The sequence below is a fragment of the Palaemon carinicauda genome, chromosome 42 (assembly GCF_036898095.1).
Source record: "Palaemon carinicauda isolate YSFRI2023 chromosome 42, ASM3689809v2, whole genome shotgun sequence".
Lineage (NCBI taxonomy): Eukaryota > Metazoa > Arthropoda > Malacostraca > Decapoda > Palaemonidae > Palaemon > Palaemon carinicauda.
In genome coordinates, this window is record NC_090766.1 from 52,176,518 (window position 1) to 52,320,240 (window position 143,723).

General features: G+C 41.8%; 1 protein-coding gene across 2 annotated transcripts; it reads left to right on the top strand.

The window, feature by feature from the left end:
- Positions 1 to 26,582: 26,582 nt before the first annotated feature.
- Positions 26,583 to 121,566, top strand: Parp1 (Poly-(ADP-ribose) polymerase). 2 transcript variants are annotated; one of them, XM_068365430.1, is made up of 21 exons: positions 26,583 to 26,760; positions 30,647 to 30,788; positions 31,640 to 31,785; positions 40,576 to 40,781; positions 43,742 to 43,771; positions 44,434 to 44,620; positions 45,749 to 45,831; positions 48,468 to 48,593; positions 67,357 to 67,446; positions 69,205 to 69,371; positions 71,867 to 72,012; positions 72,266 to 72,314; positions 73,480 to 73,586; positions 74,472 to 74,575; positions 75,496 to 75,691; positions 79,627 to 79,752; positions 106,340 to 106,582; positions 109,501 to 109,734; positions 110,732 to 110,851; positions 111,027 to 111,187; positions 121,024 to 121,566. In XM_068365430.1, the coding sequence occupies exons 1-21, from the start codon at positions 26,647 to 26,649 to the stop codon at positions 121,274 to 121,276; spliced, it is 3,030 nt and encodes a 1,009-aa protein (XP_068221531.1). In that variant the 5' UTR covers positions 26,583 to 26,646; the 3' UTR covers positions 121,277 to 121,566. The 2 variants fall into 2 exon arrangements, with proteins under 2 accessions (XP_068221531.1, XP_068221532.1); XM_068365431.1 differs by lacking the exon at positions 43,742 to 43,771.
- Positions 121,567 to 143,723: the final 22,157 nt, after the last annotated feature.

Sequence of the window (143,723 nt, forward strand, 5' to 3'; positions counted from 1 at the left end):
CCAAAAAAGGACATGCAGGCTATTCAGCAGCATCGTAAATTACTACAGAACAAAATCCCTGTCCTTGCTCTCTTTTAAATGGTCGAAGGAAGAAGACAAGACCTACTTTTATCCAAGGGTCCTGGCGCGCGAAAACGTCTAATTTTTTTGGGGGACGAGGACACTGCATGGGTCCTGGGACGAGAGAAAGTTGGGGGATGAGATTTCGTAACGTCCGCGCTGCAGACATGTTTCTCTTCATTTTCATAATGCCGTTATGTTAAATTGTATAATTGAGATCGTGTTTGGTCATGAGAAAAATTGCACTAGAGTTTGGCGTTGATTATTTTTTTGGAAAATATAGTTAGTTCTGAGAAAGATTTTTTTTTTAGATAATTCACTGCTAATTTACGTCATTCTGTTTTATCTCTTAAAAAAAAAAAAAAAAAAAAAAAAATAAAAACAAGTTTGCCGTTTCTTATTTTTTTGGAAAATAAAGTTAGTTCAGAGAAAGTTTTTCGTTTTTGATTATTCACTGCTAATTTAGGTCATTCTGTTTTATCTGAGCAAAAAAAAAAAAAAATGAAAAACAAGTTTGGTGTTTCTTATCTATCTGAAAAATAAAGTTAATTCAGAGAAAGTTTTTTTCTTTTTAGATATTTCAATGCGAATAAAGGTCATTGAATTTTGTCTGAGTAAAAAGAAAATAATGTAAAATAAATTTGGCGTTTCTTATTTCATGGGAAAACAAAGTTCAGAGAAACTTCTTAAATAATTTATCGTGAATGTAGGTTATTCCATTTTATCTGAGCAAAAAGAAAAAAAAAAATTTATGAATTTTGAGGTATATAATTAGCATAGAAAAGACAAATTTATTCTAAAGATTCTTTTTAGATAGTTCAGTGCGAATATAGGTCATTTTATTTCACCTGAGCCACAAAAAAAAAAAAATTAAGAAAAAAAATATATGAAATTTGGGACATACGATTATCTTAGGAAAGACTTGTAATTGGTGCCAACTTTGGGATTCTTGGAAGAAATGAAAAGTCTCTTTAAGTAAAGGTTAAACAAATAAATAGAAAAGTGTCTCTTTCAGTAAAGCTTCCTTCTTGCCTTGGCACTAAATCTACCTTTTAATACATTTTCACTTCTTCGTTTCCTTCTTTTAATTTTTGAACAATTTGATTCTCATCCAGCAAGAAAAATTTCATCCTCGAATCATAATAGATGTTCTCGTCTAGCTCTCCTGAAAGGGGCCTACGAATGGGTCCTGGGGAGCTAGCGAGTGGGTCCTGGGGTAGCAAGTGGGTTCTGGGGGGGCTAGCGAGTGGGTTGTGGGCTAGCAAGTGGGTTCTGGGGGCTAGCGAGTGGGTCCTGGGGTAGCAAGTGGGTTCTGGGGGGCTAGCAAGTGGGTTGTGGGCTAGCAAGTGGGTTCTGGGGGCTAGCGAGTGGGTTGTGGGCTAGCAAGTGGGTTTCTGGGGGCTAGCGAGTGGGGTCCTGGGGTAGCAAGTGGGTTCTGGGGGGCTAGCGAGTGGGGTTGTGGGCTAGCAAGTGGGTTCTGGGGGCTAGCGAGTGGGTCCTGGGGTAGCAAGTGGGTTCTGGGGGGCTAGCAAGTGGGTCGTGAGCTAGCAAGTAGGTTCTGGGGGTTCTGCGGAGCTAGCGAGTGGGTCATGGGAAGCTAGCAAGTGGGTTCTGTGGGTCCTGGGGAGCTAGCCAGTGGGTCATGGGAAGCTAGCAAGTGGGTCCTGGGCTAGCAAGTGGGTTCTGTGGGTCCTGGGGAGCTAGCAAGTGGGTCCTTGGCAAGCAAGTGGGTTCTGGGGGATAGCAAGTGGGTCCTGGGGAGCTAGCAAGTTGGTCCTGGGGAGCTAGTGAGTGGGTCCTGTGTCCTGGGCTAACAAGTGGGTTATGGGGGCTAGCAAGTGGGTTCTGGGGGCTAGCGAGTGGGTCCTGTGGACTTGAGTAGGCCCTGGAGAGTTGAGTAGAACCTGGGGGGCTGAGTGGGTCCTGGGGAGCTAGTGGGTGGATCCTGGGGGGCTATCGAGTGGATCCTGGGCTAGCGAGCTGTCGAAAAGTGTCCTTTCTGTTTTCGTGCGCTGGGCGCCAGGAACCTACACAACGAATCCCTGTGAAACAGAGGCCTCCGTTGACATGAAAGCTTCCTTGTCCAATGGACTAACTTTCCGTGTCGCCGTCAATGCCTGGCTAGCCCTTGGGGGAGTTGGGATTAAATTGTGACAGGCAGGAGGAATTTAAGGGGGTCACTCAAAGAGGAATCAGAGTCGGAAGGATTCTGGCGGGAGGGAAGAGGGAAGGGAGAGGCGTCCAAGGCAGAAGGCTTTAGAATGCGATTTACGATCCATCTAAAGTAGGTTCAGCTGCTACATCATTTATAGTCCGATATCATTATCATCTTGATGTTAAATGCCCTATTAAGGAGGTTCATCTCAATGGGTTTTTTTTTTTCTTTTTTAGCTGAAGTGGACCACCTAAGATTGAGGTCAATCCTACGTGAAGGCCCTATAGCTTTCCCCCTCGAGGACGTTTGGCCCACTTCAAGAAATTCCTCGGTTATCTCCGTACTGTTATAATTCTCGGTGTTTGTTTGTTAATAAAGGATCATCTCCTATTGTGTGGCTCTTGAGCGAACTTGCTTGAAGGTCTTATGTGTTTCTCGTTTCACTATAACTATTATTGTACGTTTTCCTGAGTGACGGTGATGCTAAAGATAGCCATAGGATCTCCTGTGAGGACACTAAAATCCTAAGATTAAATTAGGATTTAATATTTACATTACTACTATTTTTTTTTCAATTTTGGAACTTCGGAACTTAAAACTTGCATCTAATGTTTTTATGTTGAATAGGCTGATATAAGTCTCTTCTCATAGATTATGTATGACAGATCAATTTTAACATTGTTACTAATTTTAAGGTATTTTATATTGATTATTCATTACTTTTCCTGTGGTTTATCTATTTCCTTATTTCCTTTCCTCACTGGGTTATTTTCCCTTGTTGGAGACCTTGGTCTAATAGCATCCTGCTTTTCCAAGTAGGGTTGTAACTTAGCTACTACTACTACTACTACTACTACTACTAGTACTAATAATAATAATAATAATAATTACCTTGATAATTCTAAAACCGACGGTTAAACTACACCTAATATTAAACTGATATTACAAATATATACACGATCTCCTACGAGTTTTTTTTTTTTTTTTTTTTTTTTTTTAATTCTACGACTAATCTTTCATAAACTTTCTTCAATAGTATACACCTTGTCCAACACCATTTCAGACTTCACAATAGAGCAAATGGAACGCGATATCAATTAGACTATTTATCATTGGTGATATGAAGAAGATATTAAGATAAGAGCCCCTTTTAGAAGAGTCGTAATTAACGACTCTCAGATAGTCAGTCATTCGGGTCATTGAATCTGGTCTATCCAATTCCGTTTTCACTCATCATAATAACTCAATCTGTTCTTATTTATTCAGCAATTGATTTATATATGAAGTATGATGTAGGTGACTGTTTCAAGTCCTTCGGTAAATAAATATTTTTTTGGATAGCAAAATATATCAAATATGAATGCTTCAATATATATATATATATATATATATTATATATATATATATATATATATTTATATGTATATATATATGTGTGTGTACATATATATATATATATATACAGTATATATATATGTATAAATATGTATATATAATATATATAATATATATATATGAATTATATATTTACATATATATATATATATATATATGAATTATAAATTTACATATATACAGTATATATATATATATATATTCATACTAAATATGAACGCTTATATATATATATATATATATATCAAATATGAACGCTTATATATATATATATATATATAGAGATATATAAATGATATATATATATATATATCATTATTATTATTATTATTATTATTATTATTATCATTATTATTATCATCATCATTATTATTATTATTATTCACCAAGATGGAACCATAGTTGGAAAAATCATATGACAAAAATCCAAGGGCCTCAACAAATAAAGAAGCTGAGTGCGGAAAAGAAACGAAGAATTATTGATTGTTAAATAGAGAAAACAAAACATAGCATACATAAAAAATAAACAACAATTTTAAACAGATAAGCAACATATTATAAACTACAAAACGAGACCTGATTGGGAACTTCATTCTAGCAATTGCTCGCAGTCGGTATGAAACTCTTACTGTAGAATGCTGTGTGAGACTCAGCCTCGTGAAAGATGAGGCGGAACTGTTATTATTATTATTATTATTATTATTATTATTATTATTATTATTATTATTATTATTATTACTTGCTTGGAAAAGCAGGATGCTATAAGCCCAGGGGCTCCAACAGGGAATATAGCTCAGTGAGGAAAGGAAACAGGGAAAAATAAAATATTTTAAGAAGAGCAACAATATTAAAATAAATATCAAGCATAATTTGCATTACGCCGTGGATGGTATAGTCCGTTGAGATACGAGTCCTGTATAGAAAGCATACTGTATGTTATTATTATTATTATTATTATTATTATTATTATTATTATTATTATTATTACACGCTAAGCTACAACCCTAGTTGGAGAAGCAGGATGCCATGAGCCTAAGGGCTCCAATAGGGAAAATAGCCATTTGAGGATAGGAAATAACGAAAAACTACTAGAGAAGATTAATAACAATAACATTAAACTAAATCTTTCATATATAAATTATAAACACTTGAAAATAACAAGAGGATAACAACTTCAAAATAACAAGAGGAAGAGAAACAGAGATAGAATAGTGTGTCCGAGTGTACACTCAGGCAAAGAGAACTCTAACCTAAGACAGTGGAAGTCCATGGTACAGAGGCTATGCCACTACCCAAGACTAGAGATCAATGGTTTGATTTTGGAGTGTCCTTATTCTAAAAGAGCTGCTTACCATAGCTAAAGAGTCTCTTCCACCCTTGCCAAGAGGAAAGTAACCACTGAACAATTTCAGTGCAGTAGTTAACCTTTTGAGAGAAGAAGAATTGTTTGGTAATTTCAGTGTTGTCAAGTGTATGAAGAGGAGAATGTGTAAAGAATAGGCCAGACTATTCTACGTATGTGTCGGCAAAGATGAAATGAGTCGTAACCAGAGAGAGGGATCCAATTTCCCCTATATAATAAAAAGAAAATGTCTGGCTATCTATCTATCTATCTATATATATATATATATATATGTATATATACATATATATATATATATATATATAGGCCTATATATATATATATATACACACACATATATATATATATATATATATCCTGTCACGCTTAAGGGGGAGGTGGAGTAGTCATACCCCGAATAGACGGGGTACACCGAGAGGCACACTTGGGAACCACACTCTCCCACACATTGCCGAACCAGCTGGTTGTAGTTTGGAAAGGAGAAGGACTGGGAGGGGTTGAATCTCTGTGTGTGTATATCTATCTAAATATTTATCTGTCATTTTGACGGATCGTGTACACTAGTAGCTACAGTAAATAATTAACGGTATTAGATATTTCTACCCAAATCAATGATAATGAATTTAATAGATCTCAAATTTCTGTCCAACACCAGACAGGAGGATAATACTGACAACATGGCGGAATGAATTAAAATATTTTGAAAAATCTTGAAAAAAAACTTTTTCGATATAAATTTTTTTGTTCAATAAGGGTTGTGGTGGCTGAGTAGTAACGTCCCTGACTGGTGAACGCCAGACTGAGTTTCGAGTCCCGCTCAAACTCGCTAGTTTCCTCAGTCTCTGCAACCTCACCAACCATGTGAGCTAAGGATGGGGGTTTTGGGGAAGCCTATAGATCGTATCTGCTGAGTCATCAGCAGCCATTGCCTGACCCTCCTTGGTCCTAGCTTAGGTTGAGAGGGGGCTTGGGCGCTGATCATAAGTATTTCAATGTTTTTGCTGTTCTTGAAATATTTTATTTTTCCTTGTTTCCTTTCCTCACTGGGCTATTTTCCCTGTTGGAGCCCCTGGGCTTATAGCATCCTGCTTTTCCAACTAGGGTTGTAGCTTAGCATTTAATAATAATAATAATAATAATATATATATTCAGTCTCTAGAGCATTGTCCTACTCGATAGGGCTATGTCACTATCCCTTGCCTCTGCCATTCATAAGCGATCTTTAAACCTGTAAACTGTAAAGAAGATAAATTTGATATTTTCCCCCAAAGAGAGTTCACAATTAAGAATAACGCCTGGAATTTTAACTTATACTTAATTATTTTTAATGAGGTGCATTTGCACCGACTCGCAGCGGCGCCCGTTTAGCTCGGAAAATTTTCCTGATCGCTGATTGGTTGGACAAGATAATTCTAATCAATCAGCGATCAGGAAACTTTTCCGAGCCAAAAGGGCACCGCTGCGAGTCGGTGCAAATGCGCCTTTAGCTCGGAAAAGTTTCCTGATCGCTGATTGGTTGGAGAAGATAATTCTAATCAATCAGCAATCAGGAAACTTTTCCGAGCTAAAAGGGCACCGCTGCAAGTCGGTGCAAATGCGCCTCACTAATAAGATTTGACTATAGTTGCGCATACAGTAGTTATAGTAAGGTTATCAATGAGCGAAAAAGTCCCAGTGTCCTTGACGTGCTTAAAATTCCATAATATTCCATTACCTAATTTGGATCGTCTTCAGAAGTATGTTTTCTGGTCGGAGTTTAGAGTTGCATCCGCATTTGTTACCTTCGTCAACTTCATTGCCAAGGTTATTATTATTATTATTATTATTATTATTATTATTATTATTATTATTATTATTGTTGTTGTTGTTATTATTTTCATTATTATTATTATTATTATTATTATTATTATTATTATTATTGTTGTTGTTGTTGTTGTTGTTGTAATTATTGTTGTTGTTGTTGTTGTTGTTGTTATTGTTGCTATTATTATTATCATTATTATTATTATTGTTGTTGTTATTATTATTATTGTTATAGTTGTTGTTATTATTATCATTATTATTATCATTATTATTATTATTGTTGTTGTTGTTATTATTTATTATTTTTATTATTATTATTATTATTATTATTATTATTATTATTATTATTGTTATTATCATTATTATTATTGTTGTTGTTGTTGTTGTTGTTGCTGTTATTATTATTATTATTATTATTATTATTATTATTATTATTATTGTTATTATTATTATTATTGTTGTTGTTATTATTATTATTATTATCATTATTATTGTTATTATTATTATTATTATTATTATTATTATTATTATTATTATTATTATTATTATTATTATTATTATTATTAATTGCTAAGCTACAACCTTGGTTGGAAAAGAAGGACGCTATAAGCACAAGTGCTCCAACAGGGAATATATCCCAGTGAGGAAATTAAATAAGGAAATACTTAAACTATATGAGAAGTAATGAACGATCAAAATAAAATATTTCAAGAACAGTAACATTAAATTTTTTTTTTCAATTGAACAATTGAACTCAGTTGATTACGTTAATACTGACTCAATTTCTATCGTACATTTAAGAAAGTCCAAAGCAAGTTGTTATTTGAATAGCATCACATAAAGCATTGACTGGCACATTGTAATTCACAATTATTATTTTTGTTTTTTACTTATGATGGTGATTCAGTTAATACAGACTCATGTTCTATCGTACATTTAACCAAGTTAAAGTATGTCCCTGTTTGAAAATTGAAAATAAAATATTCTCACTTGTACACCTTTTCTCGAACAACAATTTTATTTATGAATAGAATTTCATTACTAGAAAATGTTTTAGTTTTATCAGAAGTTTTGTGGCTTAAAAAATGCAGCAAGAATTCCAGAAACGCGCACCACGATAAGACCAGATAAGAAGGATTGCGCAAAATGACCTTATCCACGTAGGCCAAGAGATACACTTCACCATTCCCCACTTGAAAACCATCACGAGTGTCTTCAAATAAACAGTTTTAACCTCATTTAAATCGAGCGAAAGTCTTTTCCACAAAAGGAAATATAAACAAGACTTTCCCCTGAGAAGAGAAGTGGAGATGTAGCCAGAGGTCTCCAGTGTGGCAGCGGGTGGTAGGCCTACTGTAGAAAACGCTTTGAAGAATTGAAGACGTTAGGAATCTATATTCGATGGTAAACAGGACTCCATGACATTTTTAAAACATCAATTATTCAACATTTTTATTAAATTTTGAGCTCATATTTACCACAATAGTAGCTCTTTCATTTACTTCACTTTTTACTTTACGATGAGATACTACTGCTAGAAGTTTTTTGGTCCATTGGGAGGTATTCATAAAAATGAATAATAAATGAATATGGAAAGAAAGATTTGCTCATACTTCTACCTTTTGCTTCTGAGAATTACCTTGTACTTCTACCTTTTACTTGCGAGGATATCCTCCAAGCAGAAGTAAAAGATTGACTCGTGTTTCAGCAGCGCTTAGTTACATGTTGGAACTTGTAAGATTTCATTTGTGCTGTCAAGATAAGAAAGAGTTTAGTATTTATAATACGTATTTAATGCCCTGTTTTTACTTGTATTTGATTAAGTTTACGCATCAGAAAGAACACAGACGCCACCGCGCCTTCCCTAAAGCCTGGCTGGCAACATCTATCCCCCAACCCTTGCATTGGAAGTTCTTTGACCTCTTTTTAGCTCCCACACCCCTTGCATTAGAAGTTCTTTGACGTCTTTTTAGCTTCCCCACCCCTTGCATTAGAAGTTCTTTGACCTCTTTTTAGCTCCCACACCCCTTGCATTAGAAGTTCTTTGACGTCTTTTTAGCTCCCACACCCCTTGCATTAGAAGTTCTTTGACGTCTTTTTAGCTTCCCCACCCCTTGCATTAGAAGTTCTTTGACCTCTTTTTAGCTCCCACACCCCTTGCATTAGAAGTTCTTTGACGTCTTTTTAGCTTCCCCACCCCTTGCATTAGAAGTTCTTTGACCTCTTTTTAGCTCCCACACCCCTTGCATTAGAAGTTCTTTGACCTCTTTTTAGCTTCCCCACCCCTTGCATTAGAAGTTCTTTGACCTCTTTTTAGCTCCCACACCCCTTGCATTAGAAGTTCTTTGACCTCTTTTTAGCTTCCCCACCCCTTGCATTAGAAGTTCTTTGACCTCTTTTTAGCTCCCACACCCCTTGCATTAGAAGTTCTTTGACCTCTTTTTAGCTTCCCCACCCCTTGCATTAGAAGTTCTTTGACCTCTTTTTAGCTCCCACACCCCTTGCATTAGAAGTTCTTTGACGTCTTTTTAGCTTCCCCACCCCTTGCATTAGAAGTTCTTTGACCTCTTTTTAGCTCCCACACCCCTTGCATTAGAAGTTCTTTGACCTCTTTTTAGCTCCCACACCCCTTGCATTAGAAGTTCTTTGACCTCTTTTTAGCTCCCACACCCCTTGCATTAGAAGTTCTTTGACCTCTTTTTAGCTCCCACACCCCTTGCATTAGAAGTTCTTTGACCTCTTTTTAGCTTCCCCACCCCTTGCATTGGAAGTTCTTTGACCTCTTTTTAGCTCCCACACCCCTTGCATTAGAAGTTCTTTGATCTTTTTTTAGCTTCCCCACCCCTTGCATTAGAAGTTCTTTGACCTCTTTTTAGCTCCCACACCCCTTGCATTAGAAGTTCTTTGACCTCTTTTTAGCTTCCCCACCCCTTGCATTAGAAGTTCTTTGACCTCTTTTTAGCTCCCACACCCCTTGCATTAGAAGTTCTTTGACCTCTTTTTAGCTCCGCCACCCCTTGCATTAGAAGTTCTTTGACCTCTTTTTAGCTCCCCCACCCCTTGCATTGGAAGTTCTTTGACCTCTTTTTAGCTTCCCCACCCCTTGCATTAGAAGTTCTTTGACCTCTTTTTAGCTCCCACACCCCTTGCATTAGAAGTTCTTTGACCTCTTTTTAGCTCCGCCACCCCTTCCATTAGAAGTTCTTTGACCTCTTTTTAGCTCCCCCACCCCTTGCATTAGAAGTTCTTTGACCTCTTTTTAGCTCCCCCACCCCTTGCATTGGAAGTTCTTTGACCTCTTTTTAGCTCCCCCACCCCTTGCATTAGAAGTTCTTTGACCTCTTTTTAGCTCCCCCACCCCTTGCTTTAGAAGTTCTTTGATCTTTTTTTAGCTTCCCCACCCCTTGCATTATAAGTTCTTTGACCTCTTTTTAGCTCCCACACCCCTTGCATTAGAAGTTCTTTGACCTCTTTTTACCTCCCACACCCCTTGCATTAAAAGTTCTTTGACCTCTTTTTAGCTCCCCCAACCCTTGCATTAGTAGTTCTTTGACCTCTTTTTAGCTTCCCCACCCCTTGCATTAGAAGTTCTTTGACTTCTTTTTAGCTCCCACACCCCTTGCATTAGAAGTTCTTTGACCTCTTTTTAGCTTCCCCACCCCTTGCATTAGAAGTTCTTTGACCTCTTTTTAGCTCCCCCACCCCTTGCATTAGAAGTTCTTTGACCTCTTTTTAGCTTCCCCACCCCTTGCATTAGAAGTTCTTTGACCTCTTTTTAGCTCCCCCACCCCTTGCATTAGAAGTTCTTTGACCTCTTTTTAGCTCCCCCACCCCTTGCATTAGAAGTTCTTTGACCTCTTTTTAGCTCCCACACTCCTTGCACTAGAAGTTCTTTGACCTCTTTTTAGCTCCCACACCCCTTGCATTAAAAGTTCTTTGACCTCCTTTAAGCTCCCACACCCCTTGCTTTAGAATTTCTTTGACCTCTTTTTAGCTCCCACACCCCTTGCATTAGTAGTTCTTTGACCTCTTTTTAGCTTCCCCACCCCTTGCATTAGAAGTTCTTTGACCTCTTTTTAGCTCCCACACCCCTTGCATTAAAGGTCTTTGACCTCTTTTTAGCTTCCCCACCCCTTGCATTAGAAGTTCTTTGACCTCTTTTTAGCTCCCCCACCCCTTGCATTAGATGTTCTTTGACCTCTTTTTAGCTTCCCCACCCCTTGCATTAGAAGTTCTTTGACCTCTTTTTAGCTCCCCCACCCCTTGCATTAGAAGTTCTTTGACCTCTTTTTAGCTCCCCCACCCCTTGCATTAGAAGTTCTTTGACCTCTTTTTAGCTCCTACACTCCTTGCACCAGAAGTTCTTTGACCTCTTTTTAGCTCCCACACCCCTTGCATTAAAAGTTCTTTGACCTCCTTTAAGCTCCCACACCCCTTGCTTTAGAATTTCTTTGACCTCTTTTTAGCTCCCACACCCCTTGCATTAGAAGTTCTTTGACCTCTTTTTAGCTCCCCCACCCCTTGCATTAGAGGTTCTTTGACCTCCTTTAAGCTCCCACACCCCTTGCATTAGAAGTTCTTTGACCTCTTTTTAGCTTCCCCACCCCTTACATTAGAAGTTCTTTGACCTCCTTTTAGCTCCCACACCCCTTGCATTAGAAGTTCTTTGACCTCCTTTAAGCTCCCCCACCCCTTGCATTAGAAGTTCTTTGTCCTCTTTTTAGCTTCCCCACCCCTTACATTAGAAGTTCTTTGACCTCCTTTTAGCTCCCACACCCCTTGCATTAGAAGTTCTTTGACCTCCTTTTAGCCCCCACACCCCTTGCATTAGAAGTTCTTTAACCTCCTTTAAGCTCCCACACCCCTTGCATTAGAAGTTCTTTGACCTCTTTTTAGCTTCCCCACCCCTTACATTAGAAGTTCTTTGACCTCCCTTTAGCTCCCCCACCCCTTGCATTAGAAGTTCTTTGACCTCTTTTTAGCTCCCCCACCCCTTGCATTAGAAGTTCTTTGACTTCTTTTTAGCTCCCACACCCATTGCTTTAGAAGTTCTTCGATCTTTTTTTAGCTTCCCCACCCCTTGCATTATGAGTTCTTTGACCTCTTTTTAGCTCCCACACCCCTTGCATTAGAAGTTCTTTGACCTCTTTTTAGCTCCCCCACCCCTTGCATTAGAAGTTCTTTGACTTCTTTTTAGCTCCCTAACCCCTTGCATTAGTAGTTCTTTGACCTCTTTTTAGCTTCCCCACCCCTTGCATTAGAAGTTCTTTGACCTCTTTTTAGCTCCCACCCCCCTTGCATTAGAAGTTCTTTGACCTCTTTTTAGCTCCCACACCCCTTGCATTAGAAGTTCTTTGACCTCTTTTTAGCTCCCCCACCCCTTGCATTGGATGTTCCTTGACCTCTTTTTAGCTCCCCACCCCTTGCATTAGAAGTTCTTTGACCTCTTTTTAGCTCCGCCACCCCTTGCATTAGAAGTTCTTTGACGTCTTTTTAGCTCCCACACCCCTTGCATTAGAAGTTCTTTGACGTCTTTTTAGCTTCCCCACCCCTTGCATTAGAAGTTCTTTGACCTCTTTTTAGCTCCCACACCCCTTGCATTAGAAGTTCTTTGACCTCTTTTTAGCTTCCCCACCCCTTGCATTAGAAGTTCTTTGACCTCTTTTTAGCTCCCACACCCCTTGCATTAGAAGTTCTTTGACCTCTTTTTAGCTTCCCCACCCCTTGCATTAGAAGTTCTTTGACCTCTTTTTAGCTCCCACACCCCTTGCATTAGAAGTTCTTTGACCTCTTTTTAGCTTCCCCACCCCTTGCATTAGAAGTTCTTTGACCTCTTTTTAGCTCCCACACCCCTTGCATTAGAAGTTCTTTGACCTCTTTTTAGCTTCCCCACCCCTTGCATTAGAAGTTCTTTGAGGTCTTTTTAGCTCCCACACACCTTGCATTAGAAGTTCTTTGACCTCTTTTTAGCTTCCCCACCCCTTGCATTAGAAGTTCTTTGAGGTCTTTTTAGCTCCCACACCCCTTGCATTAGAAGTTCTTTGACCTCTTTTTAGCTTCCCCACCCCTTGCATTAGAAGTTCTTTGAGGTCTTTTTAGCTCCCACACCCCTTGCATTAGAAGTTCTTTGACGTCTTTTTAGCTTCCCCACCCCTTGCATTAGAAGTTCTTTGACCTCTTTTTAGCTCCCACACCCCTTGCATTAGAAGTTCTTTGACCTCTTTTTAGCTCCCACACCCCTTGCATTAGAAACTTCTTTGACCTCTTTTTAGCTTCCCCACCCCTTGCATTGGAAGTTCTTTGACCTCTTTTTAGCTCCCCCACCCCTTGCATTAGAAGTTCTTTGATCTTTTTTTAGCTTCCCCACCCCTTGCATTAGAAGTTCTTTGACCTCTTTTTAGCTCCCACACCCCTTGCATTAGAAGTTCTTTGACCTCTTTTTAGCTTCCCCACCCCTTGCATTAGAAGTTCTTTGACCTCTTTTTAGCTCCCACACCCCTTGCATTAGAAGTTCTTTGACCTCTTTTTAGCTCCGCCACCCCTTGCATTAGAAGTTCTTTGACCTCTTTTTAGCTCCCCCACCCCTTGCATTGGAAGTTCTTTGACCTCTTTTTAGCTCCCCCACCCCTTGCATTGGAAGTTCTTTGACCTCTTTTTAGCTCCCCCACCCCTTGCATTAGAAGTTCTTTGACCTCTTTTTAGCTTCCCCACCCCTTGCATTAGAAGTTCTTTGAACTCTGTTTAGCTCCCACACCCCTTGCATTAGAAGTTCTTTGACCTCTTTTTAGCTCCGCCACCCCTTCCATTAGAAGTTCTTTGACCTCTTTTTAGCTCCCCCACCCCTTGCATTAGAAGTTCTTTGACCTCTTTTTAGCTCCCCCACCCCTTGCATTGGAAGTTCTTTGACCTCTTTTTAGCACCCCCACCCCTTGCATTAGAAGTTCTTTGACCTCTTTTTAGCTCCCCCACCCCTTGCTTTAGAAGTTCTTTGATCTTTTTTTAGCTTCCCCACCCCTTGCATTATAAGTTCTTTGACCTCTTTTTAGCTCCCACACCCCTTGCATTAGAAGTTCTTTGACCTCTTTTTACCTCCCCCACCCCTTGCATTAGAAGTTCTTTGACCTCTTTTTAGCTCCCACACCCCTTGCATTAGTAGTTCTTTGACCTCTTTTTAGCTTCCCCACCCCTTACATTAGAAGTTCTTTGACTTCTTTTTAGCTCCCACACCCCTTGCATTAGAAGTTCTTTGACCTCTTTTTAGCTTCCCCACCCCTTGCATTAGAAGTTCTTTGACCTCTTTTTAGCTCCCCCACCCCTTGCATTAGAAGTTCTTTGACCTCTTTTTAGCTTCCCCACCCCTTGCATTAGAAGTTCTTTGACCTCTTTTTAGCTCCCCCACCCCTTGCATTAGAAGTTCTTTGACCTATTTTTAGCTCCCCCACCCCTTGCATTAGAAGTTCTTTGACCCCTTTTTAGCTCCCACACTCCTTGCACTAGAAGTTCTTTGACCTCTTTTTAGCTCCCACACCCCTTGCATTAAAAGTTCTTTGACCTCCTTTAAGCTCCCACACCCCTTGCTTTAGAATTTCTTTGACCTCTTTTTAGCTCCCACACCCCTTGCATTAGTAGTTCTTTGACCTCTTTTTAGCTTCCCCACCCCTTGCATTAGAAGTTCTTTGACCTCTTTTTAGCTCCCACACCCCTTGCATTAAAGGTCTTTGACCTCTTTTTAGCTTCCCCACCCCTTGCATTAGAAGTTATTTGACCTCTTTTTAGCTCCCCCACCCCTTGCATTAGAAGTTCTTTGACCTCTTTTTAGCTTCCCCACCCCTTGCATTAGAAGTTCTTTGACCTCTTTTTAGCTCCCCCACCCCTTGCATTAGAAGTTCTTTGACCTCTTTTTAGCTCCCCCACCCCTTGCATTAGAAGTTCTTTGACCTCTTTTTAGCTCCCACACTCCTTGCACTAGAAGTTCTTTGACCTCTTTTTAGCTCCCACACCCCTTGCATTAAAAGTTCTTTGACCTCCTTTAAGCTCCCACACCCCTTGCTTTAGAATTTCTTTGACCTCTTTTTAGCTCCCACACCCCTTGCATTAGAAGTTCTTTGACCTCTTTTTAGCTCCCCCACCCCTTGCATTAGAGGTTCTTTGACCTCCTTTAAGCTCCCACACCCCTTGCATTAGTAGTTCTTTGACCTCTTTTTAGCTTCCCCACCCCTTACATTAGAAGTTCTTTGACCTCCTTTTAGCTCCCACACCCCTTGCATTAGAAGTTCTTTGACCTCCTTTAAGCTCCCACACCCCTTGCATTAGAAGTTCTTTGTCCTCTTTTTAGCTTCCCCACCCCTTACACTAGAAGTTCTTTGACCTCCTTTTAGCTCCCACACCCCTTGCATTAGAAGTTCTTTGACCTCCTTTTAGCCCCCACACCCCTTGCATTAGAAGTTCTTTAACCTCCTTTAAGCTCCCACACCCCTTGCATTAGAAGTTCTTTGACCTCTTTTTAGCTTCCCCACCCCTTACATTAGAAGTTCTTTGACCTCCCTTTAGCTCCCCCACCCCTTGCATTAGAAGTTCTTTGACCTCTTTTTAGCTCCCCCACCCCTTGCATTAGAAGTTCTTTGACTTCTTTTTAGCTCCCACACCCATTGCTTTAGAAGTTCTTTTATCTTTTTTTAGCTTCCCCACCCCTTGCATTATAAGTTCTTTGACCTCTTTTTAGCTCCCACACCCCTTGCATTAGAAGTTCTTTGACCTCTTTTTAGCTCCCCCACCCCTTGCATTAGAAGTTCTTTGACTTCTTTTTAGCTCCCTAACCCCTTGCATTAGTAGTTCTTTGACCTCTTTTTAGCTTCCCCACCCCTTGCATTAGAAGTTCTTTGACTTCTTTTTAGCTCCCACACCCCTTGCATTAGAAGTTCTTTTACCTCTTTTTAGCTCCCACACCCCTTGCATTAGAAGTTCTTTGACCTCTTTTTAGCTCCCCCACCCCTTGCATTAGAAGTTCTTTGACCTCTTTTTAGCTCCCACACCCCTTGCATTAGAAGTTCTTTGACCTCTTTTTAGCTCCGCCACCCCTTGCATTAGAAGTTCTTTGACCTCTTTTTAGCTCCCCCACCCCTTGCATTGGATGTTCCTTGACCTCTTTTTAGCTCCCCACCCCTTGCATTAGAAGTTCTTTGACCTCTTTTTAGCTCCCCCACCCCTTGCATTAGAAGTTCTTTGACCTTTTTTTAGCTCCCACACCCATTGCTTTAGAAGTTCTTTGATATTTTTTTAGCTTCCCCACCCCTTGCATTATAAGTTCTTTGACCTCTTTTTAGCTCCCACACCCCTTGGATTAGAAGTTCTTTGACCTCTTTTAAGCTCCCACACCCCTTGCATTAGAAGTTCTTTGACCTCTTTTTAGCTTCCCCACCCCTTACATTAGAAGTTCTTTGACCTCCCTTTAGCTCCCACACCCCTTGCATTAGAAGTTCTTTGACCTCCTTTAAGCTCCCACACCCCTTGCATTAGAAGTTCTTTGTCCTCTTTTTAGCTTCCCCACCCTTTACATTAGAAGTTCTTTGACCTCCTTTTAGCTCCCACACCCCTTGCATTAGAAGTTCTTTGATCTCCTTTTAGCCCCCACACCCCTTGCATTAGAAGTTCTTTAACCTTTTTAAGCTCCCACACCCCTTGCATTAGAAGTTCTTTGACCTCTTTTTAGCTTCCCCACCCCTTACATTAGAAGTTCTTTGACCTCCCTTTAGCCCCCACACCCCTTGCATTAGAAGTTCTTTGACCTCCTTTTAGCTCCCACACCCCTTGCATTAGAAGTTCTTTGACCTCCTTTTACCCCCCACACCCCTTGCATTAGAAGTTCTTTGACCTCCTTTAAGCTCCCACACCCCTTGCATTAGAAGTTCTTTGACCTCTTTTTAGCTCCCACACCCCTTGCATTAGAAGTTCTTTGACATCTTTTTAGATCCCCCACCCCTTGCATTAGAAGTTCTTTGACCTTTTTTTAGCTCCCACACCCCTTGCATTAGAAGTTCTTTGACCTCTTTTCAGCTCCCACACCCCTTGCATTAGAAGTTCTTTGACCTCTTTTTAGCTCCCACACCCCTTGCATTAGAAGTTCTTTGACCTCTTTTCAGCTTCCATACCCCTTGCATTAGAAGTTCTTTGACCTCTTTTTAGCTCCCCCACCCCTTGCATTAGAAGTTCTTTGACCTCTTTTCAGCTCCCACACCCCTTGCATTAGAAGTTCTTTGACCTCTTTTTAGTTCCCACACCCCTTGCATTAGAAGTTCTTTACCTCTCTTTAGCTCCCTCACCCCTTGCATTAGAAGATCTTTGACCTATTCTTAGCTCCCATACCCCTCGTATTAGAAGTTCTTTGACCTCTTTTTAGCTCTGACACCTCTAGCATTACAGGTTCTTTGACCTTTTTTTAGCTCCCATGCCTCTAGCATTAGAAGTTCTTTGACCTCTTTTTAGCTCCCACACCTCTAGCATTAGAAGTTCTTTGACCTCTTTTTAGCTCCCACACCTCTAGCATTAGAAGTTCTTTGACCTCTTTTTAGCTCCTACACCTCTAGCATTAGAAGTTCTTTTACCTAGCTCCCACACCTCTAGCATTAGAAGTTCTTTGACTTCTTATTAGCTTCCTCATATCTAGCATTAGAAGTTCTTTGACCTCCTTTCAGCTCCCTTACCTCAAGCATTAGAAGTTCTTTGACCTCTCTTTATAGCTCCCACATCTCTAACATTAGAAGTTCTTTGACCTCTCTCTTTAGCTCCCACACTTCTAGCATTAGAAGTTCTTTGACATTTATTTCTAGGTTCCATACTTTTAGCATTAGAGAGTCTTCGATCTATATTTTGAGGTGCCTTACGTCTAGCATTAGAGGCTCTCTATTTTCAGGTGTCTTACCTCTGGCATTAGAGGCTCCTTTTCGCTGTTCTCTCCTGTCTTTAGTTTTCAAGATCTTCTTCCATTAGATTATCTGTTTCTTTCGAGATTTCATTGTCTCTTTTCCTCAGTTCGTCAGTGTCCTTCTAGATTTCAAAAGAGATTTCAGTGCCGCGAGTCCTCACTTCGTCAGATTCCTCAGGGAAATCGAAGGAATTTATTCTTTACCTATCTGGGCAATGAGTAAAGAGATGAATACTATCGATTTCTCTGCATACACTATCATGCCAAAGTAAATGATGAGCAATATGATATATTTACCAATGTCGTTTGGATATGTCCTTACTTCAATGGCGAATTTTGGGACAATCCTGTTGAAGAACTGCACGTTACTCACCGTTCAGTTGAACCATTCTGCCTCCATCCTTATTCCCGCAATCCGTTTTTGCACCAATACAAAGCCTCGTACTTTTTATAAGAGTCTCCTTTAATAAGACATCGTCGCAAAAGCCCAAGCAAAGGATCCTTCAAGGCGCATACATTATGATCTGCAAAGCTCAGCTGCCAACGGAAGATCCCGTGTCTTTCTATAGGTCGGGCGATATAAAACGAACGATCGGCAACTTCGGCAAGAACCAAAACCATCTTTAGTTAATGGTGTTCCGAAGACGTAACACATAATTCTTACCGGCAGCTTCCTATTCCGCCAGAACGCAATCTCTGTGAGTTTTGTGAAATCCTTCTCCGTCATCAACTCATTTCCTCTTACTCCTATTGACGCGCAATTCTTTGGTTAGATTTCGCCAGCTACATACAGATCATGTGAGGTGTTGCAGGCTACGTTTGAAAAAATGAAGATCAGGTCTTCAGAAGTCATTTGAAGCTCGGGGAGGAGTTGTTCAGGACTGCTCCTGGAAATTTCAGTTCTGGAGTCATTCAGAAATCCATGTTAAGTATACAGCTATGTCCTTTGAAGACTTTTGGAAATTCGGGAAAGTTTTCTTCCGAAACCGTTCTGAGATTCCGTTCTGGAGGCATTCAGAATTCCATGCTAAGTCTATGGCTATTTTTTCTGAAGCCATTTGGAAATCCGGGAAAGTTTTCTTCCGATACCGTTCTGAGATTCCGTTCTGGAGGCATTCAGAATTCCATGCTAAGACTATGGCTATTTCTTCTGAAGCCATTTGGAAATCCGAGAAGATTTTCTTCCGAATTCTTTTAGGACTCGCGAAAAATTCCATTCTTGTTTTGTAACAACAACAACAACAGTAATAATGATAATAATAATAATAATAATAATAATAATAATAATAATAATAATAATAATAATAATAATAATAATAATAATAATAAACTACGTGATTTGATTTATGGATCTGAGTTGAAAAGTTTTGAAGATGCTAAACGCTCAACTTTGCAGTTAGAAGGAAACTTTAAGATATCCGGACGAAGGGCGAAGGGTAATTAAGATTTAAAGCAAACCGAATTGAAATAGTTGATTTCAGCTAAATTATTTCAGGTTTGGGATTTAGAACAATCTATTTCTGGTACAAATCGATATATATATATAGTTTATATATGTGTATATACATACATGTATATAAGCTTTTGCAGTATATGAATATTCTGTGTATATATGTATATCTATACGATGTATATATATACATATATATACATACATATACATATATATAATATATATACATATACATATATATATATATATATATATATATATATATATATATATATATATATATGTATATGTGTGTGTGTATACACATACATATACATATATATATATATATATATATATATATATATATGTATATATATATATATATATATATATATATATATATATATAAACTATATTTATATATTATATGAATATAGTATATTTGCATGTACTGTACACACACACAACACACACACACACAGATATATATATATATATATATATATATATATATATATATATATATATATATATACATACATACATACATACATACATACATACATATATACTGTTTGTACATACATACATCCCTAAATACAGCAGCCTTTGTATTCTCCCAACTGTTTATACATGCAAAAGCAAATGTAAAATGCATATCACCAAGTTATGGCTTAACCTTGATATTTTATCGAGATTCCAGGTGTGGACAAGATATCGGTCCGCAAGCCACTGTACATTTTGTTCTTCAAAACGGAATAACATCTTGAAATCACGATCAAGTGTGGGTAAACGGGGCATGTATTGTTTAACATGCCTCACATCCACAAAATCTGCCATCGTGCTGAGAATCGGATAGAACAACCTTTCTCTTCGAACTGCAGTCTGCTACTGACCAGACTCAGCTTTTTCGAAGCATATGCTCTTTATATGAAGTAAAGGGTCTTCTTTATGTGTAACCATTTACTTTTATGTGATTATAAGGATATGCTTTTGCTCTAAAAGTAGAAGCTTTTGCTTGAAATGTTTATGAATACAAGTAGAAGGATTTCCTTCATATTTTGCAAGTATAAGCATGTCCTTTTATGAATACTGCCCATTGACTGTCCCATTTTTTCTCTGCCAACGCATCCACCGAATAGTCTAGCCTTTCCCACATTCTCCTGTTCTCACACACCTGACAACACTGAGATTACCAAACAATTCTTCTTTGCTTCAAGGAGGTCAACAACTGCAGTGTAATTGTCCAGTGGCTACTTTCCTCTTGGCAAGGGTAGAAGAGACTTTAGTTAAGGTTAGCAGCTCTTCTAAGAGAATAGCACTCCAAAAATCAAATCATTGTTCTCTAGTCTTTGGTAGTACCATAGCTTCTGTACCATGGTCTTCCACTGTCTTGGATTGGAGTTCTCTTGCTTGAGAGTACGCTCGGGTGTGCTGTTCTGTCTTGTTTCTCTTCCTCTTGTTGTTTTGAAGTTTTTAGGGATTATATATAGGAGATCTAATTTAATGTTGTTACTGTTCTTGAAATAGTTTTGATTGTTTATTACTTCTCTTGTAGTTTATTAATTTCCTTATTCCCTTTCCCCACTGGGCTATTTTTCCCTGTTGGAGCCCTTGTGCTTATAGCACCTTAATTTGCCAACTAGCGTTGTAGCTTGGCAAGTAATAATAATAATAATAATAATAATAATAATAATAATAATAATAATAATAATATACTGCAGGGGAACCCTACTCTCTACAGTACCTTCACATACATTTTTTTCGTATACATTCCAAAACATTCAGCATCTCACACAGCATATCGCTCTTTTATTGCCAAATCCACATTACCGAAGCACCTAGAAAACAAGATACCCAGTTAAAAAAAAACGTAATTTTGATAGGAAATGCTCCGTAAAGATATAGTGTTCTCAGCCGTATTTCAGTAAAATACAGGAGACCGTAATTTTTACCCTACTTTGTTATTATCTTTTACGGGTTGGTGACCCTAATAGCACTCCTTAACGCAAATAGTTCCGTTTTTTAAATTGTAAATGCCTGGCAACATTTATTCCAGAATTTTTACCGTTTTCATTTTACGGGAAATTTTTAACAGTATAGTCTTCAATTTCCTTTTGAAAGCCTTAGTTTTGAATTTTCATATGATTAAAAATGGCCTCCTTTTCAGAAAGATTGTACAATATGTGCTTAAATTAAGCAAAGTACGAAATATATAATCGTAGATCGTGTTAACAAACCTTAAATTGTTTGGAAACATTTAGAAAATGTTTTACAAAAGCGGGATTTTGTAAGTGAACATAAAAAGATTCCATATCTCACAAATGTGCAAGTATTTTTTCGTAAAATTTTATTCATTTTTTTACTTAAATGGGGAGAAAATAGTATTTTGAGCATCTAATCACCAATTTATGAGTGGAATTGAAATAAATCGCTATTTTATTGCAATTTAGCAAAATTGCAAGCATAAAAAATCCACCAAAATTGAGCAAAAAAACACCAAGGTTAATCCATTACCATTTTTTCAAAAGAAATACTTTTTCTTTTCAAACATTGTTGTACAATGTATATAGGCCTAACCTTATGTCAGTATTTCAAAAAAGCTAGATTAAAAAAGGAAACCATTAAAAAACATTTTTTGGAGTTATTGCGAGTGTTTGAGAGAGGTAGAGAGAAAGAAAGAAAAACTTTAAACTATCATGTTAAAGCAACCACATATGATGTATTCCTATAAGTTAATCTTCCTCAGTTAAATGAATCTTTGTATATAAGATGAATAACAATGAAAATAAGATATCTTAAACGGGTGTTTTTACCCCCAGGCTATTTGGAACTTTCCAACCCTTAACCCCCAGGGGTAATTTTTTTTCAAGTACAATTTGCAGTATATATTTTTATTAAATTGATCTAACAGCCTTAATTTTCGTCATAGAGAGGTCAGGTTGGTCTCATTCTCTTGGAAAATGCCTGAAGTTTCTCAAAAAAATTATAAAAAATATGCAAAAAAAAATGTTAATAGCAGTTTTTTTGCATCGGGGTAAAGGGATAAGTGTTGTGAAACGTACCAGTACGTCCTTTGGGGGTAAAAGGGTTAACACAAATTCCTCAAAGTGGAGTTATAACAACACCTATTAATAATCTTATATGTAATATTACTAAGATAATTATGTGGAACAATGAAGCTGTCTTTAACTGTGATAACGAAATAAACGTGTGATTTTAAACAAAATAGACAGACGAACAAATGGAAGTCAACGCCAATTTATAATAATCTTCCATCAAACAGGGGCTTGTGTTAAAAAAAAAGAAAAAAAAAATCAATCAATTATCGAAATCAGTTTGCAATATAATTTTTTTTCCAAAGTTCTTTACTGCCATTCAACAATACATATTTTTTCTGTCATTTGTAGTACAAACTTGCAGCGAATGTTTTCATGTTGAACAGGCTGACGTAAGTCTCTTTTTATACTATTATGAAAGATATAATTTTATAGTGTTACTGTTCTCAAAATATTTTATTTTAATCAATTAAGTTCATTACTTCTCCTGTAGCTTATTCATTTCCTTGTCTCCTTTCCTCACTTGGCTATTTTTCCCTGTTGGAGCCCTTGGGTTATGGCATCCTGCTTTTCCAATTAAGGTTGTAGATTAGCTAATAATAATAATAATAATAATAATAATAATAATAATAATAATAATGATGATGATGATGATGATAATAATAATAATATGGGAGTTTCTATAAGTAGAGAAAAATGAAACAAAAATGATTATCACAATTGATTTTGTTCTGTCCAGACACTTTCAAGAGGACTAAATTTCCACAAGTATGTCACAGAGGAAATTTAAAATAGTCATGACTGTGAAACCTACCGTAGCTTACCAATGCAATTTGAGAATGTGATAATGTTAAGATTATATAAAAGAGTGAGTCTTCCACAAGAGAAAGGGCTATGTGTGGTATTAACAAAATCTAATCGTTCTCCGGGCTGAAATACTCATAGATGTATTTTTGTCATTTTTGCTTACTTTAAGGGTTGCTTCCCTGGTCCTATCACGCAGGGGAACCCTACACACTACAGGACCTACGAGATCAGTTTACCGTATTATTATTATTATCCTTATAAATTGCTAAGCTACAACCCTAGTTGGAAAAGCAGGATGTACATTCCTGGGTATTTTGCATATCACACAGCATAATGGGTGTTTATTGTCAAATCCTCATTGTTGAAAAAATTAAGGAATTAGAAAATCTTCAGTTTCTTCTTACATTCCTTTAAGGGCTGCTTTTCTGGTCCTATACAACAGGAGAATCCTACTCTCTAGAGGGCCTTCACAGCCATTTTATCGTATACATTCCAAGGCATTCATCATTTCACACCCATATTGCTTGTTTATTGTCAAATCCACATTATTGAAACACTAAGAAAATAAGAAAGTGTTCGGTTTCCTCTTTAAAGCCTCAATATCTTCAGTCTTTCATATGTCTACTGGTAGCTTATTGTATAGTCTGGGGCCGCATATTGGAAAGCTCTAGAACTTACAGTAGACATATATCTTAGCTCCAATAATTTGAAACCATCTGTAACTATTCTTGTGTCAACATGATTTATTGGCCACACGATATTTAGCAATTCTCTGAGATATTATTGGACGTCCGGTTCTGATAACTTGATGGGTTATTGTACATATTTTAAACTCAGTTCTTCCTTTACATAGGCAACCGGTGTAAATCAAATAGTGTAGGAGTGATCCTTCCCCGGGGTTTAAATGTTTAAATGCCACTCATGAATGGCAGAGGCAAGGAGCGGTGACATTGTCCTATCGAGCTGAACAATGCCCTAGAGACTGACCATATATGCATACATAGGATCAGCGCCCAAGCCCCCTCTACACCCAAGCTAGGACCAAGGAGGGCCAGGCAATGGCTGTATATGACTCAGCATATAGACCTATAGGCTCCTCAGAACCTTCCATCCTTAGCTCACAAGGATGGTGAGATTGCAGCGACCAAAGAAACTAACGAGTTTGAGCGGGACTCGAACCCAAGCCTGGCGTTCACCAGTAAGGGGTTACAGTAGTTAATCTTCGTAATAACAGTTTATCACAGGTTTCTTTAAGGAATGTTCATCCAGGTACTTCTTCATAAAAAAAATGGTTTTTACTACATTATTTATTTGGACATTGAAATACAACTTATAGTTATGAGGGCCAAACCTTATTGTCTCTACATTTTAGGTTGTATTTTTGTTTAGAAATGAACGAATAAAGTTTATATAATTTTAGTACGAAATTTATATAACAGAAAAAAATCGTTTATGAAACTGTATTCTATCACAGCATGTATGAATATACTTAATAGGGTCAAACTTTGCTAAAAACTTGAAATGTGAAGTAGCGAAGATTAGTTTACCTGACTTAATCTGTTTAATTTTGGCACCCTTACGTCACTGGATACACTCAAACGGTGAATAAAAAATGGTTCATTAACTTATCATAATAGGTGATTAAAATAATTCATTTGATGAAAATCTTTGCATTTAGTGCTTTGACATATGCAACGATTAATTACAGGTGTTCGTCTGTTTTATGAATGTTGTGGCAGATGATGAGATCATATTCTATGTTCAATAAATTCATGCTCAAATTTATGTTTATTAATATCAATATATAATTTTAAGCAGTCTTGGAACCGAAAAAAAAAATCGGATACAATAGTACTAACATTATAATATAGTTATTCTTATTAACCCTAAATTTTCGTTTTCTTTGAATAGATGACTATTTGGTTTTCTTTGGTTGTTTGCTGAATAGGAGTAATTTATGAAGACCGTGGGATTTCTTTTTTAACTCCCAACAACTACATACATCTGTATGTATGAATTTGATTGTGGTTACGCCAGAATAATAAAATAAACTATATATATGCGAAAATATAGATAAAAATGTCAAAATATAACCTTATGATCATTATAATCCAAGAGAAATTGAGACATGGAATTTTGTGACTATTTCACGGTTGCTATGAAAGTCATGTTGATGTAAGTCCAACTTGTACCCAACAGCATTACTATAGGAACTATTACAGGACAAAAACTAAGACTGTGCTCACTATACAAGTGGTCGTTTAAGAAGCCAAGTTGAGTAATGTTGAGCCTGGCCATCATTTTGATTGCTATTCACCAAGATATGGTAGATCGTGAAGTTAACACTATATATTTTCATCTAATGATAACAGATAACACCACTTATACTCAATTACCCAACTTTCAAGCAGAATACTAATTAGTCTCTGCAATTAAGATTTTTAGCTTCTAGCTCATTTCTCAAATTTTTCTTTTAAGGTCAACTGGACATTCTGGCAGGATAGTGCAATGTCGCAATCTAGCCATACCTGAAGGAAACAAGAATAGAGAGGAAACGAGATGATTACGGCTTATCGAAATGAACAAAAAAAAAAATAGAACAAAATCACACACACAGATATAAAGGCTATATATATATATATATATATATATATATATATATATATATATATATATATATATATATATATATATATATATATATATATACATATGTATTTATATTTATATATATTCTAAAGGATCTAAGTTAAGGTAGTGCTCTGTTGCGGTTTTTAGTCTCGTGATGGTTCACGGTATCTTCTCTAGAAAGCAAAGTTCCAGCCTAGTTATTAAACTTTATGGTAATTTTCACATACTAATATCAATTGCTAGATTCTTTATAAAGTAACAACCATACGCTCTTGTATCTAATTGTCAATTTACCTCTTTAACGACCTTCCACTCGATGTCAAGAATAGCACAAATGTGGCAGCCTTCAAGAAAAACCTGAAGACTTATCTTTTTAGAAAGTGTTATAATAGTGACCTGAAAACTATTAAGCCTGAATACAAATGCTAGCGAAATAACTGATAACGATACAGAGCAAAATATTAACTGGAAAGGAATTATTTTTTCATACACCAAGGCCCGCCTGAACAGACCCTTAGTGTTTGATGGAGGGCGAGAAATAAACCTCTAAAAGTAAAAGTAAGTAAAAGTAGAATATTGATTATTGATCGCGTGCAACTGTAGGAAAGCCGACAATAGCACGATACAGCTTGTAAATTCCTGTGCTGCGTCCCGAGTTCCCAACTTCCCGCTTAAGAAGAAGAAGAACTTCTCACTTGTTCCTGGCAGGGTTGTCATTCGTACGATAATTATCGTATATGTACGATTATTTTGGGTCCGGTACGATGTACGATACATACCTTGGGTATATACAATGTATGTGTGTGTGTTTGATTAAGCAATTATACTAAAATACCTTGAAATAAGCTATATATGTTACTCCTTAATAATCTTGTTCAACGTGTGTACGATAATTTTGGTTGAAAAAACGATAATTTTAGCGCTCATGTACGATAATCCAGTGGAAATCATCTGGTAACCCTGGTTCCTGGAGCGGCGCGATCAACATTTAATTCTGGGTGTTTTCTCCTGTCTACCATGGCCGACGAACTCCCTTATCGTGCCGAATACGCCAAAAGTGGCCGTGCTTCATGCCGAGGATGCAAGGGAAACATTGCAAAGGACACTCTAAGGCTTGCTGCCATGGTGCAGGTAATTTCAGATGAAATCATTCTTTGTGTTGGTTGTAAAATGACATATAGAAATGTGTTTACGTTTTGCTGCTTGCCGTATCCAAGCACTAAAGCATGTCTCCGTATTTCCGCGTTGTCCTTTTTTAATGAGTAAATGATCATATTCATGAGAGTTGTGTCTTCACTTGGCTACTTATAATTATGGTTAATTTCTTCGAATGTGCTTGCTTAACACTGTATTATTATTCTTGACTTGCAAGAAATATCCTACCATGGCTGTCCTATCGCAGTCGGTAAAACTCATTACGCTGTTTATCGCCATTGGAAATTAGACAATCATGCAAAGCTGGTATGTTGCCCACATTTGTATATAGCTTTGTTGGTCAAATTAGTTATGAAGAGAACAACAGAAAAAAATAGTTTTGTAATTTTTTTTTTTTTTTACAAGACCACTCTCTCCGTATACTGGCAAATTATGCCAAGCTATTGTTTTCCTTTGTTACTCTTTCATAATTTAGAATAATTAGCCACATGGGGAACAAGTTAAAATTATATGAAATACTATATTGTAAAAAACCCTTGCCTGGTTTCCTCACGAAAAGACCCGGAACTGACGTTGTCAACATAGTCAACCAAACAGAAGTTCGTGATGCCAGCGTATATTTGATATAAATTCATGATATATGCTAAATTAATATTGTAGTAATTACTCTAAAGTGTCCAGAAAATTATTTTCTGGACACTTTTGAGTAATTACTCCAGTTTTAATTAGTATATATTTTGAATGTATATCAAATGTATGCTGGCATCACAAACTTGTTTGGTTGACTATGTTTACAATGTAAGTTACAGCCTTCCAGGTCGTTTAATGAAGATACCAGGTTAGTTTATTTTTATAATTATAGTTTTTTTAATATAATTTTAACTTGTTTCCATTGGGCAAATTATTTTAAATTATGAAAAGGTAATAGAGGAAAACAATAGCTTCGCATAATTTGGCAGTATATGGAGAGTGTGGTCTTGTAAACAAATACCTTGAATTCTAATTCTGTTTTGTTTGGCAACTGTGTATGCTGTAGTCTTAGAATTATAAGAATATAAAGGGGATGTGTTCTAGCCTATAGTAAATATCGACACATCCCATTTTCCACTAACCCATCCTGAGTTACCATGTCTATCGTGTGACCTCACACCTAAGGTGATCGGTTTTATTATAGTTACGGATAGGAAAAGCTTTTCTACTAAAAAGGTGGTGTTTCCCTAAGAAAAACTTTTTTTTCAAAAATAACTTGTTTTCACTGTAAATTGAAAAATTAGGTGCTGTTTTGGTATACAATCTCACTTATGGCAGGATCTCAGAAATTATTCTTTTTCTTTATTATGCAATCTAAATATTTTTAACAGGTAAAATAGTAATAGAAAATCTAATGGGTCTTGCTTTGCTCGCAAAAAATTAAAAACATCAAGCTCTGTATGTACTGGCAAGCGGTAATGTTGAGGGGCTCCTGCTAACATCAAATGTTGATTAAGTATTTCCCAGATAATTTTTCCTGGTATTTATTTGTTTAGAAAATCTAATGGTTCTTGCTTTGCTGTGAGGTGAAGTTAGATCTCTACTATCAGGTGAGTTTGCATACCAAAACAGTACCAGTACATAGGAGCTTGATGTTTTTCTTTTACCTTGAGCAACGTGAGCGCATGGCAGAGCAAAAACCATTAGATTTCTAATAAATATCCCTGTTCTTAGACGGTCTAACAGGTTTTCGGTTTATTTGCTGTTGAAATGAAGGTCAAATTAAGTGAAAGCACATTATTTACCACAGGTAAACCTATTTTCTCTGTTCAAAGTGTTGTTTTGTCTGTAACTAAAATTTTACCTCATAACATATATAATTATCCGATTGGGTTACTGGTGAAGTTGCACCTCATTATTTTTGATTCAGGAATTTTAGGTTGGCTATCTTGAATTATGAAATGAACGCTGTTGGCGAAAGAATGTTTACTGTTGTTCGTGCGTTCCTGAAATCTGTTCCGACGAATGTTCCACTCTAATTAGAGTACTAGAAAGGGATTTTACAATTCCATATTACTTCTAAGTAGTGCTAGAAATAGCATTCTCGCAGATTTTCAAATTTCAGTGCTGCAGTAGTCATTGGGTGCGATTCTGCCAAATTTTTTTAAAACAAGGTAATTGATCTTTGCCGTAATCTTCCTCACTTGGGAACCATCGTACCCTTGCAGTTCCTTTCTTTTCATCTTAAATGACAATTTTTTCAAACAGGTGCATCACCCTTGGCTTTGATCTGTTTCAATTAAAAACCATCCTAACCACTTATCACTGAAATAACTTATCTTTGTCATACTTTCTTATCCCTGTGGCGTAATGGTTATTTGGGTGGTAAGATACTTGGATCAACTTTACCTTCAACCATATACGAACTCGTTAAATCCATACTTCTTCAAACAGGAACTTTTCTTCTGAAGTCCAATTAAAGTCAATAGAATACCAGATTAGGTCACTGTCATAAGGATGCACTGTCTTGCAGTGCCTCACATCAAGGGTCGCTTGCTAAACAGGCGTGTGGCTGTGGAAGATGAGAGTAATGTGGTTGAGCAAGGCTTGAGTAGATTGAAGGAACCCTGCAATCAATACTGTGACTTGTCTATATGTATGATTTCTGTACACAGCTTAAAGCTATTTCTGTTTAACGTGTGTAATAAACAACCCCAATGTGATTCTATTGAGTTTGGGTCATTTATAAGTGTATATGGTTTGAGCATGTTCTTCACACTCCCGATAAGAGATTGGTTCACCAAACATACAATTAGGCTCCACAAGGCACTAGAAGTATTGGAAGACCCAGGCCAACATGACTGAGGACTATGAAGTATGAGAGAAAAGATGATGAATGGAGAAGTATTGATTTAGAAGCTCAAGAGCGAGACGACTGGCGAAATTTGACCGCAGCCCTCTGCGTCAATAGCCAGGAGATGATGATACTTGTAAAGTTATTACAGGTTTTTATTACAAGAAAATGCTTCTTAATGCCTTCCAACAATTAAAAATTGGATTTGTATCCAGAAGGATATCATCTTGTAACGCGTAGAACAGAGTTCAGAAGAATGTCCTTAAGTATTTTGTGGAAAAAGTCAAGTTGCTTCATCAGTACCACTGAACACCCAGCTGCCAATCACTATATGTCCAGTGTTGTATTTTTAGTTTCCAAAGTCATTCCAATCTATCTTAAACCACTCGTCCCTGACCACAAACCTTTTTCTGTCCAGTAATAAATAATTGTAAATAGTACCTGTTAACTTTAGTGTGAGATACAAAAGATTTATACTGTAGATATCCTTTATGGTCTCCTGATCAATAACAATAATAAAACAAAAAAACATCATAATCTTGAAAATTTTTTGAGCCACAATTTAATAATTTTTGAAGGGTTCCATACTTGTCAATATTTTCTTAGGTTATTCCATGTGAACTTTTATTTTTACACTGCATTACAGTTGGAAATGTAACCTATCAACTCTTATTCTCTTGAAAGAATTTCATTGTGTTGCTAGGATGGATAGTTACTTTATATAAATTATCCTCAAGGTACAGTATTATATAATTTATGTATGTAGATGATGATGAATGGAGAAGTATTGAATTAAAAGCTCAAGATAGAGATGACGGGCGAAATCTAACCGAGGCCCTTTGTGCCAATAGACGTAAGAGAAGATGATGATGTACGTATATATGTATAATTATATAAGCCCTATAGGGTGATAATGCCATCATTGCACCACGTGCAGTGCACTGTAGATTTTTGCAGCGTTCCTTCGGCCCGTAAGTCCGCTTCCTGTATTGTATGTCCTTCATTACCTCCATGCTGATATTTTTCATTTATTTGCAGAGCCCTATGTTCGATGGGAAAGTACCACATTGGTATCATCAGATGTGTTTCTTCGGTAAGCAACGACCTAAGACTGTCGCGGACATCGCTCATTACGATTCTTTACGATGGGAAGACCAAGAAAAAATAAAAGCCAAAATTGGTGAGTGTTTTGTGTTTATTTGTTCTATTTAATAAGATCACTCTCAAAGATCTTTGTATTGATCACCAATAAGAGGGTGGCTCTCTCCCCCAAAAGATGCAGAAAATGTGTCTGAACTTCAAGTACCTATACTGTACATTAGTACTGTAGGGAGTCTCCCTCCCCCAATTGTATGTAAATTACAGTACTGTACTCTCTTGTTTTGCACACGCTTGTGCTTTCTGGTTGCTGAAATTGTTCTATTTCAATGCCCCTCTAGCCCTTTTCAATGTGTATCGAAAATTTATTTCTCAAGATTACAAATGAACATTTTATTATCCCAAAATGTTTGTCTCCACATTTGATCAAACCCTCCCAGAAAACAATGATGCATCTAATAGATATGCAAGTTATTTATTTCATCGTCACCATCCACACCATTTTTGAAAAGACTTAACTCTCAACAGTCCATCTCTACATTTCATATTTTGTCTCCGTTGATGCCACAATCATATTAAATCTATTTTAATGATCGGACTACATTCTTCCCCATACTTATTCTGTTACACATTTTTATCCTCCTTTTGTACACTGGATGCTCATCTGGAAGATTGGAATAGAGCCATCCTCATTTTACTTAAAATAAAAGGAGAGACCAGAAACAGGAGCAGCCAATGTCCAGTCTGCTTTGTTATTTATTTCACAGCCCTCCTGTCTTACTTAGGCCTATTACTCCTTATCTGATAGCCATTGCAGGTACTGTTCTCTGTTATAGTTCTAAAAGTATTTTTCTGGGCAAAAGTGCCTGTGAGTAGTTATGATATATGGGAAAAAAATCTTTATCTTTATTTACTTATTCTCACAATTTACAGAGAGTGGTGGCAGTGCTCCTCTACCAAGTAAAGGCGGCAAGGGCTCAAAGAAGAAGGGAGCAGCTCCTGGTGTTTCAGATTATACAGTGGAGTATGCTAAAAGCAGTCGTGCCAAGTGCAGGTTGTGTGATGAAAAAATTGAAAAGGTGAGTGTTTTGTCAAGTTATGTACAGGTATTTGTATTGGGTGACCTTGTAGGGTAGTAATGTTTTGAAGGTTCATTTCCTCATTCGTTGATCCCTTAGTGTCAAACCTTTGTATTTGATACTTGTTTTGGTTTTCTGTTGTGTGGGGCATTTGCAACAACCATTTGTTCCGTAACCGAAATACAAACCACACTATTTACATTGGGTTTACCTTTTAGCGCAGCTGAAATGGCGAGCCAATAGTTTTAACGAGGGTTAATTACCCCCGCGCTAGTTAGCGGGGGGTGGGGAAGGGTAGCTTGCTACCCTTCCCCCCCCCACACACCGGTGACTTGCTTCACTTCACTTTTGGCTCGGCGGTGATCAGACGTGTCTGTTCATCGTCCTCGTGACAGCCTTTAATTTTTCTGCTTTTTCTTTCTACAGCGTGTTTGTTGGTTGGAAGTTGACCTTCATTATTATTATTTTACAATGCGTACATGCCCTGGTGTTGCCGGTCGTCCTTGTGGGACTTTTATGTCGGGCGTAACTACGGACCCTCACACCCTTTGCCCTCAATGTCGGGGCCGACGGTGTGACCAGGAGAACATGTGCCGTGAGTGCAGGGAGTGGTCTGCCTCCCAGTAGGAGAAGTTTGGCCGCCGGCGTAAGAAGAAGTCCAGGAGAGACCGTTCTCCTTCGGGGTTAGCCTTGAAGGAGGAAGGTTCTCGGGACTCTTCTTCCGCCGCCCAAACTTCCTCCGAGGCTCCCCTTCGTCCGGCTCCTAAGGAGAGTCGGCCGAATGGTAGCGCAGGCCCTAGTTCTGTTTCCCGACCTTGGGTGGGGGGAGAGGGCGTCGCCTCCCATAGCGAGGCAGTTCCCCCTCCTCCTCCGGGGGAGGTTATTGATAATGCTTTAACTAATGATGATGTTTTGCAGATTTGGTCTTCCCTGGGGCTTAATGGCTTGCCCTCCAGGGTCGCCTTTATTGACCTTGTCTCGTTGGGGGCCGCTGTTAAGCAGTCGCCGGCGGTAGCAGAGGTAGACCCTCTGTCTATTGTCGACGTCGTGGTGGCAGAGGCCTCCGACGTGGCTGGGCAATCCTCCGCAGGTGCTGTTGAGGATGATGGTGCTGAGGGCTCTCCTCCCCCTTCCTTACATCCTTCGAAGGGGGAAGTGAGTCCTTCGGTGTCTGCTGCTGCTCAGCTTCTTTCTAAGGTAAGTGCTTTGACTGAGACTCCCCTTCGGAGGACCGATGGTCCCGATGATCTTCCCCGAGGCCGCCTCCGCCGTAAGGCTCACCGTCTGCTACGTCGCAAGGGCCTCCCTTCTCCTTACAAGGGGGTTAAGAGGCGCCTTTTTGGATCTTCTTCCTCCGAAGGGGACTCTCCTCGTCAGCCTCAACCTACAGCTCCGTCTCCCTTGGACCTCTCTGCAGACCGTTCACCAACTCCTGCCAGATATTCACCTTCTGGAGAACTCGTCACCCGACGGGCAACGGTCCCTTCGGGGCTAAGGGATTCTTCCCTTCCACGAGCAGTGCTAGCGCACAGGCGCTCTCCTGCTCATCAGCGCTTTCCTGCTCGTCGGCGCTCTCCTGATGTTCGCCCTCCTCGCCAGCTCTCTTCTGAGCGTCAGCGCTCATTTGAGGACCATCGCCCTGCGGTCTCTGACCATCCTACAGTTCCTGCTGAGCTCCCTGCTCGCCATCAGTCTTCTGATCCTGTGGCTACGCAGCATCGTTTTGCGCGTGTGTCAAAAGCACATATTCGCCAACGTGCCTGCAATCTTCCTGTTCCTGCTTGTGAACGCGCCGCGCCACCTGTCCCTTCACAGGACACGCGTCGACCTCCTGCTCGCCAGTGATCATCTACGCGCCAGCGATCACCTGCTCGCCAGCGCACACAGGCGATTTTAGTGTCGCCTATTCACCAGCGTTCTCCCACGCGTCAACGATCGCCTACGTGCCAGCGTTCACCTGCTCGTCAGCACGCACAGGCGATTTTAGTATCGCCTATTCACCAGCGTTCTACGCGTCAGCGATCCCCTGTTTCTCGGCGATCTCCGGACCGCCCGCGTGTGTTACAGCCTGTGCGCCAACGTTCTCCAACGCTTCGTCAGCCGGAGGTTCTGAGGGACATGGTTCGCCAGCTACTAGCTCGCCATCGCGCGATTGCTCACCTGCGCATGCTGCTCGCCAACGCGTCGCCCTGCCACAACGCGCCATCGCCTACCTGCGCGTCAGCGCTCACCAGCTCATCACCACGCGGCAGCGCGTTTCCTCGCCATCGCGCCAACGCTTGCGTTCGCCGCCTCGGACACGCACTCATTCACCTGCCCACCACCGCTCGCCTGCGCGCCCGCGCGATCGGTCGCTCGCCCGCGCTCCCGCGCGCCCATCTTTCGCGGCGAATTCCGCAGCCGGTGGTAGCAGCAGGAACGCGTGTTCCTAGACAACACTCGGGATCGCCTCCACCCAAACACAGGTTGGTAGTGCAGGACAAGGATACTACTCAGGAGAGATTAGTACATCATTCTTCCCCACCTTCTTTTCAGGCAGGTACTATGGTGTCCACTCCAAAGGATCGCCCGATCCCTTTCCCTTTAGCGAGGATTTCGGACTCTGTGTCCTTGGAGCAACAGACTTGGTTTGGTCCTCTGGCGCGGGCGTTAATGAGGGTTATGAAACCAGCACTCGCCGACCAGGGTAACAAACCAACGGCTGTCTCTCCTACGCTGAAGAGAAAGAGAGTAGTGGACTTTGTGGTGACTTCCCCCAGGGCGAAGTTGGTTCCCAAGAGGTCGGTCGCGAAGGCCCCTTCTCCTGCTCGAGTTCTTTCTCCTTCTCCCGTGGACGAGGCCTTTCCGTCCTCAGGTGAGTCCAGTGGGGCGGTAGTCTTCCCCTCGGCACCAAGGGGGGAGACTTCGCTTCATGGAGGAGAATCATCTCGTGAGGAAGGGGCCCCTCGAACCTCTTTGTTGGGATCCTGTATCCCTCCCAGGAGGGAATCCAAGGACTCCAAGACCGTCCCGAAATCCTCTTCAAGGATTTGCCAGGAACCCACGACTACCTGGGGGAATGTCCACGTTTCGCCCCAGGAAGAGATCCCTGGGGCAGGAGACTTAGCTGCCAGCCCGCAGGGAGGAGAACAGCAGGAATCCGAACATGCCTTCTGGCATGTCCTAAGCCTGATAAGGCAACTTAACGGGCTTATGGATCCAGTCATCGCCCCCCGTAAAGGCAAAGACACGATCCTGGATGAAGTGTTTTACGTTCGGAAGGCCCCGAAGTCCAGTACGGCTCTGCCCTGGTCTCGGGGTCTGAAGAGTGCCAGAGCTAGGGCCAACGCTCAGCTCACGCTTCTTGCCTCCTCCAGTCGTTCCACTGCCGGGAACAAGCTCACCCCTCCTCCTCGTCTTCAGCAGAGGAGGTATTTCGAGATTCTGGGTGAGCCCAACCTCGCTCTTCCTCTCCATCACTCTGTGGAGGAGCTGGCGAAGGGAGTTCCCCTTGAGAATCTCTGCCCGGCAGGTGTCGTTCTCGGCGGCAGAGATTCTTAGCCACGAGAAGGTCGTTAAGTGTGCCATGCAGGCCACTTCGTTGCTGGACTTTTGGCTTGGATCTCTGGGCATCCTATTGCGATCGGAGGACTTGTCCAAGGAGACCAATAGGAAGGCCCTGGAGACCTTGCTCTCGGGCACCCGCTCCATCGAGTTTTTGGCGCACCAGGTTACCACACTGTGGGCCAACTCGGTGTTGAAGCGTCTCGATGCTGTGTCCGAGAGATTCCATCCGAAGGTCCCCGCCATGGATGTGTGTAGGCTCCGACATGCTTCCCTTCTGGGGGAGAACCTGTTTGAGCCTCAAGACATGGAGCGAACGGCTGAGAGGTGGAGGAAATCCAGCACGGACTCCCTCCTCCATAGGGCCCTTACAACTCGGCCCTATAAGCCTCCAGCCCCGCCACAACAGCAGCAACAGCCTCGTAAGGCTCCAAAGCAGGCACCGGCAGTTAAGAAGGTGGTGTCTAAGCCCCAGCCCTTTCCATCCAAGGTCAAGAGGGGCGGTAAGTCCTCCAGGGGAGGCAAGACTCCTAGGGGTGGCGGCCGCGGCCGCAAGCCCTAGGGATGGCAGTACCCCTGCGTGTCCACCTGTGGGGAGATGCTTTTAGCGTTGCGTCCGCAGGTGGCAGCAACACGGGGCCGATGCTTGGACGGTCTCAGTGATAGGCCAAGGCTATCGCGTCCCGTTCACAACATCTCAACCTCCCCTGACAGTGAATCCAGTGTCGTTGAGCTCCTATGCCACGGGATCGGCAAAGGGGCTGGCCCTTCAGGCCGAAGTCGAGACCATGCTCGAGAAGTGTGCTCTCCAAGAGGTCGTCGACGGCTCCCCAGGCTTCTTCAGTCAACTCTTTCTTGTAAAGAAGGCTACTGGAGGCTGGAGACCCGTCATTGACCTCTCAGCTCTGAACGGGTTTGTCAAGCAAACCCGGTTCAGCATGGAGACAGCAGACACGGTCAGACTTGCTGTGAGACCACAAGACTTCATGTGCACACTGGATCTAAAGGACGCATACTTCCAGATCCCAATCCATCCGTCTTCCACGAAGTACCTGAGATTTTGCCTAGACGACAAGATCTACCAGTTCAAGGTGCTCTGTTTCGGTCTCTCCACAGCTCCTTAGGTGTTCACCAGAGTGTCCACCCTGATTTCATCTTGGGCGCACAAGAACGGCATTCGTCTCCTTTGTTATCTGGACGATTGGCTGATCCTAGCAGACTCGGAGTCGACCCTTCTTCGGCACCGAGACAGGCTTCTAGGTCTTTGCCAGGATCTGGGGATCGTGGTAAACCTCGAGAAGTCCTCTCTGCAGCCGTCCCAATCACTGGTTTATCTAGGCATGCTAATAGACACCAATCTCCACAAAGCCTTTCCATCAGACGACCGGATAGCAAGACTGAGGAGGGTGGCGGAACCCTTTCTCAGGCGAGGAGAACTCCCCGCCCAATCGTGGTTGCGTCTCTTAGGTCACCTATCCTCCCTGGCTCGTCTGGTTCCAAACAGCCGCCTCAGGATGAGATCCCTTCAATGGCGGCTCAAGTCCCGGTGGAATCAAGGATCCGATTCCCCGGACATTCTGATCCCAATGGGGTCTCTGGAACAGACGGACTTGCGGTGGTGGCTGGTCGACGAGAACCTGCGGAAGGGAGTGAGTCTTCTCGTCCTCCCCCCAGAATTGACTCTGTTTTCGGACGCGTCAAAAGAAGGGTGGGGGGCGCACGTTCTGAACCAGAGGGCCTCAGGCCTTTGGTCAGAATCAGAAAAGTGCCTACACATCAACCTGCTAGAATTGAAGGCCGTCTTTCTGGCTCTTCAGCAGTTCCAACGGTCCCTGGCGGGTCACTCCGTGGTGGTGATGAGTGACAACACCACGGTAGTGGCTTATATCAACAAGCAGGGAGGCACTTTTTCGCAGCAGCTATCCCATCTTGCAGTAGAGACTCTGAGGTGGACCGAAACCCACTCGATAACTCTATCAGCTCGCTTCATTCCTGGCAAGAGGAATGTGCTCGCCGACAGTCTGAGCAGGGCCTCGCAGATAGTGAGTACCGAGTGGTCTTTGGATCCTCAGATAGCCAACAAAGTCCTGACTTTGTGGGGTTCCCCGACTGTGGACTTGTTCGCGACAGCTTTGAACTTCAAGCTGCCCCTGTACTGCTCCCCAGTCCCGGACCCCAGGGCACTCTGGCAAGATGCTTTCCAGCAACGGTGGGACAACATCGACATGTACGCCTTCCCACCGTTCTGTCTGATTAGAAGGGTGCTCAACAGGACCAGACTATCGGTCAACTGGTCGATGACTCTGGTAGCTCCGCTATGGCATCACGTGGAATGGTTTCCGGACCTTCTGCAGCTCCTGACGGAACTCCCAAGGGAGCTTCCTCCATGACACGAGCTTCTCAGACAACCCCACTCCGGCGTCCCTCACAGGGCCGTAGCCTCGCTTCGGCTTCACGCCTGGAGACTATCCAGCGTCTCCTCGCGGAGAGAGGCTTTTCGCAACAGGTTGCGGAGAGAATGTCTCGGCACCTGCGAAGGTCCTCTGAGGGAGTCTACCAAGCAAAGTGGAGAGTCTTTTGTGGTTGGTGTCGTGGGAGGGGTATCTCTCCACTCGATGCCACTATTCCAGCAATAGCGGACTTCCTCGTTTATCTGCGGGAAGAAATGCGCCTTTCTGTCTCGGCTGTGAAAGGCTATCGCTCAGCCTTAAGCTTGGCTTTCAGACTGAAGGGCGTGGATATTTCTTCATCGCTAGAACTCTCTTTACTCATGTGTAGCTATGAGCTTACCTGCCCCCAGTCGGAAGTGAGACCTCCTTGGAATGTGGTTCGAGTCCTCAGGTCTCTTAAGAGACCTCCCTTCGAGCCATTACGCCAGGCCTCCGATCGCCACCTGTCTTGGAAGACGGCTTTCCTACTCGCTTTGGCTTCGGCCAAGCGAGTTAGTGAACTTCATGGTCTCTCGTACGACATCGCCCATTCAAGGGGATGGGGGGAGGTAACGTTCAGGTTCGTCCCTTAGTTTGTTGCCAAGACTCAGAATCCTGGAGTGCCGGATCCTCGGTTCGACTCCTTCAGGATCGCGAGTCTCTGTTCTGTACCAAGCGACCCAGACCAGCTGCTACTATGTCCAGTGAGGAGTCTGAGGCACTACTTAAAGAGAACGGCTGCAGTCCGTCCTCAAGTGCGAGCTTAGTTTGTGAGCACAGGCAGGACTAAGAGGAGGGTCACCAGGAACACCATCTCAGCTTGGATTCGAAGGGTTATCCACCATGCCCTGAATCCTGACCCTCCTCCGTCACGTCACCCTCGGGCCCACGATGTCAGGGGTATTGCTACATCCCTGGCCTTCAAGAGAAACTTCTCTGTGATGCTGGTACTTCAAGCTGGGGTCTGGAAGCGTCAAACGACCTTCACAGCCCACTACCTGCAAGACGTGACCCACAGGAGCCTTGATACGTTTTCTATCGGCCCTGTGGTGGCTGCACAACAGCTGGTCTAACCTCAGGCTCCTTTTTGGACAAGTAGCAGTAGGTTGAGGGCATTGTTACCCGGTCTTAGTCTGCGTGAATCGAAGAGTATGTCTGACCCTTACTTCTTTCTTCATTCTCCCCTCTCTTGGGGAAGCAGCATCCTGGTCCTCGCATAGCTGACCTCGACCTCTGCAGGTAACCCATGCTTCTTTGTGCTCCTAGTATTAAGCTTAATACTGTTGCGTCTCCCATACCCTGACGAGGTGGTATTGGGAACGTCCTATCCTAGAATTCCTATCTGAAGGTCTCAAGGTCAACTTCATAGGACGAGTCACACACTGCTTATGTAGGCCACTCGTTCCTAGCGATGCCAGGAACTTGTGAGGTACAGGGGCTCCCTCTCTCTAGTGCTGCTCTCTGAGGGTTTGAGCCCCCGGGCAAGCCGAAGTCAGTAAGGCTGGGGACTTTTCACCCTTCCTAAGGGGTAAGTCACCCAATGTAGATAGCGTGGTTTGTATTTCGGTTACGGAACAAATGACAAATTCGAAGATAATTTGTATTTTTCCTAACCATACAAACCTTAGCTATTTACACATATGGGCCTGCCATCCCTGACCCCCAAGTCAAGTCCTACCTCTAAGTAAAGTGAAGCAAGCCACCGGTGTGTGGGGGGGGGAGGGGTAGCAAGCTACCCTTCCCCTACCCCCCGCTAACTAGCGCGCGGGTAATTAACCCTCGTTAAAACTATTGGCTCGTCATTTCAGCAGCGCTAAAAGGTAAACCCAATGTAAATAGCTAAGGTTTGTATGGTTAGGAAAAATACAAATTATCTTCGAATTTGTCATGTTTATGGCTCCAATGCAGTTGATACCATAGACCTAACAGTGTGTTAAGAATCTCAAAAAGCTCTTCTTACTACCTTCATCTATTCTTTGATTGAATGAGTGAGATAAACTGAGTCAGGATGAAAAAAACATCAACAAACTATTATGATTATTATATACTTATGAATTTCCTTACATTGTATGGGAGAGATGTTACTTGATATACTAGGGAAGGAGTATGATATGATTGGGATTGCTAAGTATGACATGTGATAGAATGATTGGTAAAGGGAGGAACAGTGTGAATTTAGAAGAGGGTGTGTGTACCAGTGTGGATAAAATACTCAAGAGCTGACCATTGCACCTTTGTAGCATATCTTTAGATACTGCAATTTGCAGTACAGTATTGATACACTCTGCAGAGATGTGTGATTTTAAATAATGTTCAGATTCTGCAAAACTAATTTCTTATTTGATTAGGAACATCTTTCTTCAACATCTGATTGGTTTTAACTTGAAGCTGCAATTCACTTGTTGGCTATTCTTTGCAGTCTCTATGCACAAGGCTGCCTCTCTTCCTTAACTTAACTTCGTTTCAATTATAGTTCTCTTTTATGAACAAATAATTTTGGCATGCCCTGTGTATGTTTCAACGACTGCTTTTATCACTGTTATAGCAATGTGACAAAATAAGAATTCAAATCAGTAGATTCATTCTGTTGATTGTGTGTGACACAAAAATACTGTGTACAGTATATACTTTGCGTAGGTTAGTATTGAAATTTTTTGTTGTATTAAAACAGATCTTTCTCGTGAGTAATAATTTGATTACAGTATTACTTAAGTTATTTCTATACTTTACAAGTCAACATTAGCTGGTAGATTGTGTTTTTGATAACTCTTAAGACATTTTAGTTATAAATGTTTATATCTCATTTTGAATCTTTCAGGAACATGTCCGAATTAGTAAAAAAGAATACGACAGTGATAGAGCAAAAATGTATGGACCTGTAGACCTCTGGCACCATGTTGATTGTTTTGTTAAAAGAAGAGAAGAATTTGGCTTTTATGGCACACCTGATGATATTCCTGGCTTTGGAACTCTCTCTGCTGATGATAAAAACATGTTAAGAAAAAAGATTAAGAAGATGGAAGGGTATGTATACGGAACTCATTGAAGCTGTTCTGTGATATTTTGGCGTTTCAATTTAAAACAATTTGCCCTAATAATGATTCTTATGTGGTCTTTATTCTTGTTAGTAAAACAGTTTTTATCTTCTTTTATGTCATATACAGTATATGCTTAAAATTTTTCTATATGTTCCTTAGCATATACAAAACTTTTGTCCTTTTAAATAGGGATATACCTTCACCAGTGTTGGAATGGCCATTGAATCATTAACAAGATATATAGTTAAGTAACGACAGGTAGCACTAGGGGGAAGCTCCACCTGTCACAGAATAGCCACGATGGTTGTAGATATACTGCTGCGATCTCTCTAGTGTTGGACCTCTACATTTGTTTGGGATGAATGTTAATTTACAATTGTTTCTGATGAATGTAAATTTTTTATTCTTGTGAGTGCTCTTACTTGTAAGTGGAAGTGCACCGAAAGGCAAGCATAGGTAAAGTGAAAATCCCACATTATCTTTACCTTTGTGGGAATGAATGTAAGCAATCCCCCCCCCCCACCTATTGAAGTAATTTTTCCCCTCTCCCAATTAGGAAGACAATGTACGTGAAATGAAACTCGTCTTGCTTTATGATAATTTGTTGGCTTCTTGAGTTTTGCCTCATCTGGGTGTCCAATTAAAAAAAAAATTTCTGTGGGACTCACCTGCTATTGATACTGTTCCTGGAGTGTCAGTGAGTGTTTTCAGTGGTCTCCTTGCGATAAAATCCCCATTTTGGTGTTTTTTGTTGTGGTGGAGAAAACTCGTAGTTTCTCCCCTAACAGGAGTGCATTCATTAACGCGTAGCCAGAATACATCTCCCACGTGAAGAATGGAGGGGAAGAAACCTGTACCCTCTCTCGGAGTGAACCTTTATCACTCCTATTGCAATCTGGAGGAATGTTCCTTGAACTGTGCATTACGGAACTTGTCTGCTGACCAATGTTTTCTGGTTCGGTTAGTGATTGTGAGTTTGGTGTGACAGCCGCTGCTGTTTCATCAATTGCAGGTGAATAGTTCTGACCAGTTTGGTCTCCAGCTTGTACGGTAGGCTAATATGGGTATTGTTCACTCTACCAACTCATGTGAGTCTGGAATTAATGCATCGTCTGGTACCTTCAGGGTCGGTTATTGATCGTTAGCCTGGTGTGATATACATTGCTGTTTCATCAGTTGATGTGATTGTTCCTAATCAGATTGATCTCCAGCACTGTACGTTAGACTGACAGGACTATTGTTTACTCTTATGCTACACCTCGTGCTGTTACAGAATGTAGCCAATAGTGTTCACATGCAAACCTCTACCTGTGTTCTTGATTAGCGATTATGAGCTTGTGGTAACAGCAACCTGTTCACCTTTGAACCTCTACCAAGTTTTCTCATGACTGATACCTTCAGGGCAGTCAGCAAAGTGAGGCTGGTGTAAGCGTGACTGCTGTTTCCACCAGTATCAGGCGATTGCTTCTTCTGCACAGAAGTCCAAATTCTAGGCGATTGGGAGTCAGAATACACTGTCATGTGAAGCTATCCCCCTTTTCTTTTCATTTTGATTGTCACATTTCCTCTCTGAAAGAGTCAAAGAAGTTCAGTATGACTCTTAAAGATACCACCTTTCTTTTGGAAGAGGTGGGCAGCTCTGTAGGTCCAGGACCACGGATATGTGCCGCTTCTCAGAGTCAATTCCCACCGACTGTGTGACTATCCCCAACAAATTTGACTTGGTCAGTACTTACCACTTGAGTTCTCGAGTAAGAACTCAGAAGTAGCCCTCCAGTTTATGTATCGTCTTACTGATCTGAAAGTGCCTCTCTGTACCTTACAGACATTGCCAACATACCTTTGGACTTCTCCTTGAGCCTTGAGTTGGCTGCTCATTAGTTGTATAGTACACCCAGCTCCCTCATGGACTTAGTATGCATCCTGTTTAAGGTAACATCTTGAGGAGAGGTAGAGTGACTGGTTTTTCTAACTCTCTCTTCTTCCTCTCTTGAAGGGATGGAGTATCTGTAACTGTTACATGTACACACTGCTATGAGGCTGGTGAGTTACATGACAGAGCAACTTTCTTGCAGACTAAGGCTGCCAAGAGCAGTAACTCCATCCTCTTGCTTAGGGGGAGGATGAGACCGTGTTTTACCAAACTGTGTGCATGTTGAGTATGGTTTGACAGTACTGAAAGAGGTTTCTCAGGTCCTGGTATTAGCTTCCTTTTAAGCTAGTACTAGTTGGGAGGTTGGGCTGTGGCACCCTAGCAGTACCAGCTGAACTCGGCTGAGTCCCTGGTTAGGCTGGAGGAACATAGAGAGTAGAGGTCCCCTTTTTTGTTTTGTTCTAGTTGATGTCGGCTACCCCCCAAAATTGGGGGAAGTGCCTTTGGTATATGGATGGACTAGTTGAGCGCCGGAATATCTCCATCCATATGATTAGCAATTAGGAGGTTGATGAAGTCACCTTCCTTGCTCCTGTACAGAATCAGGAAGGACATGTTGAAGGAAGAAAAGAACCTGGGTTGTTGCGCCCTTGCTCTAACTAATAAGCGAGGCTCCCTATTTTAAATCACGGAAGGTTGTTATATATGTAGGAACAAATAACCACTTTAGAAAGGAGTGAGACTACATATCTGTCGGTTGCGACCAAAGTCGAAAGTGGCTGTTCTATAACAGGCGGGTAACCGAGACTTCCTAGTTGCATCACCTGTTGTTAATGATTCAAGGGCCATTCCAAGTTCCAACACTGCAGAAGACATATCCCTATTTTAAAGGACTAGGGTTTGTATAGCTGGGAAAAGTATAGATTACTTTTCAAATTTGTTAAATTTTATATGAATACTGTATATATAAGTGGTCTGCAGTTTTTTCTAAATACAAGTAAAGCTGTCGCTGCAATGGTGTAATATTGATTCCCAGTACGGTATTTAAAGATAAGATTCCATTTTCATTTAAGTGAAAGCAGTGATGGGAGCCCCAAATATGAGTAAGTTGAATTTTTGTGTGATGAATTAGCTCAAGAGTTTCAAGTGTGCACTTGTGTATTTTGAGATTAACAATTTTTTTTTTTTTTTTTAAATCACATTTAATATTTATGATTTTATACTGTTGGTGCAGTAATGATTAAAGACCTAGGTGCTTTTTCTAATGAATGCAACCAGCACTATAGCACACAAATCGATCTCATGGCCCCGTTGGTGTGTAATGCTGTCATTGCACCTCATCTTTGCAGCATTTGTTCGTCCCCTATCAGCACTTGCTTTAAATCCTCGTACTTTGCATCTATTCGCACTTCCATCCTTCCTTCTTCCTTTCCAATCTCTTCTAACTTTTACCTCGTCATACAACTGCTGGATTTTCTCCCAATTGCCGTTGGGTTAAGTTTTTGTTGATTTTATTTGCAGTACAGTATTTTTTTATCATCATGTTTTGTAATCCTTTTATTTTGCAAGTGTGTGGCTTTAAATGTTGCTGTTTTATGCCAATTTGAGTGCATTCTGAATAACGAGTGTAAGTTATAGTAAATGAAAAAGAAATTACCAACTTCTTTAGCTCTTGAAATACAAATCCAAATCTTGTTGAATTCATATCAATTTACAACATATGTGTTGTTATCACGATGTTAAATGTCGACCACTTCTACTTCAGGAAGCGAAAGGCGGAGGATGTACCTGATGCTGCTGTGAAGAAAATTAAAACAGAAGAGGAAGAAACTGTTCGTAAACAGTCCAAATTGATGTACAAATATAGGGATCAGCTAAAAAACCTCAAGAAAAAAGAACTGACATACCTGCTTGAACACAATGACCAATATATGCCTACAGGAGAAAGTAATGTAAGAATTACTATTAAAGTTTTGTTGTAAAGTTCTGCTACAATTTTTAAGTTTTGGGGAGTCCCTTGTATTGCTTTATAACTTTTTATTTATTAATAATGTAAAATGAAATGTTTATCCTTTCAAAATTATTGTGTGTTGGATATAACAAGGCTCATCAACATGTATGATTTTGCTTTTGGTTTTCCCTTAATGGAATTGAATGTAAAATGGTGACCCTTATGTCTGGTCTTCCATCAGGAACTCGGTCTTTATCCAGTCCCTTTTCCATGAACTTATAGTCCTTCCTTCAGGTCTATATCTTGCTGCTTCTGTATCATCTGCATTCTGACTAATTTATTCTCATTTCTTTCCATCACTTTTCCAAAGCATCTGTGTCTTTGGTATATTAGTACAGTTTCCCTTTGCTGTACACCTTATAACTGTCACTTCCACAATCATAATCTGGTTCCCAGTGCACTATGTACATGAATCCTTCCTTCTCTGTTTTCAGACCTTTTTAAAATAACTTCGTTATCATTGTCCATGTTTCCGCTGCTTACTAAGTTTTTACTCTTTTTATCAATGGGGCATTTTGTTACTAGCAGTCTAGTTATTTATATTTCATCCAGACCACAGCTATTCTTGTTCTTAGTGTCCTTTTCATCCCTGCTTTGCAATCCAGTGTGTCTCTAAGGTAATAAAAGTTGATCTCTTTCTTCTACGACTTATCTACATCTCGAAATGTGGTTGTCCCCATCTTACGCATTTGTCCTATGTTTTAGGTGAAAATATAACTATGCAGATTTTCTTATCTTGTGCATCTCTTTTGCAATCACATTTTATATATTCAATAAGTTCTGTTTACCTTCATTTATACCTTTCTTGGGGTGCTTTTTATTTTGAATCCTTTCCAGACAACAGATATTTTTGCTTGCATTTATTGCTAGTCCTCATCCTTTTAAACATTTGGCAACCTCTTTCTCAGATATTACAGTTAACTTTAGGTCATCTTAAAATTTTCTCTTACATCTGCAACTTTCTTCACTCTAGGTGGCATGTAAAGTTCTGTAATAGGTGTATTGTTTGAATGTATCGTACATAGTCACTTACCTATACTTCTTTAATTACAAAAGATTAATATTTCAGATGCTTGACATATTGGTTGATGTTATGGCCTTTGGTGCGCTTGAACCATGTAAGGTATGCAGTGACGGACGCTTCAAATATGAGTAAGTTTTAATGTCTTTTTTTTTCTCGATAAATCAATTCAAGAATTCTGTGTAGACATTTGTTAGCTTAGTTGTCCTTGTTGAAAGGTATTTCATGTAATGTGATCTGATAGTTCTAGTTGTACAGATTCTCTCAAAATTGTTAATATATTTAGGACTTTTATTTTAACCAAGTAAGTTTATTTTTTATTTTTTCTTAATGCTGTCAAGCTGGCTAATCAACCAATTAATTTATTGCTCAAATTGCTTCTTTCCTACAAGGAGAGTAACTTAGATTTTAATTTTGTTTGTTTATTTACATAGTTGGTTTTGTACATTATCATTCATCATATATCTCTTGGTTCATTATTGATTGAAACAACTTTTTAGATATGGAAATCTACTCATTACTTACTTCTGATACCCTGTTTTAGTTTTTTGTGCTTTATGAGGGGAGTTGTCAGTAGGGCGAAAAACATTTGTGCATATTTTCATATATTTTTTAACCTGGGTAATTTTTCTAATAAATGTTTTATTGACTTGACATAAAACAGTTTCATGTATGTACGTTTAGCACAGAATTTTCCAATGAGTGGGTTACGCATTGCGCCTTAGGCTAGGAAATTGTGACTATATATGAAAAGAAAACTCAATATTTTTATGGGCTTGTTTGGTTCTCCCAGAGATGTTGATTCTTCCAAGTTCACTTATTGTACTATTTGAATTTGCTAATGAGGTGGAGATGTTCTTGTTATTGTTTATAAGCCAAGTTGAAGTCTATGGTCTTAGAGATAATACACAAAATTTTTGTCGTCAAGTGTTCAGTGAGTCTCTTTACGTTCACCTATGGCCCCTCATGAAAGAGCCAAGTTTCTGACTCGTGGTCCAAGATGTCTTTTAGCATAGAAGACTGAAACAAGACACATGTGAATGTTAATGCTGACTTTGCAAATTATAGGAACATCTTTTTGACTTCAACAGCTGTGACTGTCAGAAGAGATGGATATTGCCAGGACCCCAAACCAAATGAAAAGATGTGAACAAAGTCAAAGATTTATTACGGGAAGTAACTGAAGGAAGATGCTGACATTGCATGAAATCCTTACATTACCGGTAAACTTGTGCAAAGTTATTTAAAGATCATATCAGGGGCCACCAATGATAGAGATCATCCTGGTATGGGGAACTTATAAGAATACACTGGCTAATAACAGCATGTATTGGTTTACAGCTAGGGAGGTAGCGATTGGAACCTTAACAATGGCTGTCTCTTATGGGAGGAGCTTTTGGCTGCATAAAATAAAATCTGCAGCCTTTTGATGCCTTGCTTTTTAACAGAAGGTTCTATGCATGAAGTCATATAGTGTCTATTGTTTTCCTTATGTTTTATGAAGCTCTAAGCTCACACATAACTTAATGTTGAATTAATATCAATGACAATAATTTTGAGACCAAGATAGATGGCAAACTCCTTGACTGGCTGCTTGCTGAAACAACACAAGTTGGTTGTTATTACCCCGCCACAAGGATAGTACATGAATCCTGAAGCATTCTACATTTTCCAACTCTTGATTGGTGTGCCATTATCTGTCGTTGGGAGAAGCTCCTAATATTCAGTTGATCTTTGATTGTCATTAACACTTGATGCATTTTGTGACTGAGAATCAGGTGTCTGAGAAAGATTGCACTGGAATTGTAATTGGTGACAGGGACAGGTTCTTGGAAGGTATGCAAAGCACATTACTTGCTTTGGTCCAAGGGTGCACGCCAGTGACATGAACATGCTCCCCATCGGTTTTATTTATGGTTTCTTCTTTTGATGTGGGTGTTTAGTTTTTATGAAAAAAACCACATTTGTTGTCCAAAGGATGAGTTTCCTCAAAAAGATATAATTTCCGGGGTACAGTAAATGCTTATAAGATTAAGATATACATTAGAAATTCAATTATGCAATATGTGCTCTTTCATAAAAAGGTAAATGTTGAAATAATTTGTTTTCATATAAGGTTAATGAAAAAATTCAATAAATTACTGTTTTGAGTTAAGCTGATTTTATATATTTTCTTTGAATTGAGGAAAATTTGGTCACATTTATCAAGATACATGAATAACTGTAACACATTTCACGCATGACACTTAAAAGCTATTGTGTAAGTAAAAAATCATGTTACTGCCTTTGCTGAAATTGAAGATTTTACGAAGGTTGTGTATTCACCCTTTTTTTCTGTTTTTCAGTTTATTCCCTTGTTTGTTTGTTTTGTAACTACACAAAAACTACTGTACTGATTTTAACCAAACTTGGTCATGTTGGGTATGACCCAAGGATGAATATTTTAGAATTTGGATACAGGTACATCAAAGTACAAGTATGCAGCAGAACTTTAAAAATGATCGTAATGTTGAGTAAATTTCAAATATTTTATTTTTTTGCATGTGAACAACATTATGCAAAAACCACTGAAACAATTTCAATGAAACTTGGACCTGTGGGGTATGACCCAAGGATAGCTTTTGAAGAAAATGCACTAAAGTGCAATTACGCAGTGGAGTTTAGAGAAAAATAAAAGAATTTTGGCATGGCGAAGGCATGCTCACTACTGAGTGCCCCTCTACTGTAGTTTTATAAAGTTTTCAAGTGGAAATTTTTTTGTTTGCAGATCGGGGAAAGGATATGTTTGTAAGGGGAACCTTACAGAATGGACCAAATGTACCAATGTCTCGAAGGATCCCGTTCGTCGGAAGTTCCGGGTTCCAGAGGAGTTGCGGACAGCCTTTGATTTCCTGTAAGTATTGATTGATATAAAGGTATTATTAATATTGATGCTGCTACTACATAATAATACTCTGGATTTAGTGTGCATTGTTGCCAAAGGCCTTATTGAATCATTAAATTTTAATTTTTCTCTTCCAAAGTTCTTTGTATTATATGATTTAAATGTAATCTATCATTTAATCTATAGAAAGTCCAATATCAGTCGGACCTAGATTGTACTTTTTTGTCTGTTTCAACTTTGTGCTCTCACGGATTTATATGGTAGTAAAAGAGTGCATTTTTTCACTTATGTAGTATAGTATATAAACTTACCATTCTTCTTGATATCTACATGGTTACCGAGGTTAGATACCAGTTTTTGAGGATCAGAAATTTTAAAGTATGATTTCAAACCATTTTTTTTATTTTTTCGCGGAAGGTTTCACTACCATTGTTTTGCAATGGTTTCAACGCGCTTCCTTTTCCAGGGAAATTTCTGGTGAAGGTTACAAGAAATGTTTTCGGCTTTCTACCCCTTATAGGGAAGGTTTCAAACCACCTCCTTTTCAAGGAATCTGAGGCAATGGAGTAGTAGTATATTGTACAGTAGTGTATATGATATTTTGGAAATGGTTTTGAGCTTCCTCTTATTATTTTATCCTTATCTTAGGTAGTAGGTTGGCCAGGGCACCGGCCACCCATTTAGATACTACCGCGAGAGAGTTATGGGGTCCTTTGACTAACCAGACAGTACTACATTGGATCCTTTTCTCTGGTTACAGTTCATTTTCCCTTTGTCTACACATACACCGAATAGTCTGGCCTATTCTTTACATACTGTATTCTCTTCTGGCCTCATACACCTGACAACACTGAGATTACCTAACAATTCTTCACCCAAGGGGTTGACTACTACGCTTTAACTGTTCAGTGGCCACTTTCCTCTTGGTAAGGGTAGAAGAGGCTTTTAAGCTATGGTAAGCAGCTCTTCTAGAAGGACAGTCCAAAAATCAAACCATTGTTCTCTAGTCTTGGGTAGTGCCATAGCTTCTGTACCGTGGTCTTCCACTGTCTTGGGTTAGAGTTTTCTTGCTTTAGGGAACACTCGGGCATGCTATTCTATCTTTTCCTCTTGTTTTGTTAAAGCTTTTATTGTTTATATGGAAAATATTTATTTGTTCCGACATATAAACCTTCGCTATTTATAGGGTATACTTTTGGCGCAGCTGAAAGACGAGCCGTGATAATTTTAGTGAGGGATAACTACCCCATCCGCTACTTAGCGGGTGGGGGGTGGGGTAGACTGGCTACCCCGCTCACTCACTCCTCTAAGCTGAGTAACCACTTTACTTTATGGTTCGGTAGAGGACAGACATGCTGCCCTTCTCTCCCGCAAGACTTGCCTTAATGATTTTTTTTTTCTCCATATATATGAGTTTTATGAATAGTACTTACCTGGCATTTATATATATATAGCTGATATCTCTAAATCGGCAGAATTTTTCAAAACGAGGCAACCGCCTTGTGGTGGTTGGGAGGTAGGTGGTAACACCTGTCACAGGGTGGTCCAAGGAATCATTCCCATGTCTAAGACTTCAGTTCATCTCTGCCGGCTGGATCGAAAACATCGTAGGTCCACCATTGAGAGTTTTTCGAATCATTTTCCCTTCTTCGCTTTTTTGGACTTCGTTTGGTGAAGTACACTGATTTAGGGTTTTGGCAATCGTGTTTTATTATTATTATTTACTTTGTTTATCATGAGTGATAACTTAATTTTCGTGTTTGTGCGAGTGATGTATGCAACATGAGGTTACCGAAAGTGTCGGTTGATCCTCACAGTTTGTATGCAGTGGTTTTGTTTGTGTACTATATTTTAGTTGCGAAGTTTTTAATCCTGATGACGGAAATACGTTCGGGCAACTCTATGACGTCACAGTCGTGTGATGTAATCTTCATGTATGTCTTGCAATTCTCTTTATTTGTTTAATGCAAAGAATGGGAGGAATTCCACTTATATAAGTTTTTTAACTTTTAATGTAAAATTTTAAAGAAATGTTTGTCCATTTGGTGTTCGTTCTTTAAATCATCGATCTAATTTCATAAATTAAATAGAACTAGCGTATGGTTAATTTGCGCTGTTACTTGTTACTATCGGTGCAGTCCCAACATGCCTTGGTAGCGTTCTTTTCGATATGGGAATTAAAGTGTTTGCTGTTATTCTCCAACAACTAATTTATATGGAAATTCTAGTTTTAGTAGCTTTTTCATTTATACGTTCCTATTGTTTACATTTATATACAGTAGGGTCCCGAATTATGCGAGAATTTGGTCGATGAAAGGCCTCGTGTAATTGGAAATTCGTATATTTCGAAACACATCATGGCGGCAAACAGCAACCTACCCGTCAATTTTTATTTCACTCCATTTCTAGCTTTCTAGCTATATATATACTGTATATACACTGTGTGTGTGTATGTATGTGTGTATGTATATATATATATATATATATATATATATATATATATATATATATATATATATATATATATATATATATATATATATATATATATATATATATATATATATATACTGTAGCTTTTATCTTAACAATACTGTAAGAAATCCTTCTTATAGATTTTTTTAATAAAATACTGTACAAAATTTCTTTTATGGATAAATAAAACAATAAAAAGTTGTTAAAGTTTTGATAATTTTCTATGACTGTAGTATTTACTACTGTACTATGCATAGCTTACTGTTTTCAGTATTTTCCGAATGATGTAGAATTATTTCCTATAGATACAAAAAACAAAAAAGGGTTTTCAAGGTTTGATACAGTACGTATCTAGCAATAGTTAAAAATTACAGTATAGTACTGTATATCCATGATGACACTCCCACACGTAAACACGGCCACTAGGCGCAAGTGTGCAATAGGCTGCTGTACGATAATCACGCTTTTTTTTTTTTTTTGCCCTGAGCGGTCATTTCACTAATGATAATTTTTCAAAGTTAATGTAATTTCTTTATGCTTATAATTCGTAATTATAGTTAAAAGTAGGGATATTAATTAAATGGTTGAGTAAAAAAAACAATTAATACTACTATTATTTAATTTCAAATGGCTACATAATACTGAATATTCTAATGGGTTCTTTTTATCTTCAATCGTAAATCTTACGCCTGGATAAGCAACAAAAGGAAAGGGATAGGTCTCTCTCTCTCTCTCTTCATATCGTTTCCTGTATAGTTTTCAAATATGTTCGTCATACATTTGTACATTATTTATCCACTTTATTCTCTCTCTCTCTCTCTCTCTCTCTCTCTCTCTCTCTCTCTCTCTCTCTCTCTCTCTCTCTCTCTCTCGGCGTTTCCTTTCCCTTTATAGTTTTGTGAAATTTCGTTGTCCAGTCATTCGGTAATGAGAAGTCATTTTCGCTTTCGACATCAAAAGAAAACTTTGTTTCTTCAATATACTCATCACTGGAGGATTCAGAACTAGTGCTCTCATTATCAAACAGGTTATCATTATCAAATTCCACAACAAGAATATCATTTATTTCATCTAAAGAAATAACCTTCCTCTTTAGACCTTTCATTACAAAAGGAACAACAAATAACCACTTATGCATGAACGCCCGAGCGCACTGATAGGAAACCAGTTCAAACCAGAGTTTTGTAACATCAAGCTACCTTCAGAAAAATAGTTGCCAGACATCATATAAGTTTCTATTCACAGTCCCCATATGCTGAGAGTGTTGCCAAGTGGTGATCCTATACTTACTATACGAGTAAAGTAACATCACGAGACTGACGGCTTGTTAAAGGCAATTAAAGTCATGAACGGAATATACAGTTGAAGGCGGTACCGAGTAGATCGTGGTGAACGGTTTATCACGTGGGTGACGCTTAACAGGTTAAAAAAACATTTTATATAGTTCGGTATTTTCTCTATCCATCCTCTCCCAGAAAACCTTCAAATGTGAATTATCGGAATGTGTGCAGATCTTGGCAGTGCGATAACTAGTCAGCGACTGAGAATAAAAAAAATAAAAAGCCTGATTGACGAATGACGATGCTGATGAAGAGGATATCGAATACCGATTTTTCCCTAATTGATTTTTTCTACGTTCTGTCTAATCCAATGTACAGTACATTCTTATGTAAAGGGCGAACCCCAACATTTCTTGATGCTGCTACACTTTAATTATAGATATTTTACCACCTATTTATAATCTTTATTTATAATAACATCTTTAGTAAAAGCTCTTCAATATAACTTTCAGGAGTAAATGCGTTTATGATCGACGATGAAACGTAAAAAAAAAACGTTTTCCTTTTAAGAAGGCGTTTTTTTAGGAAACAAAAAACAACACGAAACAAAATGGCTCATATTTCATATATTTTGATTTTCTAAGGATAAATAAAACATTAATTATAACATTATTATTACATAGTACCTGGTAAGATATCTTTTGCCGCAAAAGTTAACCTATAGACAGTTGTTAAAATTGGTTAGCGAGTTCGTTATGATCGGCGATGGAACGTACTAAACAAGTAATGGGTTTGGTTGTGGTGACATGTTTGGCAGTAGCATGATATGAAATAGTCTTTATTTTGATGGTTTTTAATTTAAGTTTAATGAATAAGGATTTTTCACCATAATCACAACGTAAGTATAAAAATTAATTAGTACAAATATGGAATATTATACATATAGGTGTTGGACAGTTAGGCTAGGCCTAGCGACAAGTTCACACAACAGATGGGCAAACCTTAACATTTTTCATCCAAAACTAGTCTTAAAATGTTTGAACAGAAATCTTTCTCTCACATTCTCCCCCCCCCCCCTTCTCAGACATCGGGGAACCATCACCCCCCCAATACAATTAAGAAAACAATAGATTTCCTACGCTTCGCGGTGCTTGACTCGCGGATTTAGAATGCTCCTCGCAAATACAGGAAAATTAATTTTTAAAAACTATCGATCGCGTAATTGAGGAATCGCGTAATTAGAATACGTGTAATTCGGGACCCTACTGTATATATATATATATATATAGATACGTTATTGCTATATCTGTTCTTTTTATCATTACAACTCGCTTGTTTTTGAATTCCCTTTGAATTAATTGTGGATTACATTTGTTTTCCCTTTTTTCTGTTCATTTTAATCTTTAACGTATAACTTTCCCGGCGTTTGTGTGTAACTGCCGGGTAGGTATTTAGGACATTTAATTTTACCGGTGGTTATATGTAACTACTGGGTGAGTGTTTTCAACATCTATTTTTGTTCTCAACTCTTGCCCGGTGGTTTTTTCTTTTTGTGACCGCTGGGTAAGTATGTTTGAGAGTTTATTTTATTATGGAAATGTCAGTTTTATATTCTATAAAAAATATTTTGTTACAGTTTATATAGCAAGTACTAGAGACGATTTTGCTTTCTCATTCAAGCCCGTGGCAGAAGAATAAGTTCTCTCACAACGGGCAGGACTAATTATGGTTTTTTGTGTAAGAGTTTAATAGTGCAAGTTTTCAGTGCTAAATTAGGCATTGGATTCTTTCAGCACAGGGACGTTGTTTTCCTAGCCTTAGACCTCTTCCAAGCTCCCCGGCCCATGGGAGAAGGAACGTCGATCGGCGAAAGGAAACGAGAGGCGTTAGCTTACGAGCAAACGCCCTCGCGAGCGTTCCTGTTAACTTTCCCAGAATGCTCGCCCTTGCCATGGTAAAGCCAAGAGCGTTGAACGTTAAGATTCTTACACTGCTTTTAGAATTGCATCACTTTTGATTTTAATGGCAATTCTTAAGTCATAGATATTCTCTGCTAATATCAATGCTTACAAACCATCATTGACTCGGTTTTTGTCCCAGAGCGCCAGTCGGCCTTATGAACCCTCTGGTCGGAACCGAACGCGCCAAGCGGCATAGTGAATATCATTTTGCCTTAATGCTCGGCGCTAAGTCTTTCAAGACAGGACGAATGCAGCCTTGTCTTTCAGGGCGAATGCAGCCTCGTCTTTCAGGACGAATGCTGCCTCGTCTTTCAGGACGAATGCTGCCTCGTCTTTCAGGACGAATGCTACCTCGTCTTTCAGGACGAATGCAGCCTCGTCTTTCAGGACGAATGCAGCCTCGTCTTTCAGGACGAATGCTGCCTCGTCTTTCAGGACGAATGCAGCCTCGTCTGTCAGGACGAATGCAGCCTCGTCTTTCAAGGCGAATGCAGCCTCGTCTTTCAGGACGAATGCTGCCTCGTCTTTCAGGACGAATGCTGCCTCGTCTTTCAGGACGAATGCTGCCTCGTCTTTCAGGACGAATGCAGCCTCGTCTTTCAGGACGAATGTAGCCTCGTCTTTCAGGACGAATGCAGCCTCGTCTTTCAGATGCAGCCTCGTCTTTCAGGGCGAATGCTGCCTCGTCTTTCAGGGCGAATGCTGCCTCGTTTTTCAGAACGAATGCTGCCTCGTCTCTCAGGACTAATGCAGCCTCGTCTCTCAGGGCGAATGCTGCCTCGTCTTTCGGGGCGAGTGCAGCCTCGTCTTTCGGGGCGAGTGCTGCCTCGTCTTTCGGGGCGAGTGCTGCCTCGTCTTTCGGGGCGAGTGCTGCCTCGTCTTTCGGGGCGAGTGCTGCCTCGTCTTTCGGGGCGAGTGCAGCCTCGTCTTTCGGGGCGAGGGCTGCCTCGTCTTTCGGGGCGAGGGCTGCCTCGTCTTTCGGGGCGAGTGCAGCCTCGTCTTTCGGGGCGAGTGCAGCCTCGTCTTTCGGGGCGAGGGCTGCCTCGTCTTTCGGGGCGAGGGCTGCCTCGTCTTTCGGGGCGAGGGCTGCCTCGTCTTTCGGGGCGAGGGCTGCCTCGTCTTTCGGGGCGAGGGCTGCCTCGTCTTTCGGGGCGAGGGCTGCCTCGTCTTTCGGGGCGAGGGCTGCCTCGTCTTTCGGGGCGAGGGCTGCCTCGTCTTTCGGGGCGAGGGCTGCCTCGTCTTTCGGGGCGAGGGCTGCCTCGTCTTTCGGGGCGAGGGCAGCCTCGTCTTTCGGGGCGAGGGCTGCCTCGTCTTTCGGGGCGAGGGCTGCCTCGTCTTTCGGGGCGAGGGCTGCCTCGTCTTTCGGGGCGAGGGCAGCCTCGTCTTTCGGGGCGAGGGCAGCCTCGTCTTTCGGGGCGAGGGCAGCCTCGTCTTTCGGGGCGAGGGCTGCCTCGTCTTTCGGGGCGAGGGCAGCCTCGTCTTTCGGGGCGAGGGCAGCCTCGTCTTTCGGGGCGAGGGCAGCCTCGTCTTTCGGGGCGAGGGCAGCCTCGTCTTTCAGGATGATAGGACGATCGCCGCCTTGTCCTTTCAGGGCGACGCCACGTCTTGTAAGCTCTCCGTCAAGGATGACTTTAGTGATCACTTTTCTCCTGTTGAATTGTTTGAGGTTAACAGAAGGAGAGGATCCTAAGTTCTGTTGCTCCATGTTCCCCACCCTCTGAGTTTTCACGTGGTCATTAATGGAGCTTTAAGAATATATTAATTTTTGTTTCTTAAAACAGAAACCTTTTATGACTAACAACAGTAGGATCCAGACTTTGCTACTTCTGGCGAGCCTGGGAGAGAGGAGCAGACCTTTGGTCCGTGTTTTTTCTGGGATGGATGCGAAATCTTTTTCCTAGTGAATCCTCCTTTGTTAGTTACTCCGATAAGACTTTTCTGCCTAACCGACTTTGCAACTTCAATGTCTCTCTTTTGGGAGAGGGAGTCTTTTGTCCAGTCCTGGACGTAAATGCTCTTTACGCCTTTGTTCAGAAGTCAAAGTCCTCCACAGAGACATCAAAATCTTTGGAGAAGAGGGGAGCAGACCTTTGGTCAGTACTTCTTCTGAAGGAGGATTTCTTTTTCCTTTTATAGGGAAACCTCCTTTAGTTTTTAGCTACAACGATACTCTCTCCCAGTTCTAGAGAGGAGTCTAAGTTTCAGGCTATGCAATCAAACTTTATCTGAGGTTTGTTTACAAGGAAGAATGGGTCAGTTTCGGGCGTGTGTTTTGATCTCAGCTCCGCCCCTCTCGTGTTCACGTAAATTTTGCTTTATGTAGCGGAATGCTGCTCTCTGGAGAAATCAGAGTGTCCCTGTATCTTGATTTTTAGATAATGTTGAGCCTATCGAATAATTAGGTCTTCCTGTCAGCAAGAAGAGTCTCTTCTGACACCAGGACGCTCAGCACCTTGTCTTTTTGAACGTTCAGCGTCTCGCTCTGTTAACCTCTCGGCTACACGTCTTACAGGACTTTTGGCACCACGTCTTACAGGACTATCGGCGCCTCGTCTTTCAGGACGCTCGATGTCAAAGTTCTAGCATGGGGCATGACTTTGAACATGAGAATCTAGGACTTCGTGATGACACTAGTCAAGATCAAGGACGCCTTCGTTCTGATTTCTTGGATCTAGAAAGGAGGTTTGTTCTAGGGCAAGAATCATCGGGATAAACATGCTCAGCAGGAAGAGACTTTTTTTTCCCTCAGAATGGTCTCTCAACCCGCAAGTCTGTCAGTCTCTGGATGTTGTGGGGCAGACCTGTATCAGACCTTTTGCCTCCAACTGGAAGAAGAGGACCCCCTACTGCTGCTCCCTAGTCCCGGATGAGGAAGTTCTGGCAGTGGACTCCTTCCTGATGGATTGGACAGGGGTGGACTTGTTTGCGTTGCCCCCATTCTAGATCATCAATCTGGTCTTCAGGAAATTCGCTCTCCTCGATTCGGGGCGAATGATCATAGCGGCTCCATTCTGGCCTGCTAGGGAATGGTTTTCGGAAGTGATGGGCATGTTGATGGACTTCCCAAGAAGACTTCGGCAAGTCCAGATCTTCTCAAACAGCCCCACTTCGAGAGGTATCATCTTACCCCCCTTGCTCTCATCTGACTTCCTTCAGACTGACTAGAAGCTTGTCAGATCTCGAGGCTTTTCGGCACAAGCGACGAAATCTATCGCCAGAGCAAGGAGGATCTCTTCACAAAGAGTCTACCGATCTAGGTGGGAGACCTTTAGAGCTTGGTGCAGGCGGCACAGGTTTCCTCATCCACTACCTTTCTGAGCCAGATTGCAGACTTCTTGTACCTCAGACAGGATGCTAAGCTGGCTGTATCTACCATCAATGGATACAGCAGTATGCTCTCCGTCATCTTTAGGCATAGAGGCCTAGAGTTGTCCCAAAATCAAGGTTTGCAGGACCTCATTGGGTCTTTTCAGACGACGTAATAAGTACTCTTAAACCTGGATGTGGTGTTTAAGTTTCTGTGCTCCAAGAAATTTGAACCTATCTCGCTAGCCTCTCTTCGGGTTGTAGCAAAGAAAACCCTCTCCCTTATGACTCTAGCGAATGCCAAGAGGTCAGCGAAGTCCAGGCGATTGGGAAGAGGGTGAACTTCAATTAGGATAGGGCAGTTTGTGGCTTAAGGTTCATCTTTCTCGTAAAGAGCGAGAACCCTTCGTAACCCTGTCCTACGACGTTTGATGTCATTAACCTCACGAACCTAGTGGGTCGAGAGAAGGAAAGACTTCTCTGCCCAGTTAGGTCCCTCAAGTTTTTTTTTTTTTTTTTTTTTTTTTTTTTTTTTGGGGGCTCACACTATGAACGTGAGCTGTGCATCCAACTTGTTTTGCTGTTCAGTGAAAGGTCCGCCAAAATCCGTCTAAGTATGCTTTGTCCTTTTTCCTGAGGGAGAAAATTAGGGAAGCCCACCTCTTATGTGAGGAGGAACACTTCGCCCTGTTGAAATTACGGGCTCACAAAGTGAGAGCCATTGCTACCTCTCTGGCATATCAGGAATATATGTTAGTTAGGCTATTCATGGATGCTATTTTCTGGAGGAGCAACTCTGTCTTCGCTTCTCATTAACTTAGAGAGGTGAGAGTAGACTTTGGCAAGTGCTATACCTTGGGCCCATACATAGCTGCAGTTTCTGTATTAGGCAAAGGAATTAATAACCCCACTCAACCTTGGTTTATATGCATGTGTGAGGGTCTGTGGTCTTCGTCTTGTGGTGCGGTTCCCTCAGTCTAGATAGATAGTTTATGTCTATGTTGCAGGGTTAGGTGGTTAGTTTGAGTAAGGTTGCAGTTTTTATTATATGGGGCGAAGGTAGTTTCTGAAGTCTAGTCAAGTTGTTGGTCTTATCCCTTTGACAGACTCGATTGAGTTTTTTGCAGCTTTGCAGGCTTACTCCTGGATAACTCCTAAGGGAAAGCCACTCTAAAGGCTGTACCTTTGAATCAGCTACCTTAGCAGGCAAGGAATCAAGGTGTTTTTATCTCCTACAACTCTTTTGTTGTTTCCCCAACGATGTTTACTGTCTGTTTCCCTCCTCCAAATGTGTGAATCAGCTATATATATATAACTGCCAGGTAAGTACTATTCATAAAAATGGAGTTTTTATGATAAAACAAAGTTTTATGAATACTTACCTGGCAGTTATATATATATTCTAAGGCCCACCCACCTCCCCTCAGGAGACAGGTCGGGCATAGATGAACTGAAGTCTTAGACATGGGAATGATTCCTTGGACCACCCTGTGATGGGTGTTACCACCTACCTCCCAACCACCACAAGTCGGTTGCCTCGTTTTGAAAAATTCTGCCGATTTAGAGATATCAGCTATATATATATAACTGCCAGGTAAGTATTCATAAAACTTAGTTTTATCATAAAAACTCCATTTTACATATGTATAAATGTAAATATATGTTGTTAGATACGTGTAACTTTAATTGCTGATGACAACGTATCCAACTGCCTCCGCTGTAAAGGAGTTGTCATTGCCGCCCTACCCTGCGACTGTTGGTCGGCAGGTTCTCAACACAGCCGTGTGTTTGTTTCATTAAAGTGCATAACAGTTCTGCTCCCTTTCGAGGAATTATCTTACAAGGAAGGTGACTTATTCCCCGAATAGTGTATTTTGTGCAACGGAGCATGAATTGTAATTGATAAAAACTTCCTTTTTTCACAGGTAACAGCGACGTAGAACACAAGGCCGAGTGCTACGGCCGCCCTGTTCGTTATCCTGCGCTCCATGTGGTAGCTCGTGAGCTACCCTCATTATGAGGTAGCATTCGCTGTCAACCTTCAACTTGTTCCTCCTTCGAGGGGAGAGAGAGAGAGTCTCTCTCTCTCTCTCTTGTAGTGGTATCACTCGCCCCAGTTTTAATACCGACACCCGTTTAGGGGTGAGCGAGCTGGATATATTCCTAGCATTCCATGCAACTTTTTTCTCTGGTATATTTAGCAGTATTTATACCTTTGAAATGGTGCTTTAAGGAGCATTTCACTGGGCGACACAGGTTCCTCGCCCAGAAATAGATTTTTCCTTCGTCAAAATCCCATTTTTGTTTACGCCCATGCTTTTTTCTCATAGAGCTGGGAGAAAGCTTTACTGTACTTAGGCTATGTCCTCTTGCAGGAGGACTTCTATCTCGTTAGCAAGAGAGATTTTTACGCTTACGCTTTTTTCCCATAGAGCTGGGAGAAAGCTTGCCTTAGGCGATGTCCTCCTTCGGGAGGACTTCTCTCTCGTTTGCGAGAGAGTTTCTTACACCTACACTTTTTTCCCATAGAGCTTGGAGAAAGCTTGTTTTAGGTGATGTCCTTCTTCGGGAGGACTTCACTCTCGTTCACGAGAGAGAGATACGCTTTTTTCCCATAGAGCTGGGAGAAAGCTTGTCTTTGGCGATGTCCTCCTTTGGGAGGACTTCTCCTTCATTCGCGAGAGAGGTATTTTACGCCTACGCTTTATTCCCGTAGAGCTGGGAGAAAGCTTGCCTTAGGCGATCTCCTTTGGGAGAACTTCCCTCTCGTTCGCGAGAAATAACTTGTAGGAGCTTGCTGATCCACCAGGGGTGGTGGCATAGCTTTCTCCGAAGCAGGTTATCCCTTCGGGGGAGCGAGTCTCTCGTCCTGGAGAGAAGACCGCCTCTGGGCATCGGCGGTCCCCCGTTACGCTTATGGTTCTCCTTCAGGGGCGGAGCGAGAGCCTTCTCTTAAGCAACATTCTCCTTCGGGAGAACAAACCTCTTATGCGGAGGTGTTATCTTGAACCTGCTGGTTCTCCTTGATCCTTCGGGATCTCGTTCGATCACCCTTTGGGCTGGTGTGATTGTTGAGCCTTCGGGCTCTTGTCATGTTGATCCTGTGGGTTGTCATGAAAGTAGGGTTCCTTCGGGACTCCGCTCGAAACATTCGGGTTTCAGTTATGCTGAACCTTCGGGCTCTCGTAACGATGGTAACGTTGAGCCTTCGGGAACTTGTGCCATCAATCACGCTGACCTTTCGGGGTCTTGTGACAGAGGAACCTCGGTTCTTCGTTAGGCTGATCCTTCGGGGTCTCGTAACATTAGTTATGCCGAACCCTTGGGCTCTTGTAACTTTAGTCACAATGACACTTCGGTGTTTTGTGACGGGGAAACTTCGGTTTCTCGTTGCGCTGACCCTTCAGGGTGTCGTAACATTAGTTACACTGAACCCTTGGGCTCTCGTAACTTTAGTCACTCTAACACTCTGGGGTGTTGTGACAGGGAAACTGCGGTTTCTCGTTACACTGACCCTTCGGGGTCTCGTAACATTAGTTACGTTGAACCCTAGGGCCCTCGTAACTTTAGTCACTGACACTTCGGTGTTTTGTGACAGGGAAACTTCGGTTTCTTGTTACGCTGACCCTTCAGGGTCTCGTAACATTAGTTACATTGAACCCTTGGGCTCACGTAACTTTAGTCACTGACACTTAAGTGTTTTGTGACAAGGAAACATTGGTTTCCCGTTACGCTGACCCTTCGGTGTTTAGTGACAGGGAAACTTCAGTTAATTGTTTGCGCTGATCCTTCGGGGTCTCACAACGCAGTTCACGCTGAACCTTTGGGTTCTCGTGACCATAGCCATACTTATATGACAGAGTTTGCGGGCTCTCGTTGTGTTGACTGCTCGTGCTCACACAACACAGGCTATTGTGAACCTTCGGGTGAACGTATTAGTGAGTACTCTCGCCACACTGAGAGCTCTTGCGCGCAAATTGGCGTGCACGGACGATCGAGCGCATGACCGGATTGGCGAGCACGACTGGATTAGCATGCATGACCAAATTGGGGCGCACGTCCAATTTGGGGCGTAGGACCAAATTGGCGCTCACGATCGATGTGGCGCGCGACCATGTTGGCAGGCGCGCGCGATGGGATTGGGCCGCACAACCATAATGGCGCGCACGCAATCAGTTGAAGTGCGCGAACAACTCTCGTGATAAAGTTTTCGAACTCGCCCCATGAATTGTTCGCTCGCGCCCATTGTCATCAAGAGTTTTACTCTGATGACAGAGGGATGCCTGCTGCCTAAGGGTTTACGAATCTCTACTGGTAGCTATGACACAGTTCCTTTGGGACCTGGTCACGTAACACGTTTCCTGAAAATTCCATCAGGAATCAGCGACAGAGTTCCTGCGGGTTCTCGGCACAATATCCCTTAAGGTCGTGAGAAAGGAATTCTCACATAGATTCTGAACCCGTAGGTTTTCATCCGAAACTATCTGTTTCCGCGATCCAGAGTTTTCTGAAAACACTATGGTCCCCCCCCCACGGGACGGGTCTTCCAAAGGTGTGACTTGATACATCACTCTACACTCCGAGCTGATTACTATATCAGCTAGTCTGGTTTCGCCAGCACCGATCCTTTCGTTTTCGAACGAACCACCATCTCCCGCTTCGAGTGGTTTGGTTAGCAGACGGAAATGAGCGGGGAATGAAAAATGCTTTACATTGCAGTTCATTTCCCCTGGCAGGCCTTACCTGATTTAGACGGTAGTTTTCTCACTAGCGAGAAAGAGTTCGATGGCAACCCCTTTGGGTAAGCGGTCGATGGCAATTATGTCTGGCCTTCTTGAAGCAAACCCCCACATACGAGACTTCACCCTTTTTCGGGAGACTCTTTCCTGAGAAGTTTTTACAAAACTTCAATGGGTGTTAAAACTTCATGAAGGCCGTAAGCCTTCCTGGAGCATGCACTCTAGCCAAGACAAAACCGCGAGGTTATTGTCTTAAAATCGGTTCTATCGTTTGATGGAGGCAGCCTCCCCCGTCATTGTACCCTGGGTATAATGACTTGCCTTTTTGCACGATAGGCTTCCGAGACTTTTTATTCTATCCTTACAGGGTTATTGTTTTGAACAATTAGTCCCGAAGGAACATTGTTAGTTGATGTTGAAGAACGATATCAACAGCGTGGGCATCTTTTCATTACGTTACGAACGTTTCAAACCCCGCCAAGTAAACAGACATCCGTTTCTGTGTAATAAACACTGGCTAGCCCCTCACATAAAGAGGAGGGGTAAACCAAAAGGTTATGTTACTGTTATGTGTAATTATGTGTAGCCCTTTATTAAGGATTTATTATGGGTTTTTAGGCTGAGGAACGAATTAAATGAATTACCATGTATTCTTATGGGAAAATTCGTTTCTACATCCGAACATTTTGTACATCCAAAATCGGTTGTGGAACAAATTAAATTCGTATGTAGAGGTACCCCTACATTATTCCCGCAACCGGATAAGGGCTATATACATCTTCCAATTAGAACTCCGTTCTATTAAGTTGTATATTTATATCCCTTACTGAAACCAGGTTATTCAGTACATTACTTGGCTACTTTCCTGTAACCAGACATACGGCATTTACATTCTGCCTCCTTATAGGCAATTTTCCTTTCGCCCGATCGGAAGTCTTAGTCTCCTACAAAGGCTTTGGCTGGAAATTTCTCATAAGCATATCTGTTCCCTAGTAGTGAACATTTAATATAAATGCTAGTTTACCGATCGGAGACGGAGAAGTACGAATGTTTTTTGTCCTAAGGAGAAACCACCGTTATGAACGTTTCCAACGTTCTCCAACTGAGTTCCGGACATGACTTTTAAGTCGAATTACGCATGTATGTTTGTCATGCGCACAGTTCGGTGTTACTACGCCGTAGTAGACTTATGCTCTTTACCCACCCAACAATAGATTGAAGATACGTTTCAATCCCCTCTTGGGTTTGGTTGGATACGTTCGGTGATTACCGTACAGTCTCTTGTCGGAAAGCGATCTCTATGGAGATTCGCTATTATAACAAAAGCTGTACTGATTAACTGGTTTACCGTTTGGTATCGGTCTTATTCGGCCAACTAAACTGGATTAGTGGCAGTTGGTGGGAGAACAAGCTGTTCCCCTTCGTTGCAAGAACGTGCAATTAGTTACACGTCTCGACATCATCTCGAGATGTGTTTATTGCTATGCACTCCCCCCCCCTCACCACTGGACAATCCGCATATGATGGGTGGCAGACGAGAGCTTCTGCAAAGAGGCCTATCTTCTCGTCTTCCCTCTGGACCTTATGCTCTCAATAATGCATCAAAAGAGAGAGAGAAGGGGGGGGGGGCCGCATATGCCATACCATTCCATCCTCGTCTGTTGGTCCGATTCAGAAAGGTACCAGCATTCACTTCTCTTAGAGAACCATCTAGCAGTATGAAGCCTCAGATGGACAGGAGACAACTAGTTGCCCCCATCTACTCGCTTCATTCCTGGTATAGGAATGTGCTTGCAAAACCACCTAGATAGTGGGCTCCTAGTGTCTTGGAATCATCTAGTATCCAACAAAGTCTTAACCTTGTGGGATTCCCGACTGGTAGTGCTCGCAGCGGCCCTGATCTACAGGCTCCCACTCGACCGTTCCCCAGGCCCTCAAACAAGATGTATTTCAAGATTAATGGGGCGGCCTAGAGGTGTGAGAGGTGTGCCTGGTTTTTTCCCCCCATTCGGTCTGGTGAAAAAGTCCTCTGGCAAGTCAGGATAAGCAGGATCTTATCAATGACTCCAATAGCTTCGCTATGGCATCCCGCAGAATGGTTCCCAGACCTTTTGCAGCCCCTGACGGAGCTCCAATGGCTTCGCTATGGCAACCCGCAGAATAGTTCCCGGACCTTCTACAGCTCCTGACGGAGTTCCGAGGGATCTTCCTCCACGGCACGATCTTCCAAGCAGCCACATGCTAACACTTTCCTAAGCCATAGCTTTGCTTCGACTTCTTGCCTGGGACAATCCTACACCACCCCTCTCAGAGAGGCCTTTTGCAACAGGTTACGGAAAAGATGTCTAGGCACCTCAGCCACTTTTCAGCGTTGGGCTTCCAGGTGAAGTGTTCGGTCCTTTGTGACTGATGTCGTGGAAGGGGATTCTCTCCCATCGATGCCTTTACTTATGCAAGTGTGAGATAACTTGTCCCCCGTCGGATCTCAACCTCCTCCTGGGAACGCGGTTCGCGTCCTTCAGTCTCTAAAGGCCCCTCTCCACGAACTTTAGGCCCAGCAGCAGATCGCTTCCTTACACGGAAGATGCCCTTTCTACTCACTTGGGTTTTTGACCAAGAGAGTTAGTGTGTTGTATAATCCAACCTCTGATGTCTCCTACCCTAGGAGACGGGGAGAAGTAATCCTCAGCGACGTCCCTGAGTGGATTGCCAAGACTCGAATCCGAGTGTTCTGTACCCTAGGTGCAGCCCATTTCGAATAAAGTGTCTTCGTTCGGTAACCGGAAACCCATCAACTGGGGTTTTACCCAGTGAGGAGTCTGTGGGGTTACCTTAAAAGAACGATACCAGCTCGCCCCCGTGTGTCGGCACTGTTGACCGGCACGGGGAAAGTCAAGAGGAGGACCTCAAGGATTTCCTTCCCCTTTGGGATCAGAGGGCAATTGAGGTTACTCTTAATCTAGACTCTCCTCCATCCTAAAACGCAGAGCTCGTAACGTCACTGGCGTTGCTACGTCCCTGGCATTCAAGAAACTACTCTGTGGCGCAGATACTTTAAGTGGGCATGTGCATGTGGAAGTGTCAATCGACCTTCACGGCCCACTACCTGCAAAGATGTAACCCACAAGACATGGAGACCTTTTCCATCGGTCCTGTGGTGGTAGCACAACAATTGGTCTAAACACCTCAGGTTCCTTGATGGACAAGTAGCAGAGGGTTGAGGGCTGAGGGTACCCGGATTAGTCTGGGGTGAATGAATAAGGATGCCTGGCTCCTTTCTTCCTTTCTCCCTTTCTCCTTCTCCCCTCTGGGGGAAAACGGCTCCGCAAGCCTCAGCATAGCTGACCTCAGCTCGCTGCAGGTAAGCCCCATTTCCCTTGTGTCTCCTAAGTATAGAAGAATACTTTGTTACATCCCCAATACCTTTTAGAGGGAGGGTATTGGGTTAGTCTTTAAGAACAATAGGTTTTATACTCAAGTCCCTATGTTAAGACAAGCCACACTGTTAGTTCCACTCACACGCACTTGATTTTAGCGAGGGTAGGGTCCCTTCTATTATCATTCACAGATCGAAATAGAGAGGACCCCGGGTCATGACCAAGGCCAGTTGGTGAGGACTTCCTCCCTCTCAAGAGTAAGAGTAAGTTACCCTATAAATAGCGGAGGGTTTATATCTAGCCAGTTTACCCCCATCCCCCCACCCGCTAACTAGCGGATGGGGTAGTTATCCCTCACTAAAATTATCATGGCTCGTCTTTCAGCTGCGCCGAAAGTATACCCTATAAATAGCTTCAGGTTTGTATACTAGGAAAAATACAAATTTGTTATATTTCATTTAACATGAAAATTTTGCATTTGCATTTTTTAGCAGTACAGTATTCTAGTATGTTTTTCAGATTTTTGCATACTTATGGCATTTTTTGCTGATTGCCAATTAGGTAAAAATTAGTTTTATCTAGAAAGTGCTTGGAGGTACTAAAAGTTTTTCTGTAACCTTCATTAGTGTGTGATTTTTACTGAGCTTGCAAAGGTCGTTATTGGGGAATTTTTGTAATTTTTTACCTTCTACTTATTTAACTTTCATTTTAGCTAAGAAATCTTTTGTTATCACTTGGTAGGCTTTTCTCAAATGTACCCTAAATATCTTCTTTGCTTATAATTGTTACTATTTACATTAATTTTATCAATATTGTCTGTTAGCTACACTGTATGTTCTGTCTACTGTATTTTACCAAAAAATGTTCCAGCAATCTTTTTAATTTTGTGTTTACATTGATTTTTCACTATTCTTTACTGAGCATGTAAAGGAGTTTCAGGTATAGCATATAGAGCAGGTGTTTGCCTGATCAATGGGTACTTTTCTGAGAAAATGACTACAGTCCTAATCCTTAACTGTATTCCTAAAGGGTTAAATACTTCCAAAATACTCTCATTTGCTTTACGAGCCCATGTTTTACTATAAAGGACTTGTCCTTACCTTCGAACCTATCAGAGCTATGGTCCTTGGTGTGTGAAATTTCCAAAACCTTGAATGTTTAGTGATGTGGCTCTGTTACCAAAATGGATTCAGCCATTCACATGATTGATGGTTTTGTGATGAAACGCTTGAGTTCTTTCTATAAAAAGCTATGAATTATTGAGAGTCTTCCTCCCAATCCATCGATTTTGAGGCCACCTTCCCAGATAATAGGAAAAGGGATTGAAACGTCATGGTTTTAAGTTGTTACCATTCTTTTGTGCTAAAAAAAAAAAAAAGATTGCTTAGTTTGGAGAGGCTCAAGTATTCTAAAATATAAGAAGAAACTTTTGCTGTGATAATTCATTATATAGGTTTATAAAAGTGAAAGAGACCGTAGTTGATTTTATCATTTGATAGATATTGTGTTTCCTCAAGTTTTTAGTTATTTCGTCTTCTACAGGTGAAAGAATAGGGAATGTTTCTTTCATGTTTGACATATAGCCCGAGGAAGTTTTAATCAAGTTGTGATTTTCAAACTTTTTTTTTTTTCAGAGCAAATTACAAGTTCCCAGGAGTCGGGAAGAGGGTTTGGATCGATCATGGACCGTCAACTACAGAGATTGCAATTAAAAAGGAAAATGGGTATGTTGTACAGTGAACCCTCGTTTATCGCGGTAGATAGGTTCCAGACGCGGCCGCGATAGGTGAAAATCCGCGAAGTAGTGACACCATATTTACCTCTATTCAACATGTATATTCAGACTTTTAAAACCTTCCCTGGTACGTAGTACTGTTAACAAACTACCCTTTATAGTACAGAACACTTAATGCATGTACTACAGTACCCTAAACTAAAACAGGCACAAACATTAAAGGCAATTTTATATCATGCGTTTCCTAAACACGCTAAAAAGCACGATAAAAAATGGCAACCAATGTTTTGTTTACATTTATCTCTGATCATAATGAAGAAACAAACTGGAGGTAGAGCTTTGCTTATTACCCAGACATATTTCCCATACTTTTCCCTTAGAACTACATCACATCTTCCTACTTTAGATATATATATATATATATATATATATATATATATATATATATATATATATATATATATATATATATATATATATATATATATATGTATGTATGTATGTATGTATGTATGTATGTATGTATGTATGTGTGTATATATATATATATGTATATATATATATATGTATATATATATATATATATATATATATATATATATATATATATATATATATATATATATATATATATATATATATATATATATATATATATATATATATGTATACACATATACATACCTACATATATACATACATACATATATACATAAATACATGCATACATATATATATATATATATATATATATATATATATATATATATATATATATATATATATATATATATATATATATATATATATATATATATATATATATATATATATATATTATTACTGTATATATATGGGTTATGGAAAAAATCTGCGAAGTGGTGAATCCGCGATGGTCGAACCGCGAAGTAGCGAGGGTTCACTGTAATATGAAAAGAAATTACTCTCGTATATTACTATTAGATATGTAAAATACTGTTTAGTATTTTCTTTTACAATTTTTTTCTGTTTGCATCTGGTTCATTTCTGATTTCTTGTTTGTCCTATTATCTTCAACTTTTGAAAATTTTCATTCCAAATCTTTAAGCCCTCTATTGTAAGCTTTCTTTTATTCACGTTCTCTCATACACCTTACAATAGTTCTCTCTGATTGAATCGTTATGCGATCCTCCCACTACTCGAGTATGCCTTTCTCCTTTAGCTCTAAAGCAAGGATTTTTTTGTTGTTGCTGAGCTGAAATTATTTTTTTTTTTATATTTAGTGATGAGTAGACCTTCAAATTTTTACACTGGTTTTTTTACCACTGTAATTAAAGAAATGAATGTCTACCATAGAACATGAGACAACTTTGAAAGGACCTCACATCTGTTTCGCAAGATCCAAACATTAATTTGATATTGATTGTAATGTTAGTATATTAGACTAATTCAATTTTACTTTTAAAAGTCTTGCACATAATTTAATTCACTTTTAGCTGTGTGGTATTTTGATAGTACATAGGAGATTTTTATTAGTTTATGAGCATCTCAATTGTAAAATTTAGTAATGCTTTTCAGAGTTCTTGCTAGAAAATGTAAAAAATATAGTCCCTGATGAATGGAAAGGGATCACACTCATTGGGCTACAGCAGCCTTTTACCCCTCTCAATAATTATTATATCATTCTGCAAGACTGACAAAACTGTGGCATTTAAGAAGGCAAAAGTTAATTTTTCCAGCAATGAAATAGAATATTTACTTCTACCAGGGCTATGATGTCAAATTCTGAGAAGCCTCTTGAAAATATGAAGTTTGTTATTGTGGGAGATAAATTTTCCAAGGATAAAGCCTCAATGAAGGAAACCATTAAAAGGCTTGGTGGGGAAGTTGTTTCCAAGGTTGAAGAAACGACGGCAGCTGTAATCACAACTCCAGGTTAGTGAGCATCTTTACTCTACCATGCATTGATTCCTTCTATAAGTCATTGCTTTAATCTTTACGAGTGGAACTTTTATTTAAGAGTTCCAGTTTTATTATGTTATTTTGCATCATAATTGATTTATTTGAATAGCAGTTGGATCAACTAGATATTAGACATTTTTAGGCAGTCATCACATTTAGTAGGTATAAGTTATGTTGCAATGAATAAGCATTCCAAAATGGAATGTTTATTCAACAGTGACAAAAATATACCTCAAAATTCACTGACAATTTGAAAATATTATATAGGAGGGACATTTCTTTGTATGACTAGCAGTCTTTTGTGAGATAACAGGGGCGAGTATTTTTAGTTCTTAGGTAATTTTTTCTTTGGGTTTTGTTGTATAATTTGTTGATTGCACTTTAGTATGAGTTTATATTGTTGAAATATTTTCTATTTTATATTTGATTGTTTTCAGAATTATTTATGCTTTGAGATAGCTCGGGTTAATAATTTGTATTTAATACGCTACTGCTGTGGAATCCTCTGTTATATTTGATGCATTATAATTGTTGATTACTGGTGAAGCCTTTATTTTAGAAAGTACTTGTGTATAGTTAGTTGTGAAAGGAGTATGCTTACAAAAAGTTGAAATACTTGTGGTTGCACAGATATAACATTTTATCAAGTGCACATACTAGGTTGCATAGGACAAGACAATAAGTGATGTGTATTGGAGGTGGTGACAAAAACCTGTCATGTTGATACTCCATAACCAACTAAGTCTCAATCTCCTACCCATTCAAGAAGAATCCCATATTTGTGTGAAGGTACTCTTGGAATTTGTTCCAGAGCTTAGATAAGATCTTAATTCAACAAATCCTGGCATTTCCACTTCTAACGGTATTTTTCGTCTTTGATAAATTTGAAAAACTATGGTATTGGAGTTTGCAGTATATTAAATGCTTGAAGTAGGAGAAGCTTAAAATTCTTGATCGAAGAGGGGTTGATATTAGCTTGTCTTTATATATGTAAAGTCTCAAGTAGATTGGAATGGCATTTTGAGTGATCTTTTGCATTTTAATTGGTCCCAAATGTATAAAGGGGTCTGAACCTGTTGTTCTCTTCAATGATAACCTGGTCTACATAATTGATAGACTTATTCTTTCTCATGGGTAAAATCCTTGGTTTAACGATGATTGTAGATATGTTTATTTGGAGAAATGGAGACATCTTTTCTGGAAATGTAATTGATCTGTTTTCACTTAAAATAACTATACTGTACTCAGCTATGATCTGTTGCTCAGTGAGTTTGTTTTAACTGAAAAGGAATACAATTTTGGCATAGAAGAAACCCTGGACCATAAATTGTGGGTTACCCTTAAGTCTGCGCTCTTTGGTTTACGCTTAACAGTTCCTCGCTCACTGACCATAAGAAAATGCAACCCATTTAGTTAACGTGTTTGAGAGTAAGCAACTCGGTCATTTCGTTCCTGTGAAACTTATACTTCTGCTTGACCTTGATGTAGTTTTTTTTTGCAAGTTATCAAGAGTTTTTTTTTTTTTTTGGGGGGGGGGGGGCATCGTTACCCCATGAGGTAAACGTGTTCATGGTACATCTAGCCAATTTCTATAACTCCCATATCTAAAGTTTTTATTATCCTATGGCAATACATTTAGATAGATGTGTTGAAGGTAATTATCTGTTTTGTATTTTTCAGTCTGGCTTTTGCAATGCTTTGGAGCCTGTTATACTGTACATAAATCCTGTGGTTGTAGTTTGGAAGTTTGTAGGACTGGCCTTGATTTCAGTTCTGCCTTTGACCCTATTAACCTTGATGCCCTTGTTTTAAAAAGTAACGGATGGGAGTTGGTGGGTCTTTCTTAACATCATTATCAAATTTTGTAGTAATGGATTCCAAAGAATAATTGTTGGGCACTCTAGTCCTAGTGACTCTATGAATTTAATAACTGGTGTTCTACAGGGTAGTGTTCTCTACCCATTAATTTTCATTTATTTTTGTTATTGTTACTAGCTAAGCTACAAACCTAGCTGGAAAAGCAGGATGTTATAAGCCCAAGGGCTCCAACAAGGAAAATAACCCAGTGTTCATGACTGATTTTGTCCATATTTGTTCCTAAATAGTTTAGTAAACAACCCATCTGTAGATCTGAAGTGACACTGATATTTTGTACAGTAAATAGTGATTTTGGGGATCTGAGAATTGGTAATGCTACTTTTAGCTTTAATCAAATGCAATAGGAGATCACGCTCAATTATAACTCGGTGGATATAAAGCTTTGGTTGGTGCTCCTCTCCTTATGGTAATAAGAATATATTGGACTTTAATTTTCTTGAGGTTTATGAGAAATAAAGATATTAACGACTGAAAGATCCCTTAGATATCCTAGGTACAAGGTTTTCCTGTGGTAAGGTTTAATTTGATTTATTTCTTTAGAGTTTTATAAATATTTCAGTAGCTAAAAATTTTTGTCATGTGTTCCACAGATTTAGTTGCTGGTATGAATAAGAAAATTGCCAGTGCCAAGGATCTCAATATTCAGTGTGTTTCCGAAGATTTTCTTGACGAGGTGGATAAGGGAGGTGCATTGTTAATGATTCAAAAGAAAAATATTTCACCATGGGGAGGTGATGTAAGTATCTCAAGTTAAGTTTTTATTTTTGCAATTGAGGGACTCAGTTCTTTTTCTGTTTGGCATAATGTTCTTGGCTTATGCCTGATGATTAAAATTTTGACCAATATTTTGTAGACATTGTAAATTACCCTTGTTTTTAGAAATCTTTAATTATCTCCCATAAACCTGAATTATTATTAAAATCCTATTGGTTGTTTTTATATTAGTTGTTCAAATACCTAAGCATTGAAAAACATTTATTTTTTCACAGCCACAGGACAGAGTCCATAGAGTTAAGTCATCAAAATCATCTAAAGCAGGTAAGATCAAATTAAGGATATTTTTGTTAATTTGTTTCTTTGATGTTATAAGGTCAAGGGCTCCAACAAGGAAAATAACCCAGTATTCGTGACTGATTTTGTCCATATTTTTTCCTAAATAGTTTAGTAAACAACCCATCAAGAAGAAATGTATCCATTATAAAAAGGGAGTAGTCCTTCATTCTCTCTAGATTAGAATTAACTACAGAACTAGAGTAAGAGTCTAAGGCTCATCTGAGAGAAGCAATCATATTGGATAGCTTGAATGAAGTGACATCTGTAGATTCAGTTTGGAATTAGTTCAGCAGATTTGTTTTGTTAGGTTGTGTCCTTTCTTTGCTAAAAGTGTAAAGGCTATTTTTTTTATATTCGTAGGGTAATGTTCTTGGGTAAGGAGAGATAAGTTAGTATTCCTCAACAGAGCTCACCTTGTCTTCCACATAGAATTAGCCAGTCTTGTAATCTCACTTCAGTATAAAAGAATGTGAAGCTCTAACCACTTAGAAATATTAAAAAGCCTATTCTTCCCCTTACCATATTCAACAGCTAGAATTATGGATTGTGGGGTATCAGTGGAACATGATCATTATTGAACACAATTGTGTTGCATGTTTTGTAAGGAGTAACCTTACAGTGTACATGGTTTGGCAAGATGCCAGCAACATAGGATGCTCCTCTTAGCAACTTTTCAGCGTATGCTTTATTGCTTTTAGCTCTGTATTTTTTTCTTTCATACCTAACTATTATAATTTTACATCGCTCCCTTGTCAATGTTCTAATGAAAACAAATCTTTCAGGCGAGTCTCCTGAAATTCTAAGAAGTAGTGTTAGGTTCTTTTTGCACTTTTTGGAGAACTCATGATGCTACTCCATTAGGTAAATATGGCTGTGGCAGCTCTTAAGCTTAACAATCATTTCCCATTTTTTGAATGTTTGATAAACATCTTGATGTTTTCATGAATGTAATCATTTGTCCCCTAGTTAGCAGTTTGACGTTTGCAAGAGCCATTGTGTCTGATGTTTTTTTCTTTTAATTTTTAGTCATAGGGAATTCAGACATGCTGGTTGGTGAATTGCATTTTATTTCTTGTGTTTTTGTAAGTAATGTGTTTATTTTATGTTCTTATTTGGTTTTTGATAACTATGAAATATTTTTCTTTTACAGAATCGAGATATACCAAGAATGTTCCTGAAAAGCAGAAAATTAAACTCAAAGGTGGTGCAGCAGTGGATCCAGACTCGGGGTTGGAGAACAAAGCTCATGTTTATCAGGTATGTAGACAACTAAGTAATCAGGTGTTATAATAATATATGTAAGCAATTTATCTATCATTCTAACTACCAAGGCACTTCCCCGAACTCTAGGGGTAGCCGATATAAGAAAAAAAAGAACGAAAGACTTTTCTTATCTTTGTGTTCCTCCCAGACTGACGAGGGATTCAGCCAAGTTTGGTTGGTACTGCTGAGGTGGTACAGTCCACCTGTCCCCGTTATCCAATACAAGTGAAGCTTTATATGCTGAATCCCCTACTGCTATCTCACCGGGCACCAAGGCAGCCTGAGGAAGCAGCAGGGACTATCAGAACTGTATCACAATCGCCCGCCATTCATTCTTATTTCTAGCAATATCTTTCACCTCTCAAATCTATCCTCCTATCACCTAAAGCTTTCTTCTCGCTTATAGGAAATAATCCTTTAGTTGTGCAAGAGAATGAAGCTTTCCAACATTCATTGATGAGTTAACTGACCAGTATGTATGAGAACATACAACAGAAGATGTGACCAGAAGAGTTGGTAATTTGCATGAAAAATACAGTAAGTATTTACAGTACGGTATAAAGGAAAGAAGGTTTCAGTACAGTATGAAAATTAAAGAATAAGTGCTCATAACAGCTCCTAAGTTCCTCCTATGCTATGCTTTATTTGTAAAGTACAGTACTGTGATTATCCTGCATTAAGGATTTATCCAGTTGTACATTGTAATTTGTTCAAAGCTGTAGTGAAATGTTAATTTAAGGTTTATTTGGAAATTTAGTATCTGTAATCATCACTAGTTTATTCTCATTAAAGGTTATTTTTTTTCTTTAAATTTAATACTTAATGAAGAATTGATATTAGTTCTATGCCTCCATTCTAAGATAATATTACCGCTTTCAGAGAGGAAGTAAGATTTACAACTGTGTCCTTGGTATGGTGAATATTACAAAAGGAACAAATTCTTACTACAAGTTGCAAGTACTTGAAAGTGACAAGAAAAACAAGTAAGTACGCCAACCTCTTCCTTTTTCCATTGTTGAAGTTTTGTCTTAAAAGAAACTTTTTAATGTGTGGATTCAAGTGGTATGGTAAGACACCTTAGAATGGTCCTTGGTAAAAATCATTGTTTACCTCTTCCTAAACAGTTCAAGGGATTTTACTCATATTTTGTAAAGGTAGAACATAATGTGTAGATAGATAGTCTATTAAGTGTATCTTTCAACCTTTATCTGACCACTACTGGATGAGGCGATGTCATTCAGACTTTGATCTGTAGGGTGGTTAATGCTGTTAGTGCACCTCACACTGTGCAATGTTGGTTTGTTCCAACACGGTTACTTACCTAGAACTACCTTCTTAGGAGTTACTGGTTAACTCTACCTAACCGACCAGCTTTTTGTGTAGTTTTATCTCCCTCTTCCCGTTTTCTACGCTGGTATTTCTTAGGGTGTTTGCAGCATCTCTTTGGCCTTTAACTTTTACTTCATAGTACAGCTGTGGGGGTTCCTCCCCACTCTAGTTGCATATTTGTGCTAAATGGTCTCCCAGACCTCAATGCCATGTCATATAGCCCAAATTCATAAATCCTTCCATTCAGACGGTATAAAAGGACTTGTGTGAACTGAGGTTATCCGTTAGTGTTGTACATAGCTTAACATCACTATGCTGCCTATTCCATTGAGATAATTTCATTTGAACTTTCTTATCTGTCACACCTCGCTTTACCTTGTTCTTGCAAGTCGTACGCAGCTGAAGGCGATTGTTTGCGAAATGGGTTATGCAGTATAGCTAACATTGAACTTATAACTCAGTTCTGTTTACTCATTTTGTGTTTTCATTAGACAACTTAGTTACTATGTGATAAGAAAGAACAAATTTATATAATCGTCTCTTTCTCTTTTTCACACTTTATTTCTATTTCCAGATGGTGGGTTTTCCGTTCATGGGGTCGCATTGGAACTACCATCGGCAACGATAAACTAGAGGACAAAGAAGACCTAAATGATGCAATATCAGCATTTGAAGCTCTCTATGAGGAAAAAACGGGTAATCGATTTTCAGCCAAGGAATTCAAGAAAGTACCTGGGTGTTGGTACCCCTTAGATATTGATTATGGTCAGGTTAGTTTTAATTTTTTTTAATATAAAAGTTTTTTTAATGGAAAATGCTATGGTTTGTATTAAGGAAGCTATATCATTTCCAGTGTACTCAACTTCTTAAGCTTATCAGTTGGTATACAATTATAATCTTTTAAAAGATGAATTTTCTATCATCTGGTTGTTTGTCTAACCAGATTATTTTCAGGATTCCGGAAATAGTGTCAATTACATGAGCATAAGGTTGTCCAGATAATTTCTAATTTGGTCAGAAAATACTGGCTTATTTATATTTAGTTCATGGCAAATACTAGAAGTCATCTCATGTAAAACTATAGATGGGATGAAATGTCAATATAGTCTCATGAGAGACTTGTCAGTGTCCTTTATCATTGATAAATATAAATAGAATTGAATAACCACTTAAATGAGCCCAGCAGTTGGTTCTTATTTTCATACCATTAGCAAATAGCCAATAGTAATACTGGTAGAGATCAAACAGCATGGTTTATTTTTGTGTTAAAAGTTGTGAGCATCAGATCCAGATGTTAAGGCTAATAGTAATAGATTATCTAAGTTCCTAAAACAAGATAATTTATCTATAGAATGATTGAGAGATGACAAGATAATGGCATTTTATATTAGATTATCAATCCTTTGTATTTACTGCCACACCATGTTAGAAAAATTAGTGTCGGTGGACTAATATTTCAAGGATGCTAATGAATTGATTGAACAAAGGTAAACAAGGTGAATACCCAAGTATAAAAAGACTTTAACAAGAGAACCGTTATTATCCACATAGCATTTATGTTGTACGTGAATGGAAGGGTGAATTCATCTGAAAAGTCTTTGGGGAAATCCAGATTTAACCACTATACTCACTGACCAGTCAATCAACTAAGACGCGAGTATTCTAGAAAGGATTGAAATTATTGAAATAATTGGAAGTTCTGTGTTGGATGACGACATCCTGCTACATTGTACTGTATTCATAAAAAGGTTTCGCTAGTGTGAGTAAGATTCTCTGGCAAAGAAAATTAGATTTTCACCTGAAAGGTAGTTTTAACTTTATACAAGCATGAAAGAATCGGTTCATAAATGCGTTTACTAGTAATTAGGATGTTTTTTTAGTGATTGGTGATAATGGTTCCAAGAATTACAAGTCCTTCTTCACAGGTGTACTCTAACAGAATAAAAGAGGGGAATAGAAATTATAGGTTTATCCGGTAATAAAGGCACCGAAAATTGGAAGTTAAAGAAATTAATCAAAACTAAAGCTTAAGAAAGTAAGTCGTGTAATTAACTAGTATAGTTAGTTTGGTCTTTGTCGATAAGTTTTTTAAAATATATTTTTTCATATTTGTGTTATTGCAGTTAGTTGTCCTTTATAGTGAATGGAAGAGAAAAAGTTAATTATTTAAAGCCTAATTAAAGCTTTGCATTGATACAATTCATGCATTCCACTTATATGTGAGTTTGCAGGTAATTCAGATTAAATTGAAAGCTAAAACATGCAACTAGGTTGGTATCACTGTTCAATTTCATTGGATTATTATTGGTCATTAAAAGGTCTAAGTTATAATGCAAAATTTTATCATCTGAAAAGAATATAGTAAGAAGTAAGTCACGTTTCATGCTGTCTTCAGTTGTCCTGAATTTTTATTGCATTTTGTTCCTACACAAATACAAGCTATCATTCTTTGATAGGAATAGAAATAGGCTTTGTTATTTGTGACTTACATCAACAAGCAAGGTGTACATTTTCACAGACCCTTTGCGAGTTGGCAAAGCATGTACACAGCGGGGCAGATTAGGACAAAAATGTTCAAAGTCAATCGCCAGGGAATGGTCCCTACCACTGTGCTTGCTAGAAGGGCTTCTTGCTCTTTGTGAATCACTAATGACAGACTTTCACCTCTCATTTGCAGGAAATTTTCCAGTTTCAGAACTGTTGGCAGCATTTGGTGAGATCTCCAAACACACTGGGACATTCTAGAGTGCATTAGCTTTTCTGTGCTTTTGCCTGTTTTGCCAATTATTCCACAGATTGTTGACAAAATTGGTCCTCAGGATGATCCTATTGCCAAGTGCCACACGCCCAATAGTATCCAGATATGCGGATGCTCGGCTTCGAGATACCGAGAGAAGATCCATCCTTTGCGATTGGCATCGTAAAAGGGGTTCTCTGGTCAGAGCTTGCTCTGCAGTGGATTGTGGTTTTTCTCATCTATCTTCATTGAGGGAAGCTCCTCATTCTCTGTGATGGAAGGCTGTCACTCCGCCTTTTACTAGTTCTCAGATTGAAGATCTTAGGCCTGTCCTCTTCAGGGGAATAGCCTAGGCTCAGGAGGAGGTTCCAACAGTATTCCCCCTCCTGGGAATTCAGCCTTCAGTTAAGATGTCAGAATTTCTCAGGTCTCAATTGGACCCTCAATGAGTCGTTAAAACCACCAAGACTATCAGCTCATTAGTCTTAACCTTATTGTAGCAACTAGTTATACCTCATGACATTTTGTATGTCACAAGTCTTTTTCTAAATATAAAAGAAAAAAAAAAAAGTCTCCTTCACCTTTGGCCTAGAGTTCGTCCCCAAGACCCTGATTCTAACTGTTCACAACTCCAGATTTGAGGCCTTCTCCATCTCTTCTTTATAAGAAGTAACCAGCAGAGATCAGTTTGACTTTCTACTCTGTCCTGTGGAGAGACAAGGACACTACCTAGAGAGCTTACTGGTCCATGTGGAAGCACCAAGGACACACTCAGATACAGAAGGGTCAACATATCCAAGAATACTGTATTATTACTAGCTAAGTTACAACCCTAGTTGGAAAAGCAAGATTCTATAAGCCCAAGGGCTCCAACAGGGAAAAATATCCCATTCAGGAAATGGATAAACTAAATGAGAAGTAATAAACAATTAGAATAAAAATATTTTTAGGACAGTAACAGCATTATAACAGATTTCATATTTAAACTATAAAAAGACTTATGTCAGCCTTTTCGACCAAAAAACATTTGCTGTAAGTTTGAACTTTTGAAGTTCTATTTTTGTGCACACTCAGACAAGCCGGTCCAATATAAAGACGGAAAGGACTATCTCTAATCAGAGTTCATGTAAAGATATTAAATCTACCCAGATGTTCAGGAACCTGTCAATGGTGCTAGTTTTCAAGGCAGGTGTTGAATGAAAGACAACCTTTACTGCCTACTGAAGTACTGTATACATACAAATTCCTGTTCCTGGATAATTTCAGAGGACTAGAGGCATCTCGTTCAGGGTATCGGCCACAACATAAGTCTAGAAAAGCAATAAAAAGGACTGGCCTTTCTCCTTTTCCTCCCTTAGGGGATCAGCAGACATTCTGTTATGTGTTGAACATGATGCTAGATGTAGGTAAGCATCCTCTCATATGTGGGGGAGGATGGGGGAAATGTATGCAGCCCATATCTCATAATGACTGCACATCCAGGCAACATCCATATATATATAAGTTCTTAAATGACTACCTACCAGTCTTCTTGTAGTGTCTTAGCCTAACACTTGTGACATCCTTGTGTTCAGGTCATGAGGAAGGTGGAGTTACCACAGGACTAAAGTGTCTTTACATTTCTTTGGTTAGTAATTCAGCCAGTTTGGTTTTAGGGATTTCCTCCCTCCTTAAGAGAAATCTTATTAAAGGATGATTGATTGTATTTATATTGGAACAAATTACAAATTTTAAAATTTCTTATGAGTTACACTGCCCACCACAACCATTTCTACAAGCCCTAGGTTAAGGTCAAAGTGAGGGTTGCTCTACATGCAGTTAGCTGGGATTTACCCTCTACCTACCATCAATAACAACCACCTCAACAAAAGTTTATTATCTGTTTTCAGTTTCTTCAAATTCTTGTGGCTATTAAAGGACTTGTTAAATAACTTTAAGAAATTTGTAATATTTTCTTTCTTTTTTCAGGATGATGAGGCTGTTAAAAAACCACTTACAGCAGGGTCAAAGAGCAAACTAGCAAAAGCAATTCAAGATTTGGTTGCCCTGATATTTGATGTGGACACCATGAAGAGTGCTCTGGTAGAATACGAGGTAAGAAAAATTATTGGGTTGAAAAGACGTTTTAGTAAACTACAGTATATTTAATTTTATTTTCTAATTTGAAGTTTCCTTAGTTATTCTCATAGTTCAATGTTACCCAAGGGAAATTTTCAAAGTCCATAATTACTGAACTTATTTTATATTGATTAATAGTAATAAATACAAGAGGTCCCTTAAAAAAGAACCAGATATGTTTCAGCTGAGGGTTCTCAAGGTTATTAATCCAATATAGTTAGCTTTGACATCTAGCTCATAACCCCCCAACCTTCCATTATTTTCAGTCCGCTGATCTCGCTACCACTAGTGAGCTAGACTACGTGTGCATCAAGAATTGATTTTTATTATATTTTATTTTGCTCTTCAAAAAATTATTTCTAGGAACTGGTTATGTCGACGCTAACCCTAAGAAATTGAAAAGTTATCCTTTTGCTCTCCTGCCAATATATTAGAGCACTGAGACTAGACTAATGTCATCTACAGACCATAACATGCTGCACATGTCAAATCATCATTTTCAGTTTGTTCCGTACCTGAAAGACAAACCACGTTATTTACATAGGGTAATTACTAAGGCGTAGCTGAATGACGAGCCATAAGAATTTTAACGAGGGTTTACTACCCCACCGCTAGTTACCGGGGGTTGGGGTGGGGGGGAGGTTTGCTAACACACACACACACACACTAGTGAGTGCTTCACTTTGCTTTTGGCTCGGGTGGCGATCAGACGTGTCTGCTCTCACCCTCTCTTGACTGCCATTAATCTGTTTTGCTTTCTCCTTTCTACAGTGTGTATGAAGTTGGCCTCTATTATTTTAATATGCGTACGTGTCCTGGATTACCTGACCGGCCTTGTGGGACCTTTATGTCGGCCATCGACACTGATCCCCACACCTTATGTCTTCATTGTAGGGGCCAGCGGTGTGATAGCGGTAACGTATGTATTGAATGTAGGGAGTGGTCTACCTCCCAATGGGAGAGGTTTGCCCGGCGCCGGAAGAAGGAGTCTAAAAGGGATATTTCTCCTTCAGAGGTTTCTTTGAAGAGAGAAAATTCCAAGGCTTCTTCTTCCGTAGCCCTTTCCTCCTCCGAAGCTCCCACTTGATCGGTCTCTTACGAGAGGCCGGCGAGTGGTAGCGTAGACCGTATTGCTGTTGACCGATCCCGGGGTGCGGGAGAGGTAGTTGCCTCCCATAACGAGGCAGCTGCCCCTCCTCCCCCGGAGGAGGATATTGATTTTCATTTGCCTGTTGATAACAATGATTTATTACAGCTTTGGGCTTCCTTGGGGCTTCAGGGTTCGCCCTCCAGGGAAGCCCTGTTTGACATGATCAAACTAGGTGCTGCCGTTAAACAATCGCCGACGACAGCAGGGATAGATCCTCTGTCTGTCATTGACGTTGTTGTAACGGAGGCATCGAGTGTTTCTGCTCAAACTCCTGTGCCTGTTGTTGCTGAGGTAGCTGAAGGCTTAAGTTCCCCCTCCAAACATCCTTCGAGGGAGGATGTAAGTCCTACGGTCTCTCCTGCCGGTGATTCTCCCCCTCGGGGGAGTTCACTTACAGAGACTCCTCTGTGGAGGCCTTATGAAGGTCAGCTTGCTGATCCAACGGACCCTCGTGGGCGTATAAGGCGGAAGGCTCGTCCTCCCCTTCGCCGTAGAGGCCTTCCTTCCCCTCATAAGGGAGTTAGGAGGCCCCTCTTTGGCTCGTCATCCCCGCAGTCCTCTGCGGAGGAGACAACTCAACGCTCACCGTTCCTGCCAGCTACCACCTTAGACCTCTCCGGAGATCGTTTGCAATCCCCTTCGGAGGAAGGTCGTCCTTCGGGACCCTGTGACCAGTCCCCCTCCAGACCTGCTGACCTGCCGTCACCTTACAAGGATGCTGCTGCGCTTTATGCGCCGACAAAACCTGTTATTGCGCAGGCACCGGTTCCTTCGGGGTATAAGGGACTTGAGCGCAAAACTGCGCCTCAAACCCTTAAGCGCCAGGTTATACCTGCGCGCCCTACTGCTGCTGTTCCAGACTTAGTGCGCACTTGTTCTTGTTTCATGCCAGGGTTCCCCTGCGCACCCACAACCTTCTGCACGCCCGCGCCCACCAGCAGTTCCTGATTTAGCGCGCCAGCGCCCACTTGCGCTCACGCGCTCGCCTGCGCACAAGCGCCCACCAGTTCCTGTCTCGTCACGCGCAGTCCAAGAGGCACCTAGGTTAGCGCACGGGCGCTCACAGGTGCCCCTAGACCCTCAGTACTCTTCTATTATGAAGAGTGATGCGCGCCCATCACGCGCAGTTCCTGACACAGCGCATACGCGCTCTCCAATGCGTTAGCGCGCTTCCACATCTCAGCGCGCAGTCCAGGAGGTGCCTAAGTTAGCGCACGGGCACCCACAGGTACCCTTGGACTCTCCATCCAGACTGCGCGCAATGTTCCAGTTGCGCGCGAGGTTCCAGCTGCGCACAAGGTTCCAGTTGTGCGATGCGCACCCAACTCAACAGCGCACACCTGTGCGCTCGATTCCTGTTGCCCGCCCTGCGTGCCCATCGCAGCAGCGCACACCTGTGCGCCCACGATCTCCTGCGCGCCAAGCAATTTCACGATCGCCTAAGGTACCGGCATAGACTACGCAGCGTTCACCTGCGCGCTAGCGCGCAAACTCACCCTCGCGCTATCATGAGGCTATGCAATTGCGCCCTTGCCCTGTCTTCCCAGACACGCCCCCGACAGTACCACATCAGGTTACTGCGCGCCCTCGCATCCAGTCTTCAACCCCGCCTCTCGAACCAGCTCCTGCGCGCCACACGCCCTCACCATCTCCTGCGCGCCCACGCGCCGCGCCATCAACCTCGCACACACGCGAAATTCCTGCTGCGCGCGACCCAGAATAGGGCTCATCGCGCGATCGGCGCCTCGATCGCCAACGCGATCACACGCGAGTTTCAACGGGGCTTCAGGCGGACAGGTCATCGTCTCGTTCCCCTCCCCGCAAGCGCAGAACAGCGCGCTCGCCGGATGAGGCGAGGTTTCCGGACAGGTCTAAGGACTCTTCTCTTTTATTTCAGCTTCTCATCAGGCGAACTCTCGTTTGTCAACTCCTCCAAGGGATCGAACGATCCCCTTCCCTGGTTTGGTACCATAGTCAGAGCTCTTATGCAGGCTATGAAGCCTGTTCTCTCTGACTTAGGTCACAAATCAGTGGCAGCTTCCTCCCCCCTGAAGAGGAAGAGAGGTGACTTCTCCAAGGGCTATCCTGTCTCCTCGCAAATCCTTGCGCAAGGCTCCTTCCCTCCCCCTCAGACTTTCTCTCTCTCCCCTGCGGATGAGTATTACCCATCCTCAGGAGAGTCGGAAGAGCCGGTTCATTCCCCCATCGCACTAATGGGGGAAACTCCGCCTCTTCCTGAGAAGTCTTTTCGTACAAAAGGTGGGGAAAGTCTTGCATCCATCGTTACTAGAGTCCTGTATCCCTCCCTGGAGGGAACCGAAGAACTCGAAGACTGTCCCTAAGTCTTCGACAAGGATTAGACAGGAACCAGCTAGACTTTCGGAGAACGTCCGCGAGTCCCCCCAGGAAGAGCCACTGGGGACGGGAGACTTTGCTGCCAGTCCTTCAGGAGGAGAGCACCAAGAGTCAGAACATGCGTTCTGGTAAGTTCTGACCCTCATGAGGAACCTTAACAGGATTCCAGACCCAGAGATTCCTCCTCGTGAGGGAAAGGATACGGTCCTGGACCGAATCTACGGCACCCAGAAACCCTCTAGGGCCAGTGCAGCTTTGCCCTGGTCTCAGGGGATGAAGAGTGTCAGAGACAAGGTCGAGGGCCAGCTCTCTGAGCTTGTCTCCTCCAATAGATCCAGCGCTGGTAACAAGCTCCTCCCTCCTCCTCGAATCCATCAGAGGAGGTATTTTGAGATCTTAGAGGAGACTTGTTTGGGTCTTCCAGTTCACCACTCCGTGGAAGAACTCACTGGGGGAGTCCCTCTACTGTCAAGTGCCCTATTCTGCTACTGAGATCCTAAGCCAGGAGAAGGTGGCGAAGTGTGCTGTGCTGGGAACTTCGTGGCTTGACATCTGGCTGGGGTCTTTGGGCATCCTGGTACGATCTGAGGATTTGTCCAAAGAAAGTACCAGGAAGGCACTGGAGACATTCTTGCTCTCAGGCACACGTACCATTGAGTTTCTGGCCCACCAAGTCTCGAGCTTGTGGGCCAACACGATTCTCAAACGACGGGACGCAGTGGCTGAGAGATTTCACCAGAAGGTCCCCAGTTCCGACGTTAGCAGGCTCAGACACTCTTCCGATCTCGGTAAGAGTCTGTTTGAGCCTAAGGACGTGGAGCTAGCCGCTGAGAGGTGGAGGAAGTCCAACCAGGACTCCCTCATCCACAAGGCCCTAACATCGAAACCTTACAAACCTCTAACAGCCCAACAGCCCCGTCCAGCTAAGGACACAGAGACAACAGCAGCAAAGCCAAAGGTGTCTAAGCCCTTTCCTGCCAAGGGCAGAAGGGGCAAGAAGTCCTCCAGGGGAGGTATAAATCCTAGAGGAAACGGCCGAGGCCGTAAACGCTAGGATTGGCAGCAACTCGGGGCAGATACCTGGACGATTTCCGTCATCGGTCAGGGTTATCTTGTCCCGTTCATTTCTTCTCTACCTCCCCTGACAGCGAATCCAGTGTCATTGAGCTCCCTTACCATGGGATCGGTAAAAGGGCAGGCCCTCCGGGCAGAAGTCCAGACCATGTTGAAGAAGGACGCTCTCCAAGAGGTAGTGGACTGGTCCCCAGGCTTCTACAGTCGACTTTTTCTTGTAAAGAAGGCGTCTGGAGGCTGGAGACCAGTCATCGACCTCTCAATACCGAACGGGTTTGTCAAACAGACTCCGTTCAGCATGGAGACGGCAGACACGGTCATGCTTGCAGTGAGACCACAAGATTTCATGTGTACACTGGACCTGAAGGACGCGTACTTCCAAATCCCAGTCCATCCGTCTCCAAGGAAGTACTTAAGATTTTGCCCAGACGACAAGATCTACCAGTTCAAGGTGCTGTGCTTCGGTCTCTCCACAGCTCCTCAGGTGTTCACCAGTGTTTTCACCCTGATATCATCATGGGCTCACAGGATCGGTATCCGTCTCCTCCGTTATCTGGACGACTGGCTGATCCTAGCAGACTCGAAGGCAACCCTTCTTCGCCACCGAGACAAGCTTTTCGAACTTTGCCAAGATCTAGGGATCATGGTAAATCTCGAGAAGTCCTCTCTGCAGCCCTCTCAGAGACTGGTATATCTAGGCATGGTCATAGATACCAATCGCTACAAAGCCTTCCCATCAGACGACAGGATAGCAAGGCTGAGGAAGGTCGCAAGATCTTTCCTCACACGAGAAGAACTTCCAGTCCAAGCGTGGTTACGTCTCCTCGGCCATCTCTCCTCCCTGGCCCGTCTGGTTCCCAACAGTCGCCTCAGAATGAGATCTCTGCAGTGGCGACTCAAGTCCCTGTGGAATCAAGGACACGATTCCCCGGAGAGACTGATCCCTATGGGTCAGGCGGAACAGACAGACCTCCAGTGGTGGGTGGCAGACGAGAACCTACGAAAGGGAGTGGATCTTCTCGTCCTCCCCCCGGACTTGATGTTGTTTTCGGACGTATCAAAGAAAGGGTGGGGGCCCCACGTTCTGAACCACAGGACCTCAGGCCTGTGGTCGGAATCAGAAAAGTACCTTCACAGAAACCTGCTAGAAATGAAGGCCGTGTTCCTGGCACTTCAGAAGTTCCATCAAGTCCTGGCGGGTCACTCTGTGGTGGTGATGAGCGACAACACCACAGTGGTGGCTTATATCAACAAGCAGGGAGGTACCTTTTCAGAACAGCTATCCCATCTTGCAGTAGAGATACTAAGATGGTCCGATGTCCACTCGATCACACTAGCGGCTCGCTTCATTCCAGGCAAAAGGAATGTGCTCGCCGACAGCCTGAGCAGAGCGACGCTGATAGTGAGTACCGAGTGGTCTTTGGATCCTCAAGTAGCCAACAAAGTCCTGACTTTGTGGGGTTCCCCGACTGTGGATCTGTTCGCTACAGTGTTGAACTTCAAGCTCCCGCTGTACTGCTCCCCAGTCCCGGACCCCAAGGCTCTCTGGCAAGATGCCTTCCAACAGCGGTGGGACAACATCGATGTGTACGCCTTTCCCCCGTTCTGTCTGATGAGGAGGGTACTCAACAAGACCAGAATATCGGTCAATCTATCAATGACCCTGATAGCTCCGCTATGGCATCACGCAGAATGGTTCCCGGACCTTCTGCAACTCCTTACGGAGCTTCCGAGAGAACTCCCTCCACGCCACGAGCTACTCAAACAACCACACTCCAACATCTTCCACAAAGCTGTAGTTTCGCTTCGACTTCACGCCTGGAGACTATCCAGCATCTCCTCACGGAGAGAGGATTTTCGCAACAAGTTGCGAACAGGATGTCTGGACACCTGCACCAGTCATCCGCAGGGGTCTACCAGGCGGAGTGGCGAGTTTTCTGTGGTTGGTGTCGTGGGAAGGGTATCTCTCCACTCGATGCCACTATTCCAGTAATAGCGGAGTTCCTCGTGTATTTGTGGGAGGAAATGCGCCTTTCAGTCTCGGCAGTGAAAGGCTATCGCTCAGCCTCAAGTCTTGCCTTCAGGCTCAAAGGAGTGGACATTTCTTCCTCGCTGGAACTTTCTCTTGTACGAAGTTATGAACTTACCTGCCCTCAGTCGGAAGTGAGACCTCCTCCATGGAACGTGGTTCGAGTTCTCAGGTCTCTGAAGAGACCTCCCTATGAACCATTACGCCAGGCTTCAGATCACCACTTTACTTGGAAGACGGTGTTCCTGCTAGCTTTGGCTTCGGCCAAGCGAGTCAGCGAATTACATGGTCTCTCATTCATCCCCGAGTTTGTTGCCAAGACTCAGAACCTGGGAGTGCCGGACCCCCAGTTCGGCTCTTTCCAGGTTTCGAGTCTCCTTTCTGTAACAGATGACTCAGACCATCTCCTACTTTGCCCAGTAATGAGTCTGAGGTTGTATCTTAAAAGAACAGTTGCAGTTCGTTCCCAGGTGCAAGCCTTGTTTGTGAGCAATGGGAAAACGAAGAGAAGGGTCACCATGAATACCATCTCAGCCTGGATTTGCAAGGTAATACACCTGGCCTTGAATCCTGACCCTTCTCCGTCACGTCGCCCTAGAGTGCATGATGTCAGGGGCATAGCTACTGGGGTGTGGAAGAGTCAGACCACCTTCACAGCCCACTACCTGCAAGACGTGACACACAGGAGGCTCGATACATTTTCTATCGGCCCTGTGGTGGCTGCAGAACAGCTGGTCTAACCTCAGGCTCCTTAATGGACAAGTAGCAGAAGGTTGAGGGCACTGTTACCCAGTTTTAGTCTGCGTGAATGAAAAGATATGTCTGGCCCTTATTCTTTTCTTCATCCTCTCCTCCCTTGGAGAAAGCAGCATCCTCCATGCTTCCCTTTGTTCCTAGTATCAAGTGTAATACTGTCATGTCCCTATACCCTGACGAGGTGGTATTGGGAGAGTCCTAGCCTAGAATTCCATCTGATGAACTCCAGGTCAACTTCCTAGGACGAGTCACTTCTCCACCTTTACACACAGCTTACGTAGGCCGCAGCAGTTTCACAGCATGCTAGCGAGGCGCAGGGACTCCTTATTTTCTGAGTACATAAACACTCGAATATTGAGTCCCTGGGCAAACCCAAAGCCAGTATGGCAGGGACTTACCGCCCTTCCTAAGGGTTGAGTCTCCCTATGTAAATAGCGTGGTTTGTATTTCTGTTACGGAACAAATGACAAATTCGTAGATAATTTGTATTGTTCCTAACTATACAAACCTTAGCTATTTACACATATTTGCCCGCCAGCTCTGTCCCCCGGGATAAGTCCTACCTCTAAGCAAAGTGGAGCACTCACTAGTGTGTGTGAAGGGGGGAGGGGTAGCAAGCTACCCCCCCCCCCCCCCCCGCTAACTAGCGGTGGGGTAGTAAACCCTTGTTAGAATTCTTATGGCTCGTCATTCAGCTATGCCGAAGTAATTACCCTATGAAAATAGCTAAGGTTTGTATAGTTAGGAAAAATACAAATTATCTACGAAGTTGTCATATTTAAGTCGACTTGGTTATGGGCAGATATGCACTCCAGATTTTCTGACTTTTACTTATTTATATTGATTTAAAGTATATTTCATGGTTACTGGTCAGATTAAAGTTAAATGTGTAAAAGAAAACTTATTTTAGTTCAAGGAGAAAGGGGGATGATGACAATGCCACTCCAGCCTTGACTTCTGCTTGTCTAGTTTTGATAATTATGTGATTTAAAAGTTTTTTTTCTAATGTCAGCTCTTTGTGGAAGCCTAGACTTGTCAATGAATCGTTGTTTAAAGTATTATTTCAGCCCTAATGTGCCATTTCTAAATCTAGCCTAACTCTTCTGGTTGTAGCAAGAGATTCTAGTGCACTATTCAGTAAGGGTGATCATGAGATTATTGTAACTTTTTGCCTGATTTCATGGGTAAAAATTAATTTATCAATGGAAGTTTACCACAATTTTTTTCATATATCTTCTTTAAAAAAGAACTGATAATTAGTTCAGGGTATAGTTTTCCTTGACTGATAAAATCCTTTCAATAGTATTTGGATGAATATATGGGTATTAGAAGTAATGTGCCTTACTTGTTTTGTGGTGTTATGATTACAATGTGACCTCTAAGAATGCAATGTCCTTCAATATTACTGTTTGGTCATGAAAGCTAAAAAAAAAATATTGGTTTCAAATCTAATAAAAGATTTGAAAATTTGGTTTCATGGTATAGGAAGTACAGCTGCATCTCAAATATTTCCTAAAATCTTTCTTTGGAAAGGTTTAGAGGCAGCTCAATGGCTACTTTCCTTTTGGTAAGGGCAAAAGATACTTTTGCTATGTTAAACAGTTCTTCTAACAGAAGCACACTCCAAAATCAAACCGTTGTTCTCTAGTCTTTGGTAGTGCCATAGCCTCTATACCATGTTCTTCTTGCTTGAGGGTACACTTGGGCACACTATTCTATCTAATTTCTCTTCCTCTTGTTTTGTTAAAGTTTTTATAGTTTATATAGGAAGTGTTTATTTTAATTTTGTTACAGTTCTTAAAATATTTTTCCTTGTTTCCTTCCCTCACTGGGCTATTTTCCATGTTGGGGCCCCTAGGCTTATAGCTTCCTGCTTTTGCAATTAGGGGTGTAACTTACCTGATGACAATGGGTACCAAATCTGTATATTCTAAATGTTACCATAAAAGAGTCCTGATTTAACTGTCTCGATTATTGGGTTTTGGGGTCTAAAGTGGCTGGTGAGAATGTAGTCTGATAACGTAAATTTATTTTGATAACGTAAATTTATTTTTGTTCCGTAACCGAAATACAAACCACGCTATTTACAAAGGGTATTACTTTTAGCGTAGCTGAAATGGCGAGCCATTAGAATTTAACGAGGGTGTATTACCCCCGCGCTAGTTAGCGGGGGGGTAGGGGAGTGGTAGCTAGCTACCCCTCCTCCCCCTCACACACAGGTTTTGGCTCGGACGGTGACAGACGTCTGTCTTGGTCCTCGCTTGGCAGCCATTGTCTGTTTTGTCTTTACTTAATCGCTTACTTTTCATTTACTCAATATATATGTAAACATGTTTTCATGTTTGTATATATATATATGAGTATAGAAATAAGTAAGTTTCCTTTTCAGATGTGTGTGTGTAGTGTACGATATCTACGTGGAGGCCTCGGCAGTTAGGCCACCACGGCGTATTTTTATGGGTGGCGATCGAGTTTGACTTACGTCTTTCTCTCTCTCTCTCTCTCTCTTGAGGTCGTTCACCCTTTTACTACGTGTTACTACGCCCTTGTAGCCTAGCTTCCTTTCCGTGTGGGGGGTTGCTACGCCGTACGTTTGTCTCAATTAGTTATGAATCTAATTGTAGTTGTTTTTTGTTTTTCAGCTTGTAGAACGATTCCTTTCGGGGTTTTCGTTCTTTCTTTAGTGTTCATTCATTTTTAAATTACATAATTACATAGTTACATAATTATAATTGTTATATTTCTGTTTTGGTTACAGCTCTCCTTCCGCGAGTGTAAGTGGTTGTGAGGGCACGTGCCTGTTGTGTAATTCTTGTTCCTTTCCCTCGGGATTCCTCTTTGGAGCCTTCCCGGGGGAATGAATGTGTACTAATATTATTTGTTTTATTTTTTTACAGTTACCGATCTAGTTCGTTTCTGTAATATAGCAACGGTGTGAGCTGTCTGGTTGAGTCCTGCGGATTCGGCTGTTGCTGCCTCCCCCCTTGTATTTTCGTCAGGGGCGTGTCTCCTTCTACTGGTAGTACTCCCGTGACGACGGACAGCTCTCCAGTTCATTTTAGAACACTCAGGAGGCTTGCCTCCTTGGGCGGATAACTTTCCTTCCGAGGGAAGTTTTCCTGTCCAGGCTTGAGTTTTTCTCCTTTTGGGGGGTTCTTCTCTTGCCTTTTTTTCGTGCGACTATGCTCTTGGTGCTGAGCGGTCGCACCTGCAGTTTCGCTCAAGGGGCTGGGCAACTGCAGGAGCTCCTCTTCGGAGGATTGCTCCTTTTAGGTCACTGGCTGACCAGTCTCTTCCACGAAGTGTTTCTCTTTCGTTCGCGAGAGAGTACACTCATAGAGACTCCTCTTTGGAGGTTTCTTCTGTTGCTGTTGGCCTCCCTCGCCGTGAGGCCCACCATCCGCCTCGTCGTAAGGGCCTCTCATCTCCCTATAAGGGTGCTTGAGGCGCCATTTTGGATCTCCGTTTGCAGCCTACAACTCCTTTTTTCTCGATCTTCCGCCTTGGTGCAGATGGACAGCAGTCTGATCTCGTCTTCCGACGGGCAACGGTCTTCCCGACGGACAACGGTCTTCTCGACGGACAGCGGTCTTCCGACGGACATCAGTCTCCCGGCGGACAACGATCCCTTCGGGGCAAAGGGTTGCCCCCACGGGGGTTCTTCCCTTGCGTGTCAGGGTTTCCCTGCGTGTCCTTCTGCTCATCAGCGCTCTCCTGTTCGTCAGCGCTTTCAAAATGATCTTCTCTGCGGTTCCTGTTGGTTCCTGTTACGCGCCCTGTGCGCCTACGTTCGCCCTCGCGATCTAAAATTTCGGTTCAGGTCGGGGTCAAGGACTCTTCTTCTTTGCGCAGGCTTCAACGCGTAGCCTTCTGCTCGTCAGCGATCATCAGCTCGCCAGCGATCATCAGCTCGTCAGCGATCATCAGCCCGCCAGCGATCATCAGCTCGCCAGCGATCATCAGCCCGCCAGCGATCATCAGCTCGCCAGTGATCTCCGGATCACCCACGTTCTCCAACACTTCTGAAGGAACATGGTTCGCCAGCTACTAGCTCACCTGCGCATGCTGATCGCCATCGCGCGACCCTCAACTGCGGATGCTGATCGCCATCGCGCGACCCTCAACTGCGGATGCTGATGGCCATCGCGCGACCCTCAACTGCGGATGCTGATCGCCATCGCGCGACCCTCACCTGCGGATGCTGATCGCCATCGCGCGACCCTCGACTGCGGATGCTGATCGCCATCGCACGACCCTCAACTGCGGATGCTGATCGCCATCGCACGACCCTGCGCATGCTGATCACCATCGCGCGACCCTCAACTGCGTATGCTGTTCGCCATCACGCGATCGCCCACCTGCAGATGCTGTTCGCCATCGCGCGACCGCCAACCTGCGTATGCTGTTCGCCATCGCGCGACCCTGGCAGGCTGATCAACATCACGCGACCCTGCGCATACTGATCACCATCGCGCGACCCGGCGCATGCTGATCACTGCTCGCGATCGCTCACCTTCGCATACTGCTCGCCAACGCACGATCGCTCACCTGCGCATACTGCTCGACCATCGCGTCGGCATAACACAACGCGCCATCGCCAACCTGCGCGTTAGCGCTCATCAGCTCACCACCGATCGCTTGTTGATCCATATCGCCAGCGGTCCTCCTCGCCCACGCGGCAGCGCGTTTCCTCGCCATCGCGCTAACGCTTGCGTTCGCTGCCTTGGACTCGCTCTCATCCACCTGCCCACCCTCACGACCGCTCGCCCGTGCAACCGCGCGACCGCTCGCCCGTGCAACCGCGCGACCGCTCGCCCGTGCAACCGCGCGACCGCTCGCCCGTGCAACCGCGCGACCGCTCGCCCGTGCAACCGCGCGCCCACCCGCCCACGTGCCTGCACGTCTACGCTCATGCTCTCCAATGTTCGCCCACTCGCGAGCCAACGGTTTTTTCCATCGCGCAGACGGATGGTGTTCCGTCGCGCGAACCTACAGTGTTTCTTCGCACAAATGTTGGCTTATATCTTGCAGTATCCATTGCTCGTCTATGGGTTATCGCTCGCCGACCACCAGGAATTCCCGTCGCGCGAGCTCCAGGGCAATTGCGACCACAATTCCCAACGGGGTTTTCGCAGCATGACCAGCCTGGCGAGTTCTTCTGGAGCGTATTTCCAGAACACTGCCTCACCCCGTAAACACAGAGCATGGCACTTGCAAGAATAGGAGAAACTTAAGGGAGATCTGAGCAACACTCCTCTATTCCTGAACCTGGGTTAGCCCTTCCCCTTCATTCCCTGGAAGGATTTTTGGCGGGGGGCTTTCCGTTCGAGATTTCTCCATCGGACAAGGGGTGACTGCTTACCTCTTCCTCTGGGAGCTTACCAGGTTCTTTCCCTCCTCAGTTACGGCCCGAGGTTTGGTTCAAGGAAGCTACAGGAAGATCAAGGGTACTTTCCTCCTCTCGAGCTCAGGCACCATGGCCTTTCGTCGTTAAGTATTTAACTTGCGGACAAGCTCGATGTTGTACCATCTGGACGCGCTGCCTGAGGGCTTCCTTCGGGTGTCTCATCTGTGGAGGTCGACGACCTCAGACACCCTTCCATCCTTGAGAAGAGTTTGTTTGTGCCCAAGGACAGAGACTTAGACAGCTGCTGTGCGGAGTAAATCGACTTCTGGTTTCACTCCTCCAAGGCGCTTTCTTCCAGACTCTGCAGGACTCCAGCGCCCTTTTCTTTCAACCACGTCGGCCTAAGTTATCGGCTACGACAACTGGGACAAGGTGTCCAATTGCAGTTTCCTCCTGTCAGGAACAGATGGCACGGGAGACTCCCCCGGGTGGGGCATAGTCCTAAAAGGAGTTCATGAACTCTAGGATTGCAGGTTTTTCGCTGGGAGGATGCTTAAGGTTACTCATCCGAATGACAGCTTCCCGATGCCCATTCCCGCACAATCTCTGTGAGTAGCCAAGGATATCGCGCCTGCCGTCTCTGTCAGCGAATTCAGTGTCTCTGAACCTCTATGCCATAGCGTCAGCAGAGTTGCCCGGTTGGGCAGAATGATCCATACCTTAGGCGAAGGTCTTCCTTAGGATCATCGACGGCTTCACCCCCGGCCCCCTCAGTCGATCCTTTCTTGTAAGGAAGGATCTGAGAGGGGATGTCCATAGTCGACCTCTCAGCCCTGATCAAGTTTGTCGAACAAACTTCGGCCAGCGTAGACCAGCAGAATCGATCAGACTGGTAACGAGGCGACAGGACTCCTTAAACCCTGGATCGGAAGGACGGGTACTTTCAGTTTCCATTCCATCCATCTTCCAGGGTGCTCGTCGACTTCAGCCTAGACTGCAAGTATTCCTGCTTATGATGCAGTGTGGCTATCCCGCCGTGGCATAGCAGGTTTGTTTCCCTAGAGAACTCTCCCTGCCTTCCTCTTGGCCGCTCAGGTGCAGGCTTCCGCCTCCTCTGCTGTTTGGAGGGCTAGTCAACTCCGGTAGGCTCGGGTTTCGACCTTCTTCAGCGCCGGGACAAGCTTCCGGATGCTTACCATGACTGTGGGCTCATGGTATTTTGCTTGGAGCCTTCTCTTCCTCTGCCTCAACATCTGGAGTATCTGGCCATGATATTGAGTCAACCGCCTTACCACATTGGAAACCCCGCTTCTCGTCCGTCCAGCGAGGTTAAGCAACGTCGGTACTTGGATGGGTGACCACCTGGGGACGCCAGATTCTGTTACCACATCCTCCGAGCCTTCCTTTCGGTTGACTGTGGCAAGACTGAGGAGAGTCGCAGTACCTGTTCTCAGTCAAGCAGAGCTTTCAGCCCTACCTTGGAACGTTTCCTAGTTCTTCTTTCCTCATTGACCCGTCTACAGTCCGAACGGTCGCCTCAGGAAAAGTTCCATGTGGGGCGATCCAAGTTCCGGTAGCTTCAGGCAATGTTTAACCGGACTCCCTGGCCCTATGGGACCAGCGGAACTATTAGACCTGCAATGGGTGTTGACCTATGGAGCCTCTTGATGGTAGTGGATATTCTCGTCCTTTCCCCACATTCTTGATGCGGTTCTCGGACTCGTCAAAGGAAAGGGGGGGGGGCATGTTCCGGTCCAGGCCTATGGTCAAGACCTGAAGGATACCTCTCCATCATTCAGGCAAGCTTAGGGGCCTTAGTCTGGCCCCTCTTCAGATCCTACAGCTCCTGCCGAGTCGCCCCGTTGCGCGTCGACTTCATTCTAACCAGCAGGGGACGCATTTTCACACCTTCACATCTTGCAGTAGAGATACCGGGATGATTGAGATTCTCTCAATACCACCATCGGCTCTCTCATTCCAGGCAGGGGAATGTTTCTCTCAGACTATCCGAGCAGAGCCTCATAGAGAGTGTACCTAGGGGTCTTTGACCTTGGGTAACCAGCAAGTGCTGGTCTGGGGGACCTGATCGCGACAGCTTGGAACCTCAAGCTTCCGCTAGTCTTCCCCCCAGTCTCAGACCCCGAGACTCTGGCAAGATGTATTCCGGTGATGGTGGGACAACTTCGACGCCTGCGTCTTCCCTCCTTTTTGTCTGCGGACAATGGGTCTTAACAAGACCAGGTTGTCTGTCAACCTTTCAATGGGAGAGCTCCACTGGGACTATGCGCAGAACGGTTTCTGGACCCTCTGCTTCCCCTGACGGAACTCCCGGGAGAGCTTCTCCCACAGCACAGACTACTCAAGCAACCACACTGCGACATCTCTCCCGAACCGGGGCGTCGCTTCGGCTTCATGCCTGGAGACACTACGCTTCCTCCTCTAGAAGAGACAACCCGCTACAGTCGCGATACGGAGGTCGCGTCATCTGCGATAGTCATCCACAGGGGTCTCCCAGGCAAAGTGAAGAGTCTAAGGTGGTTGGTGCCGTGGGAGATATACCTCTTCCCTTGAGGCCTCTTCTCCAGCAATAACGGTCTTATTGCCTTTCGGCGGGAGGAAACTCCTTTCCGCTCTCGGCAATGAAGCCTGTCGCTCAGCCTTTCCCTGACCTTCAGGCTTAAAGGAATAACTTTTTCCTGCCCGCTGGATCTATCCTCGCTCATGCGAAGCTACGATCGTCCCTGCCCTAGTCGGAGGAAGACCTCCAACTTGGAGCATGGCTCGGACTTTTAGTCCTTTAAGAGATCTTCTCAAGACCCTTTTACGACAGGCCTCGGATTGTATTCCGCCTTGGGTCTTCTGTTCACTCTGGCCACGGCCAGTGTGTAAGCAATCTTCTTGGTCTCTTACTACTCCCCCCTTTCTAAGGAAGAGGGGAAGGCAACATTCAGGCTCGCTCCTGAGTTGTTGGCTAGACTCAGAATCTGAGGGTCCCGGCCCTTCGGTCCGATTCATTCAAGATTTCGAGTCTCCATTCTGTATCTGATGTCCCAAGACCTTCTCTTTCTTGCCAGTAAGGAATCGAAAGGTTAGCGCTGGGAACAGCTGCAGTTTGTCCTCAGTTGCAGCCGATTTGGGAACACAAGGAGGACATGGGGGGAGAGTCACCAGTATACCTCTTCAGCCCAGACTCAAGGACATTCATCTCGACCTGTCTTCAGACCCTCCCCTGTCATGTCGCCCTACAGCACGATGTTGGATACATCGCAACGTCCCTCGCCTTCGAGTAATACTACTCTGTGACGCAGGTGCTACAAGCTGGAGTCTGGAAGCGTCTGATGACCTTCGCAGCCCGCTTCCTGCAGGGCGTGACCCACAGGAGTCTCGATACGTTTTCTATCGCTCTGTGGTGGCTACACAACAGCTGGTCTAACCTCAGGCTCCTTTTTGGACAGGTAGCAGAAGGTTGAGGGCATTGTTATCAAGTTTTAGTCTGCATGAACGAAAAAAGTATGTCTGGCCCTTACTTCTTTCTTCATCATCCCCTCTACAGGGAAGCAGCATCCTGGTCTCTGCATAGCTGACCTCGAACCTCTGCAGGTAAACCATGCTTCATTGTGTTCCGAGTATTGAGTCAATACTGTCGCGTCCCCCATACCCTGACGAGGTGGTATTGGGAACGTCCTAACCCAGAGTTCCTTCTGGAACGCCAGGTCAACTGCCTAGGACGGGTCACACTTCTTCCTTCACACACAAGCTTACGTAGGCCACATGGTTCCTTGGGGAGCAAGGAACTTGTGAGGTGCAGGGACTCCTTTTCTCGAGTGCGACTCACTCGGATTCTGAGTCCCCGGGTAAAGCCAAAGCCAGTATGGCTGGGGACTTTCCACCCTTCCTAAGGGATAAGTCACCCTTTGTAAATAGCGTGGTTTGTATTTCGGTTACGGAACAAATGACAAATTCGAAGATAATTTGTATTTTTCCCAACCATACAAACCTTAGCTATTTACACATATTTGCCCGCCAGCCCTGTCCCCCAAGGCAAGTCCTACCTCTAAGTGAAAGTGAGTATTCACCTGTGTGTGAGGTGGAGGAGGGGTAGCTAGCTACCACTCCCCTACCCCCCCGCTAACTAGCGCGGGGGTAATACACCCTCGTTAAATTCTAATGGCTTGCCATTTCAGCTACGCTAAAAGTAATACCCTTTGTAAATAGCTAAGGTTTGTATGGTTAGGAAAAATACAAATTATCTTCGAATTTGTCATGTTAGCATGGTAGGTTTGCTGTTCGGGGTTATAGTTTAGTAACCTTACAAAGTAATATTCAGAAATGTCAATCTGGAGTATCCAAAAGCTAATGGCTGCATACCACTTCTAGTGTGGGAGTCAGTAATACAAATATCAGGGGAGGAATTTTGAGCATCAAAATTATTTCTTTAGGCCACTTACCTAATTTTCTTATACATGCCCACCCTCCTCCCCACTGACTAGTGATATGAGGATAGGGAGCCTTTCCGACTTTGAGGCTGAAGAAAATATGATGTATGCAGCATGTTAATTGTCGATAGATGCCATTAATCTTATTGCTTTGTTGGAAGCAGTAAATTTTCAGTTGTTAAGGGATAATGTCAACATTCCTCTGGAGACTAAAGCAAAATGGACATGAGTATAGAAATTCAAAGATTTTTGGCTACAGGTTTTTAATTTTTGAAAGTACTTAGGTTGAAGGTCCTTATCAAGGGACTATGTAGTACCTTTGAAGTAAAACTTTTGTCAATTTGCATTGTCTGTATAACTGGTTCCAGTGCTTTGCATTTTTTTTTTTTTTAATTTACCTATTTTAAAATTAACATATAACTTAGAAAACGTCATAATTTTCCTGAAATATCTTTGTATTAATGACTCATATTAAAAAAATGAGGTAAAAACTTATATTTCTATTAGAAGTTTAAAACTGGGAAAGTCAGTCTTCTTGTTTTTTCAGAGAAATGATAATCCCATTCTATCTGATACTCATATTGACTGATATTAATGACTCATATTAAAAAAATGAGGTAAAAACTTATATTTCTATTAGAAGTTCAAAACTGGGAAAGTCAGTCTTCTTGTTTTTTCAGAGAAATGATAATCCCATTCTATCTGATACTCATATTGACTGACACTAGTTTTATATTTGTTCTTTTGTTTATGTCAAGTAAACTGAAATATTGATTTTACCCTGGTAGTCTTTTGATTTTAAGGCTAACAAATTGCCATTTATAGGTCCCTTGGGTAATTTCAGTGTATCACAGAGCTTAATAAATTTCTCATGTTTTCAAATAAGTTTTCAAAACTTTTTTTTTTTTTTTTATGTAGGGTCAAGTAGAAATACGTTGATCCAAGTTATAGTACTGTTGATATCAGAAAAAGATATTTTCTTGTCTGTTTTAAAACCATGATAGACAGTCTGTTGTTAATATGGGAAATATGTTACATCCAATCCTTGAAGTAAAAAGGCTACAAGGATCTATTGAGCATTTTCAAAGTAGAAAATCCTATGGAAAGATATCAAGTACTATAGAAGAAAAAACTTCATGAAATTAAAGACTAAAGTCACAAAAGTGTGTTAAATGAACTGTAAATAGCAAAAAATGAAAGTAGCATATGCTAAAACAGAATATTACATCATTCACAAAACACATTATCAGACTAGCTTAGTTAATGAAAGGCAAGGTTTCTTTTACACTAGAAATTGATAACGCATGACATGAATAGGGCTAACTGAAAGTCAAACATTTTATTCACTCTATGCTTATGCCAATGATGTCATGCAATAAGAGCAGTTAGAAATTCTATATGTATATCAGGATGCAGATTTTTTTTTTTTTTTTTTTTTTTTTTTTTTTGCAGCTTCTGTAAATTTCAAATTTCCTGATACACAAAATTAAGTTAGAGTTGACAGATCATCTGAAAATTTAGAGTAACCGAAAAATTATGTCTGGTATGAAAGCCCATGAACCTTTATTTGTTTCAATAACATTAGGTAAGTAAATGGCTGGGAAGCAAACACCTACATTGATGGTGAAGTGGTCAAAGTGAGCAAAGTATTTCACATTTGCTAAATGTAAGTTTTCAATATTAATCTTACCCGATAATCATGTAGCTGTCAACTCCGTTGCCCGACAGAATTCTACGGAAGGGATATGCCAGCGATCGCTATACAAGAGGGGGGTGTACTCACAAGCGCCACCTGTGGCCAGGTACTGCAGTACTTCTTGTTGACACCACCTCAATTTTTCCTCTGTCGTGCCTCCGGCTAGACCTACATGGATACGCTGTTGATTCTGGAGTTTTTGCTCACGATTTGGTGATGTATTTGCTCTAGATTTTAGCTTTTGCTATTCAGGAAGTTTTATTTTTAGCTTAGCTAGCTTTTGGAATTAATTTGATTAATTATGGTGACGAAGAGAGTATGAACTCTCTTTCACTTTTAAATGGCCGACCCTTCCCTTAGACGGAAGTGTTGGTGTCTAAGAGAGTATAGACTCTCTTTCTTAATTTTGCTTAACAAAAGTTATAGATTTATTTTATATCTCTCCGCCTTTTATAGGCCTCTTCGATTAACTTCCTTTTTTATAAACTTATTAAAATTAATTTTTATTGTTTATATTCGACCTTTCCTAGTAGTAGGCGGTCTTTTCTTGTACCGAAGTTAATTAACATTGAGCCCGTCATTTCGGTTTTACCTGTTAACATATTATGCTATTTTAATGTTTTTGAAAGAATTTCTTTGATAGTCTCGTACTGTTTTCAAAGTTGAACTAACGTTTTGTTTTGTCTCTGCAGTTGTTGACGTTCAGAACGTTCAACTTGCGCTCTATCGTTACGATAGAGAGAGAATTTTCACGGTGTCACGTTGCAGTAAGAGTAAACCGTTTCTAGCGTTTTGTTCATTCTTTCTTAGCTTAATGGTTTTAATTCTAATAAAGGAACTTTTTATTTGGGAAATCTTTCAGTTTTTTTCCTTTAACAATAATATGTTTTAACGATATATATGATTGGGCTCTTCTCTCAGGTTCTAAGTCAAGAGAGAGAGAGATAGAGACGGAGGGAGAGAGAGGAGGATAAACGTTTCGTTCAAGCGAGTAACGTTGTTATCGTTTTTGCTCTTCTCCCTAGTCTCTTTAGGGGAAGAAGGTAAACGTTTCTAGAGTTTTATTCTTGTTCTCAAGCTTTATGCGGTGAGAGATTTTAAACGTAGTTTATTTGATCTAGTGTTTAGTCTCTTTCCAGCCACTGAATTATTTATCTTTCATTAGATTTTTCTGTTACATTGTAATTCTGTTTTCGCAATTATTAACTTTTAAGGAAGGATAGAATTGCGTGTTTCAGGTACAAACCACTTAAAGTTTCGAGTTCAGTGAAATAAGTGCAAACAGAAAATCAAAAGTGATAAGTGATAAGCGCAAAGTGTTACAGTGTTGCGTTCGAGGGTTCGTCTGTTCGTGCCAGTTGTTCGCCTAGTCTGGGACCTCTTACAAGCTCCCAAGCCCAGGGGAGAAGTAATGTCGAAGGACTTATGGGTTCAGCAGGCCTTGATCGACGAACAGACGTTTTTCCCTCCGTGGTTTCGGGTGTATCTACACACATTGCCGACGTGATCACCCCACCCACACAAAGACGAGAGAGCCCTTTCTTTCCTCGTCTGCGGTAGAGGTTTCTCGCAGAAACCATGGACCAATCTTGCAGCTTTTAAGTGCAAGTCGGTCCCTTCCGCACAAGTCCAACTCCTAGGTGTAGCCATTAGCCCTGGGTCAGTTCGGACTTGCTGCAGTACGACAACTGCACACCTCCCAGAGAGGCAAGGTGGTATCGCAACAGGCAGTAGCTCCGTCTGTTGCCGCACCAGCTGTTTTAGACCCTCAGTCTCAACGGACAGTAGCTCCGTTTGTTGTTGTCTTTCTTAAACTCTAGTGGTCTTTGCTGCAGTCAATGCAGTCTCAGCTTGCGGTGTTGATGCAGGAGTTTCAGGCAGAGGAGGTTAATACACCTCCTCTGCGCAGTACAATCTGCCAGACGTATGAGGTTGAGGTTCCTCAGGCTACCTCCATGCGTGAGCTGCCGCGTTGGGAGTTGCCAGTTACCAGCGTTGTGCAGCAACCTCCACCTTCCTTGAGGCAGGAATCTCTTACCACGCTACAACCTCCTCAACAATGGGGACAGGAGTCTTATGCCTTACAACCTCCTCTTCCTTTGAGGCAAGAGTTTCTTGCAGTAAGACCATCCTCGAGGCAGCAACCTCTTGAGGTACGACAACCTCTACCATCCTTCAGGCAGCCACCTCAGCTCTCGCAGCTACAACCTCAACTCTCGAGGCAAGCTCCTCAAGAACCTCAACTCGTGAGACAGGAGTCGCGTTCTGCGCAGCCGCCACCTCAACTCTCGCAGCTCACACCTCAAGAACCTCAACTCGTGAGTCAAGAGCCTCTCTCTGCGCAGCCACCTCAACCCTTGAGGCAAGCGCAACTCTTGAGGCAGGAACCTCATGCTATGAGTCAGCCACCTCAACGCATGCATCTGCCACTTTCTCCTCAGCTTGAGCCTCTTCCCATTCAACTTTGAAATAACAAATGACAATAATAACACCTCATTACTTTCATAACTTGCATTTGTAAAACATATACATGTATGCCTACACAAACATTATGATAATGGAGGTTATTCGTATTACTTAAAAAAAAAAAAAAAATATATATATATATATGTATTCCTTGCAATATATTTTTAACAAAATCGCAAAAATATGGCAAAAATATCTTCAAAACAAAAATGAATCATGAGTTATGAATATAATGTAAATATTATGTTGATATTAAAACCCCATGCAAGCATGCATGAAGTAATGCAGTGTTGCCAACAGGGCGAGTTTCCCTTTCCTGAGGTGAAGTAGATTATAGTACGTATATTTAGTGCAGCTTAATTCTACGATTATCATGCCGGCTATCAAATTCATCAACAAAACAGTCTAAATCATTCCCTCGGCACGTGCACTTTCAATGGACAGTAATGCGATATTACTCAATCTAGCACTGGTCATGGAATTTCTGAGAAATGTTACACGCCATGCAACATGCTTCTGCTTACCTTACAGCATGCTCTGCATACCTTACCGCATGCTTCTCAGTCACACATCTTTGGTTGTTGCCAACTCACTAGACTGTCAAGCAGTTTCATAACGTTGCCTTCTAGTCTGCTGCTTTTGCACCAGTGAAACCCTCACTGAGAGAACTTAGCTTTTCTCGGATATGGTCCCTGTAGATGAGAAAGTGCTTTTCTCCCTCCTTCTGATATTCCCTTGAGGACTCTGTCATTTGGAGAGGAGCCTTTAGCTGCGTAGCCTCCTATGGACTTTTATTTAAGCATAACATGCTTCCAGGGAAGGTAATGGTTCCATTTCAGTCGCTAACCCCGTCTGTTACCACACCTGCTCCCATAGACCTTGAGCTGTGTTGCAAGACATGCAGTCCAAGCTTAGTCCTTGTTAGAGGATTTTTTGTTTACGGAGTCAGTGTGTCACTGGGAAGACGTTCAACAACCAGCAGAAGTGACTTGTTGTGACGCAGTACGGCAACCTCAGCAACCTGATAAGGAGTTGTCTGTACGACCCAGACAGTCTAGACAGCTTCGGGTTGTCACTGTACTTCCTCGCTTCCCCATGGTTGACAGTTCACAGACTGTGCAGCAGTACCATGATCTTGTGTCCGGCTCCGTCAGACGACTGGCTTTTAAGAGCTCCCACAAGTCGTCGCTGTCTGGAGATTCTCAGATGGACTATGGATCTGACCAAGGAACTGGGCCTCCTGGTCAATTTTGAGGAGTCCCAGCTCGTCCCATCCCAGACCATTGTCTACCTGGGTATGGATCTTCAGAGTCGAGCTTTTCGGGCTTTTCCGTCGGCCCCAAGGATCTTCCAAGCCCTAGAATGCATCCAGAGCATGCTGAGAAGGAACCGATGCTCAGTCAGGTAGTGGATGAGTCTAACAGGGACACTTTCATCGCTGGCCCTGTTCATCTTGTTAGGGAGACTCCACCTCCGCCCCCTTCAGTATCATCTAGCTGCTCACTGGATAAAGGACATGACGCTAGAGACGGTCTCAGTTCCTGTTTCCGAAGAGAGGAGGTCTACTCTCGCGTGGTGTAAGAACAGCTTTCTTCTCAAGGAAGTCTACCTTTGGCTGTTCAGAAACCCGACCGCCGTCTCCTCTCGGACGCATCAGACACGGGCTGGGGTGCGACTTTGGACGGACAGGAATGCTCGGGAACATGGAATCAGGAGCAAAGGACACTTCACATCAATTGCAAGGAGTTGTTGGCGGTTCTTCTGGCCTTGATAAACTTCAAGTCCCTCCAGCTTAACAAGGTGGTGGAGGTGGACTCTGACAACACCACAGCCCTGGCTTACATCTCCAAGCAGGGAGGGACTCTTTCGTGGAAGTTGTTCTAGATCGCAAGGGACCTCCTCATCTGGTCAAAAGATCGAAAGCTCACGCTGGTAACGAGGTTCATTCAGGGCGGTATGAATGTCATGGCAGATCGCCTCAGCCGGAAGGGTCAGGTCATCCCCACAGAGTGGACCCTTCACAAGAATGTTTGCAGCAGACTTTGGGCCCTGTGGGGTCAGCCAACCATAGATCTGTTCGCTACCTCGATAACCTAGAGACTCCTGTTGTATTGTTATCCGATTCCAGACCCAGCAGCAGTTCACGTGGATGCTTTTCTGCTGGATTGGTCCCATCTCGACCTGTATGCATTCCCGCCGTTCAAGATTGTCAACAGGGTACTTCAGAAGTTCTCCTCTCGCAAAGGGACACGGCTGACGTTGGTTGGCTCCGCTCTGGCCCGCGAGAGAATGGTTCATAGAGGTACTGCAATGGCTGGTCGACATTCCCAGGACTCTTCCTCTAGGAGTGAACCTTCTACGTCAACCTCACGTAAAGAAGGTACACCCAAACCTCCACGCTCTTCGTCTGACTGCCTTCAGACTTTCGAAAGACTCTCAAGAGCTAGGGGCTTTTCGAAGGAGGCAGCCAGAGCGATTGCCAGAGCAAGGAGAACATCCACTCTCAGAGTCTATCAGTCTCAAGGGGAAGTCTTCCGAAGCTGGTACAAGACCAATGCAGTTTCCTCAACCAGTACCACTGTAACCCAGATTGCTGACTTCCTGTTACATCTAAGGAAAGTAAGATCCCTTTCAGCTCCTACGATCAAGGGTTACAGAAGTATGTTGGCAGCGGTTTTCCGCCACAGAGGCTTGGATCTTTCCACCAACAAAAATCTACAGGACCTTCCTAGGTCTTTTGAGACCTCAAAGGAACGTCGGTTGTCCACTCCAGGCTGGAATCTAGACGTGGTCCTAAGGTTCCTTATGTCATCAAGATTTGAACCTCTCCAATCAGCCTCTTTTTAGGACCTCACATTAAAAACTCTTTTCCTCGTGTGCTTGACAACAGCTAAAAGAGTAAGTGAGATCCACGCCTTCAGCAGGATCATAGTTTTCACATCTGAAACAGCTACATGTTCCTTGCAGCTCGGTTTTTGCTAAACGAGCTTCCTTCACGTCCTTGGCCTAAGTCGTTCGAGATCCCAAGCCTGTCCAACTTGGTGGGGAATGAACTGGAGAGAGTACTTTGCCCAGTTAGAGCTCTTAGGTACTATCTAAAAAGGTCTTAACCTTTACGAGGACAATCAGAAGCCTTATGGTGTGCTATCAAGAAGCCTTCTTTTCCAAGGTCTAAGAACTCAGTTTCTTACTATTCAGGCTTCTGATTAGGGAAGCACATTCTCATCTGAAGGAAGAAGACCTTGCTTTGCTGAAGGTAAGGACACATGAAGTGAGAGCTGTGGCTACTTCAGTGGCCTTCAAACAGAACCGTTCTCTGCAGAGTGTTATGGATGCAACCTATTGGAGAAGCAAGTCAGTGTTCGCATCATTCTATCTCAAAGATGTCCAGTCTCTTTACGAGTACTGCTACACCCTGGGACCATTCGTAGCAACGAATGCAGTAGTAGGCGGGGGCTCAGCCACTACATTCCCATAATCCCATAACCTTTTAACCTTTCTCTTGAATACTTTTTATGGGTTGTACGGTCGGCTAAGAAGCCTTCCACATCCTTGTTGATTTGGCGGGTGGTCAATTCTTTCTTGAGAAGCGCCGAGGTTAAAGGTTGTGATGAGGTCCTTTAGTATGGGTTGCAGCCCTTGATACTTCAGCACCTTAGAGTTGTTCAGCCTCCTAAGAGGAACGCTGCGCTCAGTAAGGAAGACGAACTTATTTAAGGCAGAGTAATGGCTCAAGTCGACTTCCTTACCAGGTACTTATAATTTCATTGTTATTTTGAATAACTGATAATATGAAATACGGGATACTTAGCTTCTTGATATACATGTACACTGGTTTTCACCCACCTCCCTGGGTGTGAATCAGCTACATGATTATCGGGTAAGATTAATATTGAAAAATGTTATTTTCATTAGTAAAATAAATTTTTGAATATACTTACCCGATAATCATGATTTAATTGACCCACCCTTCCTCCCCATAGAACCAGTGGACCGAGGAAAAATTGAGGTGGTGTCAACAAGAAGTACTGCAGTACCTGGCCACAGGTGGCGCTTGTGAGTACACCCCCCTCTTGTATAGCGATCGCTGGCGTATCCCTTCCGTAGAATTCTGTCGGGCAACGGAGTTGACAGCTACATGATTATCGGGTAAGTATATTCAAAAATTTATTTTACTAATGAAAATAACATATTTAAACAAAATATGTAAAACCAGCAACTTTTCACTTCAGAAGCATGTGAAGATGTCCCTACTTGAGTTATGCAAAGTATTGTAAGTTTTATAGACAAAACTAGAGTTAGTTTCAAGACACTACCAAGTTAACAGGATGTGTAGATTAAATGTCAAAAAGATGAATTTGGTAATAAGGTGTGCATACACATACTCAAGTTTGTTGCTAGGTAATGGAAGCACAGGTGAGGCTCAGTTATAAAGTATATGGATAACTTTGAATTTAGGTAACCAATGGTCAAAATAGAAATTCAATTTAGGGACAATATTGAGCAATTAGAAATTTAAAAAAAAATTTTTTTTAACAAGAAATCATAGATCTGGAGTATTTTATTGTTTCAAATCCAATAATGTATGTTAAGTGGAAGCGAGTGTTTTATGAGATACCTGTATATGGCAGCTATCTATTTTTATTTCAAAATATTTTAATAAGAATACTGAGTGATATCTCTGCTCTAAGAGGGCACTGTAATGATTGATTTTAAGGGGGTGAAAATTGGACCAAGATAAGTTTCAAGTTGGACTGATAGATAGGTACAGGTTATAGGGAATGCATGAAAAAAAAAAGGGTGGAAGAAAGTACAGTAATGCATATGGGTGCCAATTGAATTGTCAAAGAACCACAGAGGGTAAAAATTTTTCAAGTTCAAAATAGTGGTGTAACCAAGTTCTGACAAATGGAAATTATGCTTTTCAGTGTAAAGTCAGCAAAAAGGAAACTGTCACCATAGATCCTCTTCTCATGAGCAGTTTATCATCATGAATGTGTATAAAGGAATTCATTGTTAAAATGTAAGAATATAAATTTCAGATAGCTCCTTTTTAAATTGCATGGCAATTTGCCTTTCAGAAAGAGGCTTTCTAAGTTAATTTTGTACTAGCTTTTAGGGCCAATGTAACATTCCATGCCACTTACTTATTTTCTTGGACATCTGTGCAAACAATAGGTCCAATCATTAACATCTGTTGTAAATGAATGCTAAAAATATAAGGATAATTCAAATTTATTTTCCAAATCCACAGATTGACACCAAGAAAATGCCTCTCGGGAAACTTAGTAAGAAGCAGATAGAAAGGGCTTATAAAGTATTGTCAGAAGCTCTTCAGTTCATCAAAAATATGGAAGACACAGCTGAGGGAGATGAAGATGCTGTTGCTGGAATAAAGGCTCGACTTCTTGATTGCTCCAATAGATTTTATACCCTAATTCCTCATGATTTTGGTATGAAACAACCTCCTATCTTGAACAATGTGGACCTTATCAATGTAAGTAATTATGTTTTATCCAGCTTGCTAATTTTGCACATGCTTATATTTTATAAGTAACTCCTGAACTTCTCAAATACTTTGAAAGTCAGACATCCTGATAAGTGATACATATATAAGGTAACAGGGATCTCTATAATACAGGCTTCAGTTGGTCATTGAAGGTGTCCTACATCTAACATTTAGTACAACTCTTTAGCCTCGGCTAAGCTGTACTATTCACATACCTTTCAATTACAAGATAATCGAAAGCACCATGTCTAAAAATATAGTATTACCATAGCAAAAACATCATAATACTGAGTGGTTACTGTAGCTCATTTATGGTTATTGTAATTTAACCAGTCTGTTGGACAAATTTCTAGGCTCGTAAGGTTTCCACAAAGTATTTATACGTGAAATTGTGGTTAGGCAAAGCTAGAATTTGAACAGTATGGGATAAAGATGATAGAGATTTAGTTACTAAGGGGATAACAGTACAGTTGTGCAATAAGTGTTGTAAACCACTTTAAGCGCTACTCACTGCTTTACTCGTAGTTATGTGCACTATCCAGTGTCAGCAGATTAATAAAAGTAGGAGGGATTGTGGTTAATGGATTAACGGTGAGCTACTCCAAAAAAAATTTATTGGCTGACTTGAACTAAAATTTAGTCGCTGAATTGAAATTGTTTAGTTTTAATTAGTTTTCAACTTTTAGTTTAAATTTTGTTTTGATGTCCATTGAATCGTTATTTTAAAAGATTTTCTTTGGTGAATTTTAAAATTTCTTCTTTGGTTTAAAGGATTATGCTAAAATTTTAGGCTTTTGTACTCAAGATCTTTTTCTACAACTTGCTTGTGTAAAATAGAAAATTCTGAACTCCCTTTAGTACACTTGTAAATATAGTATCTTGGTACAGTAATTCTGTGTACTTCCCCAAATTAGGTCTTACTATGGGTGCCTTAAAAGATAACATTCAGTGTATCTTACTATGGGTGCCTTAAAAGATAACATTCAGAGTATCTCTTACAAGAATAATTTGCTATTGTTTTTTTACATGGAAATTTAATAAATGCATTCCATAGTAACGTTATGTGGTCAAATGAAACTTTAATCAAGATTGGCATACAAGTTCTCTATTCACTGATAATTATACGCATGAAAGAAACATTGTTTAAGCCAATCTTAACTGTCGTTAAATTATTATCAAAGATACATTTTTAATATAAAATAAAAACTTCATATGGCAAATTGCAATAAGGTGGAATTCACTTTAAAGCAACCTAGTTTTGAGCAAACGGTGTTACCATATTTCACAAAATTGTTATAAAGGTGCAAATCCTGGGAAGCAAACAAAACCGATGGTGTATGCAAAAGATGTGAATCAATGTGTGCGATTTTTGTTGTGTAATGATGCTTGTGGTTGTTCTATAGAACAGATTTTTTTCTTAGATTTTTACAGATTTATGAGCAATTGCTGCGTAAGAATTATCTTTCAAATACCAAGTCCATTTTATGCCAGAGTTTGAAGTAAAATTCCGTGTAAAAAGATTTTTTAAGAATTTTTAGAGGGATGGATAAAAATTCAATAATATTTTTTTTTATGTACAAATGACTTGTGAACATTACTGATTTACCTTGTATTAAGGATAAGGCCCTATAAAATAAGTCTAATACAAGAAATACATGGGAGAATCTCTGACAGACATATCCCATATTAAATATAGCTTCTATATGAAAATTTAATAAATATTCAGATTTATGCTAGGGTATTATTGATGATGGTTATTGGAGTGGTACATTTAATCTTTATCTCAACTGTATTAGGCTACAACAAATGTTATAGACTAATACAGTACACTAAAAGTTACTGGTAATGTTAGTTATCACTAACGTTAGTTCTTTCGTTTGCTGTGATTGGTGTTGAAACGTAAACAAAAAAGATGGTTTACCATTTAGGAGACATTTAGAAAAACATATCCTGCAATGGCCTTGTTGATTTGTTTATTTTTAATTTAATTTCTGAGGTTACAGTAGGGGAAACAGCATATGTAGGAACATCATCTTTACATAACCAAAATACATGTTGCTGCAAAAGCTAGTGTATACACAGATTGTTTTTAATTTTGAATTTGTCTTAGTTTGATTCTACAGATATGAGGTAAACTCATTAAAGTTCCCCAAATTTTTTACCTCTTCTTATCTAAAGTTTGTCTTACTCAGAAGGTCCTTGGATTACCAGAGGGTGTGTTCCTATGCTTTAGCATAAGTCTGATTTATATACATAACATACTGTACCTACATACGCACAAACTGTATATGTATAATATACTTGGAAAGTAATCTCTTATCATTCATAAGTGTTTGTACCCTATACAATAGTGTACTTACATTTATACAGTACTAATAAACAAAGTTATAACTAATAATTCCTTACCTTCATTCCTGTAATTGGCCCGCACATTGCGGTCAGAAATCTCCCTCATGCTTCCCAGACTTGTTGCACAGCAAAAAAAAAATTCACAAAACTATTGGGAGCAGCACCAAAATCCCAAATTCATATCATGAAACGAAGATGGCAAACTAATGCTAAAGTGACTATTTTGCTTACTCCGTGGCATTACTTGTTCTGTGTCGGCAAATAGTTCCTCGTAGCTAGAAATTGAGTTACGAAGATTTTATCAAGTATCATATTGGAGCTCTTTTATAATTTGAGACCGTCATAATCCGAGGAATGTATAGTAATTCCCTATAGAGCAAACTTACCATGAAACACGAGTTTCAACCTGCAACTACTGTATTGAGCTTTTAATAAAAATCTTGACTGTTTAATTTCTTTTATCTCTTTGCATTGGATAAATTTCCTGAATATTCTAGCCTATATTACATAAATATTTATTGTTTTTGTAATCTTAATTCGGTACTTGTTTTACTCAGACAAAAATAGGTATGCTAGACAACTTGAGTGAAATAGAAGTTGCTTACAATCTCCTCAAATCAGAAGATGATGAAGAAGACAAGAATGCAGATCCCATTGATAAACATTATAAGAAACTTAAGACAAAGATGGAGGTGCTGGATCATTCTTCGAGCGAGTTTGAGATGATTAAGAAGTATGTCGCCAACACCCACGCTTCTACACATTCCCATTATAAAATTGTTCTTGAAGATGTAAGTGTTATCTATAATTTGTGTTAGTACAGTACTGAAAGTTTCAACATAATACTGATGTAAATAGTGTTTTGTCTTAGGGAGTTTAAATAGAAAAAAAATAAAAAAGGGGTTTGATGAATTAATTTTCAAAAGGTAATATTTTGGAAGCAATAAATTGATGCGTAAATTTTTTTCCTGCCTGGTATGCTGGTAAATTATTTGATACTTTGCTTACTTTACTGGACCCTTCGTTATATTTGAAAAATTATCACAGAATTGAAGTTGCTCTATATATTCAATAGTATGTTTAATTAAATAATCATTTAAATAATTCTCTCTATAGATATAAAAATAGAACTTGTATTTAGGTGCAGAACAACCATTAGGAAAAAAAAAAATAGTATTACCATTACTTCACTGTATAACCTTCATTCCGGCCTGCAAAATTATGCATACTTTTGTATGACGTACTATCCATCTTTTTTTTTTTTTATTTCACTTTTGTTATTATTTTATGGATATAAGTATATGTGGTATTTTGTTATTACTTTATGGATATAAGTATATGTGGTATCCTGATTTATATAAGTCAAATGGTTATTTTTCAGCATCGCCCTGAACCTTTTGTTTTCCGAATAATATTAATTTCCTTCATTGTTTTGGTCCGTTGTGATATTAGATAATGGTTGAATGCATAAGGTCATACAAAATACTGTACTTAGGGAAGTGTAAAGTTACCATTTAATCAGTTTATAAAATTTTTAACCTGATTTTGATAATTCGTTCAACTTATAATGTGATGTAAAGGTTAGATTAATCTCGCATTTGAATGATGACCCAAGTTTTATGGTTTTGTTATGCAATTTTATATTGTGCTGCTCCATTGAGCATTTGGCATTTAATTACACAACTGTAATGTTTTGTATGGGCAGGTCCTGTTTTTATGTGAGTAGCCTATGAACTGTCATTAGTAACTTTTTAGGATTTTTTGACAATATTGTTTGTTACTTTAAAGGTCTTCAAAGTGGAACGGCAAGGAGAAAAGAAACGTTACAAGCCCTTCAGACAACTGCACAACAGGCAGCTACTTTGGCACGGTTCAAGACTTACAAACTTTGCTGGTATTTTATCCCAGGTATGTGGAATATGTCATGTTTTAGGGTATTTCTGGAATAAATTAGGATAGTCTTTGTTGAAGAAAATAATAACTTAACATGTGTGAAAATTTTTTAAGGTTGCTGAGGAAATAAGGCTTTTTAATAATTTCAACTATGTTTTAAGATGATTAACTTATGAATAAATTTTAACAGGGCCTACGGATAGCTCCACCAGAAGCTCCTGTCACTGGATATATGTTTGGTAAAGGAATTTACTTTGCTGATATGGTCTCAAAGTCAGCAAATTATTGTTGTACATCATCATCTAATCCTACTGGCCTTATCCTACTAAGTGAAGTTGCACTTGGTAATATGTAAGTATTCAGAATTCCTTTATTATTAGTTTTTTTTTTTTTTTTTGCACAGTACAGTACACTATACATGAACTAATAAATTTACAAGAGAGTTTTTTTATTGAAATTAAGTAATGTGGAGTTTAATTTAATTTCTATAAAATGCTATTGTGAAGCAGGTAATGGCATTTTATGGTCAAGAAAATTAACAACAAAATTATTTTTAAAGTTTCTTTAACAGTCGACTATATATAAGGAACATTATTAGTGAAGACTGAGCAGCCTGTCCCTGATATATCATATTCTTGTAAAATTTATATGAAATCCCAAGCAGACTGGAATGGGATTTTGCATGATCTTTTATGCTTGAATTGGTCACAATTATATAATAGTGTAGATCCTGTTGTCCCTTTGAATGAGAATCTAGTCAACATAATTGATAGGCGTATCCCTTCTCGTGTGCTAAGGTACCGAGTGAAGGACAAACCGTGGTTCAATGATGATTGTAGACGTGCTTATTTGGAGAAACAGGAGGCCTATCATCTTTGGAAGGGTAACAGATCAGATTTGACCTGGAGCAACTATACTCAGCTTCGAGCTTTTGCTCAGAGAGTTTATGCCTCAACTGAAAAGGAGTACAATTTAACCATAAAAGAAACACTTTCTGGTACAACTCAGGAACATAAATGGTGGTCTACCCTTAAATCTGCACTCTTTGGTGTAGATGCAACAGTTCCTCCTTTACTCAAACCAGATGGCTCAGTCACTCACTGTCCAAAGGAAAAGGCAACCCTTTTGGCTGATCTTTTTGACAGTAAACAGAGTAATGAAAAACTTGAACTTCCTCATTCCTGTTTTCCTGAGGCTAAACTAACTAGTTTAGCTTTTCGATCTCGTGAGATTAAAGCTCTGTTGATGGACCTTGATGCTTATGGAGGTGTAGACCCAAATGGTATTTTTCCTTTGTTTTTTATAAAGACAGCAGATTTCTTAGCTCCAAAGTTATCTGTTATTTTGCGCAAGTTAGCAAGAAGAGGAGCTTTTAGCACTAGTTGGAGAATTGGTAATGTTACTCCTCTATGTAAATGTGTTTGTGGTAGCTCAAGTCCCACTGATTACCGCCCAATTTCCATAACTCCCATATTATCTAAAGTTTTTGAACGTCTTCTGGCAAAACGTCTTAACAGGTTTGCTGAAGGTAATCATCTACTCCCTAGTTTGCAATTTGGTTTTCGTAAAGGCCTTGGAGCATGTGATGCCCTTCTTACAATCTCCAATGCTGTACAGAAATCCCTTGATTGTGGTCGGGAAGTTCGTATGATTGGCCTTGATTTTAGTGCTGCCTTTGACCGTGTTAATCATGAGGCCCTTGTATTCAAACTGAAACAGTTGGGAGTGGGTGGGTCGTTTCTTAGCATTATTATTGATTTTTTAAGTAATAGATCTCAAAGAGTTGTTGTTGATGGGCACCATAGTGATTATAGGAATGTTATATCCGGTGTTCCACAGGGTAGTGTTCTTGGCCCATTACTTTTCATACTATATACACATGACATGTGGTTTGGCCTTGAAAACAAGCTTGTTGCATATGCAGATGATGCTACTCTCTTTGCATCAATTCCATCCCCTGAATGTAGATCTAGGGTTGGTGAATCCCTTAATAGAGATTTAGCTAGAATTAGTGCATGGTGCAAATTATGGGGTATGAAGTTGAATCCTAACAAAACTCAAAGTATGATTGTAAGTAGGTCAAGGACGGTGGCTCCTCAACATCCGGATCTCAGTATTGATAATGTTTCTTTAAATATGTATGACTCGTTCAAAATTTTAGGTGTGATTCTCGACAGTAAATTTACTTTTGAGAAACATATAAGGTCTGTGTCTTCTTCAATTGCACAAAAAATAGGCTTATTGAGAAAGTCTTTCAAGATTTTCGGTGATCAATCTATTCTGAAGAAGTGTTTTAATTCTTTCATTTTACCTTGTTTTGAGTATTGTTCTCCTGTCTGGTCTTCAGCTGCTGATTCTCATCTTAATTTGTTGGACAGAAACTTACGGTCGATTAAATTTCTTATTCCTGATCTAGATATTAATCTCTGGCACCGTCGTTCAATTAGTTCATTATGCATGTTGCATAAGATTTTTCATAACTCTGACCATCCTTTACATTCAGATCTCCCTGGACAATTCTATCCTGTTCGTAATACTAGGCAGGCAGTTAATTCTAATAGCCAGGCCTTCTCCATCACGAGACTCAATACTACGCAGTATTCTAGAAGTTTTATTCCAGCTGTTACCAAGTTGTGGAATGATCTTCCTAATCGGGTGGTTGAATCAGTAGAACTTCAAAAGTTCAAAGTTGGAGCAAATGCTTTTCTGTTGACCAGGCGGACATGAGTCTTTTTATAGTTTATTTATGACATATTTGTTTTTGATGTTGTTAATAGTTTATATATGACATGTCTGTTTTGACGTTGTTACTTATTTTAGAATGCTTTATTGTTAATTTGTTCTCTTCATTTATTTATTTCCTTATTTCCTTTCCTCACTGGGCTACTTTTCCCTGTTGGAGCCCCTGGGCTTATAGCATCTTGCTTTTCCAACTAGGGTTGTAGCTTGGATAGTAATAATAATAATAATAATAATAAAGTAATATTATTTAAGGAGAAAAGTTGATAATTATTAAAAAGTAATATATAAATTAACTTGTGTATTTATCTTTAAAGTGAATTTGAAGGAATTACGTATTCTACATTCAATTGTAGCTTTTTCCATTACTGGGTTAAACAGCAAAGGACTCGGGATTGATCCAATATTTACTCTAAATCCATGAAATAATTACTTTGAACTTCACTGTAAATACTCTTTGGTATAATTGCACTCTAACAGTACTTGCTTAACGAGTGCTAGTGGCACTCTTTACTTCACTTTTGTCAAATTCTTTCACAAGATCTCTATTGGTTTCTTTGCAAATACAAAGCTTCAAATCATTTATATGGGTTACACCACTGCTATTTCTCTGTGACCAAAATTAAGAGAATCCCTTTGGTCTGACAGCGATGCATGGTTGCTGCATGTACCCACTAATGCTGGATAGGCAAGTAGGCTCAGCCCTACTTCACTCTTTGTTGCTGTGCTCAGTGGCTGTCTGCTCTACTGCTGTCCACACTTTTCATTTCCCTGGCTTTGGAAGGGCATTCTTATGAAGGTAGAACCCACATCTTTTATGCCTTGCATGTCAAGATAAGAGGTGTTCTGGGGTTTAACAGAGGAACCAATGATATCTTCAGAAGATTTTAATCCTAACAGATCACCACCTCCACCGACAAGTGTGCTAAGCTTGGGGGGGGGGGGGGCTTCAGGATTTCTCATCCATGATGGAGGACTCTCCAATTCATAAATTAATTACTATCTAATAACACACTAACAGGCATCCCCTTTAATGTTTGAGGAGTTATAATATTCTCTGGTGAGAGCCCATTGTGAATCGGACTTACCTGTAATACTTATTATTGATTTTTCCCCTGAAAAAGAATAAACACTTTCCAGACTACTTATTTGGGGTCAAAGTGCAAGTATACCAGAAAGATTGGTCATATAAGCCTAGTGCGAGTGCAAATCTTTCTCTGTTCGCAGATGCACAAATGGCCTGCATGACCTTTTCCCCAAACAGGTATAGAAAAGCATAAGAATGTTATTGTTAAAAACAGGAATATGCAACCGTGTTCATACGCTCCACCTGAAAGTTGCTACAAGCCCGTGTCCTATAGTTAACACAGTAGCTGAAAGAACCACTAACAATATGCACCTGTGGGCAGAATACACGGCCATCATTCCAAGAACACCAATATCGTGCACGAGACAACATGGCTAAGTAGATCGGTTAACATCTTTTTAGGTTTCGGAGAAAATAATAGACCCATGTTTAGGTCTAATCCTAAAAAAAGAGATATTTCTATTTTTAAGTTTTAAACCAATGGTCTCTCAGGAAAGGAAAAGGACTGCAGAACTGTATCTACCTTTTCCTTATGTATAGTCCTGCTGCCAATTCAAGGGACAGAAATTCGATTCCCCCCAATATAACTGCTTACAAATACAGCATAGGGAATCTCAGTGGGATACACGTAAACAGTATTCGGTGTTGGTGAGGGAATCAATTCCTTTCCTCCCAGGTATATTGATCTTGTTACCAACATGACTAACCAACGTGACTCATGAAAGATTTTACAGTCCTTCTTCCCCTTTAGCTTCCTCACAGACAGTATGATATTCTTTTGTGCTCAGAAACTTAGGTTTCTAATATGAGGCACTCATCTGAGCTCCTTATAACTGGTTTTAAGAAGCCAATAATGCTGAAACGTGATTCCATTCCTAGGGCCAGGGGAATGGCGGTGTATATTAGGACCGAGTACACTGCTTCTCATAAGTCCTGCTTTCAATGTGGATGTCATGAGATTCAGGTAATAAAAGTTTGTGGCAGGCATAACAACTTTTATTTGTGTTCAATTTACCGGAATCCAGACATGGATGATTCTATCTTTGATTGTCTTCTTACCATTATGGCTAAGATACAAGAAGATGATAGAAAGGCTTCGTTTGTCTTTGTTGGTGATTTTAATGCTCACCATAGGGAGTGGTTGAGTTCTATCTCTCCTACCGATCGCCATGGCTTAAGAGCTTTAGACTTTGCCTCAGAATCAGGCTGTGAGCAAATCATAAATGAAGCTACTCACAGGTCTGGTAATTGCTTGGACCTCGTATACACTGACTCCCCTGGCGTTATAACTAGTAAGGTTGGTTCTCCAGTCGGGACTTCTGATCATGCCTTGATTTCATTATTAGTGAAGACTGAGCAGCCTGTCCCTGATATATCATATTCTTGTAAAATTTATATGAAATCCCAAGCAGACTGGAATGGGATTTTGCATGATCTTTTGTGCTTGAATTGGTCACAATTATATAATAGTGTAGATCCTGTCGTCCCTTTGAATGAGAATCTAGTCAACATAATTGATAGGCGTATCCCTTCTCGTGTGCTAAGGTACCGAATGAAGGACAAACCGTGGTTCAATGATGATTGTAGACGTGCTTATTTGGAGAAGCAGGAGGCCTATCACCTTTGGAAGGGTAACAGATCAGATTTGACCTGGAACAACTATACTCAGCTTCGAGCTTTTGCTCAGAGAGTTTATGCCTCAACTGAAAAGGAGTACAATTTAATCATAAAAGAAACCCTCTCTGGTACAACTCAGGAACATAAATGGTGGTCTACCCTTAAATCTGCACTCTTTGGTGTAGATGCAACAGTTCCTCCTTTACTTAAACCAGATGGCTCAGTCACTCACTGTCCAAAGGAAAAGGCAACCCTTTTGGCTGATGTTTTTGACAGTAAACAGAGTAATGAAAAACTTGAACTTCCTCATTCCTGTTTTCCTGAGGCTAAACTAACTAGTTTAGCTTTTCGATCTCGTGAGATTAAAGCTCTGTTGATGGACCTTGATGCTTATGGAGGTGTAGACCCTAATGGTATTTTTCCTTTGTTTTTTATAAAGACAGCAGATTTCTTAGCTCCAAAGTTATCAGTTATTTTACGCAAGTTAGCAAGAAGAGGAGCTTTTAGCACTTGTTGGAGAATTGGTAATGTTACTCCTCTATGTAAATGTGTTTGTGGTAGCTCAAGTCCCACTGATTACCGCCCAATTTCCATAACTCCCATATTATCTAAAGTTTTTGAACGTCTTAATAGGTTTGCTGAAGGTAATCATCTATTCCCTAGTTTGCAATTTGGTTTTCGTAAAGGCCTTGGAGCATGTGATGCCCTTCTTACAATCTCCAATGCAGTACAGAAATCCCTTGATTGTGGTCGGGAAGTTCGTATGATTGGCCTTGATTTTAGTGCTGCCTTTCACCGTGTTAATCATGAGGCCCTTGTTTTCAAACTGAAACAGTTGGGAGTGGGTGGTTCGTTTCTTAGCATTATTATCGATTTTTTAAGTAGTAGATCTCAAAGAGTTGTTGTTGATGGGCACCATAGTGAGTATAGGAATGTGATATCCGGTGTTCCACAGGGTAGTGTTCTTGGCCCATTACTTTTCATACTATATACACATGACATGTGGTTTGGCCTAGAAAATAAGCTTGTTGCATATGCAGATGATGCTACTCTCTTTGCATCAATTCCATCCCCTGAATGTAGATCTGGGGTTGGTGAATCCCTTAATAGAGATTTAGCTAAAATTAGTGCATGGTGCAAATTATGGGGTATGAAGTTGAATCCTAACAAAACTCAAAGTATGATTGTAAGTAGGTCAAGGACGGTGGCTCCTCAACATCCGGATCTCAGTATTGATAATGTTTCTTTAAATTTGTATGACTCTTTCAAAATTTTAGGCGTGATTCTTGACAGCAAATTTACTTTTGAGAAACATATAAGGTCTGTGTCTTCTTCAATTGCACAAAAAATTGGCTTATTGAGAAAGTCTTTTAAGATATTCGGTGATCAATCTGTTCTGAAGAAGGGTTTTAATTCTTTTATTCTACCTTGTTTTGAGTATTGTTCTCCTGTCTGGTCTTCAGCTGCTGATTCTCATCTTAATTTGTTGGACAGAAACTTACGGTCTATTAAATTTCTTATTCCTGATCTAGATATTAATCTCTGGCACCGTCGATCAATTAGTTCATTATGCATGTTGCATAAGATTTTTCATAACTCTGACCATCCTTTACATTCAGATCTCCCTGGACAATTCTATCCTGTTCGTAATACTAGGCAGGCAGTTAATTCTAATAGCCAGGCCTTCTCCATCATGAGGCAGTACTCTAGAAGTTTTATTCCAGCTGTTACCAAGTTGTGGAATGATCTTCCTAATCGTGTTGTTGAATCAGTAGAACTTCAAAAGTTCAAAGTTGGAGCAAATGCTTTTTTGTTGACCAGACGGACATGAGTCTTTTTATAGTTTATATATGACATTTTTGTTGTTGACGTTGTTAATAGTTTATATATGATATATCTCTTTTGACATTACTTTTTTTAGAATGACTTATTGTTAATTTGTTCTCTTCAGTTATTTATTTCCTTATTTCCTTTCCTCACTGGGCTATTTTTCCCTATTGGAGCCCCTGGGCTTATAGCATCTTGCTTTTCCAATTAGGGTTGTAGCTTGGATAGTAATAATAATAATAATAAGGGTGAGAGAGGAAAATCATTAATTGGAATTCCCCAGAACTAAGTACCTAAGTGACAACAGAGGTAACTGGTGTTGCTCCCTTAGAGGTATCATCCTCAGAACCAGGAGGCAACCAATTTTTGAAAATTATGAGCTTCATACATAGCAATGATAATCTATTCAAGCATCCTTGTGCCCAAGTAACAGATATGCGTTGTAGGATAGACGAAACTTGCTCGCCATAAGGTTGATATCCAGTTATTAACATATTAATCTAAGGTGCAGAGAACTCTCTGTAATCTAGTAGTAGGTTGAAGAAATTTCCCCCCTCCAGCTTTTATCAAGACAAAGAAATTTTTATGCGCAGGCCGGGGTGCATCCCAGTCCTCTTCCAATTGACCCAGGTGTTGCGAATTTGGCCGCAGGCATGCCCTATGGGAATTTGAATCATCTGTCTCCTTTCTTTCCACAGTTGCTGAATATAGAAGCAGCAGGCTTGTTTCTGGCAAGACAATTGGTCTGGTGTAATCTCCTATTTTGCAGTTAAAGAAAATCTTTTGCTTCCTTATAGGAGAAAGCTGTATTCAGATCAAGAGTAAAGGCATTATAATTCATCTTCTATATCAGACAGCCTTTGTCTGGTGAAACCGAGTATTAAAGAGGAGAGATGCTATAAGTGCGAAGTTTCCAAGGCATACTCATAGAGATTGCTTTAACTAAGGACTACAACATTACGGACCATCCAGCATCTCTATTCACAAATGCCTAGGCCTTCCCCCTCCTGATAAGCAACTCTTTGCTTTCTATTATCAGAACCAGACTGCAACCAGCAGTATAAAAGGCTGTCGCAGCCCTCTAATTCCTTACACCACAGGGGACATCATTGGTTGCAGCAGTCGATGATGTTAAGGTGCCCTTTAGGAATGACATTTACCACCTGTAGGGGATGTCTATAATATTGCTGGTCAAGATGGCAGATGCATGGGCTGTTGAAGTTCTTTGTTCACGAGCTGCCACCCCTCCATTTACTCAAACAATCCCATCATTGTATTTAATGGGATCCCCAAAAAATTTACTCTTGGTAAAAGTAGTTTCACAAATGATGTAGAAAGCAGCCATAAAGGAATTCTTCAACAGGTCCCCTGGTTTCTTAAGCAACTTCTTCATTGTGGGGAAATTGTCAGGAGGTTGGAGAACTGTCATAGACCTTTCCCACCTGAACCAGTTTGTGCTTCAAACTCTGTTCAAGATGGACACCCCACCCAGCACAATAATACGGGCCTTCAGAAATAATGACACTCTGTTAACCATAGACCTAAATGAGGCCTATTCCCAAATCACAGTCCATCTATAATCAAGAAGTAATCTGCATTTCATTTTCAGAGAAAGATATTTAGAGTTCAAGCTGTGCTACGGCCTGTCGACAGTCCCACAGGTGTTCACTCTAATCTCCTTATGGGCACAAGCCATGGGAGCAAGTCTCTTCGATACCTAGATGACTGGCTTCTACTTTAGGGGAGTCAGGATCTTAGCTTATGTAAGCCACAGATGGCTTCTAGAATTTTGCTGCGACTTGGTTATCTGTCTGAATTACAAGTCGAGACTCGACCCACAATGTCTATGGTTCAAGCAATCTTCAGACAGTTTACAACACCTTATCTCGAAAAGTTTCAAGTTACAGTACTAGAGCTCATTTCGGGCGGAAGCTTCTGGGTCGCCTTGCCTCCCTAGAGAAATTAGTACCCTTCAGGAGGATGCATCTTCATTCAGTCTAATGGGCACTAAAGAGTCAATGGTTGCAGACCTCTAGACCCCCATTGCATCATGCGAAGATCTCCTGAGACATGAGAACAGGCCTCTCGTGGTGGCTAAAGGAGGGGAATCTGTTAGCTGGATTGGCTCTACAGATTCCAACTCCAGATTTTATAATCTTATCAGATGCATCTCGCCAGGATTGGGTAACAAATCTCAGGATAATGGTCGAAGGAGGACAAGTCTTCCACAAACTATGTGGAACTCAAGAGAGTATCTAGTGTTACTCCAGTTTACAAACGATCAAAGGTCTCTCGATAGCGTCATGGGCTCTGCATTCCATTTCCCCTGTCATTGGCAGTAGGAATGCAGCACGGGGCAGAGGTAAATGCTGTTTACCTTTCAGCCTAATTCATCCTGCGGAAAAAGGATGTGATTGGAGACAAAATTTTAATGGCATCTTTTGATAAAGCCACACTAATCTAGAGAAGCCATATTAACAAACGAGTATAGAAAGAGAAATTTTTATCAATTCTGCTCTTGAAAAGAGAAATAAAAAAAAACTATTCACTCTTACATAAAATTAAACGAATGACAGCATATGGAGTTATATTTTATGTGGCCATTTTGAGGACCTGGCAGATAACTTTCTTGTATTTGTGTCCATCTTACAAAATGATACAAACCAACTTCAAAGTACAAGGGTCAATGGTTTTATTTAAACTGTTAATAATTTATCAATTATTAGTTCCAGAGAGTTTTAGCATACTAAGCACCATGCAAGCCTGTTAATTTGCTTTAAGGTTTTTATTGCTAATTTACTTCATTTTATAAATTAAAACTGAAGAGAAGCAAATATTTATTTGTCAGGACAGCCTAAAACCCAAATCAGTACGTTGATTTTTTTAAATGATTAGTTTATGATGATTTTCGTTACAGGTATGAGCGAACAAATGCAGAATATGTTGAAAAACTTCCCAAGGGGATGCACAGTACCAAGGGTATAGGGCGAACTCATCCAGATCCAAGTGAGACCATCAAATTAGAAGATGGGGTTGAAGTCCCACTCGGACCAGGTGTAAATGCAGATGTCAGTAGAACCTCACTTCTGTACAATGAATACATAGTATATGATATTGCTCAGGTCAACATCAAGTATTTGCTTCGAATCAATTTCAAGTACTCCTATTAGTATTACTACAGTAGTGGTAAAATGTCTTTGAAAAATTTCTTCAATATTTCATTGTTGCATTTGGGTGTGTATTTTTCATGTGAAAATCAAGTTTGTTGTTAAGATACATTTAGTAATGAAAATTTTATTTTACTTTGATTAAAAATAAAATATTATTTTTATTTGAAATACTTTTACAAATAATAATTCAGTTGAATAGGAATTTTTCCTAGTTAATGGCATTAGCTACGCTGAAGATTCATTAGTTGGCCTATACAAGTATATAATTTTAAATAAAAATGTGCGACTATCGAGGATTTTTATTTTCACATTCTTACAGTTCGTCATATAACTGTTGACCTTTGACTTATGCATGTGTTTAAGGATATCCCTCTTAAAACAGGAGTTTTGCAGATTCATATTCTTTATAAAAAAAATTGTACATTTTCAAATTGTATAAAATACAAATGTCTAACTTAAACTGACTATGCAGTACTGTGGCCAAATATATGTAACTAATCTTGCTTAGAAATTATACATACATATACCAAGTCACTTCCCCAATTTTTGGGGGGTAACCAACATCAAATAATTGAAAAAAAGGGGATACTTCCTCACTACGCTCCTCCCAGACTGACAAGGGACTCGACCGAGTTCGGCTGGTACTGGTAGGGTGCCACAGCCCACCCTGCCCCGTTATCCACCACAGATAAGCTTCATAACCCCGAATCCCCTACTGCTGCTACCTCCGCAGTCATCCAAGGCGAACGGAGGAAGCAGCAGGGCCTACCAAAACTGTATCACAATCGCTTGCCATTCATTCCTATTTCTAGCATGCTCTCTTGCCTCTCTCACATCTTATCCTATCACCAAAAGCTTTCTTCACTCCATCCATCCACCCAAAACTTGGCCTTCCTCTTGTACTTCTCCCATCAACTCTTGCATTCATCACCTACTTTAGCAGACAGCCATTTTCCATGCTCTCCACAAGACCAAACCACGTCAACACATTCATATCAACTAAAGCTGCTAACTCATTTCTTACACCCGTTCTCTCCCTCACTACTTCGTTCCTAACCCTATCTACTCGAGATACACCAGCCATTCTCCTCAGACACTTCCTCTCAAACACATTCAATTTGTCTCTCTCCGTCACTTTCATTCCCCACAACTCCGATCCATACATTACAGTTGGTACAATATCTTTCTCATACAGAACTGTCTTTACATTCATGCCTAACCATCAGTTCTTTACCACTCCCTTCACTGCATCCTTCATTCACTCTCTGACGTACATCTGCTTCCACTCCACCATTTGCTGCAACAACAGACCCCAAGTACTTAAACTGATCCACCTCCTCAAGTAACTCTCCATTCAACAGGACATTCAACCTCGCACCACCTTCCCTTCTCATCCATATCATAACCTTATTCTTACCGACATCAACTGTCAACTTCCCTCTTTCACACACACTTCCAAATTCTGTCACTAATCGGCCAAGCTTCTCTTCCGAGTCTGCAACCAGTACAGTATCATCCGCAAACAACAACCGATTTACCTCCCATTCATGATCATCTCATCTATCACTTTCAATCTTCATCCAAGCACTCGCGCATTCACTTCTCTCACCACTCCATCAACATACAAGTTAAAACCACGGTGACATCACACATTCCTGTCTCAGCCCCACTCTCACCGGAAACCAATCACTCATTTCATTTCATTTCCTAACCTAACACACGCTTCACTACCTTTGTAGACACTTTTCACTGCTTGCAACAACTTTCCACCAATTCCATATAACCTCATCACATTCCACATTGCTTCCCTATCAACTCTATCATACGCTTTCTCCAGATCCATAAACGCAACATACACCTCCTTACCTTTTGCTAAATATTTCTCGCATATCTGCCTAACTGTAAAAATCTGATTCATACAACCCCTACCTCTTCTAAAACCACCCTGTACTTCTAAGATTGCATTCTCTGTTTTATCCTTAATCCTATTAATCAGTACTCTACCATACACTTTTCCAACTACACTCAGCAAACTAATACCCCTTGAATTACAACACTCATGCACATCTCCCTTACCCTAACATAGTGGTACAATACATGCACAAACCCAATCTACTGGTACCATTGACAACATGACATATTAAACAATCTCGCCAACCATTCAAGTACAGTCACAACCCCTTCCTTCAACATCTCGGCTCTCACACCATCCATACCAGGTGCTTTACCTACTCATTTCATCTAGTGCTCTCCTCACTTCCTCTCTTGTAGTCTCTCTTATTCTCATCTCCCATCACTGGCACCTCAACACCTGCAGCAGCAATTATATACGCCTCCCTATTATCCTCAACATTCAGTAAACTTTCAAAATATTCCGCCCACCTTTTCCTTGCCTCCTCTCCTTTTAACAACCTTCCATTCCCATCTTTCACTCTCTTCAATTCTCGAACCAGCCCCCAAAACCTTATTCTCTTCATATGAACGATCTAATCTCTGACCCCACCTCAGGTTAGCCGCCCTCTTTGCGTCAGCTACCTTGCTCTTTACTTCCACATTTTTCTCTCTATCTCTTTCATACTTCTCTACACTATTACTCTACAGCCATTCTTCACATGCCCTTTTTTTCTCTTCCACTTTTACCTTCACTCCATTCCACCATTCACTACCTTCCTCATGCTGCCTCCAACAAAATTCTTGCCACACACATAACTTGCAATCCTAACAAAATTTTCTTTAATACCTTCCACTCCTCTAAATTACCAGTTTCTTTTACTTTCACTCTGTCTTATGTCATTTTCAACATTTCTTGATAATCCCTTTTTACCTATGGTTTTATTAACTTTTCAAGCCACACTAGCTCCCTTTTACATCCCTCCCACTCTTTTGCTACAACTAATTTTCCTTCCACCAAAAAATGATCAGACATACTGTTAGCCATACCCCTAAACACGTTCACGTCTTTCAATCTTCCAAAAAATTATGAAAAGAGAATATTGCACCAATTGCTATAAATAAGATTTACCCAAATAGCTCTCACTTTTAAGTACCCTTTTCCAGATAAATTTTTTGAAAATAGTACTGTATAACCAAGAAGTACAACTAAATTCTAGTTCTACTCTTTCAACTTTTATTGGTAATAACTCCTGAAACATCTTATGTAAGATAAGACCCTTAAATATGACAAAACTGGCCAAAAAATAGGTATGAATTATGCATGGTTCCCCATGGTAATTTACTCTATAACTTAACTTAACCCTAAAATTTACATAGTCAGTTCTAAGCCATCCCTCCAAGAAAATGATATAACCCAGACCTGGGGCTTGAAGATAGCAAAATTAATTTTCAAACTGATTTAAAGAATCTCATAAAAAACATTTACAAGCCCAATTAAGTTGTAAATAAAATCCAAACCAGTCCATTCAAAAGAATTGCAGAGAGGAATAGCTGGCTGCCTTTCCATGTTCATATAAAATAATTACTTAAATGTGGTCAATGAAATACCAGACAATTTGTTCCTGGACATAAAAAGACATACAGAATGAAATTGGCCGACGGCCTTGCACATACTTATACAGATCCCTGAACGTGCAGGAGCTAACTGCTTCAATTTTTGTATTGTCTAATTATTTGACTAAGAAATCTCTGTGGTGAGTAGGCTGGAACTGCGTTTATAAGTCAGAAAAGAAGAGAATTGAAAAATTCAAGAAATAATGAGTTGGACATTTGGGAGGATGCCACGAGTGTACAGTATAAGGGAATAACATGGGAAAGGCTGTCAGACAAAGTCTATCAGTATCCTATATGACTCATCTCCCCTTCTTTCTAGATCATTACATTCGCTAAGAATTTGCATCTATCGTCCTTCGTGTTCTCACCAACTGTATGTTGTTGTTGCAATATCAGTCTTTTTGCTCAAAATCCCCTTATTTGGTGTATAATGACTAATGATTATTATTATTACTAGCTGAGCTACAACCATAGTTGGAGAAACAGGATGTTATAAGCCCCAGGGCTTCAAAAGGTAAATATAGCCCAGTGAGGAAACTAAATAAAGTATCTGAAAAGTGATGAATGAAGAATATAAAATACCTAAAGATCAGGGACGTTAAATAGATAATGTCAAATATAAACTCTGAAGAGAGACTTTAATCATCCTGTCCAACAAAAATTTTCTCTGCAAGTTTGAACTGTTGAAATATGATATTTTAATTATAAAATAAATTTTTGAATATACTTACCCGGTGAATATATAATAGCTGCAACTCTGTTGCTCGACAGACAAAAAACAGTAAAAACTCGCCAGCGATCGCTATACAGGTTGCGGGTGTGCCCACCAGCGCCAACTGTCGGCCAGATACCACTCTCGATGTAAACAAAGACTCAATTAATTCTCATCCCACTGCGTCTCTATTGGGGAGGAAGGGAGGGTCGTTTAATTTATATAATCACCGGGTAAGTATATTCAAAAATTTATTTTATAATTAAAATATCATTTTTAAATATTTAACTTAGCCGGTGAATATATAATAGCTGATTCACACCCAAGGAGGTGGGTAGAGACCAGAGTTAAATATGTTTACATCGTATAAGCTAAGAGTTTTTTATTTCATTTTGGCAGTTATCAATATAACAAAACCAAAATAAATAGGTACCTGGTAAGGAAGTCGACTTAGACGATTACTCTGCCTTGTAAGTACGTCTTCCTTACGGAGCCCAGCGATCCTCTTAGGATGCTGACAGACCCCCAGGAGATGAAGTATCAAGGGCTGCAACCCATACAACAGGACCTCATCAAACCCCTAATCTGGGCGCTCTCAAGAAATGACTTTGACCACCCGCCAAATCAACCAGGATGCGAAAGGCTTCTTAGCCTTCCGGACAACCCATAAAAACATTAAAACATTTCAAGAGACAGATTAAAAGGATATGGAATTAGGGAATTGTAGTGGTTGAGCCCTCACCCACTACTGCACTCGCTGCTACGAATGGTCCCAGTGTGTAGCAGTTCTCGTAAAGAGACTGGACATCTTTTAAGTAAAATGACGCGAACACTGACTTGCTTCTCCAATAGGTTGCGTTCATGATACTTTGCAGAGATCTATTTTGCTTAAAGGCCACGGAAGTTGCTACAGCTCTAACCTCGTGCGTCTTAACCTTAAGCAAAGATCGGTCTTCCTCACTCAAGTGTGAATGAGCTTCTCGTATTAACAATCTGATAAAACATGACAAAGCATTCTTTGACATAGGCAAGGATGGTTTCTTAACCGAACACCATAACGCTTCAGATTGGCCTCGTAAAGGTTTAGTACGAGCTAAGTAGAACTTAAGAGCTCTAACAGGGCATAAGACTCTTTCTAGTTCATTGCTTACGATCTCCGATAAGCTGGGAATATCGAAAGATTTAGGCCAAGGACGAGAAGGTAGCTCATTTTTGGCTAGAAAACCAAGTTGCAGAGAACAAGTAGCTTTTTCTGACGAAAATCCGATGTTCTTGCTGAAGGCATGAATCTCACTGACTCTTTTAGCCGAGGCTAAGCATACCAGGAAAAGAGTCTTAAGAGTGAGATCTTTCAGGGAGGCTGACTGTAAAGGCTCAAACCTGTCTGACATGAGGAATCTTAGGACCACGTCTAAATTCCACCCAGGAGTAGCCAAACGACGCTCCTTAGTGGTCTCGAAAGACTTAAGGAGGTCTTGCAGATCTTTATTGTTGGAAAGATCTAAGCCTCTTATGCCGGAAGACCGATGCCAACATGCTTCTATAGCCCTTGATAGTGGGAGCTGAAAGGGATCGTCCTTTTCTCAGGTATAAGAGAAAATCAGCTATTTGGGCTACAGAGGTACTGGTCGAGGATACAGAAACTGACTTGCACCAGTCTCGGAAGACTTCCCACTTCGATTGGTAGACTCTAATGATAGACGCTCTCCTTGCTCTAGCAATCGCACTGGCTGCCTCCTCCGAAAAGCCTCTAGCTCTCGAGAGTCTTTCGATAGTCTGAAGGCAGTCAGACGAAGAGCGTGGAGGCTTTGGTGTACCTTCTTTACGTGTGGCTGACGTAGAAGGTCTACTCTTAGAGGAAGACTTCTGGGAACGTCTACTAACCATCGAAGTACCTCGGTGAACCATTCTCTCGCGGGCCAGAGGGGAGCAACTAACGTCAACCTTGTCCCTTCGTGAGAGGCGAACTTCTGCAGTACCTTGTTGACAATCTTGAATGGTGGGAATGCGTAAAGATCCAGATGTGACCAATCTAGGAGGAAGGCATCTATATGTATTACTGCTGGGTCCGGGACTGGAGAGCAATAGATTGGAAGCCTCTTGGTCAGCGAGGTTGCAAAGAGATCTATGGTGGGTTGACCCCAAGTTGCCCAAAGTCTCTTACACACATCCTTGTGGAGGGTCCATTCGGTTGGAATTATTTGACCTTTCCGACTGAGACAATCTGCTAGGACGTTCAAGTCGCCCTGGATGAACCTCGTTACTAGGGAGATGCCTCGATCTTTTGACCAGATGAGCAGGTCCCTTGCGATCTCGTACAATGTCAGTGAGTGGGTACCTCCCTGTTTGGAGATGTACGCCAAGGCCGTGGTGTTGTCCGAGTTTACTTCCACCACTTTGCCTCGAAGGAGATACTCGAAGCTTCTCAAGGCCAGATGAACCGCCAAAAGCTCCTTGCAGTTGATATGCATGCTCCTCTGACTCGAGTTCCACAGACCTGAGCATTCCCGACCGTCCAGCGTCGCGCCCCAGCCCAAGTCCGATGCTTCCGAGAAGAGAACGTGGTTGGGTATCTGAACTGCCAGGGGAAGACCCTCTCTTAGGCTGATATTGTCCTTCCACCAAGTCAGACAAGACTTTATCTTTTCGGAAATCGGGATCGAGACCGCCTCTAGCGTCTTGTCCTTTTTCCAGTGAAAAGCCAGATGGAATTGAAGAGGACGGAGGTGTAGTCTTCCTAATGATACAAATTGCTCCAGGGATGACAGCGTCCCTACCAGACTCATCCACAGCCTGACTGAGCAGCGTTCTTTCTTCAGCATCTTCTGGATGGAGAGCAGGGCTTGATCTATTCTGGGGGCCGACGGAAAAGCCCGAAAAACTTGACTGTGAATCTCCATCCCTAAATACAGAATAGTTTGGGATGGGACCAGCTGTGACTTTTCCAAATTGACTAGGAGTCCCAATTCCTTGGCCAGATCTAGAGTCCAATTGAGATCCTTCAGACAGCGATGACTGGAAGAGGCTCTGAGAAGCCAGTCGTCCAAGTACAGGGAGGCTCTGATCTCCGATAGCTCGAAACTGGTACCCCACATTCCTGTAAACAAACCTCAGAAACGGTTGGGAATCCGGGTGTATAGGAATGTGGAAGTATGCCTCCTGAAGGTCGAGAGAGACCATCCAGTCGCCTTCCATAAATGCTGTCAAGACAGCCTGGTAGACTTCATCGCGAAGTTTGTCTTGACAATGAACACATTGAGCGCACTTGCCTCTTACGTACTCCTGCAGTGAACATGGCTGCCAAATCATGGAGCCATCCCTGAGGGACTTGTCTCTGCAGAGAACGTGGCTGTCAGATCATTGGAGCCATCCCTGAAAGCCTTGTTTATGCATGACATAATCGTACAGCAAAACTTCAAAGGCTCGAAAACAGTTGTGAAGTTGACCTGTAAAATCTTGGAGCGTCTCCTGGCCAGGCGCCAGGGAGAGTCTACGAGATTTTAGAAGTCTATCTGGGCAGAGGCAGGAACTCCCAAGCCGAGAACTTCTCTCGTGTCATATCAGACTCTCGCTCCATAAGCCAGTTTAAAAGAAGGGAAAGCAAAGGCTGTATCCCCCAAACTCCTCCTGGTGATAAACCAGTCGCCTAACAAACGTAAAGCTCTCTAGGAGAGCGAGAGAGCACTAGCTTATAAAACAACGGCTTCGAAGTAGCTAGGCCTAGTGTAAGCTCTGACGTTTAGGCGAACGAGGAGCAGCAGTTACAAAAAGATCCGGACAAAGATCCTTAAAAATCAGCATGATTTAATTAAAGTCCATAGAGGGCTAAGCAGCTTTAGGCTCCTCTCCGTCTGACAGAGTCCTCAAGGGAATATCAGTAGGAGGGGGAACAGCAACTTCCTCATCTAAAGGAACCTTGTCCGATAATAGCTGAGTCTCAAGCAAGGGAGAGACCTACCGTGGTGGCAATGCTTTACAAGCAGAGTCCACATGCACTGGTGCATTAGTAGCGGACCAGGACGCAACGTCATGTAACTGCTTGACAGTCTGTGAACTGTCAACAACAACAGGTGAGAGAGACCAGGACGCAACGTCATGTAACTGCTTGACAGTCTGTGAACTGTCAACAACAACAGGTGCGTGAGGACGCACAGCGTCCACTCGAGACTGCTTGACCGCCTAGATTGAGCAGTCAACAACTCTAGAATGCGGAGGTTGACGCACAGCGTCAAAACAAGTCAACTCCGATTGTTAGCGAACGTCCTGAACGTCAACAGGAGCATCAGCAAGTGGCCTAACGTCCAAATGTGGCTGAAAATCCACACGAGACCGCATCGAGTGTGGTTCTAAACAACCTGACTGACGTGACTTAGCTACGCCAACGTTACCAGGACGCACAAAGGAACGTTAGGTTGGCTGAAAGCCAGGATCTCGATGAGATAAACGGCTAGGCTCAACGTACTAATCGGCAGAATAGTCTTCCATAAGGGAGGCAAGCTTATTCTGCATGTCTTGCCGTACAACCCATTTAGGATCAACGGAAATGGTTGCGGTAAGAGACGAGGGTAACGTCTGTGACCGCAAAACCTTGCCAACAAAAAGACTCTCGGAGTCTGTGTTACGCTTTTGTTAGGCGGCGAGCAGTTTTCCGATGACTGCATAGGGTCAGAGCTGTCCTAATGGCTACAACCAGGACGCTGGACCTGTCCTGAAAGGACTGACTTTCGCTTAAGGGCCTCGAAACCTTGTTTCAGGTTTCTTATGCGAAAAGCCTTCGGATGACGAGGAGAAAATTGTCTCTCTCGCCTTATGGTAGGGGAGATCTTGGTAAGATACATCCGATACCATAGAGGGAACGTCTGTTCGCTGATCAAGGCCTCTCGAACCCATAAGTCGTACGACATTACTTCTCCCCTGGGCTTGGGAGCTTGCAAGAGGTCCCGGACTAGGTGAACGACAGGCACGAACAGACGAACCCTCGGTTACGCAACACTGTAACACTTTGCGCAATATCACTTTATCACTACGATTTTCTGTTTGCACTTATTTCACTGAAATCGAAACTTTTACTGATTTCTACCTGAAGCACGCAATTCTACCCTCATCAAAAGGTAGTAAATGCGAAATCAGCCGTATAATGCAAGCACATTAATACCAGCAAAACACAGTAAACATCTTTTAAGATAAAAAATTCAGTGGCTGGGGAAGAGACTAAACACTAGTTCATTCAAAACTACGTTTTCAATCTCTCACCGTACATTGCCTGGGGACGAGAATAAAACTAAAAACGTTTTATCCTTTCTCCCCATACAGACTAGGGACGAGAGTAACTCGAGAACAACGTTACCCGCTTGAATGGAACGTTTTCTCTCCTCTCTCTCCCTCCGTCTCTATCTCTCTCTCTCTCTCTCTCTTGATTTCGCACCTAAGAGAAGAGCCCAATTACGTTTCGTCAAAAAAACATGTTATTTGACCAAAGGAAAAAACTGAAAGGTTTTTCAATTAAAAAGTTCCTTTAAAATAGAATTTAAAACATTTAAGCTTTGAAAGAAGAATGAACAAAACGTCAGAATCGATTTACTCTTTCTGCAAAGTGAAACCGTGATACTCTCTCTCTCTATCGTAACGATAGAGCGCAAACTGCGTAGCATAAATAAACTAAACGTTAGTTCATCTTTGAAGACTTCAAAGAAAATCTTTCATAAAATATTTATTAAAAATATTCATTTAAAAAGTTTTAAATCATTAGCTCTTTAAAAGCTATTACGATTGAAAAGGGCTCAACGTTGTTTCCAAGTTAGGACCGCCTACTCTCAGGAAAGGTCGCATATAAACAAATCATTAAAATTTATTTTTATGTTTATTATAAATGGAAAGTTAATCGAAGAGGCCTAATAAAGGCGGTGAGATATAAAATATATAGAGGAAAATCTATAATTAATTTATAACGTGATAAGATAATTGCTAAAAGCCTAAACACACTTCCGTCTAAGGGAAGGGTCGGCCATTTAAAAGTCAAAGAAAGTCCATACTCTCTTTGTCATCAAAAATTAAATCTATCCAAAAACGAGTTCAAGATTTAAGATGAAGATAAAACACCTGCACTGCGAAAGCTCAAACCAAAATGAAGTACTTCACCAAATATGTTGAGAAAACTCCAGGTTCTACAGCGAGTAAAAGTACGTCTTGTCAACACGTCGACAGAGAAGAAATTGAGTCTTTGTTTACATCGAGAGTGGTATCTGGCCGACAGTTGGCGCTGGTGGGCACACCCGCAACCTGTATAGCGATCGCTGGCGAGTTTTTACTGTTTTTTGTCTGTCGAGCAACAGAGTTGCAGCTTTTATATATTCACCGGCTAAGTTAAATATTTAAAATTCACCAGTTCAACTGCTCGATTGCTATTATTATTAGTTAAGCAACCCTAGTTGGAAAAGAAAGAAGGAAAGAAACTTACAAGAAAAGTTATGAAAAATAACAACATTGAAACACATCTTTCATATATTAACTATAAAAACAAGGGGAAGTGAAATAGAAATAAGCTAGAATAGTTTTCCCAAGTGTACTTTCAAACAAGAGAACTCTACCCACAAGGCAGACAAAGACCATGGTACAGAGGCTGGTCACAGTTTGAATAAAAACTTCTCTGTAGTATTGAGCATCATGATGGAGAAGACACGGCATTATGAACTAACTGTACACCTAGTACTACATACAGGATGGTACAGTCTGGGGAGATCTGAATGCAAAGGATGGTTAGAATTAGGCATAAAGAACTAACCGAACAACAATACCATATCATTAATAAAAAATTTAAAAGAGCGCAAGTTTTTGTCCAACAAGGAAAGATGAGAAACAGCAGCTGAAGATTGGATAAGAGAACAATCCTTGAAAGACAGAATGAACGTATATAAACATTTAAGAATAAATTGATCACCAAAAATCTTAAGAATCAATACGCCAAGCTTTTGTGCAATTGAAAAAAAACCAGACCAAAGGTGTTTCTCAAAAGTAAATTGGCAATCAAGAGTCACACCTAAAATTTTAAAGGAGTTTCATATTCCAGTAATTAAAGAAACCTTATCAATGCAGAGATCTGGATGAAGCGGAGCCACTTTCCTTGACCTACTTACAATCATAATTTGAGTTTTTTGTTAGGGTTCAACTTTAGGCCCCATAACTTGCACCATGCACTAATTTTTGCAAGACTTCTATTAAGGGATTCAGCAACCCAAGATCTACAATCAAGAGATGGAATTGATGCAGAGAGAGAGAGTAGCACTGTATGCAACGAGGTTGTTTTTTAGGCCAAACCACAAGTCATGTGTATATACAGTAGTATAAAAAGTAAAGGGCCAAGAGCACTACCCTCAAGAACACCAAAGTTGATGTTGATGGGCACACTATTACTTAAAAATTGAATAATGAGGCTAACAACATGACAAATTCGTAGGTAATTTGTATTTTTCCTAACTATACAAACCTTAGCTATTTAATATGGGTAATTACTTTCGGCGTAGCTGAAATAACGAGCCATTAAAATTCTAACGAGGGTTTACTACCCCACCGGTAGTTAGCGGGAGTAGGGAGAGTAGCCTACTACCCCCCCCCCCTCACACACACACACACACACACACACACACACACACACACACACACACACACCTGTGCCGAGTTCACTTTGCTTAGAGGTAGGACTTCACGGGGGATAGGGCTGGCGGGCAAGTTTGATTAAATAGCCAAGGTTTGTATAGTTAGGAAAAATACCTACGAATTTGTCATTTGTTCCGTAACTGAAATACAAACCACACTATTTAATATGGGTGACTCAACCCTTAGGAAGGGTGGTAAGTCCCGGCCATTACTGGCTTTTGGCTTTTTGTCTGGGGACTCAGTATCTGAGTGTCAGCACTCAACAATAAGGAGTCCCTGCGCCTCGCTAGCACCTTGCTCTGCAAGGACTGCGGCCTACGTAAGCTGTGTGTGAAGGTACAAAGTGTGACTTGTCCTAGGAAGTTGACCTGAAGTCCTTTAGATGGAAACTTTAGGCTAGGACTCTCCCAATACCACCTCGTCAGGGTATGGGGACGTGACAGTATTAGCTTAATACTACGAACACAAGGAAACAAGGTTTACCTGCAGTGGTTTGAGGTCAGCTGTGCAGAGAACCCAGGATGCTGCTATCCCCCAAGAGAGGGGAGGATGAAGAAAAGAATAAGGGCCAGACATACCTTTTCATTCATGCAGACTAAAACCGGTAACAATGCCCTCAACCTTCTGCTACTTGTCCATTAAGGAGCCTGAGGTTTTAAACCAGCTGTTGTGCAGCCACCACAGGGCCGATAGAGAACGTATCGAGCCTCCTGTGGGTCACGTCTTGCAGGTAGTGGGCTGTGAAGGTCGTCTGACACTTCCACACCCCTGCTTGTAGAACCTGCGTCACTGAGAAGTTCTTCTTGAAGGCCAGGGACAGATGGATTACCCTACGAATCCATGCTGAGATAGTATTCTTGGTCCCTCCTCTTTGTCCTCCCAGTGCTTACAAACAACGCTTGCACCTGGGGACAAACTGCAGCTGTTCTCTTAAGATATAGGCTCAGACTCCTAACTGGGCACAGTAGGAGATGGTCTGGGTCATCTGTTACAGAACGAAGACTCGAAATCTGAAAAGAGTCGAATCGAGGGTCCGGCACTCCCGGATTCTGAGTCTTAGCAACAAACTCAGGGATGAATCTGAACGTTACCTCCCCCCATCCCCTTGAATGGGCGATGTCATACGAGAGACCATGAAGTTCACTGATTCGCTTGGCCAAAGCCAAAGCTAGTAGGAACACCGTCTTCCAAGTCAGGTGGCGATCTGAAGCCTGGCGTAATGGTTCGAAGGGAGGTCTCTTAAGAGACCTGAGAATTTGAACCACGTTCCATGGAGGAGGTCTCACTTCCGACTGAGGGCAGGTAAGTTCATAACTTCGTATGAGTAGGGAAAGTTCCAGCGAAGAAGAAATGTCCACTCCTTTGAGCCTGAAGGCTAGACTTAAGGCTGAGCGATAGCCTTTCACTGCCGAGACTGAAAGGCGCATTTCTTCTCGCAAATACACGAAGGACTCCGCTATTGCTTGGAATAGTGGCATCGAGTGGAGAGATACCCCTTCCACTACACCAATCACAGAAAACTCTCCACTTTGCCTGGTAGACCCCTGCGGATGACTTTCGCAGGTGTCCAGACATCCTTTTCGCAACCTGCTGCGAAAATCTTCTCTCTGCGAGGAGATGCTGGATAGTCTCCAGGCGTGAAGCCGAAGCGAAGCTACGGCTTTGTGAAAGATGTTGGCGTGTGGTTGTTTGAGTAGCTCGTGTCGTGGAGGGAGTTCTCTCGGGAGTTCCGTTAGTAGTTGCAGAAGGTCTGGGAACCATTCCACGTGATGCCATAGCGGAGCTACTGTATAAGGGTCATTGAGAGATTGACCGATATTCTGGTCTTATAGAGTACCCTCCTCATCAGACAGAACGGGGGAAAGGCGTATACGTCGATGTTGTCCCACCGTTGTTGGAAGGCATCTTGCCAGAGTGCCTTGGGGTCCGGGACTGAGGAGCAGCACAGCGGAGCTTGAAGTTCAACGCTGTAGCGAACAGATCCACAGGCGGGGAACCCCACAAAGTCAGGACTTTGTTGGCTACTAGACGATCCAAAGACCACTCGGTACTCACTATCTGAGACGTTCTGCTCAGACTGTCGGCGAGCACATTCCTCTTGCCTGGAATGAAGCGAGCCAATAGTGGAATCGAGTGGACTTCGGTCCATCTCAGTATCTCTACTGCAAGATGGGATAACTGCTCTGAAAAGGTAACTCCCTGCTTGTTGATGTAAGCCAGTACTGTGGTGTTGTCGCTCATCACCACCACACAGGGACCCGCCAGGTATTGTTGGAACTGTTGAAGGGCCAGGAATACGGCCTTCATTTCTACCAGATTTATATGGAGGCACTTTTCTGATTCTGACCACAGGCCTGAGGTCCTGTGGTTCAGAACGTGGGCCCCCCACCCTTTCTTTGAGGCGTCCAAAAACAGCATCAAATCCGGGGGGAGGACGAGAAGATCCACTCCTCTTCGTAGGTTCTCGTCTGTCACTCACCACTGAAGGTCCGTCCGTTCCGCAGGACCCATAGGGATCATGACGTCTGGGGAATCATGTCCTTGATTCCACCGGGACATGAGTTGCCATTGCACAGATCTCATTCTGAGGCGACCATTGGGAACTAGACGGGCCAAGGATGAGAGGTGACCAAGGAGACATAACCACTATTGGGCTGGGAGTTCTTCTCGTCTGAGGAAAGGACTCGCGACCCTCCTCAGCCTTGCTATCCTGTCGTCTGATGGGAAGGCTTTGTGGAGATTGGTGTCTATGATCATGCCTAGATATACCAGTCTTTGAGTAGGGAGCAGAGAAGACTTCTCGAGATTTACCATGATCCCCAGATCTTGGCAAATTCCCAGAAGTTTGTCTCGGTGTCGAAGAAGGGTCGACTCCGAGTCTGCTAGGATCAGCCAGTCGTCCAGATAATGGAGGAGACGGATGCCGATCCTGTGTGCCCACGACGATATTAGTGTGAAAACACTGGTGAAAACCTGAGGTGCTGTGGAGAGACCGAAACTCAGTACCTTGAACTGGTAGATCTTGTTGTCTAGGCTGAATCTTAAGTACTTCCTTGAAGACGGATGGACTGGGATCTGGAAGTAAGCGTCCTTCAGGTCCAGTGTACACATGAAGTCTGACTGTGTCTGCCGTCTCCTTGCTGAACGGGGTCTGCTTGACAAACCTGTTCAGAGCTGAGAGGTCGATGACTGGTCTCCAGCCTCCAGACGCCTTCTTTACAAGAAAGAGTCGACTGAAGAAGCCTGGGGACCCGTCGACGACCTCTTGGAGAGCGCCTTTCTTCAACATGGTCTGGACTTCTGCCCGAAGGGTTTGCCCCCTTGCCGATCCCATGGCAAGGGAGCTCAACGACACTGGATTCGCCGTCAGGGGAGGTTGAGATGTTATGAACAGGACGCGATATCCCTGACTGATTACGGAAATCGTCCAGGAATCGGCCCCGAGTTGCTGCCACCTGCTTGCGCAACTTTGTAGGCATCCCCCCACAGGTGGACATGCAGGGGGACTGCCAATCCTAGCATTTGCGGCCTCGGCCTCTCCCTCTAGTATTTTTTCCCCCCCATGGAGGACTTTTTACCTTTCTTGTCCTTGACAGGAAAGGGCTTTGACACCGTTGTCTTCACTGCCGCTGCCGGTTTCGTTGTCTTGGTAGGGGGTGGTTGTTGGGTCGCTGGAGGTTTATAGGGCTTTGATGTTAAAGCCCTATGTAGGAGAGAGTCCTGGTTGGACTTGATCCACCTCTCAGCTGCCTGCTCCACGTCCTTAGGCTCAAACAAATTCCTCCCCAAGATGGAAGAATGTCTGAGCCTGCTGATCTCGGTGCTGGGGACCTTCTGGTGGAATCTCTCAGACACCGCATCTCGACGCTTCAAGATGGAGTTAGCCCACAAGTTCGAGACTTGGTGAGCTAGAAACTCGATGGTATAGGTGCCTGAAAGTAGAAAGGTCTCCATGGCCTTCCTGGTACTCTCTTTGGACAAGTCCTCAGATCGTAACAGGATGCCTAGCGACCCTAGCCAGATGTCCAGCCACGAAATTGCCTGCATGGCACACTTCGCCACCTTCTCCTGGCTAAGGATCTCCGTAGCCGAGAAAAACACTTGCCGGTTGGAGTCTCTCTCTAGAGGGACTCCCCTGGTAAGCTCTTCCATAGAGGGATGTAAGGGAAGAGCTAAGCAAGACTCGTCCATGATGTCGAAGTACCTCCTCTGATGGACACGAGGAGGTGGAAGGAGTTTGCTGCCGGCGCTGGACCGGCTGGAGGAGGCAAGCTCGGAGAGCTGGCCCTCGACCTTATCTCTGGCACTCTTAACCCCTTGGGACCAGGGCAAAGCCGAGCTGGCCCTAGAGGGTTTGTGAGTACCAAAGACTTGGTCCAAGACCGTGTCCTTGCCCTCACGAGGAGGAATCTTTGGATCCGCGAACCCATTGAGATTCCTCATAAGGGTCAGAACCTGCAAGAACGCATGCTCTGACTCCTGTAGCTCTCCTCCAGAAGGGCTGGCAGCGAGGTCTCCTGTCCCCAAAGGCTCTTCTTAGGGGGACTCGTGGACGTTCTCCGCGGGTTTTCCTGGCTCTGGTCTAATCCTTGAGGACAACTTCGGAATAGTCTTGGAGTCCTTCGACTCCCTCCTGGGAGGGATACAGGACTCCAACAAAGATGGGAGGCTCTTCTCCACTCCTACCCGAAAAGACTTCTCTGCGCGAGGTGGGGTTTCCCTCATTGGTGTGATGGGGGAATGCCTCACCTCACGTGACTCCCCTGAGGACGGGAAATCCTCGTCCGAAGGGGAGGGAGAGAAAGTCTAGGGGGGAGGAGGCCTTCCTCAAAGACTTCCGAGGAGTCAGCTTCGCCCTTGGAGAAGTCATCACGTCAGCTACTCCTCTCTTCCCTTTCAGGGGAGTCGAAACTGCCCCTGGTTTGTGGCCCAGATCGGAGAGAACAGGCTTAAAAGCCTGCATGAGCGCTCTGAAAAGGGACCCAAACCAGGGCTGCCGACTGACAGCTGCGCTGTCAGATACTCCCTCTGGAGGGAAGGGGATCGTTCGATCCCCAGGAGTAGATACCAACGAAGGGTCTGCCTGAAAAGAAGGAGGAAACTTCCTGGACCTGTCCGGAGTTCTCCCTCCCTCCGGCGAGCGCACTGTTCTGCGCTTGCAGGGGGGGGGGGGGGACGCGATGACGATGACCTGATCGCGCGTTGTCCTGTAGCCTCGCGCTGGGGGTCGCGCGATGGAATTTTGCCTGGATCGCGCGTGGTCAATGGCGAGAGCGCGCGGGCGATGGCGCGCAGAGGCGCGTTCCGGTGATTGCAGACGACGCGCAGGCGATCGATGGCGCGCAGGGGCCCGTTCCGGTGAATGCAGAGGGCGCGCAGTAAGCTGAATAAGCACTCGCGCGCGCGTAGGCGATTGTTCGCGCAGGATCCCGAAGAGCCCGTGAGGGCGATATCGTTGGGCGCACGTGCGCAGGAGAAATATCCCTTGCGCGCAGGCGCACAGGAGGGCGCACATCAGGAACAACAGGAGGGCGCGCAGGGCGTGCGTTGGAGACTGCGCGCAATGGCGTGTAGGTGAAGGATGGCTAGCAGGCGGGATCCTATGGCGCGTCGGTGATTGATGGTGCGAAGGAGAGCGCTGGCGAGCAGGGGAAGAAGTTGTCTTCCCCTTTGCGCCCAGATCCGAAGATCGTGGGTGCGCAGGAAATCGTTGGCGCACAGGCGAGCGCTGGCACGCAGGAGAACTTGGGCGCGCTGGCGTGCAGGTGAGCGCTGGCGCGCAGGTGAGCACTTGCGCGCATGGGAATCGCTGGCGTGCAGGTGAGCTCTGGCGCGCTATAACAGGAACAGCAGCTGGAGAGCGCTTGCGCACAATTGCGCGCAGGTGAACGATGGCGCGCAGGGGATACCTGGCACGTAAGGGACTTAGACACATTGTGTGAAAGTCCCTTGTGCCCCGAAGGGACCGTTGCCCGTTTAAAAACGGTTCGTGGGTGCCTACAGCGCATCAGCGGCCAGGAACGGCGACGGCAGGTCAGCAGGTCTGGCGGGTGATGGAGATTACGAACGATCTGCGGAGAGGTCCAGGGATGTAGCTGGAAGGGTTGGTGAACGACGGCGAGGTTCCTCTGCGGAAGACTGCGGAGATGACGAATCGAAGAGGCGCCTCCCAACACCCTTGTGAGGCGAAGGAAGGCCTCTATGGCGAAGAGGAAGGCGGGCTTTACGCCTTATACGCCCTCTGGGGGCCGTGGAGTCAGCAGGCTGACCATCAGCAGTGCTTCGAAGAGGAGTCTCTGTTAGTGAACTCCCCCGAGGGGGAGAATCACCGGCAGGAGAGACCGTTGGACTTAGTTCCTCCCTCGAAGGATGTTCGGAGGGGGGAACTAAGCTTTCAGCTACATCAGCAACATCAGGAGCAGAGGTTTGATACAACTCATCAGAAGCCTCTGTCACAACAACGTCGACGATAGACAGAGGATCACTCTGCTAAAGTTGGCGATTGTTTGACAGCTGCTCCTAATCTGATCATGTCAAACAAGGCTTCCTTGGAGGGCAAGCCCCTAAGACCCAAGGAAGCCCAAAACTGCAATAAATCATTATTAGACATTGACATTTAAATTTAAATCCTCCCCCGAAGGAGGAAGAGGAGCTGCCTCGCTATGGGAGGCAACTCCCTCTCCAAAACCCGAGATCAGTCAACCGAAATGCGGCATACGCTACCACTCGACAGCTTCTCGGAAGAAACCGATCGAGTGGGAGCTTCGGAGGAGGTTTGGGCAACGGAAGAGCCCTTGGGATTTTCTCCTTTCAAAGAAATCTTCGAAGGAGAAATGTCCTGCCTGGACTTCTTCTTCCGGCACCGGGAAAACCTCTCTCACTGGGAGGTAGACCACTCCCTGCACTCACCACATACATTACTCTTATCACACCGTTGGCCCCTACAGTAAGGACACAAGGTGTGGGGGTCCGTTTCGACCACCGACATATAGGTACCACAAGGCGGTCAGGTAAACCAGGACACTTATGCATCGCAGAGGCCAACTTCACAAACACTCTGTCAAAGAAAAAGCAAACAAAAGAGTAGGTAATGGCTGTCAGAAGGCGAGGGTGAAAGCGGACACGTCCGTCTAGCACCCGAGCCGAGAGCAAAGAGAGCTCCACACCGGTGTGTGTGAGGGGGTGGGAGGGTTAGCAGGCTACCCTCCCTACCCCCCGCTAACTAGCATTGGGGTAGTAAACCCTCGTTAAAATTCTAATGGCTCGTCATTTCAGCTACACCGAAAGTAATTACCCATGTTAAACACCGTGGTTTGTATATCAGTTACGGAACTAAAATCTGCCAAAATCTCCAGTAAACGGAAGATCACCTGTCTCTACTGACGGCTGCTATCAAAGACACTACTCGGTGAGCAAGCAGGGCTTGGGGAGGCCTTGCCTACTCCTAGCAAGATAATTACCGGCTACCTGTTTACACCTCGTTATAAAAGTTTTAACTTCTGCCTTCTCCATCATCGATACTGTATTATCTCTATGTAAAGGACGAAGGTTTGTATTTGTACTGGAACAAATAACATATATGTCCATAATAGGGTGTCTCAAACAATTTTGACCATTCTTATCGGAAATAAGTGGCTTTCAGAAATATAGTCCCTAAAAGAACAAAAGATGAGGAATCAAAGTGGGGATATTGTATAGTACTGGATTTTTGGGTGATAAAAAGACCAAACAAAAAAAGAGATATTATCTAACATATCCACACACATCTAACCTAGACTAAGGTGCTATATCCTTACTTGAAACCCTTGGTCCAATCTACTTCCACCTTTTCCTTAACCTGACCTACCACGTCAAATTATTTCTTATTTCACAAACCTTTGATGTACTTAATGTTAGGGCTGTTACCCTATCCTTATTCTGAATAAAACCTAATTGATGATGATTTGCCTTTCTTTTTAATTATTTTTGGATATTTTGCATTTAATAATCATTTACAGATTACACAAAAATAAATTAAAAGTCATTACTAAGTGCTCCTTGACACAAAATTTCAAAATATTAAACTTAGTTATGTTACTCAAAACAGGAAGTCGACCGAGGTCAATTTTCCTGAATTCTACAATCACAGTTGATTGGAAAATAAGCATAAAAAACAAAATTGATTGGTTTAAACAGGTTCCTAGCCAGCCCAGTTAACCAAAATGAAAACATTGATCCTCCTTGAAGTTACACAAAGACTTACCTATTTGTTATGAATAGGGATAGTCTTATTCTATCCAGTAAAGAAATTCTGAATCAAATACATAATGCATTACATACAAGAAAACTATCAAGCACTTGCCAAAGCCAGCAATGATATAGTGTATGGACGTAGTGGATACCGCAATAAAGCTGATATACCTTAGACCTATTATTAACTTGGTTTTGATTTTGCTGCATTACATAACTCCATGTCCCATGCCTATCACAGGTGGTCAAAATATTTCAGTGTGAAGAGTTCTTCCTAACCTAACAGACGACAGTATCACAAAGCACTGCGTCCTATCTACGATGCAACTTGTCATTTCTCAGTCTTGAGAGGAGGTGTTTAGAGCATAGGTCAGTTTGAAATTATCATTGTCAATATAAGCACAATTAACCTAGTAACTAAGAAAACACATCAAGCCAAAATCTTAGAAAAACAGTGATCAAATAAAAACTCGGAAGTCAAGATAGCGTTGAATCAGAAATAAAAGTTGAATGATTTCATGATAAACAGGGTCAAAATACAGCCTGACTGACAAGACAAAACTTCATCATTAGCTAGCAAAATTGACGTCTTTACTGAGAGGATATATGGAAGTCATCATTCTGGATCATAAAAGTTCTCATCAAGCCCGAGTTGACTCATAGAAGACATTCCATTTAGATAGAAAATATTTATTTTCTACATCTGTCCATTATTTTAGAAAAGACCTTTACAAGAAAATGACAATTAAAATTATTGCAATATGTGAAATAAATTTCCTTAGATATTGGCCAATGTGGTAATGTCCCTGACTGGTGATACCAGACTGGGGTTGAGTCCAGCTCAAACTCGTTAGTTCCTTTGATCGCTGCAACCTCACCATCCTTGGGGGGTTTGGGCGAGCCTATAGGTCTATATGATGAGTCATCAGCAGCCATTGCCTGGCCCTCCTTGGTCCTAGCTTAGGTGGAGAGGGGGCTTGGGTGCTGATTATATGTATATAAGGTCAGTCTCTAGGGCATTGTCCTGCTTGATAGGGTAATGAGTGACCCACCCTAGCAATATGTAAGATGGAGTTTGGGAGTTGCTCAAGCTCGATAATCTTCTAGTAGTGTCTGCAACCTCACCAACTTTAGGGATGAGATGTTTAGGGGAGCCTACAATTCTACCTGCCTGGCTCTCCCTGGTCCTAGCTAAGTGGAGAAAAGGTAGGGTCATTGTCCTGTACCTCGCCTTTGCCTTTCATGATCTACCTTTAAACCTACAAATGGAATGAAATAGGCCTAAAAAGATTTCATTAACAATAAAATTATTAAGAACTTCTAAAATTCAGTAATTGCATACAAGCTATAAATTCTTAGTGAAAAATATAATTGCATAAAACATACTATACAACATAATGTAAATAATACAACATGTGTGTTACCATTCACGATAAATAAACAAAACTACAACATGTGTGTTACCATTCACGATAAATAAACAAAACAAGTGGTTTAGTTGTAAAACACAATTATATTTACAATCCATTCACATATCATGCTCTTACTCGTAATGAAGCAGTATTAGGGGGACAGTAGGCTACTACCATACATCCTAAAGGTTGACAAGACCATAGGCCACTACTAAAACTCTATGGATTAACATAAAAAAACAAGAAACTTCAAGAAAATAAGCTGAATAAAAAAGGAGCCTTTGTAGTTCATTGAGAAAGAATGTAAAACCAACTTTTACTAGGTAAAGACACCAGAAAGCACCTAAGTTCCCCACCTAACCTAACCTAACCTAGGAGCCATATCGTATGTACAGAGGGTTTACAGGCCTCCATACACTACCGTATTCGGTTACTGTAATACAGTAAAATAATACCCCAAAATTAAGTCTAAAACATATAACGCCTTACAAAGGACGAAAATACAGAAATATCCAGTTGTGGCACCAATATTAGTAAAAAAAAAAAATGGATAAAAACGTGATAAATAGCTAGAAATATGCTGTAAATGGTTCTCGCAATTGGAAACATTAATGTATCATACAAATATTACCTAAGTGGGTTTATATGTTGGCTGTAGTTTGCCTTGGGATGTGCAGTCGGAGTCAACTCTAATCTTGAGACAATGCTGTTACAGTTAGATGTTATTCAACGAGAAGCGGCGGACGGGGGTGCGGTAGTAGCCGTCGTTCTACCCTCATTACATTTCATAATTAACCTAATTGTTTTAGAGGAAAAATAAAAGTTAAAACAGTTTTACCGTTCTCATAAATAAATTAAGTACAGGAGGTAAAATTATATATTCACCAATCTTGAAAACGATTTACGAATACGATAATATAACTTTAGTTCCATG

What these genes read in the sequence shown, in the direction of transcription:
- Parp1 (XM_068365430.1), top strand. Translation starts at nt 26,647, where the DNA reads ATGGCCGACGAACTCCCTTATCGTGCCGAATACGCCAAAAGTGGCCGT. An exon ending in AAGATTAAGAAGATGGAAGG is followed by an intron (nt 40,782 to 43,741) that starts GTATGTATACGG and finishes TTTTCATTTAAG; the next exon opens with TGAAAGCAGTGATGGGAGCC. An exon ending in TTGCTGGTATTTTATCCCAG is followed by an intron (nt 110,852 to 111,026) that starts GTATGTGGAATA and finishes AAATTTTAACAG; the next exon opens with GGCCTACGGATAGCTCCACC.